The 123276-nt window shown below is 48.9% G+C and overlaps 1 protein-coding gene across 5 annotated transcripts; it reads right to left on the bottom strand.

Annotated features, from left to right (window-relative positions):
- Window positions 1-3810: 3810 nt before the first annotated feature.
- On the bottom strand, window positions 3811-67699 carry CDK18 (cyclin dependent kinase 18). 5 transcript variants are annotated; one of them, XR_003852212.1, is made up of 16 exons: window positions 67552-67699; window positions 33992-34120; window positions 29453-29586; window positions 28814-28939; window positions 20440-20496; window positions 20071-20185; window positions 19105-19199; window positions 18587-18649; window positions 18152-18275; window positions 15363-15483; window positions 14674-14771; window positions 12934-13039; window positions 12254-12296; window positions 8553-8656; window positions 7173-7250; window positions 3811-6969 (listed from the first exon to the last, which is right to left on the bottom strand). XR_003852212.1 is itself a non-coding variant. In XM_029573564.1 (16 exons), the coding sequence occupies exons 1-16, from the start codon at window positions 67682-67684 to the stop codon at window positions 6935-6937; spliced, it is 1548 nt and encodes a 515-aa protein (XP_029429424.1). In that variant the 5' UTR covers window positions 67685-67699; the 3' UTR covers window positions 3811-6934. The 5 variants fall into 5 exon arrangements, 4 of the variants coding, with proteins under 4 accessions (XP_029429424.1, XP_029429428.1, XP_029429426.1 ...); XM_029573564.1 differs by having other exon boundaries at window positions 8553-8643; XM_029573568.1 differs by lacking the exon at window positions 67552-67699 and adding an exon at window positions 66891-66992 and having other exon boundaries at window positions 8553-8643.
- Window positions 67700-123276: the final 55577 nt, after the last annotated feature.

The following is a 123276-nucleotide window of genomic DNA, read 5'->3' as shown; positions in this document are numbered from 1 at the left end:
TTCCTTACTGTTGTTCCATGACTTATTTGATGATAATGGACCCGGGCAGGGAGCCAGGGAACATTTCATTCCGTTTCAAAGTGACATTGCTCATGTGCCAGCCCTGCAGCACTCTTAGTCCACGGAGGACGAGGACATGTGTGGCTGAGCCTCAGCGCAAAGCTTGCACGGCACACTAATGAATCACTGCTGCCCAGAGCACAGGCACAAGAGTGTGCACAAGGCTGTGTGTGTGCACAGAGTACAGATGCCCATCTGACAACATTTCAAAGGATCTCTCTTAACTCCAGGACACTCGTGCAAACTCTGTGGCTTTGAAGGACCAGTGGAGCGGTGCTTCAGACGTTGGACCGGTAATCATTTGTTACTTAAAATCAGAGCATGAGCAGTGCCAGGCTGGTTCAGAGCGACGGTCCATCGAGCACAGCATTGTCTCCGACAGGTGGCCAGTCCAGATCTGCCGGTCCTTCCTAATGATTGGCCACTGTCCGAGTCAGGATGCTGCGCTCGATGGACCCTTGCTCTGACCCAGCCTGCTGCTTCTTGTGGTCTGATTTTTAAGTAACAAAATAGTTGAGGAACATTGAAGTCCAACCTCCACTTGAGCTTCCGATTCCTCTTCAGCTCTTGTGACAGACTTTTATTGATTGCTTTCAAGCATGGGATTATAATGCGTTACACATTCACTATGCAGGGATCAGAAGGAAGCTGAGCAGAATTTGCTGTTGATGCCTCCTTCCTATCAGACTCACCTTCCTTACAATTACCAAGGATTCCAGATCTCGGCTGAGAAACGCTTCCATGTAAGCAAACTTCTTCTTCACCCCACCTGTCGGCTGAGAAGTGGTTGCTGAAGTGCTGGGCTAATGTAAACCAGTTTTAGTCCAGGTTTTGGTTAATGCAGTACTGTGGGATGCAAAGCGAGCAGAAGTGAAAAATCCACACGAATGCAGCTTTAAAACAGGGGTAGGGCGGTTGGAAGGAGTGGGACCAAAATGGCCTTGTGCAAGGCATGCCAAGTGAAATGAAAGGGTAAGCTCTCAGGGGAAGGTACCTTCAGCACTTTGGTTCTATACATCCTAACGAGGATACAAACGAGTGGGAACTGTATAGCTGTAGCTGCCTGCTCCAGAGATCTTACCCTTTCATTTCACTTGGCAAGCTTTGTCTGCAAGAAAATGCCCATGGCAATGCAATTTTGCAGGCAAGGCCATTGTGCCACGGTGCCAGGGCACACTTTCAGGTGCAGATGTTTGCCACGGAGAGCTCACATTTCAGTTTTACTTCCCATGCCTTGCAACAATGGAGCAGTAATCTACAGCCAAACAATATACCCTGGCACTATGGCACATGCGAGACTGGCATTGTGCATCGGAGGGGGAGGTGTGGCCCTCTCCCACCTCTACATGTGTGGGTGTTGGGAGGAGGGGTTATATTGTAGATGGGGAGTGGTGGGAGGGTAACTTTTGGGGTATGTGTATGGCTTCTGTTTGCACAGTGTTGGAACTCCAGAATCTGAGGCGACGTAAAAGTTAACGCACATATGTGGTGGCTATTGTTGTACCACACTGGCCAGAAAGGTGAGTTTATGCTACCTTATTCCAAGGAAGGAATAACATTTCCAGTGTCAGCTCTCTAGAGCGTGCATCGACAGCCGAACAATGTATGCGATTTGGTGCTTGCATCCTGACTTTGGTGTACTGGTCTGCTCATAGGTTCCTGCCCCAGAGAGCTTATGCTTTGATTTTACTTGCCATGCCTTAGCAAAATGGCCTTGCATGTGAGAATGTTCCCGAAAGCTGGGATGCATAGCACCAATCTCACATGCAATACCATTTTGGCAAGGCATGACAACTAAAATCAAAGCAGAAGCTCTCAGGGGTGGGCACCTCAGCCAGCTGAACAAGTTCCAGTGTACTCTTCATCTGTAAGTGCCACTCCAAGAGCTTACACTGGAAATTAAACTCCTGGGCCTGAGCTGGCATAAACTTCCATTTTTGGTGGTCAGAGTTATTCGACTGCCATGCTTAGTGTGACAGAAGCAGCCGGACACTATCACAGTGGCACAGCAGTAGTATAACATGAAGTTTTCTAGTCCTGCTGTGGTCAGAGTTATTCTACGGCCGTGCTTGGTGTGACAGAAGCAGCCGGACACTATCACAGTGGCACAGCAGTAGTATAACATGAAGTTTTCTAGTCCTGCTGTGGTCAGAGTTATTCTACGGCCGTGCTTGGTGTGACAGAAGCAGCCGGACACTATCACAGTGGCACAGCAGTAGTATAACATGAAGTTTTCTAGTCCTGCTGTGGTCAGAGTTATTCTACGGCCGTGCTTGGTGTGACAGAAGCAGCCGGACACTATCACAGTGGCACAGCAGTAGTATAACATGAAGTTTTCTAGTCCTGCTGTGGTCAGAGTTATTCTACGGCCGTGCTTGGTGTGACAGAAGCAGCTGGACACTATCACAGTGGCACAGCAGTAGTATAACATGAAGTTTTCTAGTCCTGCTGTGGCCCAGGCATTACCTTTCCCGTGTTAAAAAATGTGCCATAAGCTGCCTGCCCTTTAATGCACCTCTGTGCATTGCTGGGGAACAGCTAATGCCCTGTGCACAGGAGCTGCAAGCAGCCGCACTAACCTTAGCACTGCTTTTCTCTCCTTTTACAGGCGGTTAAACCCCCTGAGCACTAAAACAGGAGTAAAACCGGAACTAACATCAGCGCACCTTATTACATTGGCCCCTACATGTGGGACAGTCCGGTTATTTATCCCATTCATCTGTTGTTGTTTTTCTGAAATCATTTTTATGTGGTTTCTTGTAAAAGCAGAAAGGAGCACATGAGCCGTGACATGAGAAAAGATGAAGGTGGAATGTGAGAGCGCAGATTTACCTTCCTCAGGTAGGTTGGCTCCACAGTATCAAAAGCCACAAACAGGCCAGGTTTTCAGGATATCCATAATGAATATACATGAGAGAGATTTGCACACAGTGGAGGCATATCCTGAAAACCTGGCCTGTTTGTGGCTCTTGAGTTGTGCAGTCGGCCACCTCTGCTCTAGTGCATTGAACTAATGCGACCTGGAATTTGGAGGGGGAGCAGGTTCAGTCTGTCTGACCTTTTATATTGTGTGGATTCAATCGGGCTGGCAGAGCCAGACACCGGAGGCAATCGTGCGCTGCAGAGCCAGGAGAGGACTCCAGGGAACAGCGGCTGCCCAGGCTCCTGGCATCGTCTGTGATCCCCCTCCCAGCACAGCTTCCCATGGTGGGAGGGACGGGCCCAGTGCACAGCAAAGGCTGCTGTAAGTTGGACAGAAGACAGATTTGGGAAATGTGACTGCAGAGGAAAAGCTGATTAGGAGGGGATCTGGTGGCCTGTGTGGATGGAGGAAGGAAGCCAGGCCTGCGTCCTGAGACTGTAGAGCAGAGAGCTCCCCCCTGAACCCATTCCAGGGAGGGGGAGCTGTGCAGTCCCTCCGTCTGTGCTCATGGAAGGCAGAGAGGAAGCATAGGCAGGCTGCAACCCCCAGAAGCTTTGGAGCCAGTCCAATTGGCAAGGTCCTACAGAGACTGCTCATGGCCATGCACCCTGGGGATGGCTGCACACATAGGAGGTCATTTACCTACACATGGATCTCCTATGGACAATTTAATGGCATTTATTGTGCATTTCCACATGTAAATGTTTTTGAAAATCCGGCTCATTCTGTCCTAGCTGAATGCATCCTTCTTTCCCTGCAGGGGGCTTTGAAAATAGAAATAAGATAAACTTTCACCTGTGCCAAACTCCCCAGAATTCTCTTTCCTGAATAAAGTCTTTTATTTTCATCTTTGCACACGACATGGATCAGAGAACGTCAGCCATGAGTTCATATCATATCACATCTGAAAAATACAAAATCTACATATCTTTATAAAACATTCAGCCTCCATTAAAACAAAAGAACAGAAACGCTTCTTGGAATAAATCTTTAAAATCAATTTAAATATATATATATACACATTTGAAATTAGGATTTCCTTTCATTTTTAAATATTTTCTTAATATATATATATTAGGTTCCTTCTAGTAGAAGTGGTCACTACATTTACTGCAGAAGGGCTGGGGTAGAGTGCACGCTGTCAAAGCTTGCGAGGACTGATATTGTCAGGGCGTTGGTGGCTTCCTCTGGGAAAAAGTGCGGTTTCCCCAGAGGTTTTGCTGTCTGCCCATGTTATCAGGTGCTTATTTAGCATTGTGCTGGCACAGCGTGGGCACACGAGACCAGACTGACGCAGCTGCTGGTACAGCCTGGGCACTTCATCACCTTTTCTAGATCCCTCACATTAGAAATCTTCACTTTTCTCAAGCAAAGACTTTGGAGTGGGGGCAGTTTATGTCTCCTGGAACTGCTTGGTGCAGCTAACCCTCCGCTGAGACTGGCATTGCTTTGAAAGGGGGTCCTGGTCAATCCTTTGACAGCGTCCCTTCTGTTAACACAGAACAGATATGACTGTGCATTTGTTACAAGACTGTCCAGGAACTACCATAGTGAATCAGTCTGAGCAGACGAGGCAGGGCGGAAAGGTGACTGAGCGCAGGGCTGAGGGCTACTCCTGGGATGGAGGACGCTTGTGCCAGCGGTGCCAGGCAGCAGTCATGGAGCCCACGTTTCCCAAAGAGGGACTCGGTTGTAGCGAGCAGAGGAGAACCAGGAGCAGCAGCGCGTGGGAAGGAGCAGGTAACCGCTGTGGGGCCTTCCCTCACCCCACACTCCACGCCCTTCCTGCACTGCATCCAGACAGAAGAGCGTGGCACAGGGAGAAGGAGTTTTGCACTGCCAGTCCCATTAAAGGGCAACAGTGACCGAATGTCATTAATGTGCAAGGTGTGCTTCATGGCCAGTAATGGCAAAGGTGCCAGGAATACACTGTGTCCCTATTGTACAGGCTCAGGGAATACACTGTCCCTATTGTACAGGCCCAGGGAATAAATCATGTCCCTATTGTATGGGCTCTGGGAATACACTGTGTCCCTATTGTACAGGCCCGGGGAATAAATCATGTCCCTATTGTACGGGCTCTGGGAATACACTGTCTCCCTATTGTACAGGCCCGGGGAATAAATCATGTCCCTATTGTACAGGCTCGGGGAATACACTGTCCCTATTGTACAAGCCCTGGGAATATAATGTGTCCCTATTGTACAGGCTCTGGGAATAAATTGTGTCCCTATTATACAGGCTCTGGGAATACACTGTATCCCTATTGTACAGGCTCTGAGAATACACTGTGTCCCTATTGTACAGGCTTGGGGAATAAATCATGTCCCTCTTGTACAAGCCCTGGGAATATAATGTGTCCCTATTGTACAGGCTCTGGGAATACACTGTGTCCCTATTGTACGGGCTCGGGGAATAAATCATGTCCCTATTGTACAGGCTCGGGGAATAAATCGTGTCCCTGTTGTACGGGCTCTGGGAATACACTGTGTCCCTATTGTACGGGCTCGGGGAATAAATCATGTCCCTATTGTACAGGCTCGGGGAATAAATCGTGTCCCTGTTGTACGGGCTCTGAGAATACACTGTCCTTTTTGTACGGGCTCTGGGAATAAATCGTGTCCCTGTTGTATGGGCTCGGGGAAAACACTATGTCCCTATTATACAGGCTCGGGGAATAAATCATGTCCCTATTGTACGGGCTCGGGGAAAACACTATGTCCCTATTATACAGGCTCGGGGAAAACACTATGTTCCTATTGTACAAGCTCTGGGAATAAATTGTGTCCCTATTATACAGGCTCTGGGAATACACTGTATCCCTATTGTGCAGGCTCTGGGAATAAATCGTGTTCCTATTGTACAGGCTCTGGAAATAAATTGTGTCCCTATTGTACAGGCTCGGGGAATAAATCATGTCCCTATTGTATGGGCTCGGGGAAAACACTATGTCCCTATTGTACAGGCTCTGGGAATAAATTGTGTCCCTATTATACAGGCTCTGGGAATACACTGTATCCCTATTGTACAGGCTCTGAGAATACACTGTGTCCCTATTGTACAGGCTTGGGGAATAAATCATGTCCCTCTTGTACAAGCCCTGGGAATATAATGTGTCCCTATTGTACAGGCTCTGGGAATACACTGTGTCCCTATTGTGCAGGCTCTGAGAATAAATCATGTCCCTTTTGACAGGCTCTGGTTTAGACAAGTTCCACTGTAGCACCAAACGGCCACCAGCAGCGCTGACGGTATGAGCCGGTGGTTATGGACCTGTTCCGTTGAGCCTCTGTGTGTCTCTGTTTCATGCACACCTATGCTATAGGTGCAGAACCTGTGTAATAAGACCAGCTCCATGGAGTGGGCAGGTTTCATGTACTCATTACTCTAACCACTTTCTCATCAGGGGATTCTTGCCAGCTCTCTGCCACTCGTGAGATGCTCTCAGAGCCCACTGCAGCAATGCATTCTGGTACTTATGAGAAGCAGGAGTATGGAGTGCTGCAGTGTGCAGCACTTACTGCGTGGATGTGAGGATACATTCCCCAGCTCTGACATCTGGTCCCAGGCACTTGGTTTCAGAAATCTTCAGTTTCCATCTCTGCTTCACTGGTGGAGGCTGGGGAGAGCAGGGGAGTCCCTGAACAATCGCCCTCCACGCTCTCTCACCAGGTGACGTGGCACAGCCTTCCCGGATTCTGCAGGGGGGGCTATGCAAACAGAAATTTATTCTTTTACAAATGACTGGGCGTGAATTCCAAGGGGTGCGGGTCTGCGCCTGTGTGTGTCCTGTGTCTTTGCATTGTGTAGATCTGTAGGCCTGAACGTGCCCGAGTCACTGTTACGTGGGAACGGAGGTGGAGCGGGTGCTGGCAGGAGCCACTGCTCTATCCCTTGGGTCGGATCCAGGCTCCTTGGCTCACCTTTCATCTTTTCTGCGCCAGGTCCAAGTTAAAATATACTTTGTCTCCTGTTCTTCCCTCGTCCTGCGGGAAGAAAGCACAATCAAAACAAGGGCGAGAGCAATCTCTTTCCTTCTAGGTTTAGGAGAGATTAATCTCAGGTCCTCTGCAGAGAGCTTGCAGTCTGAGTATCTGGGGAAGTCCCAGCCTTCCCCCGTGCTGGGAATACTGGGGTTCCCCCAGCAGCCAGAGCGGGCCTTCGGCCTCGACCCCCTTCCCGGTCCTACCTGTATGATGAAAGATTGAGCTTCGGTACCCCGGGTCCTTCTGCAGTTGGATTTCTTTCAGGGAGAAGATGGAGACGTCTGCAGGAGGGAGGAGAAGAGGAGGCCCTCAGAGGGGGGCGACACTCCCTGCATTTTATTTCCTTATTCTTAGATCTCCCAAACTCTGATGGAGTGGAAGTGCAGGCAGGGATGAGGGGCGACTCTGCTACTCCCTGATCACAGGCAGGGATGAGGGGCGACTCTGCTACTCCCTGATCACAGGCAGGGATGAGGGGCGACTCTGCTGCTCCCTGATCACAGGCAGGGATGAGGGGCGACTCTGCTACTCCCTGATCACAGGCAGGGATGAGGGGCGACTCTGCTGCTCCCTGATCACAGGCAGGGATGAGGGGCGACTCTGCTGCTCCCTGATCACAGGCAGGGATGAGGGGCGACTCTGCTGCTCCCTGATCACAGGCAGGGATGAGGGGCGACTCTGCTACTCCCTGATCACAGGCAGGGATGAGGGGCGACTCTGCTACTCCCTGATCACAGGCAGGGATGAGGGGCGACTCTGCTGCTCCCTGATCACAGGCAGGGATGAGGGGCGACTCTGCTACTCCCTGATCACAGGCAGGGATGAGGGGCGACTCTGCTGCTCCCTGATCACAGGCAGGGATGAGGGGCGACTCTGCTGCTCCCTGATCACAGGCAGGGATGAGGGGTGACTCTGCTGCTCCCTGATCACAGGCAGGGATGAGGGGCGACTCTGCTGCTCCCTGATCACAGGCAGGGATGAGGGGCGACTCTGCTGCTCCCTGATCACAGGCAGGGATGAGGGGCGACTCTGCTACTCCCTGATCACAGGCAGGGATGAGGGGCGACTCTGCTACTCCCTGATCACAGGCAGGGATGAGGGGCGACTCTGCTACTCCCTGATCACAGGCAGGGATGAGGGGCGACTCTGCTACTCCCTGATCACAGGCAGGGATGAGGGGCGAATCTGCTACTCCCTGATCACAGGCAGGGATGAGGGGCGACTCTGCTACTCCCTGATCACAGGCAGGGATGAGGGGCGACTCTGCTACTCCCTGATCACAGGCAGGGATGAGGGGCGACTCTGCTGCTCCCTGATCACAGGCAGGGATGAGGGGCGACTCTGCTACTCCCTGATCACAGGCAGGGATGAGGGGCGACTCTGCTACTCCCTGATCACAGGCAGGGATGAGGGGCGACTCTGCTACTCCCTGATCACAGGCAGGGATGAGGGGCGACTCTGCTACTCCCTGATCACAGGCAGGGATGAGGGGCGACTCTGCTACTCCCTGATCACAGGCAGGGATGAGGTGCGACTCTGCTGCTCCCTGATCACAGGCAGGGATGAGGGGCGACTCTGCTTACTGTCAGGCAGGTTGTGCACCCGCTCTCCCAGGGACGTGAAGTAGGGGTGTCGCAGGCTCGCCTCGGCAGAGATCCGTCTTTTGGCTTCGTACTGAAACAGAGACCTGCAATAAGTTACTCAGGCCTGCATCCATTTATTCTCCAGCCGGCCCTTCCCGCCCCTAAATGTACAACTTGCTGGGACCCCTGGACTATCCCACCCTCTTATTTATTTATTGAGCCACCAGTTCTTATAACTCACTGTCAATCTAAGCAAGGCACAGCAAATAATAGCGACATTCATCTAAAAAGTCTCCGAAACAAGCCGGTCCCGTAGGCAGGGCTCCCGTAGGGCCAACCAGAAAGAAAGCACAGACAGCAGGCGTCCCCCCAAGGGGAGAGCTCTTCCCCAGCAGCCTGAAGCCGCATTCTCTGAGGGCCGGAGCACACGAGTTATCTGCCAGAAACTTCAGCTGGATATCTCATTATCCAGCCAAACGTAGGCAAATAACCGGGGACAGTCCTGAGAGGAGTTAGCCTAGCTCTGCTCGTTCTGTGGAGCTGTCCTAAAGTTATCTGCTCTGTGCACCCCTGAATATCCCTCCAGAGGTATCCAGCCAGTGACTGAATATGGACCTCTCTATCTATCATTACAAATAAATGAATAGGAAATGAAGCAGGGAGCCTTGCAACCTTCTGTACTGCACATGCTCCTGATTTCCCCTGAGAACTGTCCATCAAAGCCCAGCAGCTTGTATGACAGTGGCCAGTCCTGGTCACTTGCATGGATCAGGCAGATCCTCTCCCTGTTAGTCACGTCCAACCCACACATCTATCTGGCTAACTGTTAATTCGTTTATTTATTTATTTAGGTTTTTTATTTACCATTGTTCCAAGATAAGATCACAATGGTTTACAAGGTCATATTTCGGCTTCTGGGTCAACATTCCCATTCTAGGCCAGCATTCCCATTCTGGGTCAATACCAACAGCAATGGACTTGTCCTCCAGATATTTGTCCAAACCTTTCTTAAACTGCAGCTTTCCTAATAGCCTTGATCAGGTCTGGCAACAAATTCCACAACTTAAGTGTGCATGGACTGGAAAAAATGCTTTCTTAATACATCTGTTACCAGTTAGTTTCATGGCGTGTTTGATAGTGTCAGAGGCAGGATGCTGGGTTTCATGAACCTTTGATCTGTCCCAGTGTGGCATTCTTAGGTTATGTGTCCCACTCATTATTTTATAGACCTCTGTCATATCCACCCTCAGCCATCCCTTCTCCAAGCTCAGGAGTCCTAACCTCTTCAGCCTTTCCTCATAGGGGAATTGTTCCATCCCTTTATCATCTTGGTCGCCCTTCTCTGTACCTTTTCTAATTCTGCTGTATCTTTCATGAGCTGAGGTGACCAGAACTGCACACAATACTCAGGATGAGGTCTCACCATGCAGTGATACAGAGGCGTTAGGATATTCTCTGTTTTATTCTCCATTCCTTCCCTAATAATCCCGAGCATTTTATTTGCTTTCTTGGCTGCTGCTGCTGCACATTGAGCAGAAGATTCCAAAGTATTTTCAACGCTGACACCTCGATCCTTTCCCTGAGCGCTGACTCCTAATGTGGAATCCAACATTGTGCATATGTAGTTGGGACTGAATTTTCTCCATGTGCATCCACAATAAATTTCAGCTGCCATTCAGCTGCCCAGTTGCCCAGTCTTGCAGGATCCTCCAGCAGTTTCTCAGTCTGTTCTTGTTTTTACTACTTTGAATAATTTGTGTCATCTGCAAATTATATCACCTCACTAATTGCTTGTTTTATAGGTCATTAATAAATAGTCCCAGTACAGATCCTCTCTTCAAAACCGACTATTTAGTCTAACTCTTTGCTTTCTGTTCTTTAACCAGAAAAACCTGATCTGTCCCTCCATAATGATGCTGCTTTAATGTTTTGATCAAAATTTCTGTTTGCAATGGTCTTTTTTGATAAGTAGCTCACCTCAATTACTCCAACACTACTTGAAGCAGTTTTTGAAGAGAAATCTGTGCTACTTGTGTCCCAGCCACCCACTCTAGTTCTTACTTCTCTTTTATAGATGTTTTATGGGGCAGAGTCCTGATTTCTTGTAGCTTTTAATGCAGTCAGATTGAATGTGAACCTCACCTAATCATTCTCTCTCTCGGCCCCCATTACCTGTTTGCTTATCGTCTTCTGATCCCTTGCTGCTTTGCTCAATTAAAGTTTCCCCCTCTTTAATTAATTACATCTATAACCAGCTGGCTTATTTCTTCCCAAACCTGGCCTCACTGTTTCCGCTTAAAGCCACTGATTTGTTTAATCTACTTGGGCATCCATCTTGACTGGATCGTACATGGCAGGGATTAAGGAGGGCCCATTATCTGTCTCTGTACAGCTCGGCATACGTCACAGCACGGATTCAGGACACACCCAGTCACTCAGGTTTTCTGGCTAGCCACAATAAATATGCATGAGATAGATTTACATAAAGTGGAGGCAGGCTGGGTGTGTACTGAGGACAGGGTTGAGAACACCTGTGCCATACAAATCATGGTAAAAATAATCATCAGGACACTGCTTCCTGTCCCATGAATTTGTAATGCCCTGAGGGGTCTCTCACAGGGAGCTTTGCCAAATGCTATCTGAAAATCCCGATACACCATATCGACTGGCTCACCTTGATCCACGGGTCTGTTTACATCTTCAAAAAAGTCTTTTGAAAGGCAAGACTTCTTCTCCTTTAACCGCGTTTATCCACACAGCCAGTGATTTTGTTTTTAACAGCAGCTCCCACCATTTTACCCAGCACCAACATCAGGCTAACTGGTCTGTAATTTCCTGTTTTAAAGACTGGTGATGCATTTCAAGGTTTCCATGAACAAGAGGTGAACGTCTTTCAGAGGAGGGGCCATGGGATGAGGGTGAAAGATGAGTAATCTAAGGAAATATTTCTCTGCAGAGGAGGTGGTGGAGACAGGGACAGGATCTGAATTGGAAAAGGCAGATGATCTCTGAGGGACTGGTAGGGTCGGTAAAGCTGAGAGGTCAGTGTGGCTGGGCCGCAATGGACTTTTTCTGCCGTCATGTTTCTCTCTTTCAGGTACGGAGGCCTGTTTGAATGCTTGGTTATAGATTACAAGCGGCAGGTCTGTAATTTCACGTCTGAGTACTCTCAGAGCTCGGGGGTGAATACCATGAAGGGCTGCTGATTTGCCACTGTTTATTTTGTCACTTTGCTCTCTTCCACTTAAAGTGATGTGAAAGGAGTGAAGCACAGAATTCATTTGGCTTTATCTTCCCTGAATTCATGAAGGGTCCAAAGGACTCCGTAAAAGTTATTCTCAGATTTTGTCTGTGTGCCGATTCTCTCGTGGCCCTGCCGTGCTTCTGCCCTTTCCTATTTTCCATGTTTTAAAGGATGTTTAATGGTCTCCTGCTGGTCCTCATGCCCCCTCGCTATCCTGGTTACTTCCTACAGATCTCATGGTTAAAGAGTTGTTTAACTGAAGCCTTAAAGCCCCCTAGCAATGACCTTATGGTCTCTCATAGTCAGTACATAATCGCACCATCGTAAAATACCTATAATCCTTTACCCGTCCCCTCCCTGCCCTCTCTGCCCTCTGCCTCTTTCTCACTCTCTCCATGAATTTGTCTGCAGTCCTTCTCCTAAGAGGCGGAATGAGTCGCGCATTGGTTAAACCTACCAGAAGGAGACTTGTAAGTAAATCTAGACCTTCAGGGTCCAACCTGAGCAAAAGAAGAAGCAAGACGTGAGCAGAGAAGGAGAGACCGTCATTCACCAAAAATGCACAAACCTTCTGAGCCTAGGATTGCACCTGCTCCTCACCCTGGGAATCCTTCCCTCCCTCAGCTCCAGCTTCTCCACTTCTGGGCACTCTCATTTCTGTATTTATTTTACTGGGCTGATTTGATAAAGATAAGAAATTGTGAAACTAAACCCCGAGGGTGTCGCACGCCTCAAGAAACTACTCTGAGCTAAAGTTTTACAAGCTACAGAAAAATGTTGGTGAGCAGGAAACTGATTTCTGGGTGTGGAATTCCTACCCAACAGGCTCAAAAAATCTAAAAAAAACCCCCATGACTATCACATTCTGATAAATATCTGTACAAGAGCAGTAACCATGCTCCACGGGGCAGTTTTACACACCAGCCATGTTCTTTTAATAACAGGGTTTTCTCTGAGCAGTACCTTGTGTATTTAAGGGGCTGTCTTAGCTTAACAGCAAGGCTGGAAGCAAAGAATATAATTATGGTTGAAGTTTTATACTTCTAATAAAAATATCTGCCCAAGATAAGTCTGCTTCCAGTAAATATTTGGTAAACTGTACAACAGAGGGTCATGATTTACTGAGATCTGGAATACCTTGGTGCGTGATTTATCAAAGGTTGAGCTCTATATAATGGGACATTGTAGGCTATGAATTCTTCATTAGCTGTTATTCCAGGCCAGGTTTCTTCTGTTGGGGTACCTGCAGTGGACAAGAAAGCTGGCACTAGACATACCTTCAAACTGTATACCCATAATCCTCTGAGCCTCCCTCCTGCACCGCTCTATCCCAGAATCCTCTGAGCCTCCCTCCTGCACCACTCTATCCCAGAATCCTTTCAGCCTCCCATCTGCACTGCTCTATCCCAGAATCCTCTGAGCCTCCCTCCTGCACCGCTCTATCCCATAATCCTCTGAGCCTCCCTCCTGCACCGCTCTATCCCAGAATCCTCTGAGCCTCCCTCCTGCACCACTCTATCCCAGAATCCTTTCAGCCTCCCATCTGCACTGCTCTATCCCAGAATCCTCTGAGCCTCCCTCCTGCACCGCTCTATCCCAGAATCCTTTCAGCCTCCCATCTGCACTGCTCTATCCCAGAATCCTCTGAGCCTCCCTCCTGCACCGCTCTATCCCATAATCCTCTGAGCCTCCCTCCTGCACCGCTCTATCCCAGAATCCTTTCAGCCTCCCATCTGCACTGCTCTATCCCAGAATCCTCTGAGCCTCCCTCCTGCACCGCTCTATCCCAGAATCCTTTCAGCCTCCCATCTGCACCTCTCTATCCCAGAATGCTCTTGGCCTCCCACCTGCTCCGCTCTGTTCCAGAATGCTCTTGACCTCCCACCTGCTCCGCTCTGTTCCAGAATGCTCTTGACCTCCCACCTGCACTGCTCTGTCCCAGAATGCTCTTGACCTCCCACCTGCTCCGCTCTGTTCCAGAATGCTCTTGACCTCCCACCTGCACTGCTCTGTCCCAGAATGCTCTTGACCTCCCACCTGCACTGCTCTGTCCCAGAATGCTCTTGACCTCCCACCTGCACTGCTCTGTCCCAGAATGCTCTTGACCTCCCACCTGCACTGCTTTGTCCCAGAATGCTCTTGACCTCCCACCTGCACTGCTCTGTCCCAGAATGCTCTTGACCTCCCACCTGCTCCGCTTTGTCCCAGAATGCTCTTGACCTCCCACCTGCACTGGTCTGTCCCAGAATGCTCTTGACCTCCCACCTGCACTGCTCTATCCCAGCAGGGCTGGTGCTTCCTTAGGCACACTAGGTGGTCACCTAGAGCACCAAATTTTGGAGGCGGCAAAATCCTGCTAGCATGAGGTCCAGAGTGGTGCAGTCCCAGAGCCAATTCCACCAATAAGGGAGCGCTCTGCTGGAGTCACTGCCACCAATAGGAGGAAGTGCTGTGTTCAAGCTGCCGTCAATAGTTAAGTTGGGGTGGGGAGGGGGGAGGTAAATGACCAAGGTTTGCCTAGGGCACCAAATGCTTTTGCACCGGCCCTGTATCCCAGAATCCTGGGGTCTATCTGCTCTGCTCTATCCCAGAATCCTCTGAGCCTGCCACCCAACTCTTGATGACTTGTGCCTTTCCTGATTTGCTTTCTCACTGCGGCCATTTCCATATCCACTAAATTAAATTTTCAAAGGGGATTAGGGTAAAGCTCTTTTCAAATGAAGCCCAAAGGGTATGCACCTCTTGTCTAGCATCCACACCCAAGCTGATGTGGAGTGAGCTGTGCAGAGCTGAGCATCCAGTCCCCTTGCCATTAATCAGCAGGAAAGTGGGATCCTAAGCTCCCTCTGGTGGAGAAAAAGGAGAATGCAGACTCACCCAGCAGCCGGAAAATGAGATGTAGCTCTTCTTTTACAGTGGAGCCAGGGAAGAGAGGTCGGCCAGTGGCCATCTCGTAGAGGATGCAGCCCACCCCCCTGAAAAGTCATGCAGAGAGCACAAGGTAAGTGCATTTCTGTACACCCAATTATAAACCAATACCCCAGCATTCCTTTCCCCCAGAGGAACAGCCACCCCTCAGTGCAGGGCACAGGCACTTCCACCCCTCCATTCCCCAAAGGGCAGGATACAGACCGAGCATTAATGAAGAACTGGAAGTTGGAAAAAACCTCCACAGTCTTATTCTGGGATAAATCAAGAGATGGCTTGTTTCTTTTTTTTCCATCAAAAAGCAGAAGTGCAGAGAAGTTAAGAGTGCAAACACTTTTCACCGTGTGTTTATAGCACAGCTACGCCTCTCATGAAGCAGGCACAGTTTTGAGCGGGTTCCCCAGTTGTACCTGCTTCATGAGACAGTGCACATGGTGAAAAGTGGTTGAACTGTTAATTTCTCTGCATGTCTGCTTTTTGATGTTTGTTTGGTTTTCCGAAGGACCGTGCCCACATTCTGTACGTGCAGGTACAGCTAAGGATCCCCGAGTAGGACTGATGAAACACAGCAATAATCTGATGTCAGTGCAGCTGTATCCTAAGGTCATCTTGTGCTAAGGTGTAGGTTTGCAGCTCACCACATATCAATCTGTGTGGAGTACTCCGTGGATCCCAGCAGGACATCGGGTGGGCGGTACCAGAGCGTCACTACTTCATTAGAATAGGTTTTAGTGGGGACAGATTTGGCTCTGGCGAGACCTGTAAGGAAAACAAAAGGAAGATCATTTCTATGTCTCACAGACTGCAGACAAATTCTAAAACTCTACTTGAAGGTGTAACACTAACTAAATTCAACTCCAAACAATACCCCCTGTTTACGAACCAAATGGACTAAATTAGATGTCAAAAAAAGTCATTACACTGCTCAAAATTTCCAAAAAATATGTAAAGGGATGAGCTGGTCGTTTCATAACAGGCTCACTTACTGATGCCCTCCAGGTTATCAGAGCCATTATCTTTGTAATCATCAACTACCAGCCTTTCAAAATGTTTTTTAAGCAATTAAAAATGGTGTATGAAGCAACAAAATAATGGAAGATCAAAAATACAACATTTTGTTACGATTCTGCCTGTGGGATAAGCCCACAAGCAGCCTCTCACCTTTTCATGGCCTGGAGGCCGCTGACTTCTCCATCGTTGCCGCTGCCACTCTCTCGAGGTCTGAAGACCGCCCACAGTCTGCTCCTTCACAGCGAACCTTGCCGCCATGCCTCTATGCGGCCAGGAGGCTGCCGACCCTGCCTCTTCATGGCCCAAAGGCCGCTGACACTGTCTCCTCCCCTGCGTGGGGAGTTTCCGGCTGCAGTCCTCTCTTCACAGCAGGAGCCATCTCCGATGCCTTGGGCCTGCTTCTCCTGCTTCACAGCATAGCTGCTGTCCCTGGTACTGTCTCCTTAGGCGCAGGGCCGTGCCTCTTCTCAGGATTTAAAGGGCCAGTCCTTCTGGCTCCTCCTCATGATGTCATCCTGGTTGTTCCTCTTCAGCCCTACAAAAGGGCTCAGCTTTCAGTCCTTTGTTGCCTTCGCAAGGAGTCAGTCATGGAGCTGGACTGCTCCTGGATCTCTGTTCCAGCTCTTCAGTCCAGAAGTCTCCAATGTCATCCTCCTCCACTTCTTCAAGGCACTCTGTTCTTCATGGGATTTCCCTTCTCTTCATTTGTGGTTCCTGATCCTTGTCTTCACCTTCGTTCCATGTCTTGGTCTCTCGTTGGAGCTCGTGTTCCTGTCCATCTATGTCCCCGTCTGATGTCTTCGTCCACAGATGTCTCCTTCTTCAGATGACCTTGCTTTCTGTTGTCCTGTCTCCCCTGATGTCCGTCTTAGATGCTCTGTTCACAGATGTCTTCTTCTGAAGTAGTCCTTGTCAGTAGACGTCCAGCTGTTCTGTCCTTTGGTGCCTTCGTGACGCTCTTGGTTGAGTGCCTGGCAGGTCCGAAGTCCAGAAGGCCTGGCGTTTGGATGTTCTTCTTCCAGTGCTTCCTTGTTGCTCTTCATTGAGTGCCTTAGGGTCCGAAGTCCTGATGTCCTTGCCTTGGATACCCCAGTAGAACCTGCCTTCAAATGTCTTGTCTTTGATGTCTTCGATGTCCTTGTCTCCAGATGAACAGCCGTCTAGTCTTCAGATGTTCCACCATTTGGCATCCACTATTTCCGGCTCCTCTCTTTGAAGCCTTGTCTTCCGACGTCTTGGACTCCGGCTTCGCCTAGCCTCTGGTGGATTGTGCTGTCAGTGGATAGCCGGAGGGCCTTCCTGGCCACTGAAGCCTCCTTTCCGGCTGAGTGAGTTAGCATGTTATCCGGATTACACTCCATCCTGAGTTTTACCTTGCTGTCGTCTGTCCATTCTTCAAGAGTCCTCGTCTTGCCTCAGTCCTGCCTAATCCTTGCCTCAACCTTGACGTAGCTATGCCTGAACCTTGATGTAGCCTTGCCTGAACCTTGATGTAGCCATGTCTTAACCTTGATGTAACCATGACCCAGCCTTGCCTTCTTGCCTCATATTTCACCCAGCCATGTCTCCAAGTACCTCTGCCCGACCATGTCTTCAAGTGCCTCTGCCCAACCATGTCTTCAAGTGTCCTTGTCTGACCATGTCTTGAGTCTTAGTCTTGTTCCAGTACCATCGCCTGTCCTCAACCTCTGTCCGTCCTGATGCATTTGCCATTCCCATATGGCAGGTCTGAAAGGGCTATAGAGTGACCAGAGGGCTACCCCAGAGACCAGCATTGCGTTGTTGGGTCTCTACTGATGCATCAGGTTTGGCGGAGGCCCGAGTCCCTGGTCTTCAGCCTGTCCGTCTGTGCTGGGATACATCTCACCTGCTCGGTGCTTCTACGGAGCTTTCTGCAGTCGCGCACACAACTCTCCCCGGAAATGGGATCGCTCCCGTAACACATTTATCATAAACTTGACTCATAAATGTTTATAATGAAAATGTTCATATATGGAATAATCTGACATGGAATGTGAACTGATCGCTAAATGGCTATCGGTGTGACCCCTGGCATTAAACAATTGTAAAGCTATCGTATTGCCCTCCCAACATGGCCGTGTTTCAAACAAAAATCCTTCATCAGGGGATGTAACGCTAATGACTGTCTTCCAGTGAATGCAACGTGCATGGCCACGTTGGGAGGGCAATAAGATATCTTTACAATACTGATACTGATGGCCATCACAGACTGCACAGGCATTCCTCATTTCCTGAGGGCACAAGTCATGTGGATTGTCAAAACGGAGAATGGTCAAGTCAGCTGTGCTGGGATCAGAGCTCAGGAGGAAGAATGGATGGGTAGGGTCGTGAGACTGCTGCAGATTGTGACCAGTCACTCTCTTAGAGTGTCTGCACCTCCCCAGCCGGTACTTACCAAAATCAGCAAGTTTTAGCTCCCCATTCTCATTAATGAGCAGGTTCTGTGGCTTCAGGTCTCTGTGCAGAATCTTGCGCCGGTGGCAGTAAGAGAGACCTCGCAAGAGCTGGAATGCGAAGACCTGCAGCAGCAAAGGGGTACGAGGTGATCAGGGTCTTGTTTTAGCAAGACTTTCCGATAAAGAGATGAAACTGAATCTGTTATACAAAGGTTAATGGGACAAGCATTCTCTGCTACAAACCTTTCTTTATTAGACCTTCTCAGTCTTCCATCATCCCAGCACCTCCTCTGAGAAAGCCAGGGAGGCGCCTGCTGCTTCTCTGGGTTAGGGACTAGCCTTGGATGGGAGCTGACCCCAAATGGAAAGTCATTGGCCTATGCAGGGGAAGTAAAGATGTAAACCCCTATCCCCAGAACCTGGGTTGATCTTACCTTCACATTATGCACACCCATCAGGTTCCCACAGTTATCCAGATACTGCTTCAAGTCGCTGTCCTGCAACCAGAGAGATGCTGCTCAGTGCAGATGGGACTGGACCCTTGTCTGCTGGTGCTAAATGATACAGGAACCGGGGTACTGTCATCCAAGAACTGGGACCGGGTCACTTGTCTGCTAGTGCTGGACTCTGAGAGGGGAACTGGGGTACTGTCACCCAAGAGCTGGGGCTGGACCTTTGTCTGCTAGTGCTGGACTCTGAGAGGGGAACTGGGGTACTGTCACCCAATAGCTTGGACCGAGAGAAGAAGCAGGGTACTGTCACCCAAGAGCTGGGCCTGGATCCTTGTCTGATAGTAATGTAGAGAACAGGTGCAGCCTTCCTGAATGGAGATGAGCTGGCCACATTACGTGGTCCAGTCCAGTGCTTCCAGAGAAACTGGACCTGCCTTTCACCAAAGGCATGTTTCATATCTCATGCATTGATCCACAGGAGACAGGGGTCATTGCCTTACCAGGTACTCAAAGACAAGTGTGAGGGAGCGATCTGTGTGGATGATGTCATGCAGGGTTACGATATTGGCGTGCTTCAAGTTCTTCAGGAGAGAGACTGCAAGAAAGCCACAGTTATGCTTTGGGTCAGCGTCAGTCCCCCGATCTGTGCGGTGGACCCCTCCTCCCCACCCATGGATCACTGCTGGGTTTCTGAGGGGGGCTTCATACCCTCACCTTGCACTGAACCCCACGTAGCCTGTGACTGAGCCTGGCATCAGTGCACAGAGAGTCTGGGCTGTGCATGTGGCTTCCATTACCATCTGCTCAGTCAGACCCTGCATCATTCTGCATATTTTCACTTCTACAGCAACTGTTTCATTGTTGCTTAGATTCCACGCCTTAGAACGTAGTCAGGGGCCTTCAGGTCAAGGGCTTCACTTAGGTAGAGCACAGGAAGTGATGAAACACCACACAGGAAATGCAGAAGACATGGTAGTCCCCCAGTGCGTAGATACAGAGACGCTCTCGGATACTACAGTCAAGTCCTAGTCTGGTTTTCAGGATACCCCCAATGAATGTGCTTGAGATCATTTCTATATATTGGAGAAGCCGTTAATGCAACTCTACCTCATGCATATTCATTAGGGCAATCCTGGAAATCTGACTGGCTAGGTATTCTTCCAGGAGTCCTAAGGTTTAGCCAGGCTTCAGTTACCTTCTCAACCTCATATACGAGAAAATGAATAACTAATGTTCTCACTTCTCAAAGCACAAAACGTACTTCCAGATTTGGATGCATTAACATTTTTTGTTAAATTTCAAAAGTGAACTCTGTTTGATCTCTTGGGAGTCAATTCACCCAACTGGAGGTAGATAAGGAACCATTAAGCTCATTGTAAAAAGAGCCTCCTGCACGGCAGCACCAGCAGGCACGCACTCAGCGCTAGGACTGCTGGGCTCCTGCGTCTGTCATGGGATTTTGCTACCTTCCCGTATGGCAGTGCACGGTGCCCCCTCCTCGTGCTCCAGCCGGATCTCCTTCAGTGCCACCAGGTTTTCGGTTAGCTTGCTGCGGCCTTTGAACACTGTGGCATAGGTTCCCTTGAATGGAAAATGCAGAAGAGCACAATGTGAGTTTGCAGGGAGTCACAAGCCTTCAGCAAGGTCTCTGGCTCTGCTCTTTAAGTGAGGAGACATTATGGTAGCCCTAAGGCTCGTGCCAGGCGCCGGACCTTTCTGAGCAATGACCCCTCTGCTCCATGGTCTGTGCAGCCTGCACTGACTCCCAGGGCTGAAGCGGGCCCTGCCGTTTTACACATTCATCGCTGGAAGGAACTTTCTGTCTTTCTGCTTACCTCTCCCAGTTTGTCCAGTTTAATGTAGGTTTCCAGTTTTCCGAATCCAATATCAGACTGCATGAGAGAAAAAGAAAGTGGGTGAGAGTAAGCTTGGCCTCCTGCGCCGGGCACATGAGAAATTCCAGAGCCAGGAGCCGCCAGCCCTCAGTGACTCTCTCCATGGGAGTCCCATGAGTGCGCCGGGGAGCATCCCTGACCCCGCTGCAGGGGCGGGGGGCACATGGCCTCTCTCCATTATTAGGAATTGGTGACTGCGCTACGATTTTACTTACTGTAATCATATATCATGCACCCAAAGTCCTTTCCTGCAAAAGTACAATCTCTCTAAAATCCTTCGCCACAGATTCAATGGAAACCCAATTTAAATAAAGGAAAAAAACACTCTGCGTTGTGATACATAAGAGCTTTGGGAGGGAGCAGCACATGCACACAAGAAGGCCCCTGAAGCAGACCGAGCACATAAGAAAGAACATAAGAAAATGCCATACTGGGTCAGACCAAAGGTCCATCAAGCCCAGCACCAGGGTTTACATTGCAGACAGAGTATCTTTGCCTTCTTTCTGATGGGTTTGGATTGAAACCTGGAACAGCGCACTTTCACACTTATATATGATACCAACATTACTGCAAGGAAATAGCCTTACAAACAATCAGAGCCAAAAGACATATACTAGCACAATAAGAGAACAGAAACATAGTTCATAATATATTTCGGCAGATAATATGACAATTCAATGTACAGCTATCACCTACATTAAGATTCCTATGCTGTTTTTCAAACAAATCCCCCTGTCTCCTTTTCACCCCCATGTCTCACAGCATCCCCATACATTCCTTATACTCGCCACACAATCCAGCAACACACAATACAAACCCATCACCATATATCAGAATAACCACTACCTTTAGGGCAGTTTTCTGTCAGCAGGAAGCAAAGAAAAATACCTTTTTCCAACCTCCTATATAATCTATATGTACCTTTCAGGCTGCAGCTTTTGCATGCAATCATTTTGTCCCACCAGAGCATTGAAAGTGGGCGGTGCTTCCTTTATCTATTTATGAAGACATCACTTACGTGCAATCAAAATAACATTCGGGCTGATAAAATACAGCCTGCTCAGCTGAGTGCACTGTCTAACCCGCAGTTGGACGCAAGTTTTGGACGTTTGTGTAGGACCTCTTATACCATAAGGGGATTAGCGTATCCAAAAACACACATCCAACCCCTCGTGAAACTAATAGCCCTCATCCCATGATGAGCAGCGAGAGCCCGCTTTCCACGCAGGTTTATTGTATCGGCCTGATAGATTTCAGTGCTCTTTGTAACAAAAGCATGTGCCAGAAAGTGAAGCCAACCCGCTATAGGGAACTTGTGTACTAACAAGAGGCCATTATCCCAAAATGGAAAAACTCTTTTGACATAACAGGAAAAGAATCGAGGATTCATATTTTCCTATTTTACAACTAGTACAGAGGTCTGTCAGAGCTAGTCCCATTTTATGTCTTTTCATGGTATCAATAAAACTGGTGAATGTGCTTCTCCCAACCATCGTTACGTTTACATCCTGACCTCCACCTGCACTTCAGGATTCACGTGTTCCTTACACAGCTTATACTGTAAGGATATCAAATTCTCACCTGTCTTCATTCCACTCGCCGTTCCATGTTCCGTACCCAGTGACCCTGCATAATGCCACGGCTGGACAAGGCTCCTCACCCAGTAAAAATGTTGCTTTGTTAATATATAAGGCTTGGAGATAACCACAGGGAGCACAAGTTACTACCATAAGAAACTTGCTGGGCAGACTGGATGCACCATTTGGTCTTTAATCTGCCGTCAGTACTATGTTACTATAACTTAGGGAATACCACTGCTTATTACCAGCATCAGTAGCTTGGGATCTATTTAATGTTTGGGTACTTGTAGCCTGGATTGGCCTCTGTTGGAAACAGGATGCTGGGCTTGATGGACGCTCAGTCTGACTCAGTATAGCATGTTCTTATGGTCATGTCTCACATGGTCACACACAGGTTCTCACAAGACACATACACATAGGCTATCACACAGTCACAAACACACATAGGCTCTCACTCACACACACAAACAAGCTCACACACACACAGGCTCTCACTCACACACACATACAAGCTCACACACACATACAAGCTCACACACACACAGGCTCTCACTCACACACACAGGCTCTCACTCACACACACATACAAGCTCACACACACACAGACTCTCACTCACACACACAGGCTCTCACTCACACACACACAGGCTCTCACTCACACACACAGGCTCTCACTCACACACACATACAAGCTCACACACACACAGGCTCTCACTCACACACACAGGCTCTCACTCACACACACATACAGTCTCCTGTTGTCATCGGGCCGAGGTGGGATGACCTCCACCATGGCCCACCGATCTTCCTGCTTGGGGGGAGAAGCGGAAGCTGTGCCCGGGTGTGCGTGTTCGCACACATATAAATGGAAGATGGGTCTCTCCTTCTTCGGCTGCCGGTGGGTTAGGTAGGCTAAAGAAGGATAAAGGCACGGTCTGCACACCCGGTCGCGCCGGGCCTGTATATGTTCTGTGATTTAAACATTAGAATAGTTTCCATTATTTTTCCCAGCACTGAGGTCAGGTTCACCGGTCTATAGTTTCCTGATTCACCCCTGGAGCCCTTTTAAAGATCGGAGTTACGTTGGCCACCCTTCCAGTCTTCAGATAAAATGGACAATTTTAATGATAGGTTACAAAATACTAATAGGTCTGCAATTTCATTTTTCAGTTCTTTCAGCCCTCTGGGATGCACACCATTTGCTACAGGAGATTTGCTATTCTTTAGTTTGTCAATCTGGCCTGCTACATCTTCCAGGTTCACAGTAATTTGGTTCCGTTCATCTGACTCATCAGCCCTGAAAACCATCTCCGGAACTGGTATCTCCCCAACATCCTCATTAGTTAAAACCGAAGCAAAAAAATTAATTCAGTCTTTCCACAATGGCCTTATCATCCCTAAGCGGCCCTTTAACCCCTCAATTATCTAATGGTCCAACCGACTCCCTCGCAGAATTCCTGTATTGGATATTTTAAAAGATTTTCATTATGAGTTTTTGCCAACTTCAATTCAAATTCTCTCTTCGCCTGTCTTATCAATGTTTTAAACTTACCTTGACAATGCTTATGTTTTATCCTATTTTCTTCAGATGGATCCTTCTTCCAATATTTGAAGGATTTTTTTTGGCTAAAATAGCCTCTTTCACCTCACCTTTTAACCATGACGGTAATCGTTTTGCCTTCCTTTCACCTTTCTTAATGCGCGGAATACATATGGACTGCGCTTCTAGGGTTGTATTTTTAAACAATGTCCAAGCCTGTTGAACACTTAACCTTTGCAGCTGCACCTTTCAGTTTTTTTTCTAACTATTTCCCTCATTTTATCAAAGTTTCCCTTTTGAAAGTTTAGTGTTAGAGCTGCAGATTTACTTATTGTCCCCCTTCCAGTTATTAGTTTAAATTTGATCACGTTATGATCACTGTTGCCAAGTGGCCCCACCACTGTTACCTCTCTCACCAAATCCTGCGTTCCACTAAGAATTAAATCTAAAATAGCTCCCTTTCTCGTTGGTTCCTGTACTAATTGCTCCATAAAGCAGTCATTTATTACATCCATGAACTTTATGTCTCTAGCAAGTCCTGATGTTACATTTACCCAGTCAATATTGGGGTAATTGAAATCTCTCATTATTACTGCACTGCCATATTGGTTTGCTTCCCTGATCTCTCTTAGCAAACCATGAAATTGGTTTGTTGGGATTTTTGTACTCCAGTTGTAGCCGATTACAACTTAAGTGCTCTGCTTCACTATCAAAAAAGTCTTTTAGACTTCCATTCCCTAAAAAGATCCAATGCCTGAATGAAAGTCCAAATTTTCATTTAGCGGTAGAAATTGGGATCTATTAGGGTTAATCCCCAATATTTTATGATAAAAAAACACCAGGCAAATGGCACTGGGTGCATAACTCTCTGTCCTTACAATTCAGTAAAGTCCTAGTTAATGTCTTGCCCCCATAACGATGTCTTTAAAGAAAATGAAAAAATGTAGCTGTCTCGCCTTCTGCCCGACGATGCCGGCCGTGCTGCTGCTGCCGCTGTCAACCTCTCCCGTGTGGCCTGGACGCCCGACGCCGCCTGCCGCTGACGTTTGCCGGCAGTGCCGGCTTTGGCCTCTCCCTGCTTGCACGGCTCTGCCGCTCCTGCCCCGACCTGTTTAAGTGGCTGGGAGCCGCCCCCGAGGCCTTCTTGTTGCAGCCCCAGTGTCGCTGCCGGATTCTGGATGACGTCCATGATATCATATCAAAGAGATTGTCAGATATTTCATTGATATATTCCAAGCTGATTGGTGAGCATTGCACTGAATATAGAACATAACATAACATAGTAATGACAGCAGAAAAGGACCAGATAGCTCATCCAGTCTGCCCAGCAAGCTTCTTAAGGTAGTAATTGACACTCCATGCAGGTTACTCCATGTTTCTCTCGAGGGTAGTAACTGATGTTCCATGCAGATTACCCCTGTGTTTCTCTCAAAGGTAGTAACTGCCGCTCCGTGCAGGTTACCCCTGTGTTTCTCTCAAGGGTAGTAACTGCCGCTCCGTGCAGGTTACCCCATGTTTCTCTCAAGGGTAGTAACTGCCGCTCCGTGCAGGTTACCCCTGTGTTTCTCTCAAGGGTAGTAACTGCCGCTCCGTGCAGGTTACCCCTGTGTTTCTCTCAAGGGTAGTAACTGCCGCTCCGTGCAGGTTACCCCCATGTTTCTCTCAAAGGTAGTAACTGCCGCTCCGTGCAGGTTACCCCTGTGTTTCTCTCAAGGGTAGTAACTGCCGCTCCGTGCAGGTTACCCCATGTTTCTCTCAAGGGTAGTAACTGCCACTCTGTGCAGTTTACCCCATGTTTCTCTCAAGGGTAGTAACTGATGCTCCATACAGGTTACCCCATGTTTCTCTCAAGGGTAGTAACTGCCGCTCCATACAGGTTACCCCTGTGTTTCTCTCAAGGGTAGTAACTGATGCTCCATGCAGATTACCCCCATGTTTCTCTCAAGGGTAGTAACTGACGCTCTGTGCAGATTACCCCCAAGTTTCTTTCAAGGGTAGTAACTGATGCTCCATGCAGGCTACCCCATGTTTCTCTCAAGGGTAGTAACTGACGCTCTGTGCAGATTACCCCCATGTTTCTCTCAAGGGTAGTAACTGATGCTCCATGCAGATTACCCCCATGTTTCTCTCAAGGGTAGTAACTGACGCTCTGTGCAGATTACCCCCATGTTTCTCTCAAGGGTAGTAACTGACGCTCTGTGCAGATTACCCCCAAGTTTCTTTCAAGGGTAGTAACTGATGCTCCATGCAGGCTACCCCATGTTTCTCTCAAGGGTAGTAACTGACGCTCTGTGCAGGTTATCCCCATATTTCTCCCAAGGGTAGTAAGTGCTGCTCCGTGCTGGTTACCCCCAAGCCTAATGATAAGGGTAGTGATATTTACAATCAATAAACACCAAGCAATTGTCAAACCCATAAATTACACCTAGCAGTATTTTTACTGAAATAAATGGTGTCACTTTTCTGAACAGAGTTTTTTCAACACAACAAAATAAACCTGCGATGAGGGAGTTCCAAAGCAACTGTAGGTAACAATTATAAAAGCAGGCAAACTCTTCTCCCTGCTAGAACCAGCAGAGAGTATGCTGCTGAGTATAACCCCGTTTGGCTATTTTTCAATCCAAAATACTGATATTGATAGTTCAAACATTACCCTTTTAAATTTTCAGCTGGAAATGTCCACATTCAAAACATTCAATGTAAGAAAAGTAGAAAAAGCATGCGTGGTGAAATAACTTTTATAAAACTAAGTTTAGTGCCATGGAGCTGCCATCTTCACATGGACCTTGTTCATCTTGCTGTACTCGGGTCAGAAATGCATTCATTTGACCTTTAGAAGTGAGAAAAAGAGTTTCCCCGCAGGCTAAATTTTCAGTTTGATTCCCTTTTTTTTGAAAGGTTTGGAGCAAACCAGAGCCATTTGCCTTCTTTGAGAGGCTGCTCTAGCAGAGAAATGGTTAGGCAATAAGAACTTGTGCCCGTTATATTCTATCGATTGCCTCTTCTTGTTTCCTGAAAACAGCTTCATTTCAGATCTAGGCTGCCTCTGTGCACTCTTTCACATTTAATCTGCACCGACGCAGCATCCAGGCCAAAGCCCCTCCAGCAGAAATGACTCAAAAAATCGGGTAAGTTCATGATCTCTTACCAATTCAGGAAGCCACCCGCGAGCTTCAGGCTCTCTTCATTCACTTAATTGTTGGCTAACGCTATCCATGATCTGTGCTGCTCATCTGGCACAATCTTCTGAGTCTGAGGCTCTAACTTTCCTTCATTTCTCCCAGGGCAGACTGGGAGAAATGACCCTATCCTCCGACATGACCGCTCCAGTCCTCTCCCGGTCTTCCTTAAGCTCTGCTGCCATCTTGCCCTCTCCTAGCTTTGCCTTTTTCTGCATAGTTCTAGATGGTTTTGCAGTCATTACCAAGAACTTATCCATACAGTACTAGAAAGGGCAATGCAGTGACCACTAGGGCTTGATAAATAACGGTAGTAGGAGAACCTTCTGGAGTAGCTCCAACCTGCTTCCTGTCACGCGCCAGATACTGTGGAAATCTGATACCAAGTCTTTAAATATTAGTTACGTTATAAAACTATTGAATATGTATTTGTTCCCACTTTTTTGTTGGATATGGCTCATGGGAGTTATTTGTTTCTGTTTGTCAGTTGATCTGTGTACAAGGAATGACGCACATGCATGTACCCATCACTAAGGAAGAGCTATAAGCAATCTGTGTACACGGAATGACACACATGCATTTACCCACCACCAAGGAAGAGCTATAAGCAATCTGTGTACACGGAATGACACACATGCATGTACCCATCACTAAGGAAGAGCTATAAGCAATCTCTGTACACGGAATGACACAAATGCATTTACCCATCACTAAGGAAGAGCTATAAGCAATCTGTGTACATGGAATGATGCACATGCATGTACCCATCACTAAGGAAGAGCTATAAGCAATCTCTGTACACGGAATGACACACATGCATTTACCCACCACCAAGGAAGAGCTATAAGCAATCTGTGTACACGGAATGACACACATGCATGTACCCATCACTAAGGAAGAGCTATAAGCAATCTCTGTACACGGAATGACACACATGCATTTACCCATCACTAAGGAAGAGCTATAAGCAATCTGTGTACATGGAATGATGCACATGCATGTACCCATCACTAAGGAAGAGCTATAAGCAATCTCTGTACACGGAATGACACACATGCATGTACCCATCACCAAGGAAGAGCTATAAGCAATCTGTGTACACGGAATGACACACATGCATTTACCCACCACCAAGGAAGAGCTATAAGCAATCTGTGTACACGGAATGACACACATGCATGTACCCATCACTAAGGAAGAGCTATAAGCAATCTGTGTACACGGAATGACACACATGCATTTACCCATCACTAAGGAAGAGCTATAAGCAACCTGTGTACATGGAATGATGCACATGCATGTACCCATCACTAAGGAAGAGCTATAAGCAATCTCTGTACACGGAATGACACACATGCATGTACCCATCACCAAGGAAGAGCTATAAGCAATCTGTGTACACGGAATGACACACATGCATGTACCCATCACCAAGGAAGAGCTATAAGCAATCTGTGAACACGGAATGACACACATGCATTTACCCATCACCAAGGAAGAGCTATAAGCAATCTGTGTACATGGAATGACACACATGCATGTACCCATCACCAAGGAAGAGCTATAAGCAATCTCTGTACACGGAATGACACACATGCATGTACCCATCACTAAGGAAGAGCTATAAGCAATCTCTGTACACGGAATGACACACATGCATGTACCCATCACCAAGGAAGAGCTGTAAGCAAAGCACTGTGAGCTATCTGCAGGCCCCGATGGTCACACGAGTTATCACTCGAGGCCATGATCTGTCCTGTTTAACTTCCTGGACACCTCCTTGGGTGGAAGGCAGAAATGTGGGGAGCTGCACCCCACTCTTTGAAATTCCTGTAGGGCAAATGTATGAATATGGACTTTCACAGAAGAGATTAACTTCCCCTTCAGGCCCAGGCGAGGTAAGTCACTGATTTATTTGTGGCTTAGCTCATTACATCCTGAGAGGTACATCTGAGCCTGAGGTCATTGATTAGCTAAAGAGCTGGCAGCTGGGATGACCCCTCCTGCCTACTCACCAGAGATGCTCGGCGGGACATCCTGCTCAGGGGCTTGGGCAGCTCTGGACTCTCCATCTGCATCTTCCTCAGGAACTCCTGGGGCAGCCGGATGTCCATGGGTAACGAGAGCCTCTTGCTGATGTCCTGTGCACAGAGAACAGGCAGAAGGTTTTACACGGCACGTGCCACTCACAGATCCACTTCAGTGCTGCTCTGCCAAAGCTTGATGCCATCATGTTGCAGTGGTGCTACAAGTTTTGACTCTCTGGCTTCCTGAATCTTTTGGAAGTGACAGAATTGAGCTCAGCCTGCTCCCATTAACACTAATGCTACAAAAGATGCAAGAAATGCATTGCTGTCTGTGAACTGCATCTTTATCTCACAACACGAGGGAATCACAAGTCATCACTGAAAATGAGTGAAACCCCGAGTGTTCAGGGTGCAGATTGCAGTTCTTCCTTCCCAGAGGTCCCACACATGCCCAGGTCCTCAGGAACCTGAAGACTCGCAGTGCAGCTTTGCTACACATGAACTTACAGTCAGAGCTTAGAGCTGCTTCATGTCAGGGAAGGCAGATTCCCTGGAGATGGGAGGTTGGGGGAGGGGCTCTGAGATGGATGGAGACTGACTGAGCTGGAGTCGTGGATGCTGACTTGCCTCCATGGAGAATCTGCGCTGACTTCGATAGCGCATCATGGTCGGGGACTTGTCCTCTGAGGGGGACAGTGCACTGGGTGCTGCCCCATAGTCTCTGCCCAAGGGATTGAGGTGCAGGTGTCCTTGTGCAGTACCTGGGGAGATGGAAATGGAGCTGTCATTAAAGTTCACACCTGGAGCCTGCCCTGCGTCGCACCTGGCTCAGTTTGGAATAATGCTGTCCAAAATACAATGTGCAAATGATCCTATTAATACAGAATCCTAGAAAAATGGATTCATTTAACAACTTTCTAGTCTGCATAATTAGCTAATGCTCAAAAGTGCTTACATATAAGCCAACATATGTAGTGCTTTACAACATAGTGCTACAACATATGTAGTGCTTTTCATATAAGCCAACATATGTAGCCAACATAAGCCTACATATTAGCCAACATAGTCTACTAATCTCCAACTACACCTTGGTTATCCATTCTATTGTTTTACATATGTAATTTAATAACCTATCCTTTCTCTTCCTTCTCATCCAAGTTCTTATCACCCTGTTATATGTAACTGCCTTTTCAGCACCTTTGTTATAGTTATGTTTTCTATGCACCCCTGTTTTATGTGAACCAGCATGATGTGACTGCTGTCTCGAATGCCGGTATATCAAAATTTGAAATAAATAAATAAATAAAAATGTCAAAACAAAATGCAACAAGATTGAGAAGAAAGGGATTGCAAGACATTTGTGCACCGAACCCAAACCAAGCCGGGCCAATAAGCTTCCAGTCTGCTCCTGAGTACCCGAACTGCAGTGTGGCCCTGAGTAATGGCAGGAGATTGGTCCTGTGCCACTGGACAGAGTGTTAATGCTGTCTGTCTGTCTGTCTGAATCCCATCGCTTCTTCTAGCACCAGGTGGCTGTAGCCAGGCTCCTGCAGCACCACAGCCTCTTCCGGGTGTCACACAATGAGATTACTTTCCATGCAGTGACTGTGGAAGGAGTTAACATGCCCTGAGGGGATTTGACTAAATGTAACATGTCCAGGCTACAAGGTCTAAAAGGAAATGACAACAAATATGCTTTTTGCTGGGGATCCCTCTGTCAGGGTGGGAATCCTGATCTTCTCGCTGCCAGAAGGGCTCAGGGGGTTGGGTGATGCAATTAGAGGCCTGAAGTGGTCAAGCCTGTGCTGACCTGGTTCTGTAGGGTGGCCGATGATGATGTCCTGGCGCTGCAGATCACCTGGAAACTGATTCCAGCCACATAGCTGGGAGATAATGAGCCTGAATCCTGCTGACCGTGCAGATGTGCCACCCCTGTCCCTGTGGGCCCTTTCCGTACTGCTGGAGTTGTAAGGACTGAGCTTTCTCTGCTTTTCATGACTCGGTGGGAATAATGATCCCGCCGAGGATCTCAAAGCAGTACAGTGCGGGCAGCTCGGCATCAGTGGTACCGCTTTATAATGGAACGGCAGCTCAGGTTTGCACCAGGAGGACTGCAGGTGACCCACAGGCACATGGGGGTTGCCTTCGCTGCTGTTGGCTCTTCTGCACGAGGTCCTCCTGTTTTGCTTTCCCACCACCCCCTGCCCCCCAGGTGCCTTATACATGTTAAGCTTCCCCCTCCCCACTATTTGTCTTCTTTTTCCCCTCCCTATCTCCCCCCCCATTCGTGCTGAGTGTTACTTTCCATTCTAAGGATCTTTTTGTGGCCGCGGCTGGCGGAGTTCCCCAGCGATAGAAGAAGTCTCTGGGGCAGGGCAGGCATTGTGGGCTGCGCAGATTTCGCTCCTTGCTGGCTCTGGCAGTTAAGCTACCAGGGCTGCTTAGGGGTGGCTTCTGTTCGTTGCTCGGGTACTGAATTGTTAGTAAAAGCTGCGGCCTTTGATCTGCCAAACACTGGGAAGGCAGCGTGTGGGAGGCTGGTCCAGGGAGTCTTCATATTCTGTATTAAACACGGCCTGGGCTTTGATCTCCAGCCGCAGAGGGAATTTATTCCAGAGGATTGATTTACAACTTTTAATCACTACTCCCAAGTCTGCTGCCTGATCCCCTAAGCGTCAGCAGGGGGCATTCCTCATTAGAGCCACTCATTTTCTCCTGCTTCTCCTCACTTCCCTCCCCTCCCCATCTATCTCTTAGCGAGATGGATAGTGGCCGAGCAGTCAGGCCATGCATGCCAGTCTCACGGGCACTACCACCAGCTCTGTGGCTCCCAGGCATGTCATGGCCTTGATGAAGGGGCCCACAGGACCAGAAGGCCTGAGAAACCCAAATTAGAGGATGGAAGGGGAGGGATCAGGATAGTCTTCTGTACAATGCTTTCAATTAATTAATGCAAATCCCTGCACTCTGAATGGTCCAGGAATATGTTTAGATGATGGCAGATGTGCATATATGCCTGCACTCTGCGTGGAGGCAGGGGGAGTGAGCTTGGATGGGAAGGCCCTGGGCGTAGGGGACGTGCATGTGTGTTATAAAAGTGAAGAGCCCCACGGATTGTGCGGCTCAGAGATGCAGGAATCCAAAGGCTGTTTTCCTTCCTATAATTCCACAGGCTGATTCACCTCAGGACTGGACTAGCCTATCCTAGAACCGTGGAGCCGCCTGACAGCCTATGTGCAGTCCGGACAGAAGAGCCATTCAGAGCTGAGACAGGGGACTGTGCTTGGCTCTGGGAGAAGGGGAAAGCTGACTGTGCGGGCAGAGCCTCTCACTTTGTGTTCATGGAGCTCTCTTAGTTTTCACTGATAATGAGGTGCAATGGTAGAAAAGTCTGCAGAAGAATTATTGACTCCTTCCTTCCCACAGTCCAGCAGGAGCTCTTAATGAGGAACAACTAATTATAGCTCCATGATGCTTTCTCTCTCGTTGCTAAATTTCCAATTGGATCACTTTGGTACCCTCACATTGGCTCAGAGGGACACCAGCTCCATAGTCTACAGCTGAGAATTGCTCATTAGCAGCTCCAGAGGTCACACTGCAGGCAGGAGAAAGGAGCTGGCTCCTTCCATGTTTCATGTCTGTCCTCCAAAATGGATTTTTCTTTCTCTCTTTGATCATTGTCCTGCTGTCACAGTTTCATTCAGCCCTTTAGGAACTGATCTGATAGCTAGAAAGCTAACATTTCTACTGGGTCAGTGTTGAGTTCTCCACAACTGGTCTGAGATCTGGGATTTTTTAGAAGAATAATCCCAAGACCATGTAAAACAGCTGTGTTTATAAACTAAATATTTATTTGTTTAATATTCTGCTTTTGTTTTCAGGCACTTCAAAGGGGATTACATTTGGGTAATTTATGGTTCCCAGTTACATTTAATTGAGTTTATGAAAGTTCTCTTTAATAGTTTTCCTGTATACTTGTGTTAATGTATTTCCGCCCTGGAGGCGACTGTTCAGTTCCTTGTAAACCGGTGCGATATGTATTCTTTACAGGAACATCGGTATATAAAAATTATAAATAAATAAATGTGGGTACTGTAAATCTGTTTCAGGAGTTGTGGAAGGGAAGGGAGTCAAGGAACAGTCTGATATACGACCATGAAGACCTTCAGCTCTTCGCTAAGAGGTGCATTTTAAGACCCTCATGTGGCTGCACATGTGCACACGTTTGTCAGCTCACGCACATGGATGTGGCAATTTTAAAACATATGCGTGTAAATGCAGTATACGTGCGCGTGTTTTAAAATCAGCTATCCATGCGTACATGTGTGCACAAATGCTGCCTTGCTCACGGAAGTGGGGGGGGTTTTACTAGACATGCCTGCCGACTCTTTTCCCAGTTTGTTCCCAGTTCACCCCAGTAAAGGAGGGGACTTCTTAGCCCCCCTAGCTAACTCCCTTCCCTTTTACCCTTAAAACCCGCTGACTAGCCTATTATTTTTTTATTTTACAATTTCCATGCCGTCCATAGCAGAAGTAAATTACACGGTAGGGGACTCCGGCGCGCGCTTGTGTACGCGCAGATTTCATGGTACAGAGCTGTCCCGCCAAGACCCCGCCCTTTTCTGTGGAAACAGTTTTGTGTGCATATCAGGAGATACTCGCGCATGTGCATGACTTTTAAATCTGATCAGCGTGCGTCGGGCCGAGTCATGCGTGTATCTCCCGGCTTTGGCGTGCAAAGGGCTTCTAAAATCGACCAGAAAGGTTCCAAGCAGATTACGCCAGTCACCTCCAATGAATATCAATAAAGAAAGGACTCAGGGCTTCGAAATCTGAGCCTTTTCTGTGGGAAAAATGCTTAGGAAAGGAGCTCCTGGTGCTTTGGAGAAAGCTGCAGTAGTAATAATAATAATTTCAAAAATGCTCAAGGTGGTTTACATCCTTTTTGAATTTAGGTTCAAAAAGCATAAAACTACAATTTTGTCATACAATTTGTACTTTAAAGCCCCCAGTTATCCACATGCATTTGAAACAATCCCAGCGGTCGGCCCTCATCCTTTTCCTCACCTGGCCCCCACCCCAGGTCACCGATGAAGTGGTCTCTCACTGTCTGAAGCGAGATGGAGAGATGGAGCTGTGAGAGCCTCTCCCCCTCCCCCCGAATACCTTCACTCCTTCTGTTTTTCAGCTGGTTAAACTGCTCTGTGAACTCGGTCAGTGACTCCTCGATGGTTTCAGTCCGTGGCACAGAGAGAGAGAACCGGCGTTTAAAGTTCTTCATTTTCTTCATTGACCCTGTAAAGAAGAGAGCTGTTCATGAGGAGTCCATTGCACGCACCCATCTTCTGGAGGAGAAGGCTGACTTGTCCTAAAAGAAATCCCTCCTATTTGTTATGCTTACATAACAAAACTACCAACTGACTTGATCTGTTGGATCATTTCATGTGATATTGGTGCTTTTTTTTACAAAATTAAACTGTTTGGTATTTCAGCACAGTCACGCAAGCTGCAACCATGGTGGACATCAGTCGGAGCTCTGAAGCTGGTCTTGGTTCAGCTCATGGAACTTCTCCTACTAGATTTATTGAAGGTATTTCTTGACTGAAAGCAAGTCCTGGCGTACCTAAGAAGGATGCTGAGCTGACCATGGTAAGTATGTTATGCACCAATGAAGTGATTGTCACACAGTAACATGCTGATTGTTACATGGTAATGCAGTGATGCAACATTGTAATGTCGTGATTGTTACATAGTAACGTGCTGATTGTTACAAGGTAATGTGATTGTAACATTGTAATGTCGTGTTACATAGTAGTGTGCTTATTGTTACATGATAATGAGGCGACTGTAGCATTGTAATGTTGTGATTGTTACATTGGAATTCACTGCCATATGATCTCCATCTTCAAGATAATCTAAGAAAATTCAGACCCCCAATTGAAGCTCTTCCTTTTGCAGCAGGCCTACGCAAGCCCGTCCTGACAGTGGCCTGATAAGGTGACGTTTGTCTATATGACAATTCTAAAAAAAATCACAGACTCCTTCTGAAGAACCCTCCATTGTACTACGCCCATGTTTATTCTGTGCTGTTGTTGGTTGGTCCTTATTTTTATGTCTTTTTATTGTGTATGTTTTGTCACCAATTTTTAATTTTATGCTTGTTTTACTGTAAATCGCTTAGGCCTATTTTGTGTTAAGCGATTAATACATTTTAATAAATGCAAATTACAAATACAAAATACACAGTAATGTCCTTATTGTTACATGATAATGTAGTGATTGGAACATTGTCATGTCATGATACTTATATAATAATGTGCTGATTGTTACAAGGTAATGTGATTGGAACATTGTAATGTCATGATTGTTACATAGTAATGTGCAGATTGTTACATGGTAATGCAGTGATTGGAAAATTGAAATGTCATGATTGTTACATAGTAATATGCTGATTGATACATGGTAAATCAGTACTTGGATGTCATGATTGTTACATAGTAATATGCTGATGGATACATGGTAAATCAGTACTTGGTAAATCAGTGCTATGGAACTATCACAAGATTACTTGTGATAGTTACATAGCAATGTGCTGATTGTTACATGGTAATGTAATGTTTGGAAAATTGAAATGTCATGATTGTTACATAGTAATATGCTGATTGATACATGGTAATGCAGTGATTGGAACATAGTAATGTCCTGATTGTTACATAGTAATGTGCTGATTGTTACTGAGGGTTTATTCAGTCACCTTCAGTAACTTTCTAAACATTTTGTTCCAATTGAGTGACTAAAGATCGAACAGATTTACTAAGTCTACACACATCATAACTTTATGTGCTATATTTATATGTATGTTTGCTTTACTCTACATTTCTATATTCAGTGTAATGATTGTTACATGATAATGCAGTGATTGTAACATGGTAATATAATAATTGCTACATCATAATATAATGATTGTAACATGGTAATGTCCAATGGTCCACCACTGTGTTGCTGGACCAAGGTCGAATTGACACAACCTGCAGGGCAGAACCCTGCAGGGCCCCACCGTTGGCTGGCGGAGTTGGCTGAGGCAGAAGCCCAACTGGAGCTTCGTCTATACTAGCCCACATTCCCCTTAGGTTGAGCCCTTGGGTATCAGGGCCAGCAGGTCTTAGGTGGGGGCCTCTGCTGAAGAACCGCAGATCTGCTTGAGAAGCTAAAGCATGCAGGTGAAGGTCGAACACAAGCTTGGATCAGGGCTGGTGGCATTTAAGAGAAGTCTGATAATCAGGCAGTGGTCAGTAGCAGGTGGCATTCAAGAGAAGACAAGAAGGCAGGCCGATCAATATATGTTATCCATCCAAGGGAAGGTGGGACAGATAGGCAGGACAGGGAGACAAGGAGCACACAAGAGGCAAAGCACACAGAAGAACTGAAGACTGACCACAGGACTGATGAGACGAAGACCAAAGGATCGGAACTGAAGACCAGATGAGGAATAGGAACCGAAGACTAGGAATTGAAGATACGGAGAAGATCAGGAACTTGAGAATGCTGAGGCAACTTGCACTACATGGTTGTGGGGAGACTTATTGCCGAGGCAAGAACTGAGGGAACACCAAGGCCTTTTATTGTGGGGCATTTCCTGCCCCGGGCCGTTGGGTGTGCGCATGCCTAGAGAAAGCCAGAGGTGCTGGCGGAGTCCCTGCTGTATTGAGAGCAGAGGAGCACAGGAGGTCTACCACATGGTTGCACTGAAGTCTTTAGGTGGCATTGGGGGTAAAGGTCAGCATCCTGGACCTGGAGGTGAGGGTGGCAGTTTGTTTGGGGGAGGGGGTCCCATGGACTGTCGGGGGAATTGTTATTGTATCGCGGCTCTAATGATTTTTGACGATTTAAAATATATCTGACGATTGTTTTAAATCATCAAAAAATGATTCACATCCCTAGTGATTATTACATGGTAATATGCTGATTGTTACATAGAGAAAACTGAGTTAATCATCCTCGACAAAAAAAAACAAAACACCACCACCCCCATGTTACCACTTAAAACAGAAAACCCAAATACCTCAATCTCACCTGTAACTCATACGCGAAATCTAGGAATCACCATAGACAAAGAACTTTCTTTCAAAACCCACATAACCAACAAAATTAAGGAAGGATACCACAAACCTTTAATGCTCAGACGTCTCAAACCCTTCCTTGCACAGGATGACTTCAGAACAGTCCTGCAACTACTCATCTTCTCCAACCTAGACTACTGCATCGCTCTACTCTTTGGCCTACCACTTGCTACCATCCATCCTCTCCAGATCCTACAGAACACTGCCGCCAGATTTCTGGCTGGATTAAAAAAACATGAGCATATTACACCAACCCTCATCTCTTTACATTGGCTCCCTATAAAATACCGCATAGAATACAAAGTACTTACAATACTGTATAAAATAATCCAAGGACTTCAAAACAACTGGCTAAGCAAATTCATCGTAATCCACACTCCAAAACGGAACCTACGCTCAATGAATAAAGGCCTCCTCAAAATCCCTCACGCCAGAACCTCAAAACTAAACACAACCCACGAAAGAGCCATATCCATCTCCAGCCCCACGCTATGGAATGCAATACCAATGGAAATAAGAAATCAACCAAACATCAAAACTTTCAAAAAAGACCTGAAAACCTTGCTTTTCACCAGAGCCTACTCAAACTCACTCAATCAACAAGACCACCAATCAACCACGCAACCCAACACCAAGAAAAACGCTCCATACCCCAATCAATTAAATAGCTCCCACCATCTGAACACCGAAGACAATGTGCAACTGAACTCACTTCACTTACTACCCCTAGCCTTTATGTAACAACAGTCTCCTATATATGTATCAACATTACCACAAGTATGAACATTGTTGTGATAGCAGATTGCTAATATATAACATTATTTTATATGTATTCAACTAAGAATCAAACCCCAAAACCTTCCTTCTTGTTGACATTTTGATGCTTTGAATTCTGTAACCAATGTTGTTTCACGAGCACTGTAAACCGTTCTGATGGCAAAACCAAATGACGGTATACAAAACACGTCAAATAAATAAAATAAATAAATAGTAATGTAGTGACTGTAACATTGTAATGCGCTGATTGTTTCATGGTAATGTAGTGACTGTAACATTGTAATGTGCTGATTGTTTCATGGTAATATGCTGATTGTTAAATAGTATTATAGGTACTGTAACATTGTAATGTGCTGATTGTTTCATGGTAATGTAGTGACTGTAACATTGTAATGTGCTGATTGTTACATAGTATTGTAGGGACTGTAACATTGTAATGTGCTGATTGTTTCATTGTAATGTAGTGACTGTAACATTGTAATGTGCTGATTGTTACATAGTATTGTAGTGATTGTTAACAGATAAAGACCTCTTTGCCACCGCTCTGTCCAGTTGCCCCAGTCTATTGCAGACCCTGTGCTACCTTCTTTCTTGCACCTTTATCACCCTCATCTGTATCTGCCCCAAGCCTCCTTGAATTCTGTCACATGACCCCTTGCCCTTCATCTCTTTTTTTTATTTAATGAAAGATGCCTCCTTCATTGAATCCTGTCAGATATTTGCATGCATGGAGCCTTTCCAAGTCCTGCAGGGTTATTCTGTCACACACAGGCTAAGCCAGATGTTGTTTTAGGGGAATCAGAATTACAAGGTCCCTGCATGCAGTGTGACAAAGCCCAGGTCAATGGCCAGGAAACGGTTTCTGTCCTCTATAAATCCACGTGAAGGAAGCCTATGATGGAGAAAAGTCAGAAGGATAGGCCTGATGTGGCCCAAATAAGTGATGGAGGTTTTGGAATAGCTCTGTCAGTGGAGATGAGAAGTGGCAAATGGAAATATAATGCAATGAATGAGAAAGAGCGGACAGCGGACCAGTGAGAGTGAGTGAGCGCACAGCAGGGAAGTGTGGGGGAGCATGAAAGGTTGAAAGGAACTAAGAGATACCTCATTTACTTACTTACATTTGATTACATGCTCATCCTTTCAGCCCAGAGTGAGTTACATTGGACATAGACCCCTCCTAATGTGACGCCTCATTATTATTATTCCCTATGGTGTATCCAGCCCTCTGCATGCTCAAAATGGCTCAGGTCAGGTAGTGAGATTAGATCTCGATTTTGTAAAATTTGGAGATGCAGAGCAGTAAATCTGTGGGACATTTGCACAAGTTAGGACTGGGGGCACAATGAATGGATTAACGCAACAGATAAAGAAATCCCCTTCCCCAAACAGCTTACAGTGAAAGTGGAAGGAAAGGGAGATTTTAGGATGGGATCATAATAATAATCTGCATTTCCAGAATGACTTTCTGGCACATGCTTTACAATCAGCCACTTCTGGAGCTCTTTCTCAGCACCATGCATGAGGCTGAGAAAGAGGAAAGGAACAGGGTTCATAGCAGTAATGACAGGCACTACAGGAGCAAGCTAGAAGTTGCTAGAGAAGGACCTGACTGCGTCGTTGTTCCTGTCTGCTAGTTTTATCATTTTCTAGGTACAGCTGGGTAAACTCAGATACAACATTGATAGCATTTTGTCCTGGGTAATGCAGTGAGTTAGTGGCCAAATGGGATTAGAATTAAGGGATTCCTCTACTCCTTCATCCCTCCAGCTCTGCCAGGGATGCCCCACAGCAGGAGAGACCAACTGGGCCCATACATTTTAGCTACTGTTCAAGGCATTCTGGGACTTGTAGTTCTGCTACCGGAGGGGAGAGAAGAGCAGGTTCAGACTGCATAAGAGCCTCCCCCATCCTCTTTCATGTCCTTTTGGTAACTGAGGCCCTGCATTTGTTAGACATTGGGCCTGCCTGTTCCAACCTTTGAAATGTACAACATTTCAGCAGGTAACGATCATCAGAGCCCAATTTACTTCCTGATGCAATGTCACAGACCCCATTTGATCTCTGTTTTTTCCATCACTTCGTCACAACTCGAGATCCTCTGTGCTCACCACAGACCTTGCTACTGTTTTATCTCCACCACTTCCTCTGGAAGGCTGTTCCATGCATATCCCACCCCCTTCCTTTCTGTGAAGAAATATGTCCTCATGTTTCTCCTGCTTCCTTGGAGCCTTGCCAGAAACATGGTGCACTAGACAAGGGATGAACGCAACCCCTACCCTGCCTTCCTATCCTGTGACTCTGACCTCCAGTTTGGACAGGCTGGGCCACTACTGGCCACCCCCGGGAGAGTGGGTGGAAGTCCGGGGACAGGGAAGTATGTGGAAGGGGGTGGGCAGTGCATGGCTCTACCCACTCCTCTCTTCTGGTGACGCCCCTGGTGAGCCCTTGTCTTGCCTGCCCATAGCGATGACCTTGACCCTCACATCCTGACCTTTACTCTCGAGCTTCTTCTTCACTAGAAAAGGTTTTCTGCGGGGACATTATTTATACCTCTGAATGTCTCTATCATATCCCCCATCTCCTCTCTCTCTTAGAGCGGGCGTCACCCTTAAGGATTCCGTGCCAAATCTATAACTGGTGAATTGGTGCTTGTATGGAAGAGCTGAGCTTCATTCTGTTGTCCTTTCACAATGAAAGCAGTCGTGTGGGCACACAGCTGCACCTTGTGAAGACCGCTTACTGCCCACCTCTCTCCTTCTCAGCTTCTGCAAGAAGCCAACTTTTCCAGCTTTGACCTTGATTTATATAGAAACATAGAAATGACTGCAGAAGAAGACCAAACGGCCCATCCAGTCTGCCCAGCAAGCTTTCGCACTTTTTTTTTCTCTCATACTTATCTGTTACTCTTGGCCTTTATTAGTAACTTTTTGGTTCTAGTTACCTTCCACCCCCACCATTGATGCAGAGAGCAGTGCTGGAGCTGCATCTAAGTGAAGTATCAGGGGTAGTAACCGTCGCAATAAGCAAGCTACTCCCACACTTATTTGCTTACCCAGACTATGTAATTCAGTCCTTGTTGGTTGAAAAGTTTATTGTAATAAAAATCACATCGAAGTGTGTTTTAAATAAAACAGAGGCTGAATGTGAACCGTGGGACTTGTGGCTTATAAGTGGCTCCCTCTGAACCCCAGAGCTTTCTTTCATTCTCTACCATTAGCCTGAAACTGGGTAGATGCTGCTAATCTGTGTGCAGTGATGCATAGTTGCAATGTACAGATGAGAAGGAGGTCCACAAGACAGAATGTGTGGACAGGTTTTTTTGCCTAACTCCAGTTTAGAGTTTGACTAGGGGGTCCATGGTTAGGACAAACATGCGCCCTCTACTTACAACTGTGCTCCTCCCACCTGGAAAAGGAAGAATGCAAAGTCAGCCAATCAGGATTGTCCTGTGCCACGACATCACCCTTTTCCTTGTTTGCCACTGGGATTATCCCCAGGTATCCATGCAAGTGAATACTCCAGTGATTCCTGATGACCAGCAATGGTAGCTACCAGGCAGGTGCAGATGGGTAATGCTTGCCTGTGATGTTATCAGCCTGGTCCTGAGACTCTAACCTGGGTGTCCATAACTGACAGACCAAGGAATGCCTTATGGCATTGACTTGCTGTGAGCTTCTTTTACAGCTGATGTTAGCAGGATGCAGTGTACTAGCAGGGCTGGGGCAAGATTATTTGGCAGTCTAGGTGAACCCTCGGTCATGCACCCCCCTCCCCAGCTTACCTCTAGCACAGCACTCCCTTCTTCAGCAGTATTGGCTTTCCCCTTCTGGTCCTCATGCTGGTTGGATTTTGCTGCCCTAACATTTTGGTATTCTAGGTGACTGCCTAGTTTGCCTAATGGAAGCACTGGCCCTCTGTATTAGGCCAAAAGTAAGCAAGCAGGATCCATGGAGGCATTAGGATCATTAAGTAAAGCTTGCCAGGTACCCTCTTCTCTCAGTTTCCCCTCTGTTTTTCTGGGCTGTAGAGCAGAAGAGTGCTTTATTCTAGCACAGCACATGCCCCACCATCTCTGGATGTAGAACAGAATTGGATGAAGGGCTGAGCTGCTGCATTTTTTTTTTATCCTGGTTAGATATAATCAGATACCCCATGGTAACAAATCATGCACCACAGTTCATTCCAGGTCCCCCACTGCACTTTTTGATGTAGCCTCATGTTCCCTCAGTATGTGAAGGAAAGTAATTCAGATATGTGTGTACAAATGGCCCCTGTTTGCTTCTCTGCAGATTATAAGAAATAATTAGCTGGAACTACTCTGCAGGAATTCAGACTCCCATGGCAGCAGCGCACAGGGGGCCAGAGCTGGCTCAGCATGGACAGAAGCAGAAACGTGTTTAATCCAGTGATGCATAAACGTGTGGATAAAGGTGAGCCAGTTGACAGAGTGTATCTGGATTTCCAGAAGGCATTTGACAAAGTCCCTCAAAGAGACTTCTTAGGAAATTAAAAAGTCATGAGATAGAGGGCAGTGTACTGCTGTGGATTGGAAACTAGTTAAAAGATAGAAAACAGAGAGAAGGGCTAAATAGTAAATGTTCCCAATGGAGAAAGGGGAATAGTGGAGCCCCCGGGATCTGTTCTGGGACCACTGCTTTTTAATATATTTATAAACGACCCGCAAATGGGAACAACAAGTGAGGTGATCAAATTTGCTGATGACACAATATTATTCAAAGTTGTTAAATCACAAGAGGATTGTGAGAAATTGCAAGAGGACATTGCAAAACTAGGAGACTGGGCATGTAAATGGCAAATGAAATTTAATGTGGACAAGTGCAAAGTGATGCACGTAGGGAAGAGAAACCCAAATTATAGCTACAAAATGCAAGGTTCACATTAGGAGTCAGCACTCAGGAAAAGGATTTAGGTGTCATCATTGTTGATATGCTGAAATCTTCTGCTCAGTGTGCAGCAGCAGCAGCCAAGAAAGCAAATAAAATGCTAGGGATTATTAGGAAAGAAATGGAGAATAAAACAGAGAATATCCTAACGCCTCTGTATCACTGCATGCTGCAACCTCATCTTGAGTACTGTGTGCAGTTCTGGTCACCTCAGCTCAAGAAAGATAGAGCAGAATTAGAAAAGGTACAGAGAAGGGCGACCAAGATGATAAAGGGGATGGAACGATTCCCCTATGAGGAAAGGCTAAAGAGGTTAGGAATCTTCAGCTTGGAGAAGGGATGGCTGAGGGGAGATATGAAAGAGGTCTATAAAATAATGAGTGGCATGGAATGAATAAATGTTAATCAGTTAATCAGTTCTTTACTCTTTATTTTTTTACTCAATGCATAATTAAGCTCAGGAATTTGTTGCAAGCTATTAGTGTAGCTGTGTTTAAAAAAGATTTGGATAAGTTCCTGGAGGAAAAGTCCATAAACCATTATTAAGTTTGATGGGCAGATATTGACTGCTTATTCTTGGGTTAAACAGCTTGAAATCTCTCTACCCCTTGGGATCCTGCCAGGTACTTGCGACCTGGATTGACCACTGTTGAAACAAGAAACTGGGCTTGATAGACCTTTGGTCTGACCCAGTATGGCAAATCATATGTACTTCCCTGAACTGGATAAACATTTAATGCTCAGAAGGCTGCTGATTGGCTGAGTTACCCCAATCACATGCAGGAATTTGGACTTCACTTTTTCTTCAAGAAATTAGAACTTCTTGCATGCAATGCAGCAATCCCAGGACTGGAGCAGCAGAAAGGCAGCGGAATCCTAAACATTTAGAGAGTATTCAAGCGCCCTGCTCCTTCCCTTTCTGTCTGAAATTAAATGAGGGTGCAGGGCTGCTGTTCCCCATTCTGCTGGCTATTCAGACCCCTGGGCTGCTGCTTCACAAATGATTACTATGAGAAAGGATCTTCTCCTGCCTGTGCTTTCCTTTGGTGGGGTTGTCTGTGTGTCTTTTGGTTGGTGGGGGAAGAGTGTGCACTGCTACTGCTGTTTGTAAGGCCAATCTTCTGAGCTCTAGTGAATCACTTTATGAACAAGAATAGATCAAAGTAGCAGACACAAAGAATAATGACATTACAGTCCCCTCTGCGCTGATTTCTGTCCTGCAGTATTCTGGGCGCTATTTTGTTTTTAAATGGTATGTTGTCTATTTGATGCCATGTTTTGTGTCTTAGGCATTCTATTTGGTGCATTATTGCTTTTTGTAATGATTTAACTTGTGTGTTTTACTTGTCTGATAATTTTTACTGGGAGCATGATGTATCAAATAAATAAATGCGCATATATAATAGTCAGTCTTGATGTGGGTGGCTCTGGCAGCTCTTGTTCAGACTGCGGAGGTGGTGGGGTTAGCGTTCTCAGCCCGATCTGACAGATTTATAGTAACCGCTTTAGCAGTAACTATACTGAACACGAGAAATCATACCCCCGAGTTTTAATTCAGCCATTAAATTGCAGTAATGCATTTTGCCTTGGAAGAAATAAAAACTTTAGGTTAGCTGTGCAGCTTATTTTGCAGTTAGACTTTGGGGTCATTAGGTACTATACTGTGCTTCAGTTAAGGGGAAACACAGCTCTTTACTCTTTCTGGGACCACCTTGAATCGGCTCATTGTTTCAGAATGGGGAGACAATCCTTTAGTGTCTAGTTGCTCCCAGGTCTCTACTTTGACTGCAGTATCCATGGCTGATGGGGCACCTCAACTGCCTCATATCAAGAAGCCCCAATGTACATGGTAAGAGGGTCTTTGCCACCTCTCCTTCTCTGTGTGCACTGCGCCACACAGGTCTGAATTCTCTTCTCTGCTAACTTGTATTTAGAAGGGGGTGTAACAGATGGCGAACGGTTCATAAAAAACAGAAGTACTCGCATATTGTTTTATCTAAAAATGACATTCAGAAACCACTTTTAATTCCTGCATTATTTAATTATGCTGGCCATGTGGCATGGAATGTGATGCAGGCTTCCAGATTCTATTCAAGATATGATCTTGATCTTAATCTCTCTACACTTAGACTACAACCAAACTAAGAAACTCTGGGATAAGCACCAATGATCCTTAACAAGGAACTTAAGGTCAAGCTGGAGATCAGATGGAATCTGCAATATTGAAACAGGATGGGCAAACTGCTATCTGTGCCCTTCTCCTCCACCACCAACTGCCCACTCCCTGCTTTCCACCTTGCTGCACTATATGCCGAAACAGCTTTGATGGGATGATGCATCATGTTCCCTCTCAGAGTTTATCCAATTCTGCCTAAAAGTCTTTTTGAGGCTTTTAAAATTTAAACCATAGCTCTTCCTATTCATGGTATTTACCGAAGCCTGTTATTTATCTTGTCTTCTGTTGTCTAGATTGTAAGCTCCATGGAGCAGGGACTTATGTGCGTTTGTATAGTGCTGTGTACTTCTAGTAGTGCTATAGCTATCGTAAATAGGAAGGCAGAAGAGATGGGCCTTGTGGTCTTAAGTGGCAGGGGAGGTGAGGTTAGATAACAGTCTCTCACCATATAAGAAGCCCCCTTTCTTTGTGTGAATTTCTTATAACCTTCTCCATGCCCCCACCTTATCCTCAGGATAGTTTCTGTACTATTTCTCTGCAGGGTCCTGTTCCAACATTAAGTTCCCTCTCTGGGTTTCCAATCTGATCATTTATTTTCATCTCTAACAGTAGTCATAGAAAGTAGACATCCCTTGGCAGGTTTGTAAGTAAAAAGTGACTCAAACTGTCTTGCCATTTCTCCTTTAGGCATTGCCAGTGCTCTAGCAGCCTAGTGGAACTATACCATCTTATCCTCTGACTGGTTAGACCTCATCACATACTTGAATTAAACTTAGCTAAATATCCAAAACTCACAGCCTTGGGAGCACTTCTCTCCAAGAACAGATAAAACCTGAAGATTCTGCTACTGTCAGGATCCACTCAGCTTTGGATGCGTGTTGGACGCGGCTTGAATTTGCATGAGATTTTAATACAGTTATCGAGCGGTAGGTGAGCCAGACAGTGCGTGCGGCAACGCGGGTGCGCCCGGCACTAACGCAGCTCTTCCTACCGATCCTTCCTGTATCGGCCTGAAAGGAAATTTATAATTCTCTCTACCTGTCAGGTCAGTTTAAGATGTGCACTATATCCCGAAGCAAAGTTCTTGTCTGAAAAACTGATACTTTAAACTCATTTATGACCTGGCAAACTGCCTTCATCTTGCAGATTTGGCCAGGCAAGTCCAGTACCTGAAAATCAGATTCTAAAGCTTAAATATACGAGCCCAAAAACAATGAAGGATTTTGAGTCCCAAAAAGTCAGCTGAAATTCCTCTGACCCAAATTCTGTCTCTCAGAGGACAGTGAAACTGCCAGTCACCCTGCAACTAAAAATATAGGACTGTGTTTAGGTAGCAAGATTCTGGAGAGTGCCTTATGGAGAACTGTTCTAAAAAAAAAAAAAAAAAAAAAAAGTCACGTGGACTGCAGGTGGTGGCTAAAGTCATTATCAGTGCAGCTTGAGGTCCTGGGCTGCTCTTTGATGGACAGACGAGCCCTGCTCAATGGGCCAACTTTACACCTTACAGTGCTATGCTTATTAGTAGTTGTCATTGCTTTCCGAGATACGGATGCAGCTCTCTCTCTCCCTGGTTTGTGTCTGATTTCAGAGTACAGGAGCCGCGGTCTTTTCTGCCTATTCCGTGCTGTGTGAACTTCTTTCCCTGTGCTTTTCTTCTGCAGACAGAAAATGGGGAAACCCCTTTAGTGCATGCAGTCTTCTGTTCCTAATGCTAGTTTCTGGCTATGTGTCTGCCTCACCCCCATTCTCTGTCCCTAATGCATGCCTGACGCGCAGTCAGGGAAGTCCAGAAAAACCACCACACAATCCTATGGCTTTATAATCGATCCTTTCCTCCAAAGAGGATCCCAACCCACTTTAGAATTTCATTGGAAAGTCGCAGTGTTCAGGGCCTTCCAGAGCCCTCATCTGCGGTCCCAAATGAAGTTCTCAGCTGATGTCACTGCTCCCCAAGTGCAGGCAGTGCGGCTGTGGCACTGCCTCTTAACTGGGAAGGGACTGAAAAAAAGGAGCGCCGAGCAGGGCTGGGGGGGAGAGAAAGGAAGGTGCCAACCCCCCAAGGGTAAAGACGCTGGAGGGCAAGGGCAGAGAGGGAAATCAGAGAAGACTCTTCAGGCGCCACAGTGGGGTAAGGGCAGAGCTGCTTGCCGGCAGGAAGTGACGTACTGCTAGTCCTGCTAGCAGGAAATGACGCGCCTGCGGCTCTGACCAATGGCTACCATGGCCAACGGAGGCGGAAGTGCTGCTCTCAGCCCAGTGGTGAGGAAGAACTCGTTTTCCCGTCGATAGCAGGCTGAATTAGCCCTGCTGTCATGGGACTGTCCGTCAGGCCCGGGAGGCGGAGCTTCCTAAGCGATGTCAGAGCTTTGCTCTGAGGCTGCGCGTGGGTTCCCGCGCCGGATTAACAGTTCTCCTCAGTCTGTTTTTCCGCGCGCGGGATCGCACGCGGAGCTTCTATACTCCTCAGTATAAATAACAGATACCAGTAAAAAAAAAAAAAAAAAAAAAGTCTGACACACAACGACCGCCGAGACCCTCAGGATTCAAACCATGTGAATGCGGCAAGGTAATGTCCATTACGGACACACATTCCCTCTGCTATCGCTGTCTAGGGCCAAATCATGACACTGATAATTGCCCTTCATGTGGCCGTATGTCTCCGAGGGCACAAAGAATGAGAGCGGAAAAGATAAGAGTGCTGACACACCTCCGTGAGACAGCTAACAGTGTATCGGACACAAAATCTTCTCCGGGTCCGGGAACTACTCCTCCTCAAACGCAGAGAGGACGTTCCACAAAACATGTTAGCCAACACAAATTAAAATCTAAAAGAAATGAGGAGCGTAGGCACAGGGATCGCCCGCCCTCACGAATGAGATCTTCTTCAAGATCGAATAGCTCCCCCTCAAAGAAGAAAGCACTCACCAAACATTCAAAACAGCCATCTACTGACGCGACTCAGGGGGCAGTGAGGCAGAACGAAAAGGCGCAATCCGGCGCCGTGAAGGACGGCGCAGCTCTCACTGGCGCGAGGCACGCTACTGAATCCCTTCGCAATACAAACCACGTGAGCCCGACGCATCGACGCGGCGCACCATGTGACTCCGTTCAACCAGTCACGGCGCACCACGGCGCTTCAGACCGCACGAGCCGGCACGGCTCAATTGTAAATAAAAAATCTCAACGGGGAACCTTAAAGAAACAGTACCCCCCTCAATCAACAGAAAAAAATAAAAGAATAAAAAGGATTGGGGCAGACAGGGATACACAGTGTATACAACCTACAACCTCAGGTCACACAAGACCTGCAGCACACCCCATTCATACTGTCCCTTCACAGTCACCTCCCCAATGGAACACTACAGAGGAGTCGGACGTGCCCTCTTGTTCCTCCTCCTCTTCCTATTCCTCAATGGGCAGGTCATCTAACCTTACCCAACCCAAATACTCAAAACAAGCATCTTTTCAAGAACCACTCAATAAAAAGAGAAAATTATCTAAAGATGCAAAACCTACACAAAATCCTGCCTCTCACGCTTCAACAGGCAACAAACCTCAAATGACAGGGCAAGCACAAGATGCTTTTCATACACTGTCATTAGCCTTATCTGGATTTTTTGAAGCCATGCAAGCCTCCTATCACATGCCAACATCTGTAGATGCTGAACGTCAGTCCACTTCAACTCACACTATAAATCCTGGAAGTCAACAGGACACCTCTCCGAGTCCCCGGGGTACAATTACTCTTTCACCGCCACATCACAACCCACATCTACCACTTCCGCAACCCTCAATACCACATGATGGTACACGAGGTGCACAGCATACGTCTCACAGTAATTTACATTCATTAGACACGGATGTGTCTCCTGATTCTTCCACAGGATACCCATCAGATCCAGAGGAAGCTTCCCAGGAGCCTTATTCTCCTCCGGAAGATTTAACTTACCCAAAATTCCTGGAGAAAATGGGAACGGCTTTAAACATTCCTATCCAGAAGATACCGGATCCGAGAGCAGACACACTTGATCTGCTAAAAATATTTGATGTGCCAACAGAACCAACTGCATTACCCTCGCATGCAGTTTTGAATGCATTGTTGGAAAAATCATGGGAAACTCCCTTCACAACACAAGCTGTATCCAAGAAAATAGATTTAAAATATAAGATACAAAAATCCCCATATTATTCCACCTCCCAACTACCTCATGCATCACTTGTAGTTGAATCAGCAATGACTAAAGCACGGAAACAGAGGTTACATTCTACATCTCCTCCTATCAAAGATCTTCGCACCCTAGACGACTTTGCAAAACGAGCCTTTCAAGGAGCAATGTTGGGAGCACGTATAAGTCATCATCAATTTTATCTAGCGCAATACTTATTCAATTGTGTCCAACAGCTGAAGACGGAACACAACCTGGGAGGAGTCACGCCCCTCCAAGATATAGAAGAGGCCATACGCCATCTGCTACGCACGGTATACGAAAATTTTGATACGACTTCCAGAGTATCGGCAAGTGCCTTGGCAGCACGTCGGCTGGCATGGTTAAAAGCTAGTTCCATACGTGAAGATGTTCACACCAAACTCGCCAACTTACCGTGTCGAGGTGACAACCTCTTCGGAGACAAACTACAAGACACAGTAGCACAACTTAAAGAACAATCGGTGGCGGTACAATCTCTTACTACACCTTCAACGTACAGTACTAATAGACGATACTTCCCCCAATACCGTCGACCTACGTTCCAACGTCGACCATACCGACCATATACCTCTTATCGACCACAACCTTATCAACCACCAGCCAGACAACAAAATACTCAAAACCAGTCTCGACGGGGACGTCCACGTCCACAACGACAACAACAACAACAGCAAACTACGCAATCCAAACCAGTGCAATCTTTTTAGTGATACCCCCGCCACTACCACAAAAAGTCATTGCGGGAGGTATTTCCTCTCACCTACATCAATGGGAGGCCATAACGACAGACCAATGGGTCCTGCACATCGTACAATATGGATATCAAATCCCCTTTCACCTACTACCCACCCTACCACATCCACCACCAAAGAATCATCATCCCCACACGATTCAAATGGAAATGGAATTGACACTGTTATTACAGCAACAAGCAATTCAACCTCTTCCCAAAGGGTCATGGAATTCGGGTTTTTACTCCCCGTACTTCCTCATTCCGAAAAAGTCCGGGGATCTACGTCCAATTTTAGATCTACGGGAACTCAACAAATTCGTAGTAAACGAAAAATTCAAAATGATATCTCTCAAATCAATTTTACCCTTAATACAACACAAAGCCTGGATGTGCAGCATAGATCTAAAGGATGCATACACCCACATTCCAATGCACCCCTCTTCATGGCAATACCTCTCGTTTCGAGCCAACAACAATCACTTCCAATACAAAGTACTACCGTTCGGACTCTCGACGGCTCCCAGAGTTTTCACCAAATGCATGGCAGTGGTAGTGGCACATCTCCGTCAACAAGGGATCATGATTTTTCCATACCTGGACGACTGGCTATTGGTAGCAACAGATCCCACCACACTTCGTCAAAATCTTACGGACACCATTCATTGCCTGAACACGCTAGGACTTCAAGTCAATTACCAAAAGTCTCAATTACAACCAACACAGATCCTACAATTCATCGGAGTTATATTGGACACCACCAAACACAGAGTATTCCTTCCACAAGACAGGAGACTGACCATGAGAAAGATATTTCTCCATTTGCGAACACTTCATACAACATCAGCCCGCCAAATCTTAGTCGCGTTGGGTCACATGGCGGCTTCCATTTACACGGTCAACAACACCCGTCTACACATGCGCATACTTCAATGGCATCTACGACGACAATGGACACAACATTCACAACCTCTCTCTTGGAAGGTAACTCTTACGCCACCCATGATCACTCAACTCGATTGGTGGCTCCAGAATCACACCTTGACCAACGGAGCACCGTTTACAGTACTACCCCACAATGCCGTAGTCACCACGGACGCCTCCAAGAAAGGATGGGGAGCACATTTCAATCATCTCCAGACACAAGGCCTCTGGTCGACCATAGAAAGGACTTTTCAAATCAACCTTCTGGAACTCAGAGCGATTCGTTACGCACTACGGACATTTCTTCCGTATTTACATGGCCACAGAGTAATGATTTATACGGACAATCAGGTTGCAATGTTTTATATCAACAAACAGGGGGGAACAGGATCCTGGCCCCTATGCAACGAAGCCATAAAGATCTGGAATTGGGCATGCCAACACTCCATCTACCTCCAAGCAACCTACATTCCGGGCATAGCGAACACTCGAGCAGACAAGCTGAGTCGGGTGTTTCATCCCCACGAATGGTCACTAAATCAAGACGTAGCAGACTCGATCTTTGCAACGTGGGGATACCCGTCCATCGACCTATTTGCAACCGAACACAATCGCAAAGTGGACAGGTTCGGTTCAGTATGGCCCAGTCAGCTACGACAAACACAAGATGCATTTCTCCTTCCTTGGACGGAACCGCTGATGTACGCGTTTCCCCCAATACCCTTGATCACACGTACGCTACAAAAGTGCATGTTAGATGCGACTCAGATGATTCTCATTGCACCGGCCTGGCCACGGCAACATTGGTACACACATCTACTCCAACTGTCCATCGAACAACCAATCCGTCTACCACATCGGGTGGACCTACTTTCTCAGGAACAAGGTTCCCTGCTACACCCTCTACACTCCTCTCTTCATCTCACGGCATGGAGACTGAACGGATCCTCCTTACCGAACAAGGTGTCTCCTTATCTGTACAGGAAGTAATCCTGGCAGCCAGGAAACCTTCTACAAGACGTAATTACCAATTTAAATGGAAACGTTATGCAATCTGGTGTACAACGCAACGTTTAGACCCCCTATCTTGTTCCCCATCCAGACTACTGGATTACCTCCACACGTTATATGTAGCAGGACTTGCAACCACGTCAGTACGCGTTCATCTCAGCGCGATAGCGGCCAGACATAGACCTTATAAAGGTCAATCAATTTCTCTACATCCAATGATATCCAAATTCTTGAAAGGGCTCAATCACCTGCGACCACCAGTCGTCAAACCTCCAATTCAATGGGACTTAAACATGGTTCTCAATCAACTGATGAAGCCACCCTTTGAACCCATACATACCGCTCACCCGAAATACCTGACATGGAAAACTGTGTTTCTAGTAGCCATTACCTCAGCACGGAGGGTGAGTGAATTACAAGCCCTGGTACATTATTCGCCATATCTTCAATTTCACCCACAAAAGGTGACACTTCGACCTCATCCATCTTTTCTACCAAAGGTAGTAACTCCATTTCATCTTAATCAGTCTATAGACCTACCAACGTTCTATCCAGAACCTCATGCTTCTGAACACGAAAGACTTCTACACACTTTAGACTGCAAAAGGACTTTGGCAATCTACACCTTAAGAACCCAATCGCCATCTCGTCCCTCGCAACTATTTCTTTCCTATAACCCAACCACACCAGAAAAACCGGTTGCGAAACGAACCATAGCCAGTTGGATAGCTCAATGTATCCAATTTTGTCATACCAAACAGAACATCACTTTGCACGTTCGACCAAAAGCTCACCAAACACGACAGGTGGCAACCTCTCTGGCATATCTCACACAGGTCCCTCTTCTGGACATATGTAAAGCAGCAACATGGGCATCTCTACATACCTTTGCAGCCCATTACTGTCTTCATCAACAAGCCACAAATGATGCACAAGTGGGTCAATCGGTCCTACAGTCATCACTTTCACTAAAACCAGGGTCGACAGCCACTTAGTCACGCCATGCTACGAGACAGAATCACAAATTCAGCGTGACAGAGAGCTGTGGACTCCCATGACAGCAGGGCTAATTCAGCCTGCTATCGACGGGAAAGAGCAAGTTTGCTTACCGTAAACGGTGTTTCCGTAGATAGCAGGATGAATTAGCCATGCTGACCCACCCACCTCCCTGGCTATCGACCGATCTACATGATCACGCTTGCTATATCACAGACTGAGGAGAACTGTTAATCCGGCGCGGGAACCCACGCGCAGCCTCAGAGCAAAGCTCTGACATCGCTTAGGAAGCTCCGCCTCCCGGGCCTGACGGACAGTCCCATGACAGCATGGCTAATTCATCCTGCTATCTACGGAAACACCGTTTACGGTAAGCAAACTTGCTCTTCTTCCCCCACTCCCCAGTGCAGTGAGGAATCTGCAACGCGGTCTCACCGTCTGCTCAGCTCTAATTACAAATGCGAATATGGCAGAATAGAGAGCAGCCAGCAGTTTGGGGGGATCTTTCAGCCTGGCTAAAAGGAGCCGTCGGGTCCCACAGCTCACGTACCAAGAGGGAAAGGAAAGCAGCGCGTGCACTCCAGCGGCCCCCGCTCGGCCACCTGCACAAATACAAGGGGCAAAGTCTACAGGCACTTGTAGCTCGTGTACTTTGCAGTCACTGAATGCAGCTGCTTTCTCTTAGAAAACTGAAAGCAATATATATATATATATAGGTTAAAAGTGCCCACGCCGCAAACACGTGGGATAAAAGTGCCCATGCACACTGCAAATAACGTGGGATAAAAGTGGCCCCACACACCACAAGCAATGCAGAATAAAAGTGCCCATGCACATTGCAAATAACGTGGGATAAAAGACCCCAAAAACACCACAAGCAAACACACTGCAAGCAACGCGGGATAAATGTGCTCATGCACACTGCAGATAATGCAGGCTAAAAGTACCCATGAACACACAGCAACCAACGCATACACTGCCTACATGCACTGTAACATACTAGAGCCAGTGCAAGGGTATTGGGCACCTAGGCGACCCTTGCGCTGCCCCCAACCTGTTTCGGTGCAGACTGTGTGCTTTTCAGGGCGCTGAGCCGTAGGAGGCGCCAAAGAGCAGCCACGTGGTGCCGCAAGCGGGGTCTATCCCTCTCTCGGCAAAGAGAAATAGAAACGGGTGGGGGGCACGACACTGTGTGCTTCCCAGGCCCTGAGAAGCAAACAGTCTCTATGTCTCTTTGCTGCGAGCAGGACAGACCCCCGCTTGCTGCACTACGTGGCTGCTCTTTGGCGCCCCCCTACGGCTCGGCGCCCTAGGCGACCGCCGAAGTTCGCCTAATGAACTCGCTGGCCCTGGCAAGAGCTAAAATTGCACACACAGCAAGCAAAGGCTAAAAGTGCCCATATCCCTGCTTACGTTATGGGCTAGTCAGAATTGTCCCTTAAGTTTTTGAAGACCTATATTCAATTCATACTGGAGTCTCTCAATCAGAGTAACTGTAAGAATCTTGCCTTAGGCTATTCTAATTTTTACAGAGAGTTTAATTCAAGATGTTGGGTATTTTATAGATAGCTAAGGGCTTTTTACTTGTTTAGGAATGGCTAAGCCAGTTCCCAGTAAAGGCTAGACTGGCTCAAACTGCTCTACAGCTGGAAGCCTAGAATTCCCGCTCCCAGCCTTGCAGCATCTAGTTATATAACCTCATGTGTTTGTCATAGCATAGAAACATAGAAATGACGGCAGCAAAGGACCAAATGGTCCATCCAATCTACTCAGCAAGCTTATGGTAACATCTGCTGTGCCGTGTTCGTTACCCCATGCATATCAGTTTCCCACACCGTAAAAGTCAGCGCCCTCATTGGTCGCTGTCTGAATCCAATTCCCCTTTTCCCCTGGCATTGAAGCAGAGACCAATGATGGAGTTGGATCAACAGTAGGAAGGCTTTATTGGTTAAGGGCAGTAACCGCCCCACCAGCAAGTTACCCCCATGCACTCTTTTCTTTATTTCTGTCCTCTAACCTTTAGGGATCCTCAGTGTTTATCCCGTGCCCCTTTGAAATCTTTTATTGCTTTTGTCTTCACCACCACCTCCAGAAGGGCATTCCAGGCATCCACCACCCTCACCGGGAAGAGATATTTTCTGATGTTGGTTCTGAGATGTCCTCCCGGGAGTTTCATTTTGTGACCCTTAGTTCTACTGATTTCTTTCCAACAGACAAGGTTTGACATTTGTACATCATTAAACTTTTTCAGGTACCTGAAGGTCTGTATCCTATCTCCCCTGCTCCTCCTCTCTTCCAGGGTGAACATATTCAGATCCTTCAGTCTCTCCCCATACTGACCCCACACCATTTTGGTAGATCATCTCTGGAAAGCCTCCATCCTGTCTCTATCCCTTTTGAGATAAGGGCTCCAGAACTGAACACAGTACTCGAGGTGAGGTCTCACCAAGGACCTGTACAAGGGCATCACCACCTCCATTTTCTTACTGGTTATTCCTCTATGCAGCCCAGAATTCTTCTGGCTTTAGCTATTGCCTTGTCATATTGCTTCGCCATCTTCAGATCATCAGACATAATCACACCACGGTCCCTCTCCCAGTCTGTGTGCATTAGTCTTTCACCGCCCATCACATACAGCTGTTTTGGATTACTGCACCCAAGATGCATGACTGTACTTTTAGGCATTGAATCCCACCTGCCAAATCTTCAACCACTCTTCAAGTTTTCTTAAATCGCTTTTCATTCTCTCTACTCCTTCAGGTGTGTCCACTCTGTTGCAGATCTTAATATCATCTGCAAATAGACAAACTTTACCTTCCATCCCTTCCGCCAGGTCGCTCACAAAGATATTGAACAGAATCAGTCCCAAAACTGATCCTTGTGGCGCTCCACTTAACACCATTCTTTCTTCAGAGCAGATTCCATTTACCATCACATGTTGCCTCCTGTCAGTCAACCAGTTTGCAATCCACGCTACTACCTTGGCACTCACTCCCAAGCTTTTCATTTTATTCACGCGTCTCCTATGTGGGACCTTATCAGAAGCTTTGCTGAAATCCAAGTAGATCACATCGAGTGCTCTTCCTTGATCCAATTCTTAAGTCACCCAATCAAAAAAAAGCAATCAGATGTGTCTGGCAGGACCTTCCCCTGGTGACTCCATGCTGCCTCGGGTCCTGCAATCCTCCTGACTGTAGATAGTTCCCTCTCCTTTCCTTCAGCAGAGTCTCCATTACTTTTCCCACCACCGAGGTGAGGCTAACCTGCCTGTAGTTTCCAGCCTCCTCTCTGCTCCCACTCATGTGAAGCGGGACCACCACCGCTCTCCTCCAATCCTGCGGCACCGCTCCCGTTTCCAGGGATCTATTGAAGCCACCAGCACATCTCAGCTCCCTCAGTATCCTGGGATGAACCTCATCCGGCCCCATGGCCTTGTCCACTTTCAGTTTCCCCAGCTCTTCCCTTACTTTCTCTTCTGTAAACGGAGTTTCTTCTACTCCACCCCCATCCCATAGTCTTATTAACTAGCGAGGGTCCTTCTCCAGGGTCCTCTTTAGTGAACACTGAACTGAAGTATTTGATTAATATTTCCGCCATTTCTTCATCTCTCTCCACACATTGATCCTTTCCACCTTTCAGTTTCACTCTGCCGCACTTCAGACCTTTCTCTGATGTATCTGAAAAATGTTTTGTCACCTCACTTTACCTCCTTGCCAATCCTTTCTTCTGCCAGACATTTTGCTTTCCTGATTTCTTTCTTCATCTCTCTCAGTTCCATCAGATATTCTTCCCTGTGTTCCTCTTTTTGGGATCCTTTATATTTCTTGAACGCTGTTCTTTTTATTTTTATCAGCCACCTCTTGAGAACCAGATCGGTTTCTTATTTCTCTTGCTTTTGTTTACTTTTCTGACGTATGGATTTGTTGCCTTTGTAATTGCTCCTTTAGTTTGGTCACTGTTCCACCTCCCATTCTCTCCCAGTCTTCTAGTTCTTCCTCCAGCTATGTCCCCATTTCGACAAAGTCCGTATTTTTTTTTTGTAATTTTTTGTTTATTCAACATATTTGGAAAGCTCACATTTTCTGTACAATGTCAAAGTAATAATAGAATAACATTTGTCTGCAAAATCTTTCAGAATACAACTTCAACGAAGTAGCCTATTGTCCAATAAGCAATGTACAATAAAACGTTTTCGTTCAACTGTTATAATTATAGAACAGTGTTTTAAAGTCCGTATTTTTGAAATTCAAAACTCGGGTCTCTGTGTGACCTCTCTGTATCCTGTTTGCGATATCAAACCAAACCATCTGATGATCACTGGTGCTGAGGTGGGCGCCCACCCGGACATTAGAGACCTTATCCCCGTTAGTGAGCACTAAGTTGAGTATCACTCCCTCCCTCGTAGGCTCCATTACCATCTGTTTGAGCAGAGCCCCTTGCAAGGCATCCACTATCCCCTCTACCTCTGTTAGATTCTGCAGAAGGGATTCTCCAGTCTATGTCCCACAGATTAAAATCTCCAACAATCAGCACTCCTCCCTTCTTTCCCACCTTTTGGATGTCTTAGACCAGATCTATGTGTAGTTCTTCCATTTGAGTCAGAGATGTGTAAACCACACCAATAAAAATGGATGCAACATCCTCTTTTTTTTTTTTAGGACGGCCCATAAAGCTTCTTCTTTACCCCACATTCCTTGCAGTTCAGTTGCTTGGATATTGTTCTTGACATAAAAGAGTTACTCCTCTCCCTTTTCTGACCTCTCTGTCCTTCCTTCACAGGTTATAATGTCCCATAATAATATCTGTGGCTGATTTTTGAGAGTATGCCACTTAAGTGAATTGTAATAGAGATGGGATGAGACCCTGTTTCTCAAGGGAGTCGTGCGTCTTGTTTTCTGAACTTGCATTCTAGTGTATTCTGGGATTTGTAGCACTGTTTATTCCATAGGCACCTAAATGCAGCAAGACCATATCAGAATTGTCTTAAAGTCTCTGTTATGAGACTGAGCACTCAACACATCTCTACAGCAACTTGCAGGAGCTTAACAGAACCAAACACTGACTATTCTGACTTGACAAAGAGAGTATTAGCTCTTGAAACTTGTCTGGATTAGGAATAGGCAATGTCGGGAACTGGCTCTGGAGTCAAATTCTTATAGGCACTAGAGCCTGGCCACTGCTGCCACATCTAAATCTGAGCCTGGCACACTTCTCTCATTCAGAGGCACTGGCTCCAGGAAACAGCAGTGACTGAAGATTAAGAAAATACAGTGCAGGGCCATCAAGACTCCATGTACAGTGATGGAGCCTGCAGCACCTCACCCCTCACACACTGATGGAGCCTGTGGCACCTCACCCCTCACACACTGATGGAACCCGTAGCACCTCACCCCTCACACACTGATGGAGCCTGTGGCACCTCACCCCTCACACACTGATGGACCCTGTAGCACCTCACTCCTCACACACTGATGGAGTCTGCAGCACCTCACCCCTCACACACTGATGGAGCCTGCGGCACCTCACCCCTCACACACTGATGGAGCCTGTAGCACCTCACTCCTCACACACTGATGGAGCCTGTAGCACCTCACTCCTCACACACTGATGGAGCCTGCAGCACCTCACCCTTCACACACTGATGGAGCCTGCGGCACCTCACCCGTCACACACTGATGGAGCCTGCAGCACCTCACCCCTCACACACTGATGGAGCCTGCAGCACCTCACCCCTCACACACTGACGGAGCCTGCGGCACCTCACCCCTCACACACTGATGGAGCCTTCAGCATCTCACCCCTCACACACTGATTGAGCCTGCGGCACCTCACCCCTCATACACTGATGGAGCTTGCGGCACCTCACCCCTCACACACTGATGGAGCCTGTAGCACCTCACTCCTCACACACTGATGGAGCCTGCAGTACCTCACCCCTCACGCACTGATGGAGCCTTCAGCATCTCACCCCTCACACACTGATGGAGCCTGTGGAACACCGGCCCTCACATGAGTTTCCATGGTAAAAAGAAGCCTATGAGAGAGGATTTGGGCAGGAGGGATCATTCCCTCCCCCTCCCAGTATTGGCTATGGACACACACCATCTAAATCCAGCTCTGAACCTAGTCAAAAAGTGTATTAAGTTAGTCCAATAAAAGGTATCACCTGATATATATCTATATATATATATACTGTATATGTTTTTTTATTTGCTAACCTTTACTTATAAAGGTCAACAGTCAGGAATAGTTATGAGGCTTTTCTCTGCTTTCTGGCCCAATAACTCAATGCTGAAAATAGGGACCCTGTTAAACGTGTGCCAGTGGACGATGCATGACCATTTTAATTGATGTAAAAGTTAATTCTGTATTTGTGCTCTTTTTACTTTATTTATTTGTAGTAAATTGGTATGATTGATATCCAGAATATCGGTGTATAAAACTGTATAAATAAATAAATAAACAAACAAACAAAATAAAATAAAATAAAATAAAATGTGGTTGTTAGTCCTGGCACTGGTAGCAGATAGCTTAGCTGAGTCTGTGCTGGTCTCTGGAGGACAGCAGCTCAGTTCACTGCTGGCAGAGAGACTACAGGGAGTTCCAGGGAAACGAATTACAAGTGATTTCCTCTTTTGAGGACATGAGATTTAAAAAAAACAAAACCAAACAAATCCAAAACATGTATGTATTTTTCTTAGTGTCAACAGTGTGCTATACATGGGGTAAGTTTCAAAAGCATTTCTGCACATAAAATGCATTTTTATGTGCGTAAATGGGCTTTTTTTGTTTTTACTCAACGGATATTTAAACTCTGGAATTCATTGCTGGAGGATGTGGTCAAAACTATTAGTATAACTGTGTTTAAAAAAAGGTTTGGACACATTCCTGGAGGAAAAATCCATAAACCATTATTAAGGCAGAGTTGCAGAAATCCAAATCCACTTCTTATCCCTGGGATAAGCAGCTTAGAATCTACCTCTTGGGATCCTGCCAGGTACTTGTGACTTGGATTGGCCACTATTGAAAACAGATGTGGTGACCAGAACTGCACACAATACTCAAGATGAGGTATCTTGAAGCACTACAGAGGCATTATGATATTCTCTTTTTATTCTCCCTTCTTTCCCAAGCACGAAAGAAGAGCAGGATCTGATTGTATCTGATGATCTTAAGGTGGCCAAATAGATGGATAAAGCGAGGGTAAAAGCCAGAAAGATGCGTGGCTGCATAGGGAGAGGAAGGGTCAGCAGAAAAGGGGGGTGACATTGCCCCTATATAGGCCCCTGGTGAGACCTCACTGGGAATACTGAGTACAATTCTGGAGACCCCACCTGCAAAAGGATAGAAACAGGATGGAGTCAGGCCAGAAGGTGACTACACAGGAGATGAGCCTTTTTAAATGGAAAGGAGGTTCTTGAATGAGGGGTCATGAGATGAGGGTGAAAGGAGGCAGATTCGGGAGTAATCTTAGGAAATATTTCTTTACAGAGAGGGCAGTGGATGCATGAAATCACCTCCCATTGGGTGAAGACAAAACAGTCTCTGAATTCAGGAAAGCAGGGGATAATTACAGGAGATCTCTAAGGAAGCGATGAGAATTATAATGCTGAATTAATTGGATGGATGGGCAGATGGAAAGGGCCATGCGGTCTTTTTCTGCCGTCATGCACCTGACTGGGCATTCTGAAAATGATCATCGTGTCCTGCTTCCATGTACCATCATAGAGTATCAGGGGGTCAGCATATACATGAGGATCAGTGCCATAAAGATAGCAGCTGTGCGGCTCAGGGTGCAAGGTCCTGTAATTCAACAATGCCCATCCAGTGGGCAGTCTCCAGAGGGCAGGTATATGCCAGGCCAGGATCATGTGCTGTCACACAAGCTGAAAAAAGGGAGGTAGGAAAAGTGGAGAGAAGGCAAAGGTGAACACAACAAACGATAGAGGAGTAAGGGAAGATGCATTTCTGGGTTATCCCTGCACTCCAGCACATTCCTATCTGTCTGTTGTTATAGTGAGACCTTTGCCAGTGAGAAGTGCGGTGCAGGGTGGAGGGCTGCCAAGGAAATATCTCCTTAATAGGAAGCTCCTGAGTCTGATGAGAAGAAAGTCTTTCCTCCCTGGAATTAATTGTCTGCCCGATTAAAATCTCAGACAGCAAGAAAGCATTTCAGCTTCATTATTTTCCAAGAGTTTCAGTAAATCAATTCCTTAGAGTAAGGAGGTAGAGATGGTTTACAGGATGGACAGGGCAGAGAAGTAGAAGATGCAAGCGCTCGCTGACACATGAATTCAACTTATCTGCTGCTTACATTTAATATAATCCCAAATTCCCAAAGCTTTTCTCCTGCCGCCTACGAATTTCACACATCGAGATGGTGAGATCTAATTAGGCACTTGTCAGTCACAGAACAGATCGACGCCTTCCTGAAACATGTTCCATCCCCAGCCTGACCTGATTAATGCAGGCTTGAATTATCCATCTGCTGACTGCAGGATTCAGAGGGACTCAGCCTCACTCCCCAAAGAGTTGCTTGGAAACCGAAATGCTAACATTGCTGTGTTACCCCAGGGTGTCAGTCCCTGAGTGTTACCAGAAGGCTCTGTACCCAAGTGAGAGATTTATTGAAATCTGAGTCAGGCCATAGCGGGACAAGATCACAACAGCCCACATGTTTCCAGAGAATGGACAAAGCGTGGTACTTTACGAGAATTGCACTGGCACCCATCAGCCTGGTATTTCCCAGTGCTCGGCAGGTATGTCCTGACTGCTAGGCTGCACATGCACACAGACTCAGGGGGAGATGGCTGGGTGGATGGCATGGACCTGCAGAATACATCTCTTCTTGTGCTCACCCAGAACTGCTACTAAAAGGGGCTGCCCATGGGCAAAGTACTCACGGACTTCGTAACTGCCCAATAGATGCCCAGCAACACTTCCACTCAATTCAGCTAAATGTGTCTGTGCTATGCTTCTTAATAATAATTGTTTGGATTGTATCCTGCTTTCCAAATAATGCCAAGGAGGCTTATAGCATTATTAGTATTCAAGACTCTGCCCAAACAGGCTTATCATCTAAGTGGGTTCCTGACACAAAAGAATATAAAGCAATTTGCCCAAGGCATTTTAAGTGGGGAAGTGGGAGTCTCAGCCCATTGTTCTAACTACTAGAGCCCTCCCTCTCTGGCCAGAGAGAGTAAAGCAGATTCACCCAGAACTTTCATCATTTATCCACCAAAAATGGCTTTGAAAATTGCCTTCTGAAAACTCAAAAAATGTCCTGCACTGAACTGATCCAGTGTTTCAGAGTAACTCTTACCCTAATCCACAATAACAGGGAGACTCCTGCACGATGCACAGTAACAGGGAGACTCCTACACCAGTCCACAGTATCAAGGAGACTCCTACCCTGATCCACAGTAACAGGGAGACTCCTGCACCGATGCACAGTAACAGGGAGACTCCTGCACTGATCCACAGTAACAGGGAGACTCCTACACCAGTCCACAGTATCAGGGAGACTCCTACCCTGATCCACAGTAACAGGGAGACTCCTGCACTGATCCACAGTAACAGGGAGACTCCTGCACCGATGCACAGTAACAGGGAGACTCCTACCCTGATCCACAGTAACAGGGAGACTCCTGCACCAATGCACAGTAACAGGGAGACTCCTGCACTGATCCACAGTAACAGGGAGACTCCTACACCAGTTCACAGTATCAGGGAGACTCCTACCCTGATCCACAGTAACAGGGAGACTCCTGCACTGATCCACAGTAACAGGGAGACTCCTGCACCGATGCACAGTAACAGGGAGACTCCTACCCTGATCCACAGTAACAGGGAGACTCCTGCACCAATGCACAGTAACAGGGAGACTCCTGCACTGATCCACAGTAACAGGGAGACTCCTACACCAGTCCACAGTATCAGGGAGACTCCTACCCTGATCCACAGTAACAGGGAGACTCCTGCACTGATCCACAGTAACAGGGAGACTCCTGCACCGATGCACAGTAACAGGGAGACTCCTACCCTGATCCACAGTAACAGGGAGACTCCTGCACCAATGCACAGTAACAGGGAGACTCCTGCACTGATCCACAGTAACAGGGAGACTCCTACACCAGTCCACAGTATCAGGGAGACTCCTACCCTGATCCACAGTAACAGGGAGTCTCCTACCCTGATTCACAGTAACAGGGAGACTCCTGCACCGATGCACAGTAACAGGGAGACTCCTGCACTGATCCACAGTAACAGGGAGACTCCTACCCTGATCCACAGTAACAGGGAGTCTCCTACCCTGATCCACAGTAACAGGGAGACTCCTGCACTGATCCACAGTAACAGGGAGACTCCTGCACCGATGCACAGTAACAGGGAGACTCCTGCACTGATCCACAGTAACAGGGAGTCTCCTACCCTGATCCACAGTAACAGGGAGACTCCTGCCCTGATCCACAGTAACAGGGAGACTCCTGCACTGATCCACAGTAACAGGGAGACTCCTGCACCGATGCACAGTAACAGGGAGACTCCTACCCTGATCCACAGTAACAGGGAGTCTCCTACCCTGATCCACAGTAACAGGGAGACTCCTACCCTGATCCACAGTAACAGGGAGTCTCCTACCCTGAGCCACAGTAACAGGGAGACTCCTGCACCGATGCACAGTAACAGGGAGACTCCTGCACTGATCCACAGTAACAGGGAGACTCCTACCCTGATCCACAGTAACAGGGAGTCTCCTACCCTGATTCACAGTAACAGGGAGACTCCTGCACCGATGCACAGTAACAGGGAGACTCCTACCCTAATCCACAGTAACAGGGAGACTCCTGCACTGATGCACAGTAACAGGGAGATTCATACCCAATCCACAGTAACAGGGAGACTCCTGCACCGCTGCACAGTAACAGGGAGACTCCTGCACCGATGCACAGTAACAGGGAGACTCCTATCCTGATTCACAGTAACAGGGAGACTCCTACCCTGATCCACAGTAACAGGGAGTCTCCTACCCTGATCCACAATAACAGGGAGACTCCTGCACCGATGCACAGTAACAAGGAGACTCCTACCCTGATCCACAGTAACAGGGAGACTCCTGCACTGATGCATAGTAACAGGGAGACTCCTACCCTGATCCACAGTAACAGGGAGACTCCTGCACTGATGCACAGTAACAGGGAGACTCCTGCACTGATCCACAGTAACAGGGAGACTCCTACACCAGTCCACAGTAACAGGGAGACTCCTACCCTGATCCACAGTAACAGGGAGACTCCTGCATCGATGAACAGTAACAGGGAGACTCCTACCCTGATCCACAATAACAGGGAGACTCCTGCACTGATGCATAGTAACAGGGAGACTCCTACCCTGATCCACAATAACAGGGAGACTCCTACCCTGATCCACAGCAACAGGGAGACTCCTACACCAATCCACAGTAACAGGGAGACTCCTGCACTGATGCACAGTAACAGGGAGAATCCTAACCTGATCCACAATAACAGGGAGACTCCTACCCTGATCCACAGTAACAGGGAGACTCCTAACCTGATCCACAGTAACAGGGAGACTCCTGCACCGATGCACAGTAACAGGGAGACTCCTACCCTGATCCACAATAACAGGGAGACTCCTACCCTGATCCACAGTAACAGGGAGACTCCTACACCAATCCACAGTAACAGGGAGACTCCTGCACTGATGCATAGTAACAGGGAGACTCCTACCCTGATCCACAGTAACAGGGAGACTCCTAACCTGATCCACAGTAACAGGGAGACTCCTGTTCTGATCCATTGTATAAGGGAGACTCCTGCACTGATGCACAGTAACAGAGAGACTCCTGTTCTGATCCATTGTATAAGGGAGACTCCTGCACTGATCCACAGTAACAGGGAGACTCCTGTTCTGATCCATTGTATAAGGGAGAGTCCTGCACTGATGCACAGTAACAGAGAGACTCCTGTTCTGATCCATTGTATAAGGGAGACTCCTGCACTGATCCACAGTAACAGGGAGACTCCTGCACTGATGCGCAGGAACAGGGAGACTCCTACCCTGATCCACAGTAACAGGGAAACTCCTGCACTGATGCACAGTAACAGGGAGACTCCTACCCTGATCCACAGTAACAGGGAGACTCCTGCACTGATCCACAGTAATAAAGAGACTCCTACATTGATCCACAGTAATATTCAGACTCCTAGCTTGACCAATAGTAATGGGGAGACTCCTGCACCCATCCACAGTAACAGGGAAATTCCTGTTCTGATGCATTGTATCAGGGAGATTCCTGCACTGATCCATTGTAAGAGGAAGACTCCTGCACTGATCCACAGTAACAGGGAGACTCCTGCACTGATGCACAGTAACAGGGACACTCCTGCACCCAATCACAGAAATAAGGAGACTCCTGCACTGATCCATAGTAACAGGGAGACTCCTACACAGATCCTCAGGACCAAGGAGCCTCCTGTACTGATCTGTTCCAACAGGGAGACTTCTACACTGATCCACATGAAAAGGTAGACTCCTGCACTAATCCACAGTAATAGGGAGACTCCTACACTGATCCTCAGTTCCAAGGAGACTCCTGTACTGATCCGTTCTAACAGGGAGACTTCTACACTGATCCACATGAAAAGGTAGACTCCTGCACTAATCCACAGTAACAGGGAGACTCCTACACTGATCCATTGCAACAGGGAGACTCTGATGCTGATCCACAGTAATACGGAGACTCCTGCACTGATGCACAGTAACAGGGAGACTCCTACCCTGATCCACAGTAACAGGGAGACTCCTGCACTGATGCACAGTAACAGGGAGACTCCTGCACTGATGCATAGTAACAGGGAGACTCCTGCATGGTGCACAGTAACAGGGAGACTCCTGCACTGATCCATTGTAACACCCTGATCCATTTCATAAGGAGACTCATGCACTGTTAATATTCTAAAAACAAGTTTAGACAAAAGTACATAAGATTTTCCATACTGGGTCAGACCAAGGGTCCATGAAGCCCAGTATCCAGTTTAGAACAGTGGCCATCACAAGCACCTGGCAGGATCCCAAGGGGTAGAGAGATTTCACACTGCTTATCCCAAGAATAAGCCGTGGATTTCTGCAACTCCACCTTAATAATGGTTAATGGACTTTTCCTCCAGGAACTTGTCCAAACCTTTTGTATCTTATTTCAAAGACAAGCTGGGTAACTTTTCAGGGGGGCATCCATTTTGCACCCTACCCTAACAGAAGGATTCATGGGGTCATTGGCTTGTCTTCCCTTCAGCTGAAGAGCTGATGAATTTTTTAAAGTTTGCTTGTAGCCAGAAAAAAAACGAAAAAACCTCTCCTGCTTCTCCCCTCGAATCCCTCCCCATTCCACCCCTAAACCCTTTTAATATTTGTCTTTTTCTTCCTAGCACAGGTCACACAAATGGCACCGGTGCCATTCTTAACTTCCTCTGTACAAAGTGGTGCCAGCCTCGACCTCCCACGGATGGGGCAGGGAACGCCAGGAATCGCTCCTGCTGCCCTCTGGTAAGAGAGGAATCAGAGGGCAGGCCTGCAAGGACCAGTTTTTCTCCCACAGGGCTCAATATTTATCTCTTTTGCTTTTCATTTTCTTTCATTTGTTTTAGTTTTTCATTTTAAATAAATAAAACAATGAATAAACGAGAAACAAAATGAAGAAAACAAAATGAAAACCTATCTATGCACACCCCCATTTCCTATTAAACTCTGAAGAAAGGGAGCCCACTCAGGCTCCCAGCTGTCAGCCAAACAAGCTTGACCACCTGCAGGATATCACTCCTTATTGCAGGGCTTCCCAAACCTGTCCTGGGGACCACAAAGAAAATGCATGAGATACATTTGCATACCATGGAGGCTTTGTATATGCAAATTTCTCTCATGCATATTCATTGTGGATATCCTGAAAACAAGTTTAGGGTCTAACCATTTGGGCACTGGAAGGACAGTGTGGCCTGTCCATGGCTCAGGGAATGACGAGCCCCAGAGAAGGTTAGTACTGGAGCAGCCAATGGATTATAAAGCTCTGTGTAAATGAGACCCACTGTGGGCTGGGAAGAGGCAGCTAAGTTACAGCGGAATCTTCTCTAGGAACAGAAAAATGCCTTCCTTTTAATGGGCTCAGGTCATCGAGATTAGGCAATCCGGTACCTCCATACCTGGCGCTGCTGCTTCTTGATCCTGTGTTCACAAAACGGGATGAAATCCTTTGCTTAGTACTTCCGGTCCCTAGACGTCTCTGTCCCGCTGGGGTGAGAGCAGGGAGTAATTAAATCAATGTGTTTAATGTAAAAACAAAACCTCCCCCAAAATCGGGGTCCACCAGACGATCAATCTGGGAGGAGGATGAGCGCAAGGTCTGGGTAGCGCGGACGTGGTGTCATTTCAGCTCCTGCTGAATGCGCGCTATCCTGCACTCAGCCGCGGCGCTAAGCTTTGCGCGCCCAAAACTACCCCCGAAACACCTCGGATACCTTCTGCTTGTCTATAGAAATACCTTGTCACTGAATATTTTGAAGGTGTGCTCTCTCCCCCTCACCTTGCACAGATAAAACACCGGAAACCTTTCCGATCAGCGGCAGCAGCATCGACTTTACAGAGGCTCTGCAAACATTTCCCCTTCCCGGTGGCGAACTGCTAAGGCTTGGCGAGAAGTCGCTGGGCAGTGAGAGTAAAAGAAATCCCGCACCACTTGCACTCTGAGGGGGGAAAGCAGCAGCGCCAAGGGGTGCACACCTGGCCAGATGTGCGCACCCAATGCAGTGGGAAGGCGGGGACTGGAGGTGCAGGGCAGAGTCGGGCTGGGCCCTGAGTACTCACCGGGGCTGCGGCTCCTCTCGGCTGCTCCGTGCCCGTCGCCCTCCCGGGAGAGGTGAGCCTGGCTTCTGAGGCAGCGGCTGCTGCAGCCTTTCCTGTGCCGCCCTAGCTCCTCCCTTGCAAGCTGCTGTGACATCTCCACCAGGCAACTGCCAATCCCGACAGGGTGGCCAAGCTGGGGCAAGGGGCAAAGGTGGCTGCCAGGCAGAGGAGGAAACGTCCGAGCAGCCCCTTCGGGATCCAGTCCTGGCTTTGCAGCTCGCAGCCCGATGCATTCTTTAGCGAGCATCAGGAGGTACTGGGAGAGCCTGGCTAATCCCCATTCCCCTGTGTCTCCCTGTGTGTCTCCCTGTGTCTGTTCCTGTGTCTGTCCCATGTGTGCCTCTGATGGATTCCCTGTGTGTGTCCCAGTGTGAGTCCCTGTGTGTCTCCCTGTGTCTGTTCCTGTGTCTGTCCCATGTGTGCCTCTGATGGATCCCCTGTGTGTCTCCCTGTGTGTCTCCCTGTGTCTATTCCTGTGTCTGTCCCATGTGTGCCTCTGATGGATTCCCTGTGTCTGTCCCAGTGTGAGTCCCTGTGTGTCTCCCTGTGTCTATTCCTGTGTCTGTCCCATGTGTGCCTCTGATGGATTCCCTGTGTCTGTCCCAGTGTGAGTCCCTGTGTGTCTCCCTGTGTCTGTTCCTGTGTCTGTCCCATGTGTGCCTCTGTAGGATCCCCTGTGTGTGCCCCTGTGCCTGTTCCTGTGGTGTCCCTGTGTGTCTCCCTGTGTCTATTCCTGTGTCTGTCCCATGTGTGCCTCTGATGGATCCCCTGTGTGTGCCCCTGTGCTTGTTCCTGTGGTGTCCCTGTGTGTCTCCCTGTGTCTGTTCCTGTGTCTGTCCCATGTGTGCCTCTGTAGGATCCCCTGGGCGTGCCCCTGTATCTGTTCCTGTGGAGTCCCTGTGTATGTCCCTGTGTCTTTCTGTATGTGTCCCAGTGTGAGTCCCTGTGTGTCTCCCTGTGTGTCTCCCTGTGTCTATTCCTGTGTCTGTCCCATGTGTGCCTCTGATGGATTCCCTGTGTCTGTCCCAGTGTGAGTCCCTGTGTGTCTCCCTGTGTCTGTTCCTGTGTCTGTCCCATGTGTGCCTCTGATGGATTCCCTGTGTCTGTCCCAGTGTGAGTCCCTGTGTGTCTCCCTGTGTCTATTCCTGTGTCTGTCCCATGTGTGCCTCTGATGGATCCCCTGTGTGTGCCCCATGTCTGTTCCTGTGGAGTCCCTGTGGGTCTCCCTGTGTCTGTCCCATGTGTGCCTCTGATGGATCCCCTTTGTGTGCCCCTGTATCTGTTCCTGTGGTGTCCCTGTGTGTCTCCCTGTGTCTATTCCTGTGTCTGTCCCATGTGTGCCTCTGATGGATTCCCTGTGTATGTCCCAGTGTGAGTCCCTGTGGGTCTCCCTGTGTGTCTCCCTGTGTCTATTCCTGTGTCTGTCCCATGTGTGCCTCTGATGGATTCCCTGTGTCTGTCCCAGTGTGAGTCCCTGTGTGTCTCCCTGTGTCTGTTCCTGTGTCTGTCCCATGTGTGCCTCTGTAGGATCCCCTGGGCGTGCCCCTGTATCTGTTCCTGTGGAGTCCCTGTGTATGTCCCTGTGTCTTTCTGTATGTGTCCCTGTGTATGGCCCAGTGTGAGTCCCTGTGTGTCTCCCTGTGTGTCTCCCTGTGTCTATTCCTGTGTCTGTCCCATGTGTGCCTCTGATGGATTCCCTGTGTCTGTCCCAGTGTGAGTCCCTGTGTGTCTCCCTGTGTCTATTCCTGTGTCTGTCCCATGTGTGCCTCTGATGGATCCCCTGTGTGTGCCCCTGTGTCTGTTCCTGTGGTGTCCCTGTGTGTCTCTGATGGATTCCCTGTGTGTCTTCCTGTGTCTGTCCCATGTGTGCCTCTGATGGATTCCCTGTGTCTGTCCCAGTGTGAGTCCCTGTGTGTCTCCCTGTGTCTATTCCTGTATCTGTCCCATGTGTGCCTCTGATGGATCCCCTGTGTGTGCCCCTGTGTCTGTTCCTGTGGTGTCCCTGTGTGTCTCCCTGTGTCTATTCCTGTGTCTGTCCCATGTGTGCCTCTGATGGATCCCCTGTGTGTGCCCCTGTGTCTGTTCCTGTGGAGTCCCTGTGTGTCTCTGATGGATTCCCTGTGTGTGTCCCAGTGTGAGTCCCTGTGTGTCTCCCTGTGTCTGTTCCTGTGTCTGTCCCATGTGTGCCTCTGTAGGATTCCCTGTGTGTGTCCCAGTGTGAGTCCCTGTGTGTCTCCCTGTGTCTGTTCCTGTGTCTGTCCCATGTGTGCCTCTGTAGGATCCCCTGGGCGTGCCCCTGTATCTGTTCCTGAGGAGTCCCTGTGTATGTCCGTGTGTCTTTCTGTATGTGTCCCTGTGTATGTCCCTGTGTATGTCCCAGTGTGTGTCCCTGTGTGCCTCCCTGTGTGTGTCCCTGTGGTTTGCAGAAGGCGCTTTCCTAAGATATTGCGAGCTCTTACACAAAATTGTCATGGGATGAATGTTCCACCACTAGGAACACACATTTTGGCGACATTAACATTTAAGCTGAGGGTGTCAAAATTGTTTACATTCAATTTTGATGCAATTGCTGGGAAAGCTGCAGTGAGTGAGGTGGTGCAGCAGTCTTCTCACTAGAGAGCTCTGTAATTACCCCCTAACCCCCACCACGTCCACTGTTCATGAAACAAAACCTTGTCATCAGTGGCAGGCGCTTCTGTTAGACACCACATGTATTCCCCCAGCAGCGGCAAGGGGCCACGTTTTCAAGCTCTGAGCATCCACCTAGACACGTGGCCCTTTATGAGAGCAAGCTATGTGCTCAAACCATGGGGCCGATGCAATAAAAAGCGCAGAAACCGGGCGCTGAAAAGTCAGCGCCTGCTTTCTTAATGTGCGCATGGCGCCCGCAAGGGGGACCCTATGCAATACCCACATTAGGGGGTCGCGGCTGCTGATTACGAAAACCGATGCCAGTTTATCAGCGTCCGTTTTCAATACTGGCAGACGGCGCCGAGTTTCTGCCGATGTATTTTTTTTTAAGTAAAAAAAAAAAGTACAGAAAAGCATTTTTTTCTGCTTCCCTGTACTTCTTTTGCATATGCTCCGCTATTAACGCCGGCTCCAGGTAGGCGTTAATATCAGAGCACAATGCGCGTCTGAGACGCACACTTTTTTTATTGCATGCGTAGTGAATGAGTAATAGCCTCGTTCACATGCGCTATTGCATTCACTCCACCTTGGACGGGCATTAAATAGGTGCTAATCCCCCTATTGCATTAGGGGGTGGATTAGCGCCTATTTAACCTGCGGCAGAGTGCGGGGTATACAGTCCCTGTGTGCCCTGTGCGCTCGGCTGAGTGCAGTGTTCTGCATCGGCCCCCATGAAGGATGTGAACTGTTGCTTGCTGCACTGGCAAATCTTCTTCCATTGCTGGAGGGGTCCGCAGAGCTGCGCCAGACGAGAACAATCTTCCCTTTGAGCAAGCATCAAGGCTAGCAGCAGAAGGACTGTAAACAGAGCAATACAGGTGTTAACAAAGCCATGAAAGAGGAAAACTAATTTCAGGAGCTACATATATTGATCCTTAATTTAATGAAAACAAAACAGGTTCTTATTTCTTGTTACTAAATGCCCCAAATCTTATTTAGCAACAGCAGATCAACAGCCAACTAGCGGAAGTTTCTGCATGTAAACCAAGCCTGATGGAGATGTTAACTGTAGAATCGCGTAACCTGAAAGAGCTGAGAAATGGCGCCCAGGAATATCATTGTCAGGAAAGAAAGAGCAATGTTCTGCCACTGTCAGGAAGATGGGTCGAAGTAGGGGCTGATAAAACGCCCCAGTGCCAAAAAAAAAGAAATAGGTGCCTTCAGGGCCAACTCTAGGCTAACAGGTGCCCTGAGCAAAAACTAAAATTGGCACCTCCCCACCCTCAGTGAGAAATATCAGCTGCATTAACACCACTGCCCACAGCCTCCTCCTCCTCCTCATTCCATCCCTGTTCGCACCCCCCCCCCCCACTGATGGCATCTCCCCCCCCCCCCCCCCCCCCCCCCCCCCCCCAGCGTTTAGAAGTGCCAGGTCCCCAGTGCTGCTCTCCAGTAGGGAGGAGCACAGGGGAAAGGGTGAGACATGGCAGCGACCACAGGTCCTATCGGAAGAGGCTCTGCAACCCTTCTTCCACTGACTCCTCTCCCACACACCCTGTGCCCTCTTTCCTGCTTCCGTCCACCCTGCCAGCTCCTCATCTACACAAATTCTTATTGGCTGACCCGGATGTCTGCTCTCCTTCTCTTGCCAGTTCCCCACAGCCAGAATATGGGGAGAGGAATCTTTGAAAGAATGGTACGGGTGGAGGGCAAATGGGGTGAACAGGAAGAGAAAGTGATGGGAACGGGCTGGTATTGGATGGGGAAGAGACAGTGGTGAGGACAGGCTGATGGGTGGAAAAACCTAGAAGAAACCACAAATTTTGTTACTTTATTAAACTCTGAAATAGTTACAAAAATGAACACTGAAATTTATGAATTAAAAACACCCAAAAAGAGAGGGCTTGGTCATGATGGTTTTGGATGACGTGTGAAGCGTGGGATTAGATGGTTTTCATGATTTAATGATCTGCGGTGCACCCATCCCCAATTCTGCAGATAGAAATAACAGAATGAATCAAAGAAGGGTCTGCAGGTAGATACAGAGGAAGGAAATCCCCCTGACCTTGTGAAAAAAGAGCCAGGGGGAGCTCTGGAGCCGTCCACTGCTTGCCTGATAGCAGATGAGATAGACCCAGAGAATGGAAATGAAGAAACCTGGTAACTCGTGGTAACTTTTGGGGTACAATCTCCGCATGGGGATAACCTGTGCAGAGCAGCGGTTACAGCTCTAAGCAGAAGGCATGGGGAAACCTGTACGGAGTGGGAGATAAAACCCTCAGCACCTTGCTTGGCAGACTGAATGTATGAGGGAGCCCTCCACCACGTACTCAAGCAAACACGACAGATCCGGAGACAGTGGTTTTAAAACCTTGTCCTATTGCATTCTGGGATTTGTAGGCTTCTTGTACTTCTGTTTAAGCAGAAGGAAAAATGCCATGGATCTTCTGATGAGAAAATGTGGAACGGTGGCCAGGCCTGATTTCCCTGGTGGGGGCTGGGGGGACTCCCAAGCATGACATCACACTGACTGGAAGCTGGGCCAAGCTCATTAGCCAATGCTGTTGACAGGGGCATTTTTCGGGCGTGACATCACAGTGATGGTGATGAACAATTCATCTCATAAATGTATTCAGTTCTGAGTCCTGGTATAGGAGGAACAACCACTGACCACAACATCAACCAACTCGGGTTAAAGTCGACAACAAGATGCAGCCTCAGTGCCACTAACCTGGCATCTTGTGCTGAGCTGATGCGGGTCAGTCCCTGGACATCTGCTACTGACCAGGCATCTGGCGATAGGAGATTGGGGGGGGGGAGGCCATGCACCACATCTGTCCCCTTCATGCCAGGAATCCAATCAAAACCCTGCTGCCAATAGCAACCAACAGACCAGTCCTTTAACAATGCACTCACCAATCAGCTCCTAAAAGCCGTCGCCTAGCAACTGATGGGCACCGAATTACTGCAAAGAAGGAGCCCGGGGAATATTCTCTGCTCTCTTCCTGATGGTACAAAAGTGCCAGTGATGGCTTTACAGCCGTAAATTAGGTCCTCAGGAGCTCTCCTGTCACCCAGGCAAAGATCCAGGACACTGGTGCTGCGCTGGTGCCTAAAGGAATTGAGGAAGGAGCCTCCCAAAAGTTCTAAAATGGTTTGGAAATATCCTATGTGATGGCCCCCGCGTCTGTCTGCCTGCATCATTACAGATCAGGTATCCAGGGGCCCTCCAGAAGAGAGCGGGGGCCAGAGCACTGGACTACTAGTCAGGAAACGTTGTAGGTCTCCAGTGTATGTGAGGACGGGGCCTGGGTCTCATTTCTAATCAAAGCTCTGCACTGCATGTGAGGACGGGGCCTGGGTCTCATTTCTAATCCAAGCTCTGCACTGTATGTGAGGACGGGGCCTGTGTCTCGTTTATAATCCAAGCTCTGCACTGTATGTGAGGACGGGGCCTGTGTCTCATTTCTAATCCAAGCTCTGCACTGTATGTGAGGACGGGGCCTGTGTCTCATTTCTAATCCAAGCTCTGCACTGCATGTGAGGACGGGGCCTGTGTCTCATTTCTAATCCAAGCTCTGCACTGCATGTGAGGACGGGGCCTGGGTCTCATTTCTAATCCAAGCTCTGCACTGCATGTGAGGACGGGGCCTGGGTCTCATTTCTAATCCAAGCTCTGCACTGCATGTGAGGACGGGGCCTGGGTCTCATTTCTAATCCAAGCTCTGCACTGTATGTGAGGACGGGGCCTGTGTCTCGTTTATAATCCAAGCTCTGAACTGTATGTGAGGACGGGGCCTGTGTCTCATTTCTAATCCAAGCTCTGCACTGTGTGTGAGGACGGGGCCTGGGTCTCGTTTCTAATCCAAGCTCTGCACTGTATGTGAGGACGGGGCCTGGGTCTCATTTCTAATCCAAGCTCTGCACTGCATGTGAGGACGGGGCCTGTGTCTCATTTCTAATCCAAGCTCTGCACTGCATGTGAGGACGGGGCCTGTGTCTCATTTCTAATCCAAGCTCTGCACTGCATGTGAGGACGGGGCCTGTGTCTCATTTCTAATCCAAGCTCTGCACTGTATGTGAGGACGGGGCCTGGGTCTCATTTCTAATCCAAGCTCTGCACTGTATGTGAGGACGGGGCCTGGGTCTCATTTCTAATCCAAGCTCTGCACTGTATGTGAGGACGGGGCCTGGGTCTCATTTCTAATCCAAGCTCTGCACTGTATGTGAGGACGGGGCCTGGGTCTCATTTCTAATCCAAGCTCTGCACTGTATGTGAGGACGGGGCCTGTGTCTCATTTCTAATCCAAGCTCTGCACTGCATGTGAGGACGGGGCCTGTGTCTCATTTCTAATCCAAGCTCTGCACTGCATGTGAGGACGGGGCCTGTGTCTCATTTCTAATCCAAGCTCTGCACTGTATGTGAGGACGGGGCCTGGGTCTCATTTCTAATCCAAGCTCTGCACTGTATGTGAGGACGGGGCCTGGGTCTCATTTCTAATCCAAGCTCTGCACTGTATGTGAGGACGGGGCCTGGGTCTCATTTCTAATCCAAGCTCTGCACTGTATGTGAGGACGGGGCCTGGGTCTCATTTCTAATCCAAGCTCTGCACTGTATGTGAGGACGGGGCCTGGGTCTCATTTCTAATCCAAGCTCTGCACTGTATGTGAGGACAGGGCCTGTGTCTCATTTCTAATCCAAGCTCTGCACTGCATGTGAGGACGGGGCCTGGGTCTCATTTCTAATCCAAGCTCTGCACTGCATGTGAGGACGGGGCCTGGGTCTCATTTCTAATCCAAGTTCTGCACTGTATGTGAGGACGGGGCCTGTGTCTCATTTCTAATCCAAGCTCTGCACTGTATGTGAGGACGGGGCCTGTGTCTCGTTTCTAATCCAAGCTCTGCACTGTACGTGAGGACGGGGCCTGTGTCTCGTTTATAATCCAAGCTCCGCACTGTACGTGAGGACGGCGCCTGGGTCTCGTTTCTAATCCAGGCTCTGCACTGTGTGTGAGGACGGGGCCTGGGTCTCATTTCTAATCCAAGCTCTGCACTGTACGTGAGGACGGGGCCTGTGTCTCATTTCTAATCCAAGCTCTGCACTGTATGTGAGGACGGGGCCTGGGTCTTGTTTCTAATCCAAGCTCTGCACTGTGTGTGAGGACGGAGCCTGTGTCTCGTTTCTAATCCAAGCTCTGCACTGTGTGTGAGGACGGGGCCTGTGTCTCATTTCTAATCCAAGCTCTGCACTGTGTGTGAGGACGGGGCCTGGGTCTCATTTCTAATTCAACCTCTGCACTGTATGTGAGGACGGGGCCTGTGTCTCATTTCTAATCCAAGCTCTGCACTGTGTGTGAGGACGGGGCCTGTGTCTCGTTTATAATCCAAGCTCTGCACTGTGTGTGAGGACGGGGCCTGTGTCTCATTTCTAATCCAAGCTCTGCACTGTGTGTGAGGACGGGGCCTGTGTCTCGTTTATAATCCAAGCTCTGCACTGTATGTGAGGACGGGGCCTGGGTCTCATTTCTAATCCAAGCTCTGCACTGTATGTGAGGACGGGGCCTGTGTCTCATTTCTAATCCAAGCTCTGCACTGTATGTGAGGACGGGGCCTGGGTCTCATTTCTAATCCAAGCTCTGCACTGTATGTGAGGACGGGGCCTGTGGCTCATTTCTAATCCAAGCTCTGCACTGTATGTGAGGACGGGGCCTGGGTCTCATTTCTAATCCAAGCTCTGCACTGTATGTGAGGACGGGGCCTGGGTCTCATTTCTAATCCAAGCTCTGCACTGTATGTGAGGACGGGGCCTGTGTCTCATTTCTAATCCAAGCTCTGCACTGCATGTGAGGACGGGGCCTGGGTCTCGTTTCTAATCCAAGCTCTGCACTGTATGTGAGGACGGGGCCTGGGTCTCGTTTCTAATCCAAGCTCTGCACTGTATGTGAGGACGGGGCCTGTGTCTCATTTCTAATCCAAGCTCTGCACTGCATGTGAGGACGGGGCCTGTGTCTCATTTCTAATCCAAGCTCTGCACTGTATGTGAGGACGGGGCCTGGGTCTCATTTCTAATCCAAGCTCTGCACTGTGTGTGAGGACGGGGCCTGTGTCTCATTTCTAATCCAAGCTCTGCACTGTATGTGAGGACGGGGCCTGGGTCTCGTTTCTAATCCAAGCTCTGCACTGTATGTGAGGACGGGGCCTGTGTCTCATTTCTAATCCAAGCTCTGCACTGTGTGTGAGGACGGGGCCTGTGTCTCATTTCTAATCCAAGCTCTGCACTGCATGTGAGGACGGGGCCTGGGTCTCATTTCTAATCCAAGCTCTGCACTGCATGTGAGGACGGGGCCTGGGTCTCGTTTCTAATCCAAGCTCTGCACTGTATGTGAGGACGGGGCCTGGGTCTCGTTTCTAATCCAAGCTCTGCACTGTATGTGAGGACGGGGCCTGGGTCTCATTTCTAATCCAAGCTCTGCACTGTATGTGAGGACGGGGCCTGTGTCTCGTTTCTAATCCAAGCTCTGCACTGTATGTGAGGATTGGGCCTGGGTCTCATTTCTAATCCAAGCTCTGCACTCACTCTCTGTCTATTTCCCTGTGCTTTTGGGAAGTGCTTGGAAAGGAGGCCTTTGTTTCAATCTGACTTTTCTAGTCCACAAATTAGAAAAAATTTCTTATGCCATGAAGCTTGAGCAGTCTCTCAGTCACTGTCTCTCAGCAGGGTGAGATTACAATCCCAGGCAGGGTAATATATCTCCCGGGCAAAGTCCCTGACAAGCTTCCTCTTTCTGCGAGACCGAAAGTCACATTCAGCTCTCTCTCTCACACCTTTCGGAAACGCTGGTGATCAGTCCGATGCATTAAGCAGTGGAGAGCACTTCCTCCAGACACAGGAAGGACGGAGGATGTCTGCCCTGGAGTCGGGTGGCAGAGCTTTCCAGGACAGAGTCCACTTCATCAGATGCAGGAAGTGATGTACAAGAGATAGGAAAAATATATCAGAAGAGAGGGACAGCATTGGGCAGATGAGGGGGTGAAATGCTTATCTGGTGACCCTTTCAGATACAACCTGAGAGAATCCATTCGTTTCACCCAAGCCCTTGCTCCCCATTCTGCAAAGAGTCAGGCTGTGCATGATAGCTCCCTGATGAGAGCCAGAGAAGAAGGCACCAGAAAAGAGACTGTGGATGGTGCCCCTTCCCTTCCTAAGAGCGAGATGGGAAGGGGTAAAGGCTTTACAAGGAAAAGAAAAATAGACACGGAGCCCCATTATTCACACAATCAATGATTGTTAATGCTTGACGACGACAACAAACTCAAACTATTCTCTGGAAGGTTTGGAAGACCCAGAAAGATACAGAAATAGTCCCCATTGTATTGGGCACCAACGGCCTATATGTATTACAAGAGTAGCCAACTCTGGTCTTCAAGAGCCACAAAGAGGTCGGGTTTTCAGGCTGCCCACAATGAATATGCATGAGATAGATTTGCATATATATTCCATGCATATTCATCGTGGATTAGGGTTGCCAACTGGCTCCAGATTTTCAGGACACGTTGATCCAGTTCTGGTTTTAACCCAATGAAAGCAGGGACTTGTACTTCTCACTTCCCTATTACATTTCCTTAGAAGAGCAAGACTACAAGTCCCTGCATGCAATGGAGTAAAACTAGGACTGGATCAATCTGTCCTGAAAATCTGGAGCCTGTTGGCAACCTTATTGTGGATATCCTGAAAACCAGAGCTGTTTATGGCTCTTGAGGACTGGAATTGGCCACCCTGTATTGCATCCTATGAATGCCAGGAGGCGGCTCTCTTTGGTACAAAGCAAATATTAAGAGGTTGAGATCATCCCTTGGATTAAGTGTGAGGTTCATTCATGTTCTGAGGTGCACAGGGCCGGATTTTCACAATTCTGCGCCCCTTCCCCATCAAAAGTTGATTTATAATTTTCAATTTAATATGTAATCCCCGCCAGTTATTCGAAACGTATTTAAACTTGCGATGAGTGAACCCGGAAGCAAAATAAAACAGACCAAAACCAGTAAAATATTTTTCAGCCCGCGGGACCCGCATCACCCCGCAGAAGTTCTTCTGTCCGACCTGACCCGCGCTGAAATGTTTTGAACCTGACCTGGCCCACGGGTTCGGGTCAGGCCAGCCCGAAAAATGCAGACGTCTGCCTATATAACCCATACGAGGTACGACGATTACTTCTTTGGTTAGTTCAACTTAGTCACCCAGATGGCGCATTCGATACAAAAAACAGTGATAAAATTGACATAAAATGCCGAAGATTTACATGGATTCTCATCTGACATTATGGAATTTTATTGAATGTTTTGCATTTTGTGTCAGACTTACATTACCCCACATTAAATGATGCTGCATAAACAAGCCATAAGTTGTATGTGTTTCATGTTTTGTAATAAAAATCACAGCCCCCTTATAATTTGGCGAACACCCCGGTCAACTTTTTCTGCTTACGGCTTTCAGCCCTGAGTTAACAAAACAGTATATAAAAGTAGTAACGATATATTTTACGTACCTATTACCAGTACATATGTAGGAGACAAGCGATGTGAGCGCAATGAATCACTTGGAATCACTATTGCAACGCCAAATCTGGAATTTTCCTTTAACACGCGGTTTACGCTGAGCGTGTGAGAGAGAAATAGCAACTGCTTTCTGCCTGTGACTGAGCAAGACAGCGCACACTGTAGAGACGGGCAACGTAAATGTGCTGCTCAACTTATTTAAAGTATATGGATGTAAATTTAAAAAACAGCATTTTATATGGCCTTTTCAAAATAATACTGAAAAATGTGTAAATGTTTGATTGTTATTTCTGCTGTGTATATACACCCCCCCCCCCCCCCCTGACTGCTGTGCCCTAAGCCATGGCCTAGGTTGGCCTTATGGGAAATCGGACCCTGGAGGTGCATAAAACAAACCCATAGCAGATACTTACAAGGTGACTGCCTGTTGTCCTACCCAGCACTGAATCCAATCTGAGAAGGCAGGTCTCCCTTAACACTGAATCCAATCTGAAGCCAGAACAGGTCTCCTTAAACACCGCACGCTGAATCCAGCCTGAGGAGAGGGCAGGTCTCCTTAAACACAGCACACTGAATCCAGCCTGAGGAGAGGGCAGGTCTCCTTAAACACCGCACACTGAATCCAGCCTGAGGAGAGGGCAGGTCTCCTTAAACACCGCACGCTGAATCCAGCCTGAGGAGAGGGCAGGTCTCCTTTAACACCGCACGCTGAATCCAGCCTGAGGAGAGGGCAGGTCTCCTTTAACACCGCACGCTGAATCCAGCCTGAGGAGAGGGCAGGTCTCCTTAAACACAGCACACTGAATCCAGCCTGAGGAGAGGGCAGGTCTCCTTAAACACAGCACACTGAATCCAGCCTGAGGAGAGGGCAGGTCTCCTTAAACACCGCACGATGAATCCAGCCTGAGGAGAGGGCAGGTCTCCTTAAGCACAGCACACTGAATCCAGCCTGAGGAGAGGACAGGTCTCCTTAAACACCGCACACTGATTCCAGCCTGAGAGGGCAGGTCTCCTTTAACACTGCATGCTGAATCCAGCCTGAGGAGAGGGCAGGTCTCCTTAAACACCGCACACTGAATCCAGCCTGAGGAGAGGGCAGGTCTCCTTAAGCACAGCACACTGAATCCAGCCTGAGGAGAGGGCAGGTCTCCTTTAACACCGCACACTGAATCCAGCCTGAGGAGAGGGCAGGTCTCCTTAAACACCGCACACTGAATCCAGCCTGAGGAGAGGGCAGGTCTCCTTAAACACAGCACACTGAATCCAGCCTGAGGAGAGGGCAGGTCTCCTTAAACACCGCACGATGAATCCAGCCTGAGGAGAGGGCAGGTCTCCTTAAACACAGCACACTGAATCCAGCCTGAGGAGAGGACAGGTCTCCTTTAACACAGCACACTGAATCCAGCCTGAGGAGAGGGCAGGTCTCCTTAAACACAGCACACTGAATCCAGCCTGAGGAGAGGGCAGGTCTCCTTTAACACCGCACACTGAATCCAGCCTGAGGAGAGGGCAGGTCTCCTTAAACACCGCACACTGAATCCAGCCTGAGGAGAGGGCAGGTCTCCTTTAACACTAGCACACTGAATCCAGCCTGAGGAGAGGGCAGGTCTCCTTAAACACCGCACGCTGAATCCAGCCTGAGGAGAGGGCAGGTCTCCTTAAACACAGCACACTGAATCCAGCCTGAGGAGAGGACAGGTCTCCTTTAACACAGCACACTGAATCCAGCCTGAGGAGAGGGCAGGTCTCCTTAAACACAGCACACTGAATCCAGCCTGAGGAGAGGGCAGGTCTCCTTTAACACCGCACACTGAATCCAGCCTGAGGAGAGGGCAGGTCTCCTTAAACACCGCACACTGAATCCAGCCTGAGGAGAGGGCAGGTCTCCTTAAACACAGCACACTGAATCCAGCCTGAGGAGAGGGCAGGTCTCCTTAAACACCGCACGCTGAATCCAGCCTGAGGAGAGGGCAGGTCTCCTTAAACACCGCACGCTGAATCCAGCCTGAGGAGAGGGCAGGTCTCCTTAAACACCGCACGCTGAATCCAGCCTGAGGAGAGGGCAGGTCTCCTTAAACACAGCACACTGAATCCAGCCTGAGGAGAGGGCAGGTCTCCTTAAACACAGCACACTGAATCCAGCCTGAGGAGAGGGCAGGTCTCCTTAAACACCGCACGCTGAATCCAGCCTGAGGAGAGGGCAGGTCTCCTTAAACACCGCACGCTGAATCCAGCCTGAGGAGAGGGCAGGTCTCCTTTAACACCGCACGCTGAATCCAGCCTGAGGAGAGGGCAGGTCTCCTTAAACACCGCACACTGAATCCAGCCTGAGGAGAGGGCAGGTCTCCTTTAACACCGCACACTGAATCCAGCCTGAGGAGAGGGCAGGTCTCCTTAAGCACAGCACACTGAATCCAGCCTGAGGAGAGGGCAGGTCTCCTTAAACACCGCACGCTGAATCCAGCCTGAGGAGAGGGCAGGTCTCCGTAAACACAGCACACTGAATCCAGCCTGAGGAGAGGGCAGGTCTCCTTAAACACAGCACACTGAATCCAGCCTGAGGAGAGGGCAGGTCTCCTTAAACACAGCACACTGAATCCAGCCTGAGGAGAGGGCAGGTCTCCTTAAACACCGCACACTGAATCCAGCCTGAGGAGAGGGCAGGTCTCCTTAAACACCGCACACTGAATCCAGCCTGAGGAGAGGGCAGGTCTCCTTAAACACCGCACGCTGAATCCAGCCTGAGGAGAGGGCAGGTCTCCTTAAACACCGCACGCTGAATCCAGCCTGAGGAGAGGGCAGGTCTCCTTTAACACCGCACACTGAATCCAGCCTGAGGAGAGGGCAGGTCTCCTTAAACACAGCACACTGAATCCAGCCTGAGGAGAGGGCAGGTCTCCTTAAGCACAGCACACTGAATCCAGCCTGAGGAGAGGGCAGGTCTCCTTAAACACAGCACACTGAATCCAGCCTGAGGAGAGGGCAGGTCTCCTTTAACACAGCACGCTGAATCCAGCCTGAGGAGAGGGCAGGTCTCCTTAAACACAGCACACTGAATCCAGCCTGAGGAGAGGACAGGTCTCCTTAAACACCGCACACTGAATCCAGCCTGAGGAGAGGGCAGGTCTCCGTAAACACCGCACGCTGAATCCAGCCTGAGGAGAGGGCAGGTCTCCTTAAACACCGCACACTGAATCCAGCCTGAGGAGAGGGCAGGTCTCCTTAAGCACAGCACACTGAATCCAGCCTGAGGAGAGGGCAGGTCTCCTTAAACACAGCACACTGATTCCAGCCTGAGGAGAGGGCAGGTCTCCTTAAACACCGCACGCTGAATCCAGCCTGAGGAGAGGGCAGGTCTCCTTAAACACAGCACACTGAATCCAGCCTGAGGAGAGGACAGGTCTCCTTAAACACCGCACACTGAATCCAGCCTGAGGAGAGGGCAGGTCTCCTTAAGCACAGCACACTGAATCCAGCCTGAGGAGAGGGCAGGTCTCCTTAAGCACAGCACACTGAATCCAGCCTGAGGAGAGGGCAGGTCTCCTTAAACACAGCACACTGAATCCAGCCTGAGGAGAGGGCAGGTCTCCTTTAACACAGCACACTGATTCCAGCCTGAGGAGAGGGCAGGTCTCCTTAAACACCGCACGCTGAATCCAGCCTGAGGAGAGGGCAGGTCTCCTTAAACACAGCACACTGAATCCAGCCTGAGGAGAGGGCAGGTCTCCTTTAACACAGCACACTGATTCCAGCCTGAGGAGAGGGCAGGTCTCCTTAAACACCGCACGCTGATTCCAGCCTGAGGAGAGGGCAGGTCTCCTTAAACACCGCACACTGAATCCAGCCTGAGGAGAGGGCAGGTCTCCGTAAACACCGCACGCTGAATCCAGCCTGAGGAGAGGGCAGGTCTCCTTAAACACCGCACACTGAATCCAGCCTGAGGAGAGGGCAGGTCTCCTTAAGCACAGCACACTGAATCCAGCCTGAGGAGAGGGCAGGTCTCCGTAAACACCGCACGCTGAATCCAGCCTGAGGAGAGGGCAGGTCTCCTTAAGCACAGCACACTGAATCCAGCCTGAGGAGAGGGCAGGTCTCCTTAAACACCGCACACTGAATCCAGCCTGAGGAGAGGGCAGGTCTCCTTAAACACCGCACGCTGAATCCAGCCTGAGGAGAGGGCAGGTCTCCTTAAGCACAGCACACTGAATCCAGCCTGAGGAGAGGGCAGGTCTCCTTAAACACCGCACACTGAATCCAGCCTGAGGAGAGGGCAGGTCTCCTTTAACACCGCACACTGAATCCAGCCTGAGGAGAGGGCAGGTCTCCTTAAACACCGCACGCTGAATCCAGCCTGAGGAGAGGGCAGGTCTCCTTAAACACCGCACGCTGAATCCAGCCTGAGGAGAGGGCAGGTCTCCTTTAACACCGCACGCTGAATCCAGCCTGAGGAGAGGGCAGGTCTCCTTTAACACCGCACGCTGAATCCAGCCTGAGGAGAGGGCAGGTCTCCTTAAACACCGCACACTGAATCCAGCCTGAGGAGAGGGCAGGTCTCCTTTAACACAGCACACTGAATCCAGCCTGAGGAGAGGGCAGGTCTCCTTAAACACCGCATGCTGAATCCAGCCTGAGGAGAGGGCAGGTCTCCTTAAACACAGCACACTGAATCCAGCCTGAGGAGAGGGCAGGTCTCCTTAAACACCGCATGCTGAATCCAGCCTGAGGAGAGGGCAGGTCTCCTTTAACACCGCATGCTGAATCCAGCCTGAGGAGAGGGCAGGTCTCCTTTAACACCGCATGCTGAATCCAGCCTGAGGAGAGGGCAGGTCTCCTTAAACACCGCACGCTGAATCCAGCCTGAGGAGAGGACAGGTCTCCTTAAACACAGCACACTGAATCCAGCCTGAGGAGAGGGCAGGTCTCCTTTAACACCGCACGCTGAATCCAGCCTGAGGAGAGGGCAGGTCTCCTTAAACACCGCACGCTGAATCCAGCCTGAGGAGAGGGCAGGTCTCCTTAAACACAGCACACTGAATCCAGCCTGAGGAGAGGGCAGGTCTCCTTAAGCACAGCACACTGAATCCAGCCTGAGGAGAGGGCAGGTCTCCTTAAACACCGCACGCTGAATCCAGCCTGAGGAGAGGGCAGGTCTCCTTAAACACAGCACACTGAATCCAGCCTGAGGAGAGGGCAGGTCTCCTTAAACACAGCACACTGAATCCAGCCTGAGGAGAGGGCAGGTCTCCTTAAACACAGCACACTGAATCCAGCCTGAGGAGAGGGCAGGTCTCCTTAAACACAGCACACTGAATCCAGCCTGAGGAGAGGGCAGGTCTCCTTAAACACAGCACACTGAATCCAGCCTGAGGAGAGGGCAGGTCTCCTTAAACACAGCACACTGAATCCAGCCTGAGGAGAGGGCAGGTCTCCTTAAACACAGCACACTGAATCCAGCCTGAGGAGAGGGCAGGTCTCCTTAAACACCGCACACTGAATCCAGCCTGAGGAGAGGGCAGGTCTCCTTAAGCACAGCACACTGAATCCAGCCTGAGGAGAGGGCAGGTCTCCTTAAACACCGCACGCTGAATCCAGCCTGAGGAGAGGGCAGGTCTCCTTTAACACCGCACGCTGAATCCAGCCTGAGGAGAGGGCAGGTCTCCTTAAACACAGCACACTGAATCCAGCCTGAGGAGAGGGCAGGTCTCCTTAAGCACAGCACACTGAATCCAGCCTGAGGAGAGGGCAGGTCTCCTTTAACACCGCACGCTGAATCCAGCCTGAGGAGAGGGCAGGTCTCCTTTAACACCGCACGCTGAATCCAGCCTGAGGAGAGGGCAGGTCTCCTTAAACACAGCACACTGAATCCAGCCTGAGGAGAGGGCAGGTCTCCTTAAGCACAGCACACTGAATCCAGCCTGAGGAGAGGGCAGGTCTCCTTAAACACCGCACGCTGAATCCAGCCTGAGGAGAGGGCAGGTCTCCTTAAACACCGCACACTGAATCCAGCCTGAGGAGAGGGCAGGTCTCCTTAAGCACAGCACACTGAATCCAGCCTGAGGAGAGGGCAGGTCTCCTTAAACACCGCACGCTGAATCCAGCCTGAGGAGAGGGCAGGTCTCCTTTAACACCGCACGCTGAATCCAGCCTGAGGAGAGGGCAGGTCTCCTTAAACACAGCACACTGAATCCAGCCTGAGGAGAGGGCAGGTCTCCTTAAACACAGCACACTGAATCCAGCCTGAGGAGAGGGCAGGTCTCCTTAAGCACAGCACACTGAATCCAGCCTGAGGAGAGGGCAGGTCTCCTTTAACACCGCATGCTGAATCCAGCCTGAGGAGAGGGCAGGTCTCCTTTAACACCGCACGCTGAATCCAGCCTGAGGAGAGGGCAGGTCTCCTTTAACACAGCACACTGAATCCAGCCTGAGGAGAGGGCAGGTCTCCTTAAACACAGCACACTGAATCCAGCCTGAGGAGAGGGCAGGTCTCCTTAAACACAGCACACTGAATCCAGCCTGAGGAGAGGGCAGGTCTCCTTAAACACCGCACGCTGAATCCAGCCTGAGGAGAGGGCAGGTCTCCTTAAGCACAGCACACTGAATCCAGCCTGAGGAGAGGACAGGTCTCCTTTAACACCGCATGCTGAATCCAGCCTGAGGAGAGGGCAGGTCTCCTTTAACACCGCACGCTGAATCCAGCCTGAGGAGAGGACAGGTCTCCTTTAACACCGCATGCTGAATCCAGCCTGAGGAGAGGGCAGGTCTCCTTAAACACCGCATGCTGAATCCAGCCTGAGGAGAGGGCAGGTCTCCTTAAGCACAGCACACTGAATCCAGCCTGAGGAGAGGGCAGGTCTCCTTAAACACCGCACGCTGAATCCAGCCTGAGGAGAGGGCAGGTCTCCTTAAACACCGCACGCTGAATCCAGCCTGAGGAGAGGGCAGGTCTCCTTAAACACCGCACGCTGAATCCAGCCTGAGGAGAGGGCAGGTCTCCTTAAACACCGCATGCTGAATCCAGCCTGAGGAGAGGGCAGGTCTCCTTTAACACCGCACGCTGAATCCAGCCTGAGGAGAGGGCAGGTCTCCTTAAACACCGCACGCTGAATCCAGCCTGAGGAGAGGGCAGGTCTCCTTAAACACCGCATGCTGAATCCAGCCTGAGGAGAGGGCAGGTCTCCTTTAACACCGCACGCTGAATCCAGCCTGAGGAGAGGGCAGGTCTCCTTAAACACCGCATGCTGAATCCAGCCTGAGGAGAGGGCAGGTCTCCTTAAGCACAGCACACTGAATCCAGCCTGAGGAGAGGGCAGGTCTCCTTAAACACCGCACGCTGAATCCAGCCTGAGGAGAGGGCAGGTCTCCTTAAACACCGCATGCTGAATCCAGCCTGAGGAGAGGGCAGGTCTCCTTTAACACCGCACGCTGAATCCAGCCTGAGGAGAGGGCAGGTCTCCTTTAACACAGCACACTGAATCCAGCCTGAGGAGAGGGCAGGTCTCCTTAAACACCGCACGCTGAATCCAGCCTGAGGAGAGGGCAGGTCTCCTTAAACACAGCACACTGAATCCAGCCTGAGGAGAGGGCAGGTCTCCTTAAACACCGCACGCTGAATCCAGCCTGAGGAGAGGGCAGGTCTCCTTTAACACAGCACACTGAATCCAGCCTGAGGAGAGGGCAGGTCTCCTTAAACACCGCACGCTGAATCCAGCCTGAGGAGAGGGCAGGTCTCCTTAAACACCGCACGCTGAATCCAGCCTGAGGAGAGGGCAGGTCTCCTTTAACACCGCACGCTGAATCCAGCCTGAGGAGAGGGCAGGTCTCCTTAAACACAGCACACTGAATCCAGCCTGAGGAGAGGGCAGGTCTCCTTAAACACCGCACACTGAATCCAGCCTGAGGAGAGGGCAGGTCTCCTTTAACACCGCATGCTGAATCCAGCCTGAGGAGAGGGCAGGTCTCCTTTAACACCGCACGCTGAATCCAGCCTGAGGAGAGGGCAGGTCTCCTTTAACACCGCACGCTGAATCCAGCCTGAGGAGAGGGCAGGTCTCCTTAAACACAGCACACTGAATCCAGCCTGAGGAGAGGGCAGGTCTCCTTTAACACCGCACACTGAATCCAGCCTGAGGAGAGGGCAGGTCTCCTTAAACACAGCACGCTGAATCCAGCCTGAGGAGAGGGCAGGTCTCCTTAAACACCGCACGCTGAATCCAGCCTGAGGAGAGGGCAGGTCTCCTTAAACACCGCACGCTGAATCCAGCCTGAGGAGAGGGCAGGTCTCCTTAAACACCGCACGCTGAATCCAGCCTGAGGAGAGGGCAGGTCTCCTTAAACACCGCACGCTGAATCCAGCCTGAGGAGAGGGCAGGTCTCCTTAAACACCGCACGCTGAATCCAGCCTGAGGAGAGGGCAGGTCTCCTTTAACACCGCACGCTGAATCCAGCCTGAGGAGAGGGCAGGTCTCCTTAAACACCGCATGCTGAATCCAGCCTGAGGAGAGGGCAGGTCTCCTTTAACACCGCACGCTGAATCCAGCCTGAGGAGAGGGCAGGTCTCCTTTAACACCGCACGCTGAATCCAGCCTGAGGAGAGGGCAGGTCTCCTTAAACACCGCATGCTGAATCCAGCCTGAGGAGAGGGCAGGTCTCCTTAAACACCGCACGCTGAATCCAGCCTGAGGAGAGGGCAGGTCTCCTTAAACACCGCACACTGAATCCAGCCTGAGGAGAGGGCAGGTCTCCTTTAACACCGCATGCTGAATCCAGCCTGAGGAGAGGGCAGGTCTCCTTTAACACCGCACGCTGAATCCAGCCTGAGGAGAGGGCAGGTCTCCTTAAACACCGCACGCTGAATCCAGCCTGAGGAGAGGGCAGGTCTCCTTTAACACCGCACGCTGAATCCAGCCTGAGGAGAGGGCAGGTCTCCTTAAACACCGCACGCTGAATCCAGCCTGAGGAGAGGGCAGGTCTCCTTAAACACCGCACACTGAATCCAGCCTGAGGAGAGGGCAGGTCTCCTTAAACACCGCATGCTGAATCCAGCCTGAGGAGAGGGCAGGTCTCCTTTAACACCGCACGCTGAATCCAGCCTGAGGAGAGGGCAGGTCTCCTTAAACACCGCACGCTGAATCCAGCCTGAGGAGAGGGCAGGTCTCCTTAAACACCGCACACTGAATCCAGCCTGAGGAGAGGGCAGGTCTCCTTTAACACCGCATGCTGAATCCAGCCTGAGGAGAGGGCAGGTCTCCTTTAACACCGCATGCTGAATCCAGCCTGAGGAGAGGGCAGGTCTCCTTTAACACCGCACGCTGAATCCAGCCTGAGGAGAGGGCAGGTCTCCTTTAACACCGCACGCTGAATCCAGCCTGAGGAGAGGGCAGGTCTCCTTTAACACCGCATGCTGAATCCAGCCTGAGGAGAGGGCAGGTCTCCTTTAACACCGCATGCTGAATCCAGCCTGAGGAGAGGGCAGGTCTCCTTTAACACCGCACGCTGAATCCAGCCTGAGGAGAGGACAGGTCTCCTTTAACACCGCACGCTGAATCCAGCCTGAGGAGAGGGCAGGTCTCCTTTAACACCGCATGCTGAATCCAGCCTGAGGAGAGGGCAGGTCTCCTTTAACACCGCATGCTGAATCCAGCCTGAGGAGAGGGCAGGTCTCCTTAAACCCCGCACGCTGAATCCAGCCTGAGGAGAGGGCAGGTCTCCTTAACACCGCATGCTGAATCCAGCCTGAGGAGAGGGCAGGTCTCCTTTAACACCGCATGCTGAATCCAGCCTGAGGAGAGGGCAGGTCTCCTTAAACACCGCATGCTGAATCCAGCCTGAGGAGAGGGCAGGTCTCCTTTAACACCGCACGCTGAATCCAGCCTGAGGAGAGGGCAGGTCTCCTTTAACACCGCACGCTGAATCCAGCCTGAGGAGAGGGCAGGTCTCCTTTAACACCGCATGCTGAATCCAGCCTGAGGAGAGGGCAGGTCTCCTTAAACACAGCACACTGAATCCAGCCTGAGGAGAGGGCAGGTCTCCTTTAACACCGCACGCTGAATCCAGCCTGAGGAGAGGGCAGGTCTCCTTAAACACCGCATGCTGAATCCAGCCTGAGGAGAGGGCAGGTCTCCTTAAACACAGCACACTGAATCCAGCCTGAGGAGAGGGCAGGTCTCCTTTAACACCGCACGCTGAATCCAGCCTGAGGAGAGGGCAGGTCTCCTTTAACACCGCATGCTGAATCCAGCCTGAGGAGAGGGCAGGTCTCCTTAAACACCGCACGCTGAATCCAGCCTGAGGAGAGGGCAGGTCTCCTTTAACACCGCATGCTGAATCCAGCCTGAGGAGAGGGCAGGTCTCCTTAAGCACAGCACACTGAATCCAGCCTGAGGAGAGGGCAGGTCTCCTTTAACACCGCACGCTGAATCCAGCCTGAGGAGAGGGCAGGTCTCCTTTAACACCGCACGCTGAATCCAGCCTGAGGAGAGGGCAGGTCTCCTTAAACACCGCACGCTGAATCCAGCCTGAGGAAAGGGCAGGTCTCCTTTAACACCGCATGCTGAATCCAGCCTGAGGAGAGGGCAGGTCTCCTTAAACACCGCACGCTGAATCCAGCCTGAGGAAAGGGCAGGTCTCCTTAAACACCGCATGCTGAATCCAGCCTGAGGAGAGGGCAGGTCTCCTTAAACACCGCACGCTGAATCCAGCCTGAGGAGAGGGCAGGTCTCCTTTAACACCGCATGCTGAATCCAGCCTGAGGAGAGGGCAGGTCTCCTTTAACACAGCACACTGAATCCAGCCTGAGGAGAGGGCAGGTCTCCTTAAACACAGCACACTGAATCCAGCCTGAGGAGAGGGCAGGTCTCCTTTAACACCGCATGCTGAATCCAGCCTGAGGAGAGGACAGGTCTCCTTTAACACAGCACACTGAATCCAGCCTGAGGAGAGGGCAGGTCTCCTTAAACACCGCATGCTGAATCCAGCCTGAGGAGAGGGCAGGTCTCCTTTAACACAGCACACTGAATCCAGCCTGAGGAGAGGGCAGGTCTCCTTTAACACCGCATGCTGAATCCAGCCTGAGGAGAGGACAGGTCTCCTTTAACACAGCACACTGAATCCAGCCTGAGGAGAGGGCAGGTCTCCTTAAACACAGCACACTGATTCCTGCCTGAGGAGAGGGCAGGTCTCCTTAAACACAGCACACTGAATCCAGCCTGAGGAGAGGGCAGGTCTCCTTAAGCACAGCACACTGAATCCAGCCTGAGGAGAGGGCAGGTCTCCTTAAACACAGCACACTGAATCCAGCCTGAGGAGAGGGCAGGTCTCCTTTAACACCGCACGCTGAATCCAGCCTGAGGAGAGGGCAGGTCTCCTTAAACACCGCACACTGAATCCAGCCTGAGGAGAGGGCAGGTCTCCTTTAACACCGCACGCTGAATCCAGCCTGAGGAGAGGGCAGGTCTCCTTAAACACCGCACGCTGAATCCAGCCTGAGGAGAGGGCAGGTCTCCTTAAACACCGCACGCTGAATCCAGCCTGAGGAGAGGGCAGGTCTCCTTTAACACCGCATGCTGAATCCAGCCTGAGGAGAGGGCAGGTCTCCTTAAACACAGCACACTGAATCCAGCCTGAGGAGAGGGCAGGTCTCCTTAAACACCGCACGCTGAATCCAGCCTGAGGAGAGGGCAGGTCTCCTTTAACACCGCATGCTGAATCCAGCCTGAGGAGAGGGCAGGTCTCCTTTAACACCGCATGCTGAATCCAGCCTGAGGAGAGGGCAGGTCTCCTTTAACACCGCATGCTGAATCCAGCCTGAGGAGAGGGCAGGTCTCCTTTAACACCGCATGCTGAATCCAGCCTGAGGAGAGGGCAGGTCTCCTTAAACACAGCACACTGAATCCAGCCTGAGGAGAGGGCAGGTCTCCTTTAACACCGCATGCTGAATCCAGCCTGAGGAGAGGGCAGGTCTCCTTAAACACAGCACACTGAATCCAGCCTGAGGAGAGGGCAGGTCTCCTTAAACACAGCACACTGAATCCAGCCTGAGGAGAGGGCAGGTCTCCTTTAACACCGCATGCTGAATCCAGCCTGAGGAGAGGGCAGGTCTCCTTTAACACCGCATGCTGAATCCAGCCTGAGGAGAGGGCAGGTCTCCTTAAGCACAGCACACTGAATCCAGCCTGAGGAGAGGGCAGGTCTCCTTTAACACTGCACATGGATTGCAGTTGGAGGAAAATGGTGCTTAAAATTGTGTATATTAGCATGACGAGTTTTAAACTCAGGACTGGTCTGAAATGTGGTGACCCAGAGCTGGGATAGATCCTTGTGGCAGGGAAATGACTCCGCCTGCAGGAAGCTCTCAGAGTCGTACCTGAGCCGGGGCACTGGCATTGGAAGCATCCATTCCTGCGGAGGAAGGGCCTGACCTTTCCTCCCCTGTCTGCCACCCCTGGCATTCCCGGGAGGAGAAGGCTGATAAATGTGCCTCACAGGAGCACCTCAGCCCAGCCCTGGGGCTTACACAATGCAGAGGAAAGAATCCCAAATGTAACCTGGAGGCACTGCAAGCTGCTTCTGATGTCTTTTTATAGGCCTTGGATCCAGCTTTCAGAGAGGAAGTTCCATGGATTTTGCTGGTGAAATTTCAGAGGAGAATAACGCCTGCAGATTTGGAAATGCGATGGAATCCCGCCCAGTGCCCCCGCGATGCCTCCTGCAGGTCCGCTGACAGTCCCCAGGCTAGGAAAGTTAGTCAGAGGGCTAAATGATCTAATCCCCACCTGAAAGAAGTGTCCTCATCTACTGCTGTGTAGTAAACACATTACAGGGCATGGGGAGAAGGGGATTTCCAGCCACATAAATCTCCACAGAGCAGTCATGCAGTCTTTTTTTGCATCTATTCTATAATGGTCTGTGCTGGTTTCAGCAGAAAAACAAATCATGCACAGCACCTTTTATACACTCCCTGTCTCCCATTCAGTTTGTACAGGAAATAGGGTTCTTTTCTTTGGGTTTTGTATTTGGGTTTCATTTCATTTGATGTTTTTTGAATTTAATAAAATGAAATAAATATTTTAAAAAACCCCCAAGGGGTTGCATTAAAAAAAGGCTCCCCCAACCCTCCCTGTGCCCATCGTGTTCCATCCATGGATCCCCTGCGCTCATGTCCTGCCCACGTCCACATGCCACAATGGTGCCCGCCAGATCGGACCTGGTGAGACAGGGGTGCCCACCAATGGGGTATGAGGGAAGCTGCAGGCACTTTCTCTTTCTTTGCTGTTGAAGTGGAGCATTTCCTTGTCTTTGGCATGCTGTTTCAGCATTTTGGGAGTGACACTGTTAGTCTATGTCTGAGCTGTCCTGATTCCTCGTAACATGAGATGGGAACTGGGGGAGGCAGGTGCAGAATTTAATCTTCAAGCCCCTCCGGTGAGAGAACAGTATATGTCAAGTCCCAGCTTCTCTCACATAGAGCTCTGTGCATTTGCTTATCTTCCAAAAGAGCATCTTTTTCCGTAGAGCTGCCTGCTGGAGAAGTATTTATAGCAGCAAGAATAGTCTTGTTGGCATTTCTCCTCACAGTTCAATCCTTTCTCCCTGCACCTGCCTGATCACAAGGTTCTTCCAACTACTGATTCTTGTGCAATTCAGATTCAAGACAAATAGGAAAACGTTTCTGCATTTACTCCCAATTCTATTACCTGTTGGATCCTCTGGCAGGCACAGCATGACCAGAGGCAGATCAGAAAGGCGGGGGTCTCCCAAAATTGGAAGAAGGAACCAACAGAAGAAAATAGGATAATGCATAAGCGTTGGCAAGTTAAATGTAAGACATTGATAAGACAGGCTAAGAGAGAATTTGAAAAGAAGTTGGCCGTAGAGGCAAAAACTCACAGTAAAAACTTTTTAAAATATATCCGAAGCAGAAAGCCTGTGAGGGAATCAGTTGGACCGTTAGATGATCGAGGGGTTAAAGGGGCACTTAGAGAAGATAAGGCCATCGCGGAAAGATGAAATGATTTCTTTGCTTCGGTGTTTACTGAAGCGGATGTTGGGGAGGTACCCATAATGGAGAAGGTTTTCATGGGTAATGATTCAGATGGACTGAATCAAATCATGGTGAACCTAGAAGATGTGGTAGGCCTGATTGACAAACTGAAGAGTAGTAAATCACCTGGACCGGATGGTATACACCCCAGAGTTCTGAAGGAACTAAAAAATGAAATTTCAGACCTATTAGTAAAAATTTGTAACCTATCATTAAAATCATCCATTGTACCCGAAGACTGGAGGGTGGCTAATGTAACCCTAAGATTTAAAAGGGCTCCAGGGGTGATCCGGGAAACTACAGACCGGTTAGCCTGACTTCAGTGCCAGGAAAAATAGTGGAAAGTGTTCTAAGCATCAAAATCACAGAACATATAGAAAGACATGGTTTAATGGAACAAAGTCAGCATGGCTTTACCCAGGGCAAGTCTTGCCTCACAAATCTGCTTCACTTTTTTGAAGGAGTTAATAAACATGTGGATAAAGGTGAACCGGTAGATATAGTATACTTGGATTTTCAGAAGGCGTTTGACAAAGTTCCTCATGAGAGGCTTCTAGGAAAAGTAAAAAGTCATGGGATAGGTGGCGATGTCCTTTCGTGGATTACAAACTGGCTAAAAGACAGGAAACAGAGAGTAGGATTAAATGGGCAATTTTCTCAGTGGAAGGGAGTGGGCAGTGGAGTGCTTCAGGGATCTGTATTGGGACCCTTACTTTTCAATATATTTACAAACGATCTGGAAAGAAATAGGACGAGTGAGGTAATCACATTTGCAGATGATACAAAATTGTTCAGAGTAGTTAAATCGCAAGCAGATTCATTACAGGAGGACCTTGCAAGACTGGAAAATTGGGCATCCAAATGGCAGATGAAATGTAATGTGGACAAGTGCAAGGTGTTGCATATAGGGAAAAATAACCCTTGCTGTAGTTACACAATGTTAGGTTCTATATTAGGTGCTACCACCCAAGAAAGAGATCTAGGCATCACAGTGGATAACACATTGAAATCGTCAGTTCAGTGTGCTGCAGCAGTCAAAAAAGCAAACAGAATGTTGGGAATTATTAGGAAGGGAATGGTTAATAAAATGGAAAATGTCTGGACATGTCGGTTTGAACCGAATCTTTCATTGGCTAGGTACTACCCTTGTCTCAATAAAAAATGGAAAATGTCATAATGCCTCTGTATCGCTCCATGGTGAGACCGCACCTTGAATACTGTGTACAATTCTGGTCGCCGCATCTCAAAAAAGATATAATTGCGATGGAGAAAGTACAGAGAAGGGCAACCAAAATGATAAGGGGAATGGAACAGCTCCCCTATGAGGAAAGACTAAAGAGGTTAGGACTTTTCAGCTTGGAGAAGAGACGACTGAGGGGGGATATGATAGAGGTGTTTAAAATCATGAGAGGTCTAGAACGGGTAGATGTGAATCGGTTATTTACACTTTCGGATAATAGAAGAACTAGAGGGCACTCCATGAAGTTAGCATGAGGCACATTTAAAACTAATCAGAGAAAGTTCTTTTTCACTCAACGCACAATTAAACTCTGGAATTTGTTGCCAGAGGATGTGGTTAGTGCAGTTAGTATAGCTGTGTTTAAAAAAGGATTGGATAAGTTCTTGGAGGAGAAGTCCATTACCTGCTATTAATTAAGTTGACTTAGAAAATAGCCACTGCTATTACTAGCAACAGTAACATGGAATAGACTTAGTGTTTGGGTAATTGCCAGGTTCTTATGGCCTGGATTCGCCTCTGTTGGAAACAGGATGCTGGGCTTGATGGCCCTTGGTTTGACCCAGTATGGCATGTTCTTATGTTCTTAGGCATCTTCATCCATAAGTATCTCTTCTCTCTTTGTCCTCTTTTGGGAAAGATCAAAACAGAACATTTCCCAACAAGGGTCACAGTATATGCCCTTTCCTGGTGGAAAGCACTTCCTGTTCACCCAAAAGGGTGCACGAGAATGAGAGTGTGTTTACCCTTTTTGTGACTGTCAGTAAGCCTGCACTAACACCCGCTTCTGTTGTCTGATATGCACCGCAATTTTAAGGGAAAAGAAATGCTTGCTCCTCAGGGTCACAAGATGGATCAGTACTGACCCAAACCACACAGCTGGAGAATGACCCTAGGCACAGACATGGAAGGAGAGCTCAGGAAAGAAAACCCAGGAAAGATCTCATAATAGAAACAAACTCCCAAACAAAGGTAGAAAAACAGTTTTCATTTTTTATACCATTCAGAATTTGTAACACTTTGCAATATTAAAATATTCGATTTTGCATTTCAATGTTCCTTTTCTCAGGTATGATAAATCTCTTCCCCAAAGAGTTTATGGTCTGAGTGGGTATGGAAACCAACACGAGATAAAGTGACTTGCCTTGGGAGAAGGACCCTGCTCTCCCTGCCCCACAACCTCCAGCTCCTCTGATCTTAATTTGAATTTTGAATTGATTAAAGCTGTACGTGTAATAACTGACCAGCACCCTTTTCTATAACTTACATTTAAAATTGGCAATTGGAAAATCTTGCTGGCTACCACGGTTTTTGTCCTAGACTGAACCAGGGCCATTCTCGGGGTAGGGGAATTGGAGCCACTCCCTGGGCCTGGACTTTCAGGACCTCATAGCTCAGGCCTCATGCTCTTACTCTCCCTTCCCCTACTCTACCGGCTTCAATCTGAAGTCTGGACGCTCCTGGCCCCAGACTCTGTGCAGTTCAGAGCTCAGACTGAGGCTGGCAGGAGAGGAGGCAGAAGCAGGTGAGAAGCCCTGCTCTCCTGTGCGTGGGAAGAGGTGTAAGTGATCAGAGGAGAGGGCTATGGGTCTGAGCTGCCTCTGGCATGTATCGAGGGCATCCTGCCTGTGTGCCAGAAATCTGCAGCGGGTTTACATTCAGGTACTGTAAGTATTTACCTAAATCTAAAGGAAAACTCATCCATCTCCGATGCAGACAGTGTGGAGGGTACGCCCGGCACGTACCACACCAAGCACAGGGTCTGCACCACTCCAGCTGTGCTGGCAGCAGAGCTCGCTCCGGATTCCACTGCAATGCCACAGGCAGATCTTCTTCTCGCCTGTTTGTCTAAAACTGTGTCTGAGGATCAACAGGAAAGGGAGGCAGAGGGGAAGAGTTCCTCCACCTCGGGCAGTGATGGGGAAATTATCTTCTTAAGCTAACAAGTAATTTTGTTGATATCAGGTCCTTCAAGCTTGTTCTCCTATATTTTAGTAGATGCCTGCACTATGCAGGATTAAAATGTTCCCAAGCCCAGGCCCTTTACTGGATTCCTGTGAGATGCAGACTGCAGTTGCACACTTTGGGATCTTTCCCTGCCCTTCCAGAGGAAGCTGCTGTAATATTTTATTATATCCACTAGAGGGCAGCCTTGAAATGCACTTCAGATTCTTCTGGTTTTCGGCTGTTGCTGGTGGCATTCTGAAGACCCACTATAAAGCACAGTGCTAGAGTCCTCTTTACCGTAGAACATAAGAACATAAGAAATTGCCATATTGGGTCAGACCAAGAGCCCATAAGTCCAGTATCCTGTTTCCAACAGTGGCCAATCCAGGCTACAAGTACTTGGCAAGTACCAAAACACTAACTAGATCCCACGCTACTGATACCAGTAATAGCAGTGGCTATTCTCTAAGATAACTTGATTAATAGCAGGTAATGGACTTCTCCTCCATGAACTTATCCAAACCTTTTTTAAACCCAGCTACACTAGCTGCACTAACCACATCCTCTGGCAACAAATTCCAGAGTTTAATTGTACAAAGAGTGAAAAAGAATTTTCTACAATTAATTTTAAATGTGCTACATGCTAACTTCATGGAGTGCCCCCTAGTCCTTCTATTATCCAAAAGAGTAAATAACCGATTCAAATTTACCTGTTCTAGACCTCTCATGTTTTTAAAAACCTCTATCACATCCCCCCTCAGCTGTCTCTTCTCTAAGCTGAACAGTCCTAACCTCTTTAATCTTTCCTCATATGGGAGCTGTTCCATCCTCTTTATCATTTTGGTAGCCCTTCTCTGTACCTTCTCCATCGCAATTATATCTTTTTTGAGATGCGGCAACCAGAATTGTACACAGTATTCCAGGTGCGGTCTCACCATGGAGCGATACAGAGGCATTATGACATTTTCCGTTTTATTCACCATTCCCTTCCTAATAATTCCCAACATTCTGTTTGCTTTTTTGACTGCCGCAGCACACTGAGCCGACGATTTCAATGTGTTATCCACTATGATGCCTAGATCTTTTTCCTGGGTGGTAGCACCTAATATAGAACCTAACATTGTGTAATTATAGCATGGGTTATTTTTCCCTATATGCAATACCTTGCACTTGTCCACATTAAATTTCATCTGCCATTTGGATGCCCAATCTTCCAGTCTTGCAAGGTCCTCCTGTAATGTATCACAATCTGCTTGTGATTTAACTACTCTGAACAATTTTGTATCATCTGCAAATGTGATTACCTCACTCGTCGTATTTCTTTCCAGATCATTTATAAATATATTGAAAAGTAAGGGTCCCAATACAGATCCCTGAGGCACTCCACTGCCCACTCCCTTCCACTGAGAAAATTGTCCATTTAATCCTACTCTCTGTTTCCTGTCTTTTAACCAGTTTGTAATCCACAAAAGGACATCACCACCTATCCCATGACTTTTTACTTTTCCTAGAAGCCTCTCATGTGGAAATTTGTCAGATGCATTCTGAAAATACAAATAAACCTCATCTACCAGTTCACCTTTATCCACATGTTTATTAATCCCTTCAAAAAAATGAAGCAGATGTTGACTGTGTTCCATTAAACTATGTCTTTCTATATGCTCTATGATTTTGATCTTGAGAATAGTTTCCACTATTTTTCCCGGCACTGAAGTCAGACTCACTGGTCTATAGTTTCCCGGATCGCCCCTGGAGCCTTTTTTAAATATTGGAGTTACATTGGCCACCCCCTAGTCTTCAGGTACAATAGATGATTTTAATGATAGGTTACAAATTTTAACCGATAGATCTGAAATTTCATTTTTTAGTTCCTTCAGATCCCTGGGATGCATACCATCCGGTCCAGGTGATTTACTACTCTTTAGTTTGTCAATCTGGCCTACTACATCTTCCAGGTTCACAGTGATTTGGTTTAGTTCATCTGAATCCTCACCCATGAAAACCATCTCTGGAACTGATATCTCCCCAACATCCTCATTAGTAAACACAGAAGCAAAGAATTCATTTAGTCTTTCTGCAATGGCCTTATCTTCCCTAAGAGCCCCTTTAAGACCTCAATCATTTAATGGTCCAACCGACTCCCTTACAGGTTTCTTGCTTTGGATATATTTTTTTAAGTTTTTATTATGAGTTTTTGCCTCTACGGCCAACTTCATTTCAAATTCTCTCTTAGCCTGCCTTATCAATGTTTTACACTTAACTTGACAATGCTTATGATTTTCCCTATTTTCTTCAGATGGATCCTTCTTCCAATTTTTTAAGGATATTTTTTGGCTAAAATAGCCTCTTTCATCTCAACTTTTACCCATGACGGTAATCGTTTTGCCTTCCTTTCACCTTTCTTAATGTGTGGAATACATAGGGACTGCGTTTCTAAGATTGTATGTTTAAACAATGTCCATGCCTATTGTACACTTTTAACCTTTGCAGCTGCACCTTTCAGTTATTTTTCTGTTTTCCTCATTTTATCAAAGTTTCCCTTTTGAAAATTTAGTGTTGGAGCTGTAGATTTACATATTGCTCCCCTTCCAGTCTTTAGTTCAAATTTGATCATGTTATGATCACTATTGCCAAGTGGCCCCATCACCATTACCTCTCTCACCAAATCCTGCATCCCACTAAGAATTAAATCTAAAATAGCTCCTTCTCTCGTCTGTTCCTGAACCAATTGCTCCATGAAACAGTCATTTATTCCATCCAGGAATTTTATGTCTCTAGCATGTCCTGATGTTACATTTACCCAGTCAATATTGGGGTAATTGAAATCTCCCATTATTATTGCACTGCCAAATTGGTTTGCTTCCCTGATCTCTCTTAACATTTCATCATCTGTCTGACCATTTTGGCCAGGTGGATGGTAGTATACTCCTATCACTATACACTTACCCAACACATATGGGATTTCTACCCATATATCATAATAACCCATATACCATTTCTACCCATATACCATAATAACGCCATGATATTAAGTCAGAGGGTGCACAGAAAAGCAGTTGGTTTTTTTTTGTTTTTTTTTTTTTATAACTGTTTTATTGAATTTTTATGCCAGGATAACAACAAAATCAAGAAACAAATTGACAAGGCATACAAAGCTTACAAAACTTGCCTGAACAAGAAGCACCTCAACCCTTCCTCCACCCCCACCACCCCCCTCCCCAAATCCCCAAAGTCTCTTTGCCATCTGAAAAGCAGTTTTTACTGCTTTTCTGTACACTTTCCCGGTGCCCGAAGAAATTAGCGCCTACCTTTGGGTAGGCGCTAATTTCTGAAAGCAAAAGGTGTGGCTTAGCTGCACATTTTTTTTCCGAATCGCGCGGGAATACCTAATAGGGCCAGCAACATGCATTTGCATGTTGCGGGCACTATTAGGTTCGGGGGGTTGGACGCGCATTTTCGGCCCCTTACTGAATAAGAGGTAACGCTAGTGTGTTGAAAACGCAGGTCCTTGCTACAGGATCACTTCCTGTTACACCAGGGTAATGCTCTCCATTTAGGAGACCTTTCTGATCCAAGGCAGCACTGGGGCAGCCAGACTAGTTTTGGGACTTGGCTACTATGTTCTTGAAGATCTCATCAATGTACCTCTCTGTCTGCCTCAGCTCCTCCAGGTCTGCCACTCTAGCCTCCAGAGATTGAACTCGTTCTTTGAGAGCCAGAAGCTCTTTGCACCAGGTGCACACTTTCGATCTCTCACCGGTGGGCAAAAAATCATACATGTGACACTCAATGCAACAGACTAGAAACCTCTCTCTTACTACTGGTCTGCTGCCTTCATCTTAATTTTGTTGAGTTTCTAGTTAAGTTTAGGTTGCTAAGGGAGTTGGAATTAGAGTACTTTAAATGTATAGGTGTATTCATTAATTAATCTGCTAGCAACTTACAAGGGGATGATTAAACTCTCAATAATGGCTGGTGCAATAGTATGAGTTAGAAAAGTGCCTGATTGATTTTTACTGAGAAAGTGCCTCTTGCCTAAAAATCAAGGGTTGAACTAGGGGTGGGTGGGAGGGAAAGACAGACACTAGAATTAACTCTCTCTGGCTTGCTTATTATCTCATAAACACTCAAACTCTAAAGAATATATCCCACTATTAAATCTCTCTCCAAACTTTTTTAAGTCCTAAGAATTTCCAAGGCTATACTTACAATCCTCTTCAACCACCATTAAGTTGATCTTCACTCAAAGGATTGAGAAGTTTGAGATTCAGTGCACGCTTCCGGTCCTCTTCTACTAAAAGGGTGCGGGGCCTCTAGAAGCTGGGGCTGTGGAGTTTGAAACCTGGATTGCTTGCTGTGACCTCTGGAGTCTTCTCCCGGGGGATGCTGGGAGAGGTATGCAGATGAGCCTTCCAGTCCTCTTCTATTGCAAAGGGTGTGGGGCCTTTGGAAGCTGGGGCTGTGGAGTTTGAAAGCTGGATCTCTTGCTGTGACCTCTGGAGTCCTCTCCCGGGGGATGCTGAGAGCAGTATGTAGATGAGCCTTCCAGTCCTCTTCTACTGCCTTCCTCTGCCATCCTGTAATCTGCTTAACAGGAGCCCTTAGCAGCCATCTTTCACATTAGGCTATGCTTTCCTCCCAGCCTGTACACATTGGGGTGAAACTGCATTCTGGGAAGCAAGCATGCAGTAGAAAAGAATGAAATTACTACCACATTATTCATTGAATGACATGGGGATAGGCGCGCACAGTTACAGTGTCAGCAATCTTCTGATCCATGTTAGATAATAGAATAATGAACACTTGCATAACCCTTCAAATAGCAGGGGGCACTGGAGGGCAGGAGTGAGGTGCACTGACAGAACTTTGTGGGGGGAGTCTCAGTATCAGAATATCAGGGGGTGCTACAGAGCAGGAATAAGGTGCATTGACAGAGATGTGTGTGAGGGTCTAAGTACTGGAATAGCAGGGGATGCTGCAGGGCAGGAGTGAGGTGCATTGGCAGAGCTGTGTGTGAGGGTCTCAGTACTGGAATAGCAGGGGATGCTGCAGGGCAGGAGTGAGGTGCATTGGCAGAGCTGTGTGTGAGGGTCTCAGTACTGGAATAGCAGGGGGTGCTGCAGGGCAGGAGTGAGGAGCATGGGCAGAGCTGTGTGTGAGGGTCTCAGTACTGGAATAGCAGGGGATGCTGCAGGGCAGGAGTGAGGTGCATTGGCAGAGCTGTGTGTGAGGGTCTCAGTACTGGAATAGCAGGAGGTGCTGCAGGGCAGGAGTGAGGTGCATTGGCAGAGCTGTGTGTGAGGGTCTCAGTACTGGAATAGCAGGGGGTGCTGCAGGGCAGGAGTGAGGTGCATGGGCAGAGCTGTGTGTGAGGGTCTCAGTACTGGAATAGCAGGGGGTGCTGCAGGGCAGGAGTGAGGTGCATTGGCAGAGCTGTGTGTGAGGGTCTCAGTACTGGAATAGCAGGGGGTGCTGCAGGGCAGGAGTGAGGAGCATTGGCAGAGCTGTGTGTGAGGGTCTCATTACTGGAATAGCAGGGGGTGCTGCAGGGCAGGAGTGAGGTGGATTGGCAGAGCTGTGTGTGAGGGTCTCAGTACTGGAATAGCAGGGGGTGCTGCAGGGCAGGAGTGAGGTGCATGGGCAGAGTTGGGTGGGAGGGTCTCAGTACTGGAATAGCAGGGGGTGCTGCAGGGCAGGACAGAGATGCTGCATCTCTTTACAGTGTGCTTAGTCATGCTCAGTGAGTTCAAGAGAAATAGTAAAAGAACAGCAGTTCAGTTACAGAATAAGAGAATTATTTCCTCAGCGTAAAGTGAGCCACGCATGTGTACAACCTGCTTATCACATGATGCAAGGATTAATCACCATTTAATGAAAGGACTCACTGACATTTAAAACTCAGTTGCATCCTGAGGAAAGTGTGTGGGCTGCCCGTTGGTGTCTGTCCTTCCCCCTCTCTCCTGCTCTTTCAGAGTAACCACCAGCAGAGAAATGTCTTCTCAGAAATCAACAACATTTATGTCACAGAAGTCCCCTGAGCCTGGGGAAGCTAATGCCAAGCTGGCACTGAGCAGCACAGGGGCTTCACTCACACAAGCTCAGCATCCATGGCTGCAATATGTGGAGAGAGAGAGAGGGGAGGATGTGTGTGGGTGCCTTTGTCTGAGTGGGCGTGCATGTGTGGGTTCTCGGTGAGTGCGTCACTGCGGATTGAGATCTGGAGCTGCTTGAGGCAGGAGGATGAAACATTATTGTTAGAATCATGAAGAAGGCATCAGCCAAATCTGTGAGAGAAAATGATGCAGGGAGGGTGGAAAGGGTCCGAATGCAGGAGACTGAGAGGGAAGGGTTCCCCTCTCGTGTGCTTTACCTTGCTTCTGGCACTGGCACTCAAAGACATGGCCAAACTGCATCAGGACGCCAGGACTAAGGGTTTTGCTAGACAATGGGTTCTGGAGAGATTCTGATGGCTTTCTTCCCTAGGATAAGAAATTCCTACAAATGAAATTCCCAGCCTTGGCATACGTCACGTGATGAAATGTCCTGTACCCCACACTTCCTCAGTGCTGTACTGGGAGGGGTCTCATGCACCCCCGCACTTTCTTAATGATGTGCGGGGGGCTCAGAGACCCTTTGTTAAAGAAGTCTCACTGAGCAATGTCTTTAGAGGAGAGCGGAAGCAAGACAAGTAATAACCAAGGGAAGAACGGCTTTTTCCACCAATGGGAGGCAGAAGCTCCATTAATGGATCTCTCCACATCGACTGATTTCCATTTTACAGTAAAAAAAACAAAACAATTGGAAAAATAAAAGGAAATAGAGATGCAGAGATATGCAACCTTCCTCTCACCCTCTTTCCACATGGGTTGTACCCTCCTCCCTTCCTATGGGATGTCCCCTTCTCTCCCCACTCACAGCCAGGGGTGTGAATCCATTTCTTGGCACAGTGTTGGCATGGAGAAGGTTTCCTGCTGAAATATAGTGAGGAATATTTACAGGATCAGATCTGTACCAATGGCTGGATGTTGGGTCAGCCTTAGGTGGGTCTCTGAGCCCCCTGCACATCATTAAGAAAGTGCGGAGGTGCATGAGACCCCTCCCAGTACAGCACTGAGGAAGTGTGGGGTACAGGACATTTCATCACGTGACGTATGCCAAGGCTGGGAATTTCATTTGTAGGAATTTCTTATCCTAGGGAAGAAAGCCATCAGAATCTCTCCAGAACCCATTGTCAAGCAAAAACCTTAGTCCTGGCGTCCTAATGCAGGACAGCCCCCCAAATTAGACAGCTACTCCTCTCTGTGACCTCCCCCATGTCCCTGGACAGCCATCTCATATCCTCGCTCCTGAGGTCAGACAGACTTACAGACTGCCTTGATTCTGTCCTACTAATGTGATCAGCTATGGCTTCCCAATGCTGGGCTCTGTACTGGAGTCCTTGCAGACAAGACCTGCAATCCTCAGCTCAACCAAGGTAGAAAATACAGCATTAGAAATTATTTGGAAGGGAGTAAAGAATAAATCTGAATATTATAAAGCCTCTCTATACATCTATAGTACAACCGCATCCTGAGCATGGTGTGCAGTTCTGGTTACCCCATGTCAGGAATGACAGAGAGGGCTCGAAAAGGTGCAAAGGACGGAGACCAGAATGGTAAAGGGGTTGGAACGAACCCCCTATGACGAGAGGCTCTGCAGTTTAGGGCTCCTCAGCTTGGAGAAGCGATGGCTGAGGGGGGATGTGATAGAGATCTATAAAATAATGAGTGGGGTGGAACGAGTAAGTACAGAACGGTGATTTACTGTTTGAAATAGTACTAAAGACTAATGGAGCCTCCCTGAAATGAACAGATTTAAAACAAATTACCCCCTATCCACCCCTCCTCCCCTCCTACACCCCCCACCCCCTCCCCAACCCCCCCTCCTCTCTCTTATAACTCTACACAATTGTATTTCCATGGCATTGCTGTATTTATGAATACTTTGTACATAGTGATACTCTATATATATTTGTAAATTTTGCTCATAAGTTTTGTTTGATTAGTTCCCTCATTTGTTCATATGTTAATTCGTTATATCTGTTCGATGTAAACCGCCATCCCAGGCGCCTGTTTCAGTTACACTGTAAACCGATGTGATATCCCGGATGAACGTCGGTATATAAAAATTTTAAATAAATAAATAAAATAAATAAATAAATAAATTGGGAAAAGTATTTTTTTCACTCAGTGCATACTTTAACTGTGGAGTTCGTTGCCAGAGGATGTGGTTGAGGCATCTAAGCACCGCACTGGATGAAACGTCCATAAACGAATATGAACCGAGTAGGCTTGGGAAAGCCATTGCTTAACCCTGGGAATGAGCGCTAGAGAACTGCATCTACTCTCTGGGATCTGCTGGCTACTTCCTAGAAATCTGGCTTAGTCCTTGCTGAAGACAGGATGCTGGGCTGCATGGACCTTTGGTCTGACACAGCCTGGCATTTCTTTTATTCATATCTCACAATAACTTGGATGTACTGAAACCCAATGCATGCTCCATTCACAGCAGCTGCCATCAGATACCTGCGTGCACTATATTACAGGCACTGCTGGGGAGAAGAAAGAGCCAACGACTGGGGAGGTTCAGGGTCCTCCAGGACTCTCCTCTTGGGCCTCTCAGATGTATTATTCTCCCTTCTGGCAGGAAGGATAAACACAGAAGATCTCTGAGGGAGCGTGAATGGTCCGATTCAATAGGCCGGATGGGCTTTTTTCTGCTCCCAGACTCCTTCCTTCTCACCTACAATATCACAATAACCAAAATGGAGATGTGAAAAAGAAAAGCAGAGAAGGGAGGAGAGGTGATCTTCAGACGCCTGCAGATCCTTCCTTCCTCTGGAACTCCACTTCCCCTTGGGGGAGGGGCAGAGGAGATGGATCAGGGAGACAGAGCTGGAAGGGAATTTGGGGACAGGAGATTCACCCATCCTGATGGTTACCATGTTGGTGTAATGTGGAGTGGTTTCTCCCAGCTGGGGGGGGGGAGAAGTGACGTGCCCAGGCCAGAGGTGCAGGAGGTGCTGCTGGGAATCATCAGAACTTGCCACATGAGAGGTCTAGAACGGGTAGATGTGAATCGGTTATTTACTCTTTCGGATAATAGAAAGACTAGGGGGCACTCCATGAAGTTAGCATGGGGCACATTTAAAACTAATCGGAGAAAGTTCTTTTTTACTCAACGCACAATTAAACTCTGGAATTTGTTGCCAGAGGATGTGGTTAGTGCAGTTAGTGTAGCTGGGTTTAAAAAAGGTTTGGATAAGTTCTTGGAGGAGAAGTCCATTACCTGCTATTAAGTTCACTTAGAGAATAGCCACTGCCATTAGCAATGGTTACATGGAATAGACTTAGTTTTTGGGTACTTGCCAGGTTCTTGTGGCCTGGATTGGCCACTGTTGGAAACAGGATGCTGGGCTTGATGGACCCTTGGTCTGACCCAGTATGGCATGTTCTTATGTTCTTATGTTCTTAAAGCGCCACCAGAACTCCGTGTGGGCCAGGGAGGGGCCTGTTAGGGGCTGGCACCAGAGATGGGGAAGGTGAGGCAGTAGGGGATGGTGTCCAGACATGCTAGCTGGCCTATGGCAGTATGGCGGACAACTACCTGGAAGTTGGCCAAGGGGCCACAGTCCGAAGCAAATGTCCCCGCTGGCTCCATGGTGGGCAAAAGAAGGTTTGGCCTAGCTGCTCCATGGCTGGAATGGTGCACAGTAATATTAGATTGGGCCCTGTTGTAAGTACTGTAATTAAAATAACAATGTATTGCACTTCTGGGGTTTGGGTGAAGGGATCTGAGTAAAGGGGAACATCCCGACTGCCTGTCTTCTTTCACCTGCTACCAATAACATGAAGTCCTCATAGCAGACAAGGTGTGCGTTCCCCTCTGGTTGGGATCCGTTTTAAAGGGCCAGCAAGAAAGCAGCTGTTGTCCAGAGGTGGCAGCTCCCTTCTTCACATGCCCATCACGTCCTCAGCGCATCTGCCCCCTGCATTACCCTGGCAGTTTGTATCTGTGATGCCCCTGCACCAGGCTGGGGGTAATGTACCTGCAGCCCTTTAACTCACTGCTTTGTAACTGCTCTTCCGGCAGGTGGCGGAATTTTTGAAAAGTGCTTTTCCCTGGGAGCTGAAAGGACAGGTGTGCTGTGGCCAGGGGCAATTCTCACCCGAGTAATGAGCTAGATCCCCGTCAAAATTGTCCTCAGGGTGGCAGAAGGAAAGAGGTGGGAAGGGCAGGGGAGAAATGCCAGTGAGGGTGAGGACCCCGGCAGTGCTGCTTTGTCTGAGCCAGAGCCCAATGAGGAGAGAGGCTCCGACTCATCCTTCCTGCCCGCTGCGGGGGCTCCCGGCCAGTTCTGCCCCTGCTCCTGGATCTGCTTTGCATCCCGATCCTCCGAGGGCAGTCCTGCTCTGCATCCGTGCACGGAAGCGGCGAGCGCCGAGTAAGGTTCCGCTCGCTTTCTTTGTCTGCAGGGGTCCGGGGGGGGGGGGGGGCTGTGCCCGGCTCCTGCTCGTTCGGGGGTGCATCCGGGGTGCCCCCGCTTTCCTGGGCAGCCTCACCCGGGCTTCCAGAAAGGGCTGCGGGAACCGGGCTGCCTGATTCCTCCGCAAATCGGGAGGCAGCAAAATGGAGGAAGCCCCCAGCCCGACTCCCAGGGAGGGGGCTCCGGGCGGTCCTGCTGCAGTTATCCCTGCGCCTCTGCTCCTATTGTTCTGCTAGCACTGGGCAGCGCCGGGTACACTGACGGCGCGGAGCCCCGCACGCGGACGGACCGGGGGACGCCTGGCTCCTTTCTCCGGCCCCTGCAAAGCTGCGAGAGGGAGGGAGGAAACCGTAAGTAGCGCTTTGCACCGGCACCGAGGCTTTTGTTGCTTTCACGGCCGAAAAGAAAGGCTCCCGGCGCGATGGGGGAGGGAGCCTGGCTGCAGGAAAACGGGGGGGTTCCGGGTCCCTCCAGCCAGTGAGTGTGAGTGCGGGCTCCGGGAAGGGGCCACTCAGGGGTTTGGGGCTCGTGGAGAGCCAATCCCCGCTGGGTGCAATAGTGAGCTCAGCTTTGCATTGCCTGGGAAAACCCTGGCACTGCAGGAATCTGCTCTCGTTTCACTGAAACTCCTTCCGCCGACTGCTCAGCTAATTCGTCTTCCTCATGACAGCGGGAAGTCTGTCCGTCCCTGGGAAAGCCAGAGGCAGCCGGGAGCCTCTCTCATTACTCTCCCCCGTACTGCAAGGAAGGTGCTCACAGTTTTTTGGTGCCTAAGACTTCTCCCTGCACCGGGAGCTGAGTCCATACGGCAGGAGCTGAGTCCCTGCACCGGGAGCTGAGTCCATGCACCGGGAGCTGAGTCCATGCAGCAGGAGCTGAGTCCCTGCACCGGGAGCTGAGTCCTTGCACCTCAGCTGAGTCCATGCAGCAGGAGCTGAGTCCTTGCACCGGGAGCTGAGTCCATGCAGCGGGAGCTGAGTCCTTGCACCGGGAGCTGAGTCCATGCAGCGGGAGCTGAGTCCTTGCACCGGGAGCTGAGTCCATGCAGCAGGAGCTGAGTCCCTGCACCGGGAGCTGAGTCCATGCACCGGGAGCTGAGTCCATGCAGCGGGAGCTGAGTCCCTGCACCGGGAGCTGAGTCCATGCACCGGGAGCTGAGTCCATGCAGCAGGAGCTGAGTCCATGCACCGGGAGCTGAGTCCATGCAGCAGGAGCTGAGTCCTTGCACCGGGAGCTGAGTCCATGCAGCAGGAGCTGAGTCCCTGCACCGGGAGCTGAGTCCTTGCACCGGGAGCTGAGTCCATGCAGAAGGACCTGACTCCCTGCACCATAGCTGACTCCCTGCACTGGGAGTTCGGTCCATGCACCGGAGCTGAATCCTCGCAGCAGGAGCCGAGTCCCTGTACCTTTCTGGTTTGCAGCTGATGCTCTGAGATCTCCAGTGATTCTTGCTCCTCTGTTCTGTGCTGGTCCCTCGTGGTCCCGGCCTTTCCCCCAGCCCTGGGGCCCAACCCGGAATTCTCCCCCAGTTTTCCTCCCTCGCACTTTCCGGGGAAGTAAATCGGCAGTGATGAACGAGAAACCCCATTAAGCTGCAGCCAGCGGCGAGTACGAGGATGAGCGGAAGGCTCTGGGAGCCCCAGAGGTCCATCTTTTTGCAAAATCACGTCCAGTCATTTCCTCTCTCTCATGCAGCTGCTATGTGACTTGTCACCTGTGTGTGACAGAAGCCAGTCACTGTGACTAGTAACTCATGTGTGACAGAAGTGTGACAGGAGCCACTGACTGTGACTAGTAACCTATGTGTGACACAAGTCACTGTGACTAGTCATCTAGGTGTAACAGGAGCCACTGACTGTGACTAGTAAACCATGTGTGACACAAGTCACTGTGACTATATGTGACAGGAGCCACAACTGTGACTAGTAACCCATGTGTGACACAAGTAACTGTGACTATATGTGACAGGAGCCACTGACTGTGACTAGTAACCCATGTGTGACACAAGTCACTGTGACTAGTCATCTAGGTGTAACAGGAGCCACTGACTGTGACTAGTAAACCATGTGTGACACAAGTCACTGTGACTCGTCATCTTTGTGTGACAGGAGCCACGACTGTGACTAGTAACCCATGTGTGACACAAGTCACTGTGACTAGTCATCTAGGTGTAACAGGAGCCACTGACTGTGACTAGTAAACCATGTGTGACACAAGTCACTGTGACTATATGTGACAGGAGCCACAACTGTGACTAGTAACCCATGTGTGACACAAGTAACTGTGACTATATGTGACAGGAGCCACTGACTGTGACTAGTAACCCATGTGTGACACAAGTCACTGTGACTATATGTGACAGGAGCCACTGACTGTGACTAGTAACCCATGTGTGACACAAGTCACTGTGACTATATGTGACAGGAGCCACAACTGTGACTAGTAAACCATGTGTGACACAAGTCACTGTGACTATATGTGATAGGAGCCACGACTGTGACTAGTAACCCATGTGTGACACAAGTCACTGTGACTATATGTGACAGGAGCCACAACTGTGACTAGTAACCCATGTGTGACACAAGTCACTGTGACTATATGTGATAGGAGCCACGACTGTGACTAGTAACCCATGTGTGACACAAGTCACTGTGACTATATGTGACAGGAGCCACTGACTGTGACTAGTAACCCATGTGTGACACAAGTCACTGTGACTATATGTGACAGGAGCCACTGACTGTGACTAGTAACCCATGTGTGACACAAGTCACTGTGACTATATGTGACAGGAGCCACTGACTGTGACTAGTAACCCATGTGTGACACAAGTCACTGTGACTATATGTGACAGGAGCCACGACTGTGACTAGTAAACCATGTGTGACACAAGTCACTGTGACTATATGTGATAGGAGCCACGACTGTGACTAGTAACCCATGTGTGACACAAGTCACTGTGACTATATGTGACAGGAGCCACAACTGTGACTAGTAACCCATGTGTGACACAAGTCACTGTGACTATATGTGACAGGAGCCACGACTGTGACTAGTAACCCATGTGTGACACAAGTCACTGTGACTATATGTGACAGGAGCAACTGACTGTGACTAGTAACCCATGTGTGACACAAGTCACTGTGACTATATGTGACAGGAGCCACAACTGTGACTAGTAAACCATGTGTGACACAAGTCACTGTGACTAGTCATCTTTGTGTGACAGGAGCCACTGACGGTGACTAGTAACCAATGTGTGACACAAGTCACTGTGACTATATGTGATAGGAGCCACTGACTGTGACTAGTAAACCATGTGTGACACAAGTCACTGTGACTATATGTGACAGGAGCCACGACTGTAACTAGTAACCCATGTGTGACACAAGTCACTGTGACTATATGTGACAGGAACCACGACTGTGAATAGTAACCCATGTGTGACACAAGTCACTGTGACTATATGTGACAGGAGCCACGACTGTGACTAGTAACCAATGTGTGACACAAGTCACTGTGACTATATGTGACAGGAGCCACAACTGTGACTAGTAAACCATGTGTGACACAAGTCACTGTGACTAGTCATCTTTGTGTGACAGGAGCCACGACTGTGACTAGTAAGCCATGTGTGACACAAGTCACTGTGACTATATGTGATAGGAGCCACGACTGTGACTAATAACCCATGTGTGACACAAGTCACTGTGACTATATGTGACAGGAGCCACAACTGTGACTAGTAACCCATGTGTGACACAAGTCACTGTGACTATATGTGATAGGAGCCACGACTGTGACTAGTAACCCATGTGTGACACAAGTCACTGTGACTATATGTGAAAGGAACCACGACTGTGACTAGTAACCCATGTGTGACAGAAGCCAGTCACTGTGACTAGTAACCCATGTGTGACACAAGTCACTGTGACTATATGTGACAGGAGCCACGACTGTGACTAGTAACCCATGTGTGACACAAGTCACTGTGACTATATGTGACAGGAGCCACAACTGTGTCTAGTAACCCATGTGTGACACAAGTCACTGTGACTATATGTGACAGGAGCCACGACTGTGACTAGTAACCCATGTGTGACACAAGTCACTGTGACTATATGTGACAGGAGCCACTGACTGTGACTAGTAAACCATGTGTGACACAAGTCACTGTGACTAGTCATCTTTGTGTGACAGGAGCCACGACTGTGACTGGTAACCCATGTGTGACACAAGTCACTGTGACTATATGTGACAGGAGCTACGACTGTGACTAGTAACCCATGTGTGACACAAGTCACTGTGACTATATGTGACAGGAGCCACTGACTGTGACTAGTAAACCATGTGTGACACAAGTCACTGTGACTAGTCATCTTTGTGTGACAGGAGCCACGACTGTGACTAGTAACCCATGTGTGACACAAGTCACTGTGACTAGTCATCTTTGTGTGACAGGAGCCACTGACTAAACACTAAAGGAAGATGTTGGATCCCTTGAGCCTCACTGTAAGTGAACAAGAATGCACTATTTCCCCTTGGCAAAGCATGGAAAAAGGTGACCTTACCAGCTTGATTTAAATGCAAAATCCCACTGCCCTTACTGCCTCCTTCCCCACAGCATTTCCAGGGATTTTCTTTCTGTTTGCTCGTCTCTTCCACCTCCTTCTTAGTTCCAGCTATTGTGAACTTCTCAGCCATTCAGAACTCCCCTCACCCCAAATAACCCCCACCCCCACCTCCTCCTCACTAATCTTCTTCCATGTTCTCTGCTGCCTGCAGATTTCCCAGACCACCCCCAGGGCACAGGGCAGGACAAAGCTAATTAAGAGCGTTCACGTTGAAAAACGATCAGAGGAATTTACAGAAACCAGTGTTTAAGGTAAGGGTGAGTTGCACTGCAGGGAAATTCAGTCGCCCATTGCTTTCCCTCTGCCAGGGCCACTGGACAGAGCTAGCAGGGTGGGGGTGGGGAGGTCTTGCTTGGTTTCTGTTACCTGGTGTTTCCTTACAGGAGAGAGAATGGGTGCAGTCATGGAGTTCAATGAGAGCCCAGATTGTCGGGGAAAAAGAGCTTTTCAGTTGCTCTTCTCTTGGGACAGCAGAAGCAGCTGAGAAACCGGCTCGGTAATGTTTCTGGCTCTCTCTCTGTCCCTGGTCCTTGTGATGTGTATGAGCTATCTGTGGTACTTTTCTAGGGAGGAGGCGTACTGAGCTGTTCTCCTCAGGCAACGTATTCTAGCAAGGAGCACTAGGGGATAGCACTATATGTGCATGGTGCTGCATTCTGTCGCTGGTCATTTTAGGTTGGCTCGTGGGCGAGAAGAGAGTCATAGCATTTGGACAATGGTTTCACGACTTCCAGGGTTAAGCACAGAGGATCCTAGCTGGTAAAAATGGAGAGAGACGAGAGCAGAATCCAATGAGCTCAGGGAATGTGTTTAAGATTTCGTATTCGTAGTGCTGAATTCACCCCATTTAACCCGGGGCTGGGGACTGCGAGAATGAATGACAAAGAAGTTAATAGTAAATGTTAGAAGCCCTAGAAGAAATACGGGCGGCGTGCATAGCAGGCTGTGATAAATGGCTGGAGAAAGTTGCATTCATTTCTAATAAACAAAACTGAAAATTACCTCTCACAAAAATGCCCCCAAATTTTCAGCTATTTTTGTTTAAATACACAACAAACCCCCAGGCCTCCCTGTCTCCCCCTCCCCTTCCAGTGCCACTTGCAGGGGCTGGGGACCTCCCCCCATCCAGGAGCAGTGCCCATTCACTCCCACCCTCACTCTGTGCGCTTTAACAATGCAGGACAGCACCAAAGGGGCATCAAGGAACTGAAATGAACCTTGGAGCCCTGCACATCCTGAAGAGCCCCAAGCTCTCATGTAACTGGGTCTGTCTGGCAGAGTCACCGGAGAGGATCAAACTAACCGCAGGGTCTGTCTGGCAGGCTGCAAGTCCTGTCATCACCTAGAAATGGAGGGGCTCGCATATTTATTTAGGTCTTTTATACACCGTTGTTCCAAAGGAAGATCACAACGCTTTACAAATTCTGGTTCAGCATCCATTCAGCACTGTAGCAGGTACCTCTTCTAGTGCCTCTTCTAGTGCCTTTTCATACATCGTCTAGATCAACATGAGTGTAAATATAAAACCTAATTCTGCTCTCATCTGACAGACGTTGTTCATTCTGCAGTGGTGATTTCTGTTAGTGGCTGTGTGGTTATCAGCATATTGGTAATTTATGCTAAATCAGAAGCATTTCTAAAGAGCCATGGTTTCAGATGTAAAGTTAGCTGGGTCTTTCTGGCAGGGGGCTTAGGATGGTTGGACAATGGCCACCCTAGTTTCATGGGCTCTTTAGATTATTATAGAGCTGAGGTTAGGCCTGGGAGGAACTCAGCAGGGATCTTGCATGCTGTTCTGACCAAGATGGTGGAGAAATCGTGCAGGTGATCAGCCTGGGGCTGGATCCTTGGTAATCCCAAGTTACACTACCCCTTTTTTTAGCCATTCCCTATATTTATTCACGTTATTTTGATGAGTTATTGTTGTCTATGTAATATTTATTTATGTTCTTATGTTCAGAAACTCTGTTTATTGTAACACCTTAACCGCGACAGTTTTGTTCTATGGAAACCGACCTGATTTGATACTTGTATTGAGAAGGTCGGTATATAAAAATACTTACTTACTTACTAAAGAAAGAAAGAAAGAAAGAAAGAAAGAAAGACAGATGTTTCTGGGATTAGGATCTTTAGTGACTGGAGGATGAGGTAGTGACAGCCATGCCACTAGGGATGCCAAGTTGGGGATGGGGGTGGGGGCAGAAGGGAAGTCGGGTTGGCACTGAATCAGTGCCTAGGAGGGCTGGCTGACCACATCTGTCCCTGCCTGTGACTTGCAGCCTAGCAAGAAGGGGAGGAGGTAAACTGAGAATTATGAGAGGACGGAGGACTCTGTTCTTCAGACAATGTCCTAATCCCCCCTGTTCCCTGTTAGAAAGACAGAGCTGGGGGGAGAGAGTTGGGAGGACCAGGGTCCTCCTAATCCACAATGTGGGCTTCCAACTCAGCCGCACAAATGTTTTCATTGTTGACGCTGTCCACATGCCAGCAAAATGCTTTGATCCGTCAAGGTCAGGGCAGGCTGGATGCAAAGGCAGAGCCCAAAGCATTACCCACTGCAAGGTGCTGAGGGAAGGAGGCAGACAGGCCAGGTCCTTTCACAACAAAGCAGCCTGACTTCGGTGTTTGTGATGGGAGATAGGGGGAGGGGGAGGCTGCATTTGCGCCCGATCCGAGATGGGGCACCAGTTTTGTCCAGCTCTTGAGATCTGGTGCGTTTTATTTGCAGAATGGCCCTCCCGGCAGGGAGGTACAATAGCAAGGGCTTGAAGTGGAGAGAATTAGTGGCACAGCTGGGAGAAGGTCTTGAAATAAAGGAGAGAAGAGTGCAGAAGAAGGGAGGGGGCAGAGCACTGGAGGAGAGCAGAGCGTTCCGCATCGCAGCTCAGAGGAGCAGCTCTTGAATGGAGCCTTTGTTGCTGAGTTTCTTCAGCCTCGGAGATGAAGAAATACCTGGACCCCCCAGTGCCGGGCCCTCTCCCAGGAAAAGCCAGGGGAGGAGTCAGTCAGCCCTGGTTAAGCCTGAGGCAGCAATAGTGCGGTGCCATGGGGCTTGGGAAAGCGAAAAATTCATCCCGCCTGATGGTGGCTAATGTGAAATGGCTTCCAACCAAGGCAGGTGGCAAGTGAAGGTGTATCTTCTGCAAGGTCAGGCATATAAGCAGGGAGGGGTGGCAGGAGGTGGAGAGGGGATCCTTGGGCTTCGTGTTTTGTTGTTGCTTTAGGAAGAATGTAAGTGATGTTGCTGTAATACTGTTAATGTCGATTGCCTGTTGTGAGCTCGCCCAGATGCTTGTTGTGAGTTTAAACTGATCCCGTGCAGCAGTGACAGGAGAGGAGGAGGGGGTAGGGGATGCTGAAGGCTGGGGATGGGCTTCTTTCTCCTGCCATGGATCCTGGGCAGGGAGCAGCGATGACATGCACAGTCACTTAAGGATCTCCCAACATCTCTCACACCGCACGCAAGGCACAACACTCGCTGTTTCCCTGTTCTGGAGCTGGGAGTCTGCAAGCAACCCAGCTGGCGAGCCCATGGAGCCAGGGTCAGAGCTGCTCTGATGCCCTCTGATGCTTGCACGGCCATTGCAGAGGGTGACATCGGGAGGCCCAACACCATGAGATCAGGGACAGGAAGTCACGTATGGGAGATTCACAAAACAGCAAATCCTTTGGATGTCACAGGTACCAGGGACTCGCCATGAAACACCAAGCCCACTACACCAGTGCCCTCCATCTGCACCCAAGCCCACTATCCCAGTACCCTCCATCTGCACCCAACTCCACTATCCCAGTACCCTCCATCTGCACCCAAGCCCACTATCCCAGTACCCTCCATCTGCACCCAAGCCCACTATCCCAGTACCCTCCATCTGCACCCAAGCCCACTATCCCAGTGCCCTCATCTGCACCCAAGTCCACTATCCCAGTACCCTCCATCTGCACCCAAGCCCACTATCCCAGTGCCCTCACCTGCACCCAAGCCCACTACACCAGTGCCCTCATCTGCACCCAAGCCCACTACACCAGTGCCCTCACCTGCACCCAAGTCCACTACACCAGTGCCCTCCATCTGCACCCAAGCCCACTACACCAGTGCCCTCACCTGCACCCAAGCCCACTACACCAGTGCCCTCACCTGCACCCAAGCCCACTACACCAGTGCCCTCACCTGCACCCAAGTCCACTACACCAGTGCCCCCATCTGCACCCAAGTCCACTACACCAGTGCCCTCACCTGCACCCAAGTCCACTACACCAGTGCCCTCATCTGCACCCAAGCCCACTACACCAGTGCCCTCACCTGCACCCAAGTCCACTACACCAGTGCCCTCCATCTGCACCCAAGCCCACTACACCAGTGCCCTCACCTGCACCCAAGCCCACTACACCAGTGCCCTCCATCTGCACCCAAGCCCACTACACCAGTGCCCTCACCTGCACCCAAGCCCACTACACCAGTGCCCTCACCTGCACCCAAGTCCACTACACCAGTGCCCCCATCTGCACCCAAGCCCACTACACCAGTGCCCTCACCTGCACCCAAGTCCACTACACCAGTGCCTCCATCTGCACCCAAGCCCACTACACCAGTGCCCTCACCTGCACCCAAGTCCACTACACCAGTGCCCTCACCTGCACCCAAGTCCACTACACCAGTGCCCTCATCTGCACCCAAGCCCACTACACCAGTGCCCTCATCTGCACCCAAGTCCACTACACCAGTGCCCCCATCTGCACCCAAGTCCACTACACCAGTGCCCTCCATCTGCACCCAAGTCCACTACACCAGTGCCCTCACCTGCACCCAAGCCCACTACACCAGTGCCCTCCATCTGCACCCAAGTCCACTACACCAGTGCCCTCACCTGCACCCAAGTCCACTACCCCAGTGCCCTCTCCTGCACCGTTTCCTTTCAGAAGGTTTCATGCTATTTGGTTTGACATCTGTAAAGTCGAGAGCTCTCCTTTACTAGAGGGATATTACCTCCCCCCATGCTGACGTGCTCCCCTCTTCTCGCCCACACCATTTGTTAATTCACTTCACGTATTAGCAAGCACATACAGCCCAGCAACGTTAAGTCTAACACCAAAACTGTCAAGACAGGCCACAGCCTGAAAGAAATCTCTCCTCACTGCCAAGGAGACGTTTCCCTGGGATTATGATCTTCTATTATATCCACAAGCCGCGCCAGGTAGGATTTCTGGGGCATGGGACAGTCGCGCGGTGCTTTCCTGCATTCCTGGCCGGGCTCATTCATTCTTATTTCTTTTCTCAGCCCTTCCCTAGTCGCCCATTATTTGTGGCGTGGGTACAAACTAAAAATAATGCCCCTTCACTATCGAATGGCACCCAAGCGCCCAGCCACTGTTATTGTCTTCTGATGAGAAGTCCTACCCAAGCCCTGCTCCCCTATACTGCTCGGCAGCCTTATTGTGATTGTGGCTGTTGAGTTTGCCACTGCTAACTGCCTACTCCATTTTATCCGCTCCACCCCTTATCAGTCCTGACCAACTGGCCCTATCATACTCCCTGCCACCCCCTCTCCTGTACCTTGTTCCCCGGGGCAAGCAAAAGAGCGGGGGCTGAAAGCAGTGGTCCTGTTGGGCACCCTTGGCCCTTGGTATCTGAGCAGCGCCACTGGTTACTGCTGGACCGTTCTAGTGGCACCCTCGAGAAAAATACTGGTACTGCTGGCCCAATCTAGTGGCACTCTCTGAGAAAAGTACTGGTACTGCTGGCCCGTTCTAGTGGCACTCTCTGAGAAAAGTACTGGTACTGCTGGCCCGTTCTAGTGGCACCCTCTGAGAAAAGTACTGGTACTGCTGGCCCGATCTAGTGGCACCCTCTGAGAAAAGTACTGGTACTGCTGGCCCGTTCTAGTGGCACTCTCTGAGAAAAGTACTGGTACTGCTGGCCCGTTCTAGTGGCACTCTCTGAGAAAAGTACTGGTACTGCTGGCCCATTCTAGTGGCACCCTCTGAGAAAAGTACTGGTACTGCTGGAGCCCCACAGCAGAAGGCAGAACTGTTACTGCTGCAGCCTCATGGGGAGCTCTGGTACCGGTACTGGTACTGTTGCAATGCTACACTAGTGCCACCCTCTCCCCAGGATTACTGGTACTAAGGCCAGTCCTGAGAGATGAGAGGGAAGTGCTCTGACAGCAGTAGATCTGCCCTTTTTTTTTTAACTGAGATATTGTAAATTGTAGAAAATCAGAACCAAACGTATTCAAAACTCCTCTTTCTGCAGTCACTAAGTCTGACTCCTGTAAGAAACCCCATGGCATCTTCTGTGGTAGTCTGAGCAGTTTTACAAAAGAGATTCAGAAATTAAGTTTGAGGACTGGAGGAAGTGAGGGAGCCTGTGCCCTCAGCAGTAAATCTCATCCTGCCATCTTCTGTCTGCTGCAGGACAGAGGTCTGCGGGAAGAGTGGCTGAGTGGTGGCTGAGTGGTGAGCGCCAGGGAAGCCAGGATTCACATCCCACTGCTGCTCCTTGTCCTTGTGACCTTCGCTCCTTGGGCAGAGAAATAACAAGAGTGCCTGAGCTCAGATTTGGAAAAGGTGAGTAACTGAACTCAAATCCAAACCCAGGCAGCAGCAGGGGGAAGGGGGTGAGGGATTCTGTTTGCTGAGAGAATAACTTCAGAAATCATCAGGCGGTGCTGTACGGGGTCTGGGGAGCAGAACCTTTTGCACATGGTGACACCTCCCGCTGGGCCAGCAGAAGAAGGAGCCAGAGACGCAGCACCTGAGATTCTGAGACCTCACAGAGGGCGCAATTCAGAACGGTGCATCCGGGAAATGCAGGGCCCCAGCATGTGCCCCACCCGTCCAGGGAAAGATGGAGGTCAGCTTGGGCAGACGTGGCTTCTATAGATTTTCTATGACTTGTTTCCTTCCCTTGGGGCTGTGGAAAGGGGTGGGTGGGAGGCAGGGAGAAGGGGCTGTGGCTAAGCCTTTCTCTTAAAGACTGGAGGCCTTATGCTTTGCACCCATCAGCCCTCTGCTGTGGTCTATGGCTTTTTATTCCTATGTGATGCTTTTACAAACTCATGTAGGGCTAAAAGCCATGGGCTACTCAGAGGATGCACAACCTCCTCAGCCCCCCTCAACCAAAGAGTGACGAAAGAGGGCACTGAGTGCAGCGTTTGGGAGGGGGTTAGGACAGAGCTGGAAGCTGAGAGGGAGGGCCTTTCTGCTTTGCTTTTGCTCTTAATTCTCATGCTGGAGCCCTCTCCCATTGCTGCTCTGAGCTACCTCCATGCCTGAGAGTACAAACAGTACCAGGACGCAGGCTTCGGGGTTACTTTCAAGCACTCATTTCTCTTTTTCTCTGAGTTGAAAATTGGTAAATTTCATTTAGTGTTTGTGTAAGAAAACAGAATTAAGAGCACAAGGTCAAGGTAGTTATAGCCAGGTATACTATGAGTATGTACTGCCCCCCCCCCTCAAACTTCTGGCAATGCCCCTCACTCCTGCCCTGCAGCACCCCCTGCTATTCCAGTACTGAGACCCTCACACACAGCTCTGCCAATGCACCTCACTCCTGCCCTGCAGCACCCCCTGCTATTCCAGTACTGAGACCCTCACACACAGCTCTGCCCATGCACCTCACTCCTGCCCTGCAGTACCCCCTGCTATTCCAGTACTGAGACCCTCACACACAGCTCTGCCCATGCACCTCACTCCTGCCCTGCAGCACCCCCTGCTATTCCAGTACTGAGACCCTCACACACAGCTCTGCCAGTGCACCTCACTCCTGCCCTGCACCACCCCCTGCTATTCCAGTACTGAGACCCTCACACGCAGCTCTGCCCATGCACCTCACTCCTACCCTGCAGCACCCCCTGCTATTCCAGTACTGAGACCCTCACACACAGCTCTGCCAATGCACCTCCCTCCTGCCCTGCAGCACCCCCTGCTATTCCAGTACTGAGACCCTCACACACAGCTCTGCCAATGCACCTCCCTCCTGCCCTGCAGCACCCCCTGCTATTCCAGTACTGAGACCCTCACACACAGCTCTGCCAATGCACCTCACTCCTGCCCTGCAGCACCCCCTGCTATTCCAGTACTGAGACCCTCACACACAGCTCTGCCAATGCACCTCACGCCTGCCCTGCAGCACCTCCTGCTATTCCAGTACTGAGACCCTCATACACAGCTCTGCCAATGCACCTCCCTCCTGCCCTGCAGCACCCCCTGCTATTCCAGTACTGAGACCCTCACACACAGCTCTGCCAATGCACCTCACTCCTGCCCTGCAGCACCCCCTGCTATTCCAGTACTGAGACCCTCACACAGAGCTCTGCCTCCGCATCTCACTCCTGCCCTGCAGCACCTCCTGCTATTCCAGTACTGAGACCCTCACACACAGCTCTGCCCATCCTCCTCACTCCTGCCCTGCAGCACCCCCTGCTATTCCAGTACTGATACCCTCACACGCAGCTCTGCCCATGCACCTCACTCCTGCCCTGCAGCACCCCCTGCTATTCCAGTACTGAGACCCTCACACACAGCTCTGCCAATGCACCTCACTCCTGCCCTGCAGCACCCCCTGCTATTCCAGTACTGAGACCCTCACACACAGCTCTGCCTGCGCATCTCACTCCTGCCCTGCAGCACCTCCTGCTATTCCAGTACTGAGACCCTCACACACAGCTCTGCCCATGCTCCTCACTCCTGCCCTGCAGCACCCCCTGCTATTCCAGTACTGATACCCTCACACGCAGCTCTGCCCATGCACCTCACTCCTGCCCTGCAGCACCTCCTGCTATTCCAGTACTGAGACCCTCACACACAGCTCTGCCAATGCACCTCACTCCTGCCCTGCAGCACCCCCTGCTATTCCAGTACTGAGACCCTCACACACAGCTCTGCCCATGCACCTCACTCCTGCCCTGCAGTACCCCCTGCTATTCCAGTACTGAGACCCTCACACACAGCTCTGCCCATGCACCTCACTCCTGCCCTGCAGCACCCCCTGCTATTCCAGTACTGAGACCCTCACACACAGCTCTGCCAGTGCACCTCACTCCTGCCCTGCACCACCCCCTGCTATTCCAGTACTGAGACCCTCACACGCAGCTCTGCCCATGCACCTCACTCCTACCCTGCAGCACCCCCCTGCTATTCCAGTACTGAGACCCTCACACACAGCTCTGCCAATGCACCTCACTCCTGCCCTGCAGCACCCCTGCTATTCCAGTACTGAGACCCTCACACACAGCTCTGCCAATGCACCTCCCTCCTGCCCTGCAGCACCCCCTGCTATTCCAGTACTGAGACCCTCACACACAGCTCTGCCAATGCACCTCCCTCCTGCCCTGCAGCACCCCCTGCTATTCCAGTACTGAGACCCTCACACACAGCTCTGCCAATGCACCTCACTCCTGCCCTGCAGCACCCCCTGCTATTCCAGTACTGAGACCCTCACACACAGCTCTGCCAATGCACCTCACGCCTGCCCTGCAGCACCTCCTGCTATTCCAGTACTGAGACCCTCATACACAGCTCTGCCAATGCACCTCCCTCCTGCCCTGCAGCACCCCCTGCTATTCCAGTACTGAGACCCTCACACACAGCTCTGCCAATGCACCTCACTCCTGCCCTGCAGCACCCCCTGCTATTCCAGTACTGAGACCCTCACACAGAGCTCTGCCTGCGCATCTCACTCCTGCCCTGCAGCACCTCCTGCTATTCCAGTACTGAGACCCTCACACACAGCTCTGCCCATGCTCCTCACTCCTGCCCTGCAGCACCCCCTGCTATTCCAGTACTGATACCCTCACACGCAGCTCTGCCCATGCACCTCACTCCTGCCCTGCAGCACCCCCTGCTATTCCAGTACTGAGACCCTCACACACAGCTCTGCCAATGCACCTCACTCCTGCCCTGCAGCACCCCCTGCTATTCCAGTACTGAGACCCTCACACACAGCTCTGCCTGCGCATCTCACTCCTGCCCTGCAGCACCTCCTGCTATTCCAGTACTGAGACCCTCACACACAGCTCTGCCCATGCTCCTCACTCCTGCCCTGCAGCACCCCCTGCTATTCCAGTACTGATACCCTCACACGCAGCTCTGCCCATGCACCTCACTCCTGCCCTGCAGCACCTCCTGCTATTCCAGTACTGAGACCCTCACACACACAGCTCTGCCACTGCAACTCACTCCTGCCCTGCAGCACCTCCTGCTATTCCAGTACTGAGACCCTCACACACAGCGCTGCCAATGCACCTCACTCCTGCCTGCAGCACCTCCTGCTATTCCAGTACTGAGACCCTCATACACAGCGCTGCCAATGCACCTGCCTGCAGCACCTCCTGCTATTCCAGTACTGAGACCCTCACACACAGCTCTGCCAATGCACCTCACTCCTGCCCTGCAGCACCCCCTGCTATTCCAGTACTGAGACCCTCACACACAGCTCTGCCAATGCTCCTCACTCCTGCCCTGTAGCACCCCCTGCTATTCCAGTACTGAGACCCTCACACACAGCTCTGCCAATGCACCTCACTCCTGCCCTGCAGCTCCCCCTGCTATTCCAGTACTGAGACCCTCACACACAGCTCTGCCAATGCACCTCACTCCTGCCCTGTAGCACCCCCTGCCATTCCAGTACTGAGACACTCACACACAACTCTGCCAGCTGGTGGGTTGAGCTCTGCTGGCGGCCCCGTGGCCTCTCCTGCTTCCACCCCCCTCCCCCCCCCCCAGGTATGCCACCCCATGCAAATGCACAGAGTGCATACCCGGTTGTATTGCGCCTGAGTCTAGAACTATATCAAAACATATAGACCCACTAAATCAATACCACATCAAAACGAAGCTTATAACAAATTTTAAGATTATGATACAAATAAGACAGCAACCCTTAGACATAAACCACAGAATCAAGACAAAAATAAACAGCAATCCTTAATTATAAAAACCAAACAAAGCGTATATGACAATGGGCTCCTCCCCAGCACACTTTTAAATTCTATCTAGATGGTGTTGGAGGTCCACCACGGCAAATTATCAAGCGATCCTCACGTCCAGCAGCCACCCAGCTAGCTACATTCCTAGTGATCGAATCACCAACCACAACAGCAGTACTATCTCTCCCCACCTGGACAGAGACCTCTGGAGACACATCCTCGATGCACCATCTGGAGGGCAGGTCCTGGCCATAGGAGCACTTCTGGCCACTAATAGGTAATGCTCTCCTTCCTGGTGTTCTTGCTCCTCCAAAACCGCACTGGGGCTGCTTTTCAATGTCCCTGAAGGTCTCCTCTATGTACCTCTCAGTCTGCCTTAGCGCTTCCATAGATTGGACTCATTCTATTTATTTAAAATATGTATAGGCCACCCTAGCCAGAATTCTAGGAGAGCTAGGAGGGCACAATCATATGGCCTCTCCCAACAGACAGATAATCATGCATTTGGAACTTGTACAAAAAGCCAGGGAGCCTCTAGCTTGCTGCTGGACTGATGTCTGCATCCTTTATTAATTTTAAGTTATAAAAAACATTACTTAAATTTACTTGACTTTTTTGTTTACTCTGTAGCCAAGAAGATTATAATTGACCTACTTTTTCTTGTTAAATGTAAGGGAAGGTTAATTGTGCACTTATTTGTCCAAGTGACCAGTTGATTTCTACTATGTAAATTTTCTCCTTTCCCCCTAATTGGATAATAGTTTATAAATGCAGGTTTGAGATAGGGGTGGGACAACAAACAAGGAAACAGTTTTATCACACTCTCAAACAGAACATAATATACTTTAAACCTCAAGCAAACTATTTTAAAGCAAAACAGGTTAGCAAGTTAGACAGATCCAAAGCAAAGCCCTGCTGTGATCAGTTCTTGCTTCAGCAGTAGTTTCCTCAGGACCCACAACACTACTCTTGTAGCTTCTTCTCCCACAGACAATACTGGGAGTTATTAATGGTGCACTCCAGCAGTGCTGAGTAAGACATAAACGAACCCCCATGCTGACCACTGGAAATTAATTACACTTACTAATAATTACAGCCATGACCTCTGGTGGCTGCAATGTGATAAAAGTCGTTATGACTGCTTTCTAAGCAGTGAGTTAACTTGGGAAGGGAGTTTGTTGGGCAGCCCGATT

Source organism: Rhinatrema bivittatum, chromosome 12 (genome assembly GCF_901001135.1).
Source record: "Rhinatrema bivittatum chromosome 12, aRhiBiv1.1, whole genome shotgun sequence".
Taxonomy (NCBI): Eukaryota; Metazoa; Chordata; class Amphibia; order Gymnophiona; family Rhinatrematidae; genus Rhinatrema; species Rhinatrema bivittatum.
This window is presented reverse-complemented; position numbering and strand designations above follow the sequence as displayed.

Excerpts from the sequence above, each read along its gene's own strand:
- CDK18 (XM_029573564.1), bottom strand. The coding sequence starts at position 67,684 with ATGTCACAGCAGCTTGCAAGGGAGGAGCTAGGGCGGCACAGGAAAGGC. Across the intron at positions 18,276-18,586 it reads TGGGTGTGCATAATGTGAAG|GTCTTCGCATTCCAGCTCTT; the intron begins GTAAGATCAACC and ends TTGCTGCTGCAG. Across the intron at positions 6,970-7,172 it reads CTCAATCTTTCATCATACAG|GACGAGGGAAGAACAGGAGA; the intron begins GTAGGACCGGGA and ends TTCTTCCCGCAG.